The sequence below is a fragment of the Bos taurus genome, chromosome 1 (assembly GCF_002263795.3).
Source record: "Bos taurus isolate L1 Dominette 01449 registration number 42190680 breed Hereford chromosome 1, ARS-UCD2.0, whole genome shotgun sequence".
NCBI lineage: Eukaryota > Metazoa > Chordata > Mammalia > Artiodactyla > Bovidae > Bos > Bos taurus.
In genome coordinates, this window is record NC_037328.1 from 39,076,826 (window position 1) to 39,221,004 (window position 144,179).

General features: G+C 37.9%; 1 long non-coding RNA gene and 1 pseudogene across 2 annotated transcripts; both read left to right on the forward strand.

The window, feature by feature from the left end:
* Nucleotides 1-34,678: 34,678 nt before the first annotated feature.
* Nucleotides 34,679-36,386, forward strand: LOC617944 (elongation factor 1-alpha 1-like; annotated as a pseudogene).
* Nucleotides 36,387-37,557: 1,171 nt separating this feature from the next.
* LOC132345467 (uncharacterized) lies at nucleotides 37,558-112,461 on the forward strand. 2 transcript variants are annotated; one of them, XR_009494807.1, is made up of 3 exons: nucleotides 37,558-38,231; nucleotides 39,138-39,225; nucleotides 112,234-112,461. It is a non-coding gene; the product is annotated as an uncharacterized lncRNA (long non-coding RNA). The 2 variants fall into 2 exon arrangements; XR_009494808.1 differs by lacking the exon at nucleotides 112,234-112,461 and adding an exon at nucleotides 106,445-106,529.
* The last annotated feature ends 31,718 nt before the right edge of the window (nucleotides 112,462-144,179 follow it).

Consider the following 144,179-nt stretch of genomic DNA (forward strand, 5'->3'; position numbering starts at 1 on the left):
CAAGCATCTCTTCAGGGAATTTACAGTTGATTATATTTTCTAAGAAACAGTGTAACTTTCATGTACTTAGTTTTCTACATGGATCTGTTACATGCTATTCCAGTTTGCTCCATCTTCCCTTCCCTGTTACCAATTGTGTGCCAAGAAGTGTTTGGCTTTATTCACTGCAGGAATGGAAAGTATGGATTTTTTTTTCAAAAGAGCTTTACTTTTCAGTCTCAAATCTCCATAATTTCTGGAAAACCTTTTCAGGAAAGGGCATGAGGGGAAAAAGTATCATTCTGCCTTTCTGCAGCTATTCTACTTAACCACGAGGAATATAAATTAGTACTCACAATACTTCTATATTTTGTACACTGTACTGTATTTCTAAAATGATAAAGATATTGCAACTTTAATGATTCTAGAGTGAAAAATTAACTTAGATGCTGATGATCACAGATTTCCTCTTCTGGTCTCATGACTAGAGAACAACGTAAATGTGATTCATTTCTGTAGCCAATATAGTCATCAACTGACATCACCATCAAAAATCAGGGGACAAAAGGGTCCCTTATTTTTTATTAAAACAATTGTAAGAAAAAAAATATTTAAAGGGGATCTGAATAATAAGTTGATGCTGATTTCCACTACAGGGAGCAAACCTGAGAAAGATCATACACAATGTAGCTGATATATTAGCAATATTTTGCTTCAGGTTGTATATAAACTTAATAGAAAAATTGAATCTGTTTTCACACAGATGTTAGATACTAAAAAGTCAAAAGCAATCCTTAGCAGCTTAAATATACCCAGTGAAAATGTATATGCATGCATGATCATTTGTGTCTGACTCTTTGTGACCCATGGACTGTACCCCATCAGGTTCCTCTGCCCATGGAGCAAGAATACTGTCATTTCCTACTCCAGGAAATCTTCCCGACCCAGGGATTGAACCTACATCTCCTGTGTCTCCTGCATTAGTAGGCAGATTCTTTACCACTGAGCCACCTGGAAAGCCACAAAATATACACTTACATATAAAAGCCATATCTTGATGTAGGTTGTAATTCAAACCCGTATTTGTTCATCTATGTAGAATGTAATGCTCTTTATTATGATTATTATCCTTAATCATTAATGCAATACAGCACAAACTCTTTAACATTTTTGACTTTCTGTTTGAAAGGTGCACTAATACCCAAAATAGGGATGGGGGGATTCAGCCCTGGAAAGGTAGTGCTGGTCTAAAAATGACAATGTGATATGAATTCACTGTATGGTGTTATAGGAAAGGAAAACTTATAGAAGCAGTAAAAACAATGATTGCCAGAGAAGGAACAAATATGTGGCATGCAAGGGATTTTTAAGGTGGTGAAACTGTTCTGTAAGAAACTTTAAGCGTGAGTTCATGACATTATGCATTTTTTAAAACATATAGAACTGAACTCTAATGTAAACTAAGGACTTCAATTAGTAATAATATATCAATATTTATTCATCAGTTGTAACAAATGTGCCACACTAATTTAAAATGATAACAGGGGAAACTGTGTAGCCCGTAGAGAAGATGAGCCATATAAGAACTGGGTTATTGCTGTTGTTGTGGCTAAGTCATGTTCAACTCTTTTGTGATGCTATGGACTATAGCCCACCAGGCTCTTCTATCCATTGGATTTCCCAGGCAAGAATACTGGAGTAGGTGGTCATTTCCTTCTCCAGGGGATCTTCCTGACCTAGGGATTAAACCCACATCTTCTGCATTGGTAGGTGGATTTTTTACCACTGAGGCACCTGGAAAGTCCAAGAATTCTCCGTACTTTCTGCTTAATTTTTCTGTAAATCTAAAACAGCTTTGACAAAATCTATTAATTAACTTTAAAAAGTTGCATTCCTATCAGTTGCAATAGATGGATCTGCTAAAATGATCTCAAAAAAGAAATACCACAATCATCTCATCATCAAAGAATTATAGAGCTAAAAGACACCCAAAGGAAAATATCTACTCTAGTCTCAAAGGTTTCTAAGAAGAGAGATTCTACCACTTTCCAGTTTTAGGATTTAATTACTTTCTGAGTCTAGTGAACTACCCTGTGTATTAATAATACTGCCTTCTCTGAGGCAGGGAGTGAGTTGATCAATAGCCCCCTTAAATAACCATTTTCTACTAGAGTTTACTTCTCAAGTAAATTACCACTTTACTTTTTTGTCTGGTTCTGAATAAATGGATCCAACACCTTTAATCTTTTGTTACAAATGCAAGCTATAATGAACTAATAGGAAGCTGGTGAACAAAAATAATTAATCTATGGCAAGCCTGTCATGTAAAGTTTACATTTATCATGTAGAAGCTGTCAAATTCAAAAAGATTGAATGTCTTGAAGAATATACTCAAGTAAAGGAAAATTTCTTTTTATTAATATATTGACCTTTACAACTTTGTTCTCACACTGGATTATGTTCACTTTTAAATGCAATAGTGAATAAAATTTTTGACTATCCTAAAATTAGTGTGACTAAACTCATGTTCAAAACCTAATTTAATTCACTCCTTTGATGATGTCAATACCGACAGCTCTAATTTTTCAAATAAAATCTCTCTGTTGAAATAATCAAATGCCAAATATCCATTCTCAAGAAGAGGTAAAACTGTAAAAGATAGTTACATGTTGACACTGATATTTGCTCAAGGGAAGATGTAATAGGGAACCCACATTGTATATAGCTCATTTCTGAAATAAGTCTGTAGATGAATTAAAATATTAATGTTTGAACCTTTTAAACTGCCAATTGTCCATGAAATGATAAATACCACTGAAGGCATGGTAATAAAATGTGCAACAAAATTATAAAGGGCATAATTTCTGTGAACATGTGTTCTTTCTGAGTATAATAAATTCTACTCATTATAACCACAAGAGAACAAAAGAAATTTTCTTTTGTTTTCACAGGAAGAATAAGCACTAGACCCTAGCATATTTCAAATCAATTTTATATTGTCTAATAGCATATTGAAAAGCAGAGACATTACTTTACCAACAAAGGTTCATCTAGTCAAGGCTATGGTTTTTCCAGTGGTCATGTATGGATGTGAGAGTTGGACTGTGAAGAAAGCTGAGAGCCGAAGAATTGATGCTTTTGAACTGTGGTGTTGGAGAAGACTCTTGAGAGTCCCTTGGACTGCAAGGAGATCCAACCAGTCCATCCTAAAGGAGATCAGCCCTGGGATTTCTTTGGAAGGAATGATGCTAAAGCTGAAACTCCAGTACTTTGGCCACTCATGCAAAGAGTTGACTCATTGGAAAAGACTCCAATGCTGGGAGGGATTGGGGGCAGGAGGAGAAGGGGACAACAGAGGATGAGATGGCTGGATGGCATCACTGACTCGACGGACGTGAGTCTGAGTGAACTCTGGGAGTTGGTGATGGACAGGGAGGCCTGGCATGCTGCGATTCATGGGGTGGCAAAGAGTCGGACATGACTGAGCGACTGAACTGAACTGAACCGAATACTCAATATTAAGAGCTATTTTATTATCTCAAAATTATTTTTTGTATTAATTTGTATTTCACTTATTTGGAAATCATGCATTTCTGTTTAAAATGATTCATGGAATCAAGATAAAGATCAGAATATATTTTTCCTCTATCTTTGTTGTGCTTAAAATTTATACCTCTCTCAATTTGTAGGTGTTAATCATAAGCACATTTTTTTTTTTTTTTCTCTTCTTTACTAGAAGACAGCTGTTAATACAAGGTTATGAGATTATGGCACTTTTACATAGTAAATTGAAAGCTAGTAGCTTGACTATTCAGTCGTAAGTCTTCCTTTTGATATCTTTCATCCTCTGTTGACAGTATAGTTATCAATCACAAGAGTGTCTAGAATGTCTTGCTTTATCAGGATATAAAAAAATTATCATTCCCATATCACTTCCTATTAATCTAGTTGCAAAGTGTTATGGTATTAAAATCTTCTAAAAGATCTTTCCTTAGGACATCAGAGAATGTATGAAGACTGGCTAGTTGAGGCAAGCTGGATTCTCTGGGAAGCAGATGACAAGATCAAGTTAGGTGTGTGAAAGATTTTATGAGTAACATCCATGGAAGGAAAGGAGGGGAAGCAGGACAGGATGAGATAGTCATCAGACCTTGTTGTTGACTCTTCAAAGTCTTTTTTAGCCCAATTAGAGACCAATTAGAGGAATCCTGTGTGGAGAGAGAATGGCTAGGTTCAAATCAGAATTGCTGTTCAATGAGCACCACCTTAAACAATCATTGGTTGAAAGTCACTCTAAAGCAGAAACAACTTTGCTTTGAAATCTGAGATGAACATTTTGAATGAGTTAACAGCTAGAGGCCACCAGATAGTCAACACTCATTAACAAGCAAGGATCTGTGTGGCTCATTTCTGCCGCAGTCCACTCTTTGGGCCATGTAGCGTAACCTCTCCACACAGATTCAATTCATTCAAGCACTGATGAGATTTTTTTCCTGAGGGAAAACTTGGAATAAGAGGGTCAAAGACCCTCCTGCAGTTGGTCTCGAGACTGGAACTGGCACTCACTACTATCTACAATAAATTTTCCTTGCCAAACTTCTGTTAATCTTGATAGCTTACCTCATAGAATGATCCAGACCTCATTCCTTAAGATTCTGAAGCCTTGGCAGCATTCCTTAAGATTCTGACTCTTTTCAGGTCAGAATTGCTGTTCATTCATAACTATGACTGCTTACCCAATTCATTCAGTTATATACTCTGAGATAGTACTTCAGCTACACCTACATCAGGTAATTCTAATGTTCTATCAGGCTGCTATCTTACTGAAGGTGAATGTGACTTGTAGATTCTATGTTTATGGGACTCCTTCCACATGGCTTTTTCAGTGTAAAGTAGGCTTCCTGTTTATTTATGGCCCCAAAGTTCCAATTCTACCAGGGCCCAGCATCATGCCAGTAGCTATATTTTAAAACATATGTAATTCTCTGCTAGAGTTGACATGGTTTTAGTCCAGGAACCCAGGGCTCCATTTGTGATTTTTCCAGTGGTACTCTCCATAAGGTCCACAATGAATATTTTCCACCACTGAAATCTCTAACACAGTATGGTGTGCCGGATCATATGGTCTGAGTGGTAGGACTGCTTGCACTGCAGCATGACCTGGTGCTAGACCTTCTTTGCTCCAGGTCTCATTCAAACTGGAAGCCTCCTATATAACCCTATTTCTGGGCCAGAAGACAATTTCTAGGTATGGAATATGGTATTTGTACAATTTTAGAGGCCTTCTGAGCAATGAGCTTCATTTTTGGTACAAAGAGATGAAAGATACAACAAAGTGTCCTTTGTTTTGAAGTGGAGGGATTGGCATGCCCCTGAATATTGGTCTTCTAATTTTTTTTCTTCTTGTTGAAGTAATAGATTCCTAATTCATCATGTTGTTTAACTCCCAACTTTAGGAGCTAATGTCATTTAAAATAATCACATAGACACCTCTTGCTCATCTTGCCTAATTATTATTTTAGTGAATCAACATGATATTTTGTGAAAATATCTTTTGGAGATATATTAAGAGGATAGAGTGTTCAGCCATCAGTTCAGTTCAGTTCAGTCACTCAGTCGTGTCCGATTCTTTGCCACCCCATGAATCACAGCACGCCAGACCTCCCTGTCCATCACCAACTCCCGGAGTTCACTCAGACTGACGTCCATCGAGTCGGTGATGCCATCCAGCCATCTCATCCTCTGTCATCCCCTTCTCCTCCTGCCCCCAATTCCTCCCAGCATCAGAGTCTTTTCCAATGGGTCAACTCTTCGTATGAGTGGTCAAAGTACTGGAGTTTCAGCTTCAGCATCATTCCCTCCAAAGAAATCCCAGGGCTGATCTCCTTCAGAATGGACTGGTTGGGTCTCCTTGCAGTCCAAGGGACTCTCAAGAGTCTTCTCAAACACCACAGTTCAAAAGCATCAATTCTTCAGCGCTCAGCCTTCTTCACAGTCCAACTCTCACATCCATACATGACCACAGGAAAAACCATACCCTTGACTAGATGAACCTTTGTTGGCAAAGTAATGTCTCTGCTTTGGAATATGCTATCTAGGTTGGTCATAACTCTCCTTCCAAGGAGTAAGCATCTTTTAATTTCATGGCTGCAGTCACCATCTGCAGTGATTTTGGAGCCCAAAAAAATAAAGTCTGACACTGTTTCCACTGTTTCCCCATCTATTTCCCATGCAGTGATGGGACTGGATGCCATGATCTTCGTTTCTGAATGTTGAGCTTTAAGCCAACTATGTCACTCTCAACTTTCACTTTCATCAAGAGGCTTTTGAGTTCCTCTTCACTTTCTGCCATAAGGGTGGTGTCATCTGCATAGCTGAGGTTATTGATATTTCTCCTGGCAATCTTGATTCCAGCTTGTGCTTCTTCCAGCCCAGCGTTTCTCATGATGTACTCTGCATATAAGTTAAATAAGCAGGGTGACAATATACAGCCTTGACATACTCCTTTTCCTATTTGGAACAAGTCTGTTGTTCCATGTCCAGTTCTAACTGTTGCTTCCTGACTTGCATACAGATTTCTCAAGAGGCAGGTCAGGTGGTCTGGTATTCCCATCTCTTTCAGAATTTTCCACAGTTTATTGTGATCCACACAGTCAAAGGCTTTGGCATAGTCAAGAAAGCAGAAATAGATGTTTTTCTGGAACTCTCTTGCTTTTTCCATGATCCAGTGGATATTGGCAATTGATCTCAGGTTCCTCTGCCTTTTCTAAAACCAGCTTGAACATCAGGAAGTTCATTGTTCATGTACTGCTGAAGCCTGGCTTGGAGAATTTTGAGCATTACTTTACTAGCATGTGAGATGAGTGCAATTGTGTGGTAGTTTGAGCATTCTTTGGCATTGCCTTTCTTTGGGATTGGAATGAAAACTGACCTTTTCCAGTCCTGTGGCCACTGCTCAGTTTTCCAAATTTGCTGGCATATTGAGTGCAGCACTTTCACAGAATCATCTTTCAGGATTTGAAATAGCTCAACTGGCATTCCATCACCTCCACTAGCTTTGTTTGTAGTGATGCTTTCTAAGGCCCACTTGACTTCACATTCCAGGATATCTGGCTCTAGGTTGAGTGATCACACCATTGTGATTTCCTTGGTCATGAAGATCTTTTTTGTACAGTTCTGTGTATTCTTGCCACCTCTTCTTAATATCTTCTGCTTCTATTAGATCCATACCATTTCTGTCCTTTATTGAGCCCATCTTTGCATGAAATGTCCCCTTGGAATCTCTAATTTTCTTGAAGAGATCTCTAGTCTTTCCCATTCTGTTGTTTTCCTCTATTTCTTTGCACTGATCGCTGGGGAAGGCTTTCTTACCACCCCTGCTATTCTTTGGAACTCTGCATTCAGATGCTTATATCTTTCCTTTTCTCCTTTGCTTTTCACTTCTCTTCTTTTCACAGCTATTTGTAAGGTCTCCCCAGACAGCCATTTTGCTTTTTTGCATTTCTTTTCCATGGGGATGGTCTTGATCCCTGTCTCCTGTACAATGTCACGAACCTCATTCCATAATTTATCAGGCACTCTATCTATCAGATCTAGGCCCTTAAATCTATTTCTCACTTCCACTGTATAATCATAAGGGATTTGATTTAGGTCATACTTTAATGGTCTAGTGGTTTTCCCTACTTTCTTCAATTTCAGTCTGAATTTGGCAATAAGGAGTTCATGGTCTGAGCCACAGTCACCTCCTGGTCTTGTTTTTGCTGACTGTATAGAGCTTCTCCATCTTTGGCTGCAAAGAGTATAATCAATCTGATTTCGGTGTTGACCATCTGGTGATGTCCATGTGTAGAGTCTTCTCTTGTGTTGTTGGAAGAAGGTGTTTGCTATGAGCAGTGCATATTCTTGGCAAAACTCTATTAGTCTTTGCCCTGCTTCATTCCATATTCCAAGGCCAAATTTTCCTGTTACTCCAGGTGTTTCTTGACTTCCTACTTTTGCATTCCAGTCCCCTATAATGAAAAGGACATCTTTTTGGGTGTTAGTTCTAAAAGGTCTTATAGGTCTTCATAGAACCGTTCAGCTTCAGCTTCTTCAGTGTTACTGGTTGGTGCATATACTTTGATTACTGTGTTCAGTCATAGGGCAAATCTAATAAATGTTGTAGTACATTCTAAGTGAATGTGAATTTTGTTGATTTTCTTTCCTGATAAACAAGGAAACTCTAAATCATTGACTGCTTAATAGGTTTCTGAGGCTCTATTAATCTGCCCTAGTAACAATACTGCATCAGATCTGACAGTTCAGTTGTGATTAAACCTACAATTTAATTGATTTTGTGGTGGTCTATACTGACTCTTCATGGTCAATTCAAGTTTGGCAGAGTCCAGATTTATGGATTAAAACCACAATGAGATATCACCTCATACCTGTCAAAATGGCTATCATGAAACTGTCTACAATTAACAAATGTTGCTGAGGATGTGGAGAGAAAAAAAAAAAAAAAGAACCCTCATATACTATTGGTGGGAATGTAAATTGGAACAGCCACTGTGAGAACCAGTATGGAGTTTCCTCAAAAAACTAAAAATAAAATACCATATGATGCAACAATTCTACTCCTTGGTAAATATTTGAAGAGAACAAAGGCACTAATTTGAAAATATATACACATGCACCCCAATGATCATAGACAAGATATGGAAGTAATCTAAGTGTCCATCAACAGATGAATGGATAAAGAGTGATTGTATTGTTTGTATTGTATTGTATTATTATATTGTATTGTTCAGTCACTAAGTTGTGTCCAACTCTTTGTGACCCCATGGACTGGAGCATGCCAGGCTTCCCTTTCCTTCGCCATCTCCCAGAGTTTGCTCAAACTCATGTCCATTGTATCAGTGATGCCATCCAACCATCTCATCCTCTGTCATACCCATCTCCTCCTGCATCCAATCTTTCTCAGCATCAGTCTTTTCCAATGAGTCAGCTCTTCATATCAGGTGGCCAAAGTATTGGATATAAACATACATGTAATGGAAAATTCAGTTTAGTCACTTAGTCATGTCTGATTCTTTGCAACCCCGTGGACTGCAGCACCCCAGGCCTCCCTGTCCATCACCAACTCCTGGAGTTTACTCAAACTCATGTCCATTAAGTCGGTGACGCCATCCAACCATCTTATCCTCTGTCATCCCCTTCTCCTCTTGCCTTCAATCTTTCCCAGATTCAGGGTCTTTTCACGTGAGTCAGTTCTTCACATCAGGTGGCCAAAGTACTGGAGTTTCAGCTTTAGCATCAGTCCTTCCAATGAACACCCAGGGCTGATCTCCTTCAGAATGGACTGGTTGGATCTCCTTGCAGTCCATGGGACTCTCAAGAGTCTTCTCCAACACCACAGTTCAAAAGCATCAATTCTTCAGTGCTCTCCTTTCTTTATAGTCCAACTCTCATATCCATACATGACTACTGGAAAAACCATAGCCTTGACTAGACGAAGCTTTGTTGGCAAAGTAATATCTCTGCTTTTTAATATGCTGTCTAGGTTGGTCATAACTTTTCTTCCAAGGAATAAGTGTCTTTTAATTTCATGGCTACAGTCACCATCTGCAGTGGAAAATTAGTCAGCATTAAAAATGAAATTCTGCCATTTGCAACAACATGAATGGGTAGAGAGGATATTATTCCTAGGGATATAAATCAGAACAAGAAAGACAAATCTATGCGTTATAACTTACATGTGGAATCTAAAATATAGAACCAATATATCATGTTGATATATGGCAAAACCAATACTATATTGTAAAGTTAAAAAATAAAATAAATATAGAACCAATGAATGAATATAATAAAAGAGACTCACAGATGTAGAGATCAAACTAGTGGTTACTAGTGGGAAGAAGGAAGTGGGAAGGTGAAAAATAGGGATAGGGGATTAAAAGGCAAAAACTATGTATGAAATAAGCTACCAGGATATATTGTACAGCACAGGGAGTATATCCAATATTTTATAATAACTTTGAATGGAGTTTATCTATAAAAATATTGAAGCACTGTGTTGTACACCTAAACTAACATAATATTATAAATCAACTATACTTCAATTTAAAAAAGAAATATGATTAAAATAAATTCCCTTATACTTTTGAAGGCTTATGGCATATCATTCATCTCTACTTTTTCTCTGTGGCCTATTCCCCCAGAAGGGATACTATTCAATCCTAATCATAGAGGCAGTTTCAGAGGCTTACTCTTGGCCCTCATCACTGTTATAGCTTTTACCCCCTTGCCCCAGGATCCAGTGTGAGCATTACTAAAACTACCGACTGTGTAAATCTGCCCCCAAATGCATCTGGGGACCATACAGATGATCAAAGCTTGGATTTATAGACCCAAGTCACCTAGGGTAGGCTGGATTAAGACCAAGACTTCATTTATTGTTTGACACATGTTCCCACTCTTACCAGGGGCCATGATAAATCTTGAAGTCTGCAAGTGTCAATGTCAACTGAAAACTGTGTCCAATATTCTCTGAAACTCCTCCTAACCCAGGCTATAATCACTGCAGTAAGTAGCCATTGGTAGCCTTCCATTTGAGGAAGGTCTGGGGGAATCATAACAGTATATGTTGGATATGGTATTTGGGGTCCTTCATTTGGGATTCAGGTCATCTAACCAGTCAGCATGTTCTGGCCCAGGTTTGAAAACATCTCAGATTTGGAAACTGGACAAAGTATTTTAGTTTTTATTGGAGTGACTGCTTTCAGCTTTTGGCTCATCATCTATACACACCCACCCACCCCCACCCCTAAAACACACATTTTAGTGGTATATTTGTTAGCTGCCATTTATTTGATCCCTAGGGACACCATGGCCCTTGAAACATCCCCATGGCTCTGTATGTGTTAGGTGCCCTTAGACAAGGGAGCCTCTCCAATCTGTCTATGATTATGATCATTACAACTCCTCTGATTTCTTCCCTGATAGCTCAGTTGGTAAAGAATCTGCCTGCAATGTGGAAGGCCCTGGTTCAATTCCTGGGTTGGGAAGATCTGCTGGAGAAGGGATAGGCTACCCACTCCAGTATTCTTGGGCTTCCCTGGTGGCACAACTGGTAAAGAATCTGCCTGCAATGTGGGAGACCTGGGTTTGATCCCTGGGTTAGGAAGATCCCCTGGAGAAGGGAAAGGCTACCCACTCCAGTATCTTGGCCTGGAGAATTCCATGGACTGTATAGTTTATGGGGTTGCAAAGAGTTGGACACGACTGATCAACTTTCAGTTTCAACATAGATACCTGGACCCTGCTTCTTTGGGATCATATCATTGTTCTCTTTGCTTTCAGCAAGCCAAGTGTGTGACAGCCTGTCTACCGTTAGCCCTGACCTGGAGAGGAGACCTGCAACTGAAGTTCCTAACTGTCCTGCCATGAAGTATTTTTCTCATGAGTGTGTTTCTGACAGACTTTGTGAATGGTGCAATTTGGAGGCCATGGAATAAAATTATCTGAATGTTCTCATAATTCTTGAGTGACCTCACATAATCATTGTTGTCGTTTAGTCACTAGGTTGTGTCTGACTTTTTTGTAACCCCCTGGGCTGTAGCTTCACTAGACACTTCTGTCCATGGGATTTCCAGGCAAGAACATTAGAGTGGGTTACCATTTTGTTCTCCACAGGATCTTCGCAGCTCGGGAATTGAGCCCACGTGACTGGCATTGGAAGGCGAATTCTTTACCACTGAGCCATGTTGTAAGCCCTTCCAGTGTGCCCAATTTCCTTGACCTTTAATCCCTTTCCTATCTATGTTGGCTATGTAGGCATTTTAATCTCTCTCAGTGTGGGCCATTACGTTTTCTAAGTTTCTAGATCCATCAAGTTTGCAGTGTGCTCTGTTAGGGAGTTAAATCCTGTTTACTGAGATGGTGCCCTGAGTCAACAAACTGCTTAGTTCTTTCCATCAGGCACCCTCAGATCTCTGTTTCACTGTTCCTAGTGATAAATGCTTTTTTTTTCCAGCACTGACTTTAGGATCTAGTCTCTCTGCTTTCCTATTAGCCCCAGCATGGCATGGCTGGGTTATGCAACCACTTAACTCTAACCACCAGTCTTCAGGAGAAAAAGTGGGGGTATGTCCATAAGGTAGCAACTATGCCTGTGAGAAACAGTATCTGTATTTTCTTCCTGAAGTAAGTGCCAACTGTAAACAGAGAGAGGCAGGATAGATCAGTTCTTTGTTTCAAGTGGTTTAGAAAAATATGAGGAGTCAGAGTCTTTGGAGGCAGTCACACAGATGTCCTCAAATAATGTGTCAAAGGCCCAACTTTTCCTAATTTGGGTCCTGACTTTGGCATAACAGACCTACCTCAGTTGTTTCAAAGATCTTTGAAATTCAGCCACTTTGACTAAAATTCTTATGCTGACCTTCACCTTTTTCTATTTGTCTGCTGTGTGAGATGGAGCATCTTTGTATTCCCAGAGACTCTGGTTCTCATACTGTTTTCAGTTCTTAGTACTTGCCTTCAACTTTTTGTTATCTGCCTGCAGGAATAAATGCATCTTAGTGACAACATCCAATGCCTCAGTCCTTATATCTGTTATTTGCATTGTATGTTTCAAATGTCTGAATCACGGCAAGGACCAGGGTAGTTCTGTCCTCTATCAGGCCAAACCAGCACGCCCTCAGTGAGCGGTGGAAACTGAGACTGCCACCTTGTATCAGGGCAATGGCACTTACCACAAAGGCCTATCCTGAATAGGATTGGAGTGATGCATTCTCCTGTTTGCCACAACAGATTTTTAAGGTTAGAATATCCAGACGCTTTGCTCCTTTCCCCATCTTTCTTCTATAGAACATGTAATATAAGACTAAAATTGGAGACAAAATTGGAGAACTATTTTTTAAAGCACAGCTACCATGGTATTATTATGTTCTTGGCCAGAGTCTTACAAAACAAGCATGCTATATTTGTTTTTACTGCTACTTTAATGAATTCCACACATTTAGGGGCTTAAATCAACACAAATTTACTATCTTACAGTTACAGGGGTTAAAAGTCCTAAAATCAAAGAATCTGGAGGGTTACCTTCTGGAAGTTCTAGGGAAAAATCCATTTCCTTGCCTTTTTTTCATGTATAAGCTTCTGTGAGACAACTGTATTCTTTGGTTCATGGCAACATTTTGCATTTTTAAAGCCAGCAATGGACACTCCCTCTCTCTCTCTCTGCTTCTGTGATCATCTTGCCTTTTTTTTTTTTTTTTTTTTTTTTAGCATTTCTCCTTTAGCTTCCCTCTTATAAGGACCCTTGTGATTACAGTGGTTCCATTCAGACAATGCAGGGTAAGTTCTCTGTCTCCAGATCCTTTCCATATACAACAGAAAACATTTTAAGATATTAACTTGGATATGCTCTTTACACCTTTTTTATGACACTTCTCTTTCAGATCCCATTAAAGTTCCTATACTCTCTTAAGGATAAAGTTATAAATAAAGCAAAATTTCAGTGTTGAAACTGGATTCAGATGCATGTTCTTAAAATCATAGCAGAAGTTGCTGTGACTAAAGTGTTTGAGAAAGAAAGACATTGTTTGTTTTTTCCTGTTGATACTTTTAATTCTAAAAATTTCAAAGGTCAGCTGGAAATACCAGGTCCTCATCATGGATCTGGGCACAATAGGCTTTGATATCCAAGAACAAGTAGTGACTTCACAAAATGAGTAAAACCGCAGTGGGTGTGTTCTATCTTTCTGATGTCAGAGCTACATGTAAGGTTCTAGGGTTCTGGATGATATCTGGGAAAGAATTGAAAGGAAAGAGAAAGAGAGGAGGGTTTCTGCATTGATGTTCTTTTTATGCAATAAGAAAGTAAGAGTTTACTGTAGCTAATAAATATAAATAAGTGTTTGATAATAAATAAAATGATACCATTGAGCAAAACAAGAAGACCTTTTTATAGATTTATACAGAAATTTAATTTTTTGTTGAGCTAGATGTACTTTCTAGCACTGGAACAATTTAATATATTGAAAAATTCTGTAAAGCAGATGTGATTGCTATTTCAATGATTATTTGATTGAAATTTAGAGATGTATTGCAGCCAGTGAATAATGTTGGAAAGCACCTCTCCATGGTCTTTCTGAATCTCTGCACTTTTTGTGGAGAAACATGGATATTTTTTGTTCCAAACTATCTGTTCAAGGATGGCAGCACCCTAATGGCAGAAAGCAAAGAGAAACTGAAAAGCTTCTTGATGAAGGTAAAAGAGGAGAGTGAAAAAGTTGGCTTAAAACTCAACATTGATAAAACGAAGATCATGGAATCCAGTTCTACAACTTCATGGAAAATAGATGGGAAAACAATGGAAACAGTGACAGACTTTATTTTCTTGGTCTCCCGAATCACTGCAGATGGTGAGTGCAGCCATGAAATTAAAAGACATTTACTCCTTGGAAGAAAAGCTATGACAAACCTAGACAGCATGTTAAAAAGGAGAGACATCCCTTTGCTGACAAAGGTCCATACAGTCAAAGCTATGGTTTTTCCAATAGTCATGTATAGATGTGAGAATTGGATCATAAAGAAAGCTGAGCACCAAAGAATTGATGCTTTTAAACTGTGGTGTTGGAGAAGACTCTTGAGAGTCCTTTGTACAGCAAGGAGACCAAAAGAGTCAATCCTGAAGGAAATAAACCCTGAGTATTCATTGGAAAGACTACTGTTGAAGCTGAAACTTCAATACTTTGGCCACCTGGTGTGAAGAGTCAACTCACTGGAGAAGACCCTGATGCTGGGAAAGATTGAAGGCAGGAGGAGAAGGAGGTGACAGAGGATGAGATGGTTGGGTGGCATCATCAACTCAATGGACATGAATTTAAGCAAACTCCGGGAGACAGTGAAGGACAAGAAAGCTTGATGTGCTATATAGTCCATGGGATAGCAAAGGGTCGGACATGACTGAGTAACTGAACAATAGCAACACTCTATTCAAGGATGTTGGTATAGCAAACAGCTTTGGAAGATAGAAATAGCAACATCTTTCTCCAGAGCAAAAGATTTGTTTTCAGACTGGGAAAATTATGATAATGTCTCTGTACAGGGAACATTTGGGGCAGGTTTGAAACCAACAACTCATAAGATAGGGACTTCTTAAGGTTTGAGTTCCTCACTATGATGTGAACCTACTGTTTATATAGCATCTATTTGTACCTCTCAGCATGGCACTCTGGGCCCAGGGTGAAGGGGAACACATTGAACATGAAGTTCATGATGGCTTCTGTGCTTTGCAATAAAAAGTCCTCTGTCTTTGACTCAATAGTTTCATGTCTTTCTCCACTAATGATGACACTGTGACAGGCTAAGTTGTTAGCCTGCAAGCAGAGTAAAATTTCAGATCACTCATAGTTTCTTGAGTATGGTAGAAGCAAGATTGCAATTTTGGCCATTTCCGACTCAATGGACATGGGTTTGGGTGGACTCCGGGAGTTGTTGATGGACAGGGAGGCCTGGCGTGCTGTGGTTAATGGGGTCGCAAAGAGTCGGACACGACTGAAAGACTGAGCTGAACTAAACTCTAGAACCTGGACTTGAAACCAAGCATTTGAATATAATCAGTCAGTGTCTACTGAGGGAATCAGCTAAAATGAAATTAGCATGAATATCGTGAGCAAATTTGCCCATTCTTTTAGTAAAATCAGACCTTGATCTTTCAGTTTGGTAATAGGAGAATTTATTTACTTCATAAGCCACTTTACCAATATTTTTTGTTTTCAAGGTATAATCAGTGAAACACTACTCTAGACATAAATCCTGGCCAAGAAAATTGTAAGAAAAAAGGCCACCTTGATACACCTTATCCTTCTTGAAAAGTGTGTTAGTCACTCAGTTGTGTCTGACTTTTTGCGACCCTATGGACTCTAGCCTATCAAGTTCCTCTGTCCATGGGATTTCCCAGGCAAGAATACTGGAGTGGGTAGCCATCTCTTCTCCAGTGGATATTCCCAACCCAGGGATCAAACCCAGATCTCCTGCATTGCAGGCAGATTCTTTACCATATGAGCCACCAGGGGAATCCTTATTCTTCTTAGAAATGGTTGATACATTAGTATTTAAACTTTCTGAGAAATTCTATAATGAAGTTTGATTTCTTTATTTGGAATCTTATTTCAAATATCCCAGATTATTTGATAGCAAAATTTCTCCTCTCCTCTATGGATCTAGGATCCCAGTGAACACATTTTGAGAATCACTGATTGGGATAGATGCATCTTCTCAGCCTATTCTCATCCTGTTATCACAAGGCTTTGAATAGCTTCTAGTTTAAATGGTTGTACCTGTACTAATAGAGATAAGGAAAGATTTGTGAGTCCACACTTGGGCTTCAGCAATTACTCTGAGCCTTAGATTCCCTATAAAATCGTCATGATGCTGAAAAGTTGATATTTTTAAAACTCCCTAGGCTACTATAATGTGTAGCCAGAGTTAAGTACCATGTGATAGAGCAATAAAGCAGGAACTCACTCCTGGGGAAATCATAAAGAAAGTATAGAGTCTATATATTATTCTGTCAATATGGTAACTGCTAGCCACTTGCTACTTTATAAATTTTAGTTTAAATTAATATAATTAAATGAAATTTAAGCTCTATTTCTGTCATTCTTAGTCACACTCCACATACTCTGTTAGCCACATACAGCTAGTGCTATAGTATTAAATATTACATATATATTATAACATATATTATATATGATATATATATATATATATACACAATATATCATATATACATATATTATAACATATATTATATATATAATATTTATACATAACATAATGTTTCCATCATCACAGAAAGTTCTGTTGGCCAGTGCTGCTATGTAAGCTACAGAGTTCTCTCCCAGCATGGCCATAGCCAAACTTAGAAGTTCTAGGTTTGGTTTCATTAAGGCAGTCAGCGCTCTTTCCTAATGGGGACTAAAGAGGATATGAATGGGAATTTTCATGGAATGTGCGTGATATATGTATATGTGAGTGCATGTGAGTATGCACACATGTGTGTTCATGTGCTGTGGAAATAATTGTGATAGTCTAACTCCTTTAGCCCTATGAAATGTATCATGCTCTAAATTCATGCTAATATAAGAAAAAATTGTAATGACTTAATATCCTTGGAACCCAACTTTAAGAATGTTTCCAAACAATCAGGACTTATTGTCTTAATATTGCTTCCCTAAAAGATTTTCTCTAAAGTTATTATTTTTGGTTTTCTTCCTAAGGGTCCCTTATTTCTCTAATTCTTGTCTGGGAATCACCCCATAGTTAGAGAAGAAGTCATGATCATTAATTAAATTCAGTTTTATAAGATGTTGCCATTAGCTACAGGATCTAAAACTATAACCTAAATTTTTAACTAATATGTTCAAAAGGGCTGGGAAAATATTTTAGGAAACAAATGAAAACAAGCAGAAGGAAATTATTTTGTGCTATAAAAACACCTAATTTTTATTTCTTTAGTCGTTAAGTTCTGTCTGACACTTTTGCGACCGCATGGATTGTAACTCGTCAGACTCCTCTGTCCATGGAATTTCCCGCAAGAATACTGGAGTGGAGTGGAGTGCCATTTCCTTCTCCAGGGAATCTTCCCAACCCAGGAATAAAACCATTGTCTCCTGCATTGGCAGGCAGGTTCTTTACCACAGAGTCACCAGGAAAGCCCACATTGTTTTGTTACATAAGAATTATTTTTTTAACTTCTTGCAAAGATAGTTTTAATATTTAGCTATTCAGTATAAGCTGAAGATAAAAAAAGGTCCTCTATAAAAGTTTATGGTTATCAAGTATGTGTCATTTAGTGAATGACATGAAGTGTGTAAAGAAAAAAATAATCCTTTTATGATCACTCATATAATTTTTAAAATCAGGGCTCACCTATAGGGAAGGGTGATTTGCTGTTTTCTTACTATGGAAAACTTGAGAAGGGGAGAATCCAAGAACATAATTTTCTGACTTTAATCCAGGTTTATTAGCCACAAACTTTGATCAAATAGAAAAATACAAATACTTTTGAATGATAAAACCTCCATTCTTAATACTCTAATACTGTCTTCATCTTAACAGAGTGAATAGTCCCTACCTCATTCTATGAAATCCCTCCCTGTGTTAGTTACTCAGTCGTGTCTGACTCTTTGCCACCCCAAGGACTGTAGCCCACCAGGCTTCTCTGTCCATGGGATTCTCCAGGCAAGAATACTAGAGTGGATACCCATTCCCTTCTCCAGGGAATCTTCCCGATCCAAGGATCAAACTTGGGTCTCCTGCACTGCAGGCAGATTCTTTACCATCTGAAGCCCCAGGGAAACCAATTCTATGAAGTCAGAATTACCCTAATACCAAAACAAAGACATTACAAGAAAACTATATAACAATATTTCACATGAACATTGATATAAAAATTCACAATGAAACATTAACAAATAAAACTTAATAATGTATAAAAAAATTATGCACAATGCTCAAGTGGATTTGTCCCAGGTATTGCAGTCTTGGTTCAGCATTTTAAAACCAATTAAGGTAATCTATTACATCAAAGGATAGTGGAGAAAATTACATAATCATATCAATAGATATAGAAAAATCATTTGAAAAAATCTAATACCCATTCATAAAAAAACTCTGCAAACTAGTAATAGAAGGGGATTTCCTCAAATTGATAAAGATCCTCTACAAAATACTTAAAGGTAACATCATACTGAACGGTAAGAAATTTATAATTTCCCCACTAAGATTTGGAACAAGGCAAGGGTGTTCTTTGTCACCACTGCTTTTCAACATTGTAGGAATACACCTGGAAAATGCAGTAAGACAGAAAAAGGAAATAGAATATATACAGACTGGGAAAAGAAATTCTCTTTGTTTTCAGATAACCTTGAATACATAGAAAACCCAAAAGAATGAACAAAATGACTACTCAAAATAATGAGTAGTTATACCAAGACTGAAGAATATAAGGTTGATATACAACAGTTGATCATTTTTCTATGTATGAGCAATAAGCAAGTGGAATTTCATATTAAAATGTAATACTATTTATATGAGAACCTCAAATATAAAACACTTAGGTATGAGTATAATTAAACATATTTAAGATCTGTAGGAGGAAAATTACAAAACTCTAAAGAGATATATCAAAGAATCAATAAATGGAGAAATATTAAATTTTCACAAATAGACTTGAGATGTAAGTTTTACCCATAAAAATCTATAGATTCAATGCAATAACCTAAAATTTGGTTAGGTTATTTTGTGGATATTGATGTACTACTTCTAAGCTTCTAAACTATACTGATGCACTACTTCTAAACTTTCTTGAGAAATCTGTAATACAGGTCAAGGAACAACAGTTAGAATTGGGCATGGAAAAATGAACTGGTTCCAAATTGGGAAAGGAGTACATCAAGGCTGTATATTGTTACCCTGCATATGTAACTTGCATGCAGATTACATCATGCAAAATGCCGGCCTGGATGAAGCACAAGCTGAAATCAAGACTGCCAGGAGAAATATCAATAACCTCAGATACGCAGATGACACCACCTTTACGGCAGAAAGTGAAGAGGAACTAAAGAACCTCTTGATGAGAGTGAAAGAGGAAAGTGAAAAAGTTGGCTTAAAACTCAACATTCAAAAAACTAAGATCCTGGCATCCAGTCCCATCACTTCATGGCAAATAGATGGGGAAACAGTGGAAGCAGTGAGAGACTTTATTTTCTTGGACTCCAAAATCACTGCAGATGGTGACTGCAGCTATGAAATGAAAAGACGCTTGCTTCTTGGAAGGAAAGCTATGCCTAAGCTAGAGAGCATATTAAAAAGCAGAGACATAACCTTGAGTCAAAATTCCATACAGTCAAAGCTATGCTTTTTCCGGTAGTCATATATAGATGTGAGAGTTGGATCATAAAGAAAACTGAGCACCTAAGAATTGATGTTTTCAAACTCTGGTGTTGTAGAAGACTCTTGAGAGTCCCTTGGACTGCAAGGAGATCAAACCAGTCAATCCTGAAGGAAATCAGCCCTGAATATTCATTGGAAGAACTGATGCTGAAGCTGAAACTCCAATAATTTGGCCACATGATACAAAAAACTGACTCACTGGAAAAGACCCAGATGCTGGGAAAGATTGAAGGCAGGAAGAGAAGGGGACGACAGAGGATGAGATGGTTGGATGGCATCACCGACTTGATGGACATGAGTCCTTCTCTAGAGGATCTTCCTGATTCAGGGATTGAAACTATGTTTCCTGCATCTCCTGCATTACAGACAGATTCTTTACCACTAAGCCAGTGGGGAAGCCTGTAAATCTACAGAATAAAATAGAATGCATAGAAATAGCCCCACATAAATATGGTCAACTGATCTTTGACAAAAAAGCCAAGGCAAAACAATAGAGCAATTACAGTTTTTTTTCAGCAAATAATGCTGAAACAACTGGACATTAATGTGTAAAAAACAGGTGAACTTGGGAGAAAACCCTAGGTCTGATCCAAGGTTTTTCCTGTGAGTATCAGTTCAGTTCAATTGCTCAGTCGTGTCTGACTCTTTGTGACTGAGAGAGTCAATTCCTAGGCAGGTTGATAAGAAGTCTGGGGTATCTGAGGAGGAGAAAGGGATCTGGGGCTCTTGAAGTGAAGATAGGATTCTGGGGTTCTCAAAGAGAAGGAAAGGAGAAACTTTTTTTTCCCCCTCTACTTTTCTTAGTCTTAGTCACATAAAGCGTTTTTTTTTTCTTTAAGCTCAGAGCTGATGATTACACAACAAACAACTCAGTTTAAACTCTGTCAGTTCAGTTCAGTTCAGTCACTCAGTCGTGTCCGACTCTTTGCAACCCCATGAATCGTAGCACGCTAGGCCTCCCTGTCCATCATCAACTCCCGGAGTTCACTCAAATTCATGTCCATTGAGTCGGTGATGCCATCCAGCCATCTCATCCTCTGTCATCCCCTTCTCTTCCTGCCCCCAATCCCTCCCAGCATCAGTCTTTTCCAATGAGTCAACTCTTTGCATGAGGTGGCCAAAGTACTGGAGTTTCAGCTTTAGCATCATTCCTTCCAAAGAACACCCAGGGCTGATCTCCTTCAGAATGGACTGGTTGGATCTCCTTGCAGTCCAAGGGACTCTCAAGAGTCTTCTCCAACACCACAGTTCAAAAGCATCAATTCTTCGGTGCTCAGCCTTCTTCACAGTCCAACTCTCACATCCATACATGACCACAGGAAAAACCATAGCCTTGACTAGACGAACCTTTGTTGGCAAAGTAATGTCTCTGCTTTTTAATATGCTATCTAGGTTGGTCATAACGTTCCATCTAGGGATTATATAACAACAGTGTACCCTGCTTGAGGACAGTTTCTCCTTTCTGAAAACTTTTGATTAATCCTGATATCTTAGAATGTAAATTATGGGAGTGGATCTAGTAGGATCTTTCTATTGTTACATTCTAATTCTGTTATCTTAAAGTGTAAATTGTGGGAGTGGGTCTGATAAAATTTTCACAAACTTGAGACATTCTTTTGATTTATCATAATAACCAATTTAAAGGTATATAATTCCCTTGCTAAAGACTAGCAGGTGGGGCACCTCCATCCTCTTCTGATGTCTATGTCAGAAGCTTTCTCTGTCACTTTTCACTGTAATAAAACTTGTGCCACACAGAAGCCCTGAGTGGTCAAGCCTGGTCTCTGGTCCCAAAGCTAAATCTTCTCCTTCAGAGATCACAAATCTGAATCCATTCACCGTAAGCTATCATGACCCAATGGACTGTAGCACACCAGACTTCCCTGTCCATCACCAACTCCCAGAGCCTATTCAAACTCATGTCCATTGAGTCAGTGATACTATCCAAACATCTCATCCTCTGTCGTCCCTTTCTCCTCCCACCTTCAATCTTTCCTAGCATCAGGGTGTTTTCCAATGAGTCAGTTCTTTGCATCAGGTGGCCAAAGTATTGGAGTTTCATCTTCATCCTCAGTTCTTCCAATGAATACTAAGGACTGATTTCTTTTAGGATTGACTCGTTGGATCTCCTTGTAGTCCAAGGGACTCTCAAGAGTCTTCTCCAAAATCACAGTTCAAAAGGATCAATTCTTCAATGCTCAACTTTCCTTATGGCCCAACTCTCACATCCATACATGACTACTGGGAAAACCACAGTTTTTATTAGATGGACATTTGTTGGCAAAGTACTGTCTCTGCTTTTAATATGCCGTCTAGGTTGGTCATAGCTTTTCTTCCAAGGAGAAAGTGTCTCTTAATTTCATGGCTGCAGTCACCACCTACAGTGATTTTGAAGCTCAAAAAAATAGTCTCACTGTTTCTAGTGTTTCCTCATCTATTTGCCATGAAGTGATGATACTGGATGCCATGATCTTAGTTTTCTGAATGTTCAGTTTTAATCCATCTTTTCCCCTCTCCTTTTTCACTTTCATCAAGAGGCTCTTTAGTTCGTCTTCACTTTCTGCTCTAAGGATGGTGTTATCTGCATATCTGAGGTTACTGATGTCTCCCGGCAATCTCAATTCCAGCTTGTGCTGGAAGCATGATGCTTCCATCATTCATTTTGCATCATGTACTCTGCATATAAGCAGGGTGGCAATATACAGTCTTGATGTACTCCTTTCCCAATTTGGAACCAGTATGTTGTTCTATGTTCAGTTCTAACTGTTGCTTCTTGATCTGCATACAGATTCCTCAGGAGGAAGGTAAGGTGGGTAAGGCAAGGCAGGTAATGCATCTCTTTAAGAATTTTCCACTGTGTGTTGTGATCCACACAGTTTGTTGTGATCCACACAGTTAGTTGTGATCCTATGAGTATGATGATACCTCTTTTTGATACATCACAAAAAGCACAATCCATGGAGAAATGAATTGATAAGGTGGACTTAATTAACATTTAATATTCCCTCTCTTCAAAGGATATTTGAAGAGAGAGTATGAGAAGAATGAGAAGAAAAGCCAAAATTTGGGAGAAAATATTTCAAAAGACCAATTTGATAAAAGGCTGCTATGCAAAATATACAAAGAACTGTTAAATTGAACAATAAGCAAGAAATAATCCAATTTAGAATTGACCTATGATCTGAACTGGAAAAGGAAATGGAAACCCACTCCAGTATCTTGCCTGAAGAATCTCATGAACACAGGGGCCTGGTGGGCTGCAATCCTTGGGGTTGCAACAACAAAGATCTGAATAGACAACACACCAAAGCAAATATGCAGATGGCAAATGAGCATATGAATAGATACTCAGTATCATATGCCGTCAAGGAATTAAAAATTGAAACACAGCAGAGATATCACAACACATCTATTAAAATGACTATAATCCAAAACACTAACACCAAATGCTAGCAAGAGTAGGGAGCAATGGTAACTCTTATTTATTACTGTTGGGAATACAAAATGGTACAGCCACTTTAGAAGACAGTTCAGCTGTTTCTTACAAACTAAATATACTCTTACCATATAATGCAGCAGTTGTGCCCCTGGAAATATATGATGGAATGATTTTTTTAAGCTGAAATAAATGTGCTTCAAGCCATGAAAAGATATGGAAGATTCATAAGTACATTACTAAGTAATTAAAACAGTCTGAAAAGGTACATAGTGTATGATATCAACTATAAAACATTTGGGAAAAGTCAAAGCTGTAGAAACAGTAAAAGAGTTAGTGGTAGTCAGAGCTTAACTGTGAGGGAGGGAGGGATAAATAGGCAGGGCACAGAGGGCTTTTAGAATAGTAATACTACTCTGATACTATACTGGTGTACACATGTTAAACTTTTGTCCAAACCCACAGAATGTACAAAACTAACAGTGAACCCTGTTGTGAACTGTGGACTTTGGGTGATGATATGTCAATGTGAGTTCATCATCTGCAACAAATGTACCACTCTAGTGTGGAATTTTGATAGTGAGGAAGGCTATGCATACATAGGGACAACAGGGTGGGTATATAGAAATCTCTATAACTTCTAGAATTATATTGAATTATCTCTATAATTTCTAAATCTCTATAATTTACTATGCTGTGAACTCAAAACTGCTGCATACAATAGAGTGTATTAAAAATTTCACATTTTTTGCTTTTCATCTTCTATAAAGCCACACAGTTCAGAAAATGCAGTTACATAGGGAATTAATATATATATGCATATATACACATATTATAGTTTTTCTAAGCATTTATTGTGTGCTAAGTCTCTTCAGTCTTGTCTGAGTCTTTGCAACTCTATGGACTATAGCCTGCCAGGCTTCTCTGTCCATGGGATTCGCCAGGCAAGAATATTGGAATGGGTTGCCATTCCCTTCTCCAGGGGATATTTCTGACCCAGGGATCGAACCCACATCTTTTATGTCTCCTGCATTGGCAGGTGGGTTCTTAACCATTAGCACCACCTGGGAAGTATTTATTAGGTTGATGCAAAAGTAATTGCAGTTTTGAATGGTTGAACTTTGCCTTTTGATACTGGAATACATTCATAAATAAATATGGTTATGCTATACATTATTTTAATGCACATTTCTTGCTTTATTTATTTTTTGCTAATGACTTATTACTTGCTGTTTATTTTATATTTATTTTAGACTAAGGAAATGAAGTTAGACAAAAAGCAAATTTGAGCAATTTTCTTATTTGAGTTCAAATGGATCATAAAGCAGAAGAGACAACTCACAACATCAATAACACATTTGGCCCAGAAACTGCTAGTGAATGTATAGTGCTGTGGTGCTTCAAGAAGTTTTTCAAAGGAGATGAGAGACTTGAAGATGAGGAGCATTGTGGCCAGCCATTGGAAGTTGACAACGACCAACTGAAAGGATCATCGAAGTTGATCCTCTTATAACTACAAGAGAAGATGCCAAAGAACCCAGCATTTGAAGCAAATTGAAAAGGTGAAAAAGTTCAATAAGTGGGTGCCTCATGAGCTGACAGAAACCTCAAAAAAATTATCATTTTGTCTTCTCTTATTCTACACAAAAACAATAAACCATTTCTACATCAGATTGTGACATGCAATAAAAAGTGGATTTTTGATAACCATCAATGACCAGCTCAGTGGTTGGACTAAGAAGCTCCAAAGCACTTCCCAAAGCCAAACTCGCATCAAACTCACACATGGTCACTGCTTGGTCCTCTGCTGCAAGTCTGATCAACTACAGCTTTCTGAACCCCAGGGAAACCATTACATCTGAGAAGTATGCTTCACAGATCAATGAGATACACTGAAAACTGCAACTCCTGTGGATGGCATTGATCAATAGTATGGTCCCAATTCTTCTCCATGACAATGCCCAACTGCACATAGCACAACCAATGCTTCAGAAGTTGACTGAATTGGGCTGTGAAGTTTTACCTACTCCACCATATTAACCAGGCCTCTCACCAATCGACTACCACTTCTTCAAGCATCTTGGCAAATCTTTGCAGGGAAAATGCTTCCACAAATGGCAGGAGGTATAAAATGCTTTGCAAGAGTCTGTCGAATCCTGAAACACAGATTTTTATCCTACAGGAATAAATAAATTTATTTCACATTGGCAGAAATGTGTTGATTATAATGGTTCCTATTGTGATTAATAAAAATGTGTTTGAGCCTCTTTATAATGATTTAAAGTTCACATGGATATCACTAGATGATCAACACCAAAATCAGATAGATTATATTCTTTGCAGCCAAAAGAATGGAGAGTGTATGGAGTGTATGGAGAAGTTCTATACACTCAGCAAAAACAAGACTAGGAGCTGACTGTGGCTCAGATCATGAACTCCTTATTGCCAAATTCAGACTTAAATTGAAGAAAGTGGGGAAAACCACTAGACCATTCAGGTATGACCTAAATCAAATCCCCTATGATTATACAGTGGAAGTGAGAAATAGATTTGAGGGATTAGATCTGATAGACAGAGTGCCTGATAAACAATGGACAGAGGTTAGCGACATTGTACAGGAGAAAGGGATCAACACCATCCCCATGGAAAAGAAATGCAAAAAAGCAAAATGGCTGTCTGGGGAGGCCTTACAAATAGCTGTGAAAAGAAAAGAAGTGAAAACCAAAGGAGAAAAGGAAAGATATAAGCATCCGAATGCAGAGTTCCAAACAACAGCAAGAAGAGATAAGAAAGCCTTCCTCAGCAATCAATGCAAAGAAATAGAGGAAAACAACAGAATGGGAAAGACTAGAGATCTCTTCAAGAAAATTAGAGATACCAAGGGAATATTTCATGCAAAGATGGGCTTGATAAAGGACAGAAATAGCATGGACCTAACAGAAGCAGATATAAGCTGGAATCAAGATTGCTAGGAGAAATATCAATAAACTCAGATATGCAGATGACACCAACCTTATGGCAGAAAGTGAAGAGAAACTAAAAAGCCTCTTGATGAAAGTGAAAGAGGAGAGTGAAAAAGTTGGCTTGAAGCTCAACATTCAGAAAACGAAGATCATGGCATATGGTCCCGTCACTTCATGGGAAATAGATGGGGAAACAGTGGAAACAGTGTCAGACTTTATTTTTCTGGGCTCCAAAATCACTGCAGATGGTGATTGCAGCCATGAAATTGAAAGATGCTTACTCCTTGGAAGGAAAGTTATGACCAACCTAGATAGCATCTTGAAAAGCAGAGACATTACTTTGCGAAAAAAGGTCTGTATAGTCAAGGCTATGGTTTTTCCAGTGGTCATGTATGGATGTGAGAGTTGGACTGTGAAGAAGGCTGAGCGCCGAAGAATTGATGCTTTTGAACTGTGGTGTTGGAGAAGACTCTTGAGAGTCCCTTAGACTGCAAGGACATCGAACCAGTCCATTCTAAAGGAGATCAGCCCTGGGTGTTCTTTGGAAGGAATGATGCTAAAGCTGAAACTCCAGTACTTTGGCCACCTCATGAAAAGAGTTGACTCATTGGAAAAGACTCTGATGCTGGGAGGGACTGGGGGCAGCAGGAGAAGGGGACAACAGAGGATGAGATGGCTGGATGGCATCACTGACTCGATGGACATGAGTCTCAGTGAACTCCGGGAGTTGGTGATGGACAGGGAGGCCTAGTGTGCTGCTATTCATGGGATCATAAAGAGTTGGACATGACTGAGCGACTGAACTGAACTGAACTGAACTGAACAGAAGTAGAAGATATTAAAAAGAGGTGGCAAGAATACACAGAAGAACTGTACAACAAAGATCTTCATGACCCAGATAATTACAATGGTGTGATCACTCATCTAGAGCCAGACATCCTGGAATGTGAAGTCAAGTGGGTCTTAGAAAGCATCACTATGAACAAAGCTAGTGGAGGTGATAGAATTCCAGTTGAGCTATTTCAAATGCTGAAAGATGATGTTGTGAAAGTGCTGCACTCAATATGCCAGCAAATTTGGAAAACTCAGCAGTGGCCACAGGACTGGAAAAGGTCAGTTTTCATTCCAATTGCAAAGAAAGGAAATGCCAAAGAATGCTCAAACTACTGTGCAATTGCACTCACCTGACACGCTAGTAAAGTAATGCTCAAAATTCTCCAAGCCAGGCTTCAGCAATACATGAACCGTGAACTTCCAGATGTTCAAGCTGGTTTTAGAAAAGGCAGAAGAACCAGAGATCAAATTGCCAACATCAGCTGTATCATGGAAAATGGAAGAGAGTTCCAGAAAAACATCTATTTCTGCTTTATTGACTATGCCAAAGCCTTTGACTGTGTGGATCACAATCAACTGTGGAAAATTCTGAAAGAGATGGGAATACCAGACCGCCTGACCTGCCTCTTGAGAAAACCTGTATGCAGGTCAGGAAGCAACAGTTAGAACTGGACATGGAACAATAGACTGGTTCCAAATAGGAAAAGGAGTATGTCAAGGCTGTATATTGTCACTCTGCTTATGTAACTTATATGCAGAGTACATCATCAGAAACGCTGGGCTGGAGGAAGCACAAGCTGGAATCAAGATTGCCAGGAAAAATATCAATAACCTCAGATATGCAGATGACACCACCTTTATGGCAGAAAGTGAAGAGGAACTAAAAAGCCTCTTGATAAAAGTGAAAGAGGAGAGTGAAAAAGTTGGCTTAAAGCTCAACATTCAGAAAACAAAGATCATGGCATCTGGTCCCATCACTTCATAGGAAATAGATGGGGAAACAGTGGAAACAGTGTCAGACTTTATTTTGGTGGGCTCCAAAATCACTGCAGATGGTGATAGCAGCAATGAAATTAAAAGACGCATACTCCTTGGAAGGAAAGTTATGACCGGCCTAGATTGCATATTAAAAAGTAGAGACATTACTTTGCCAACAAAGGTCTGTCTAGTCAAGGATACAGTTTTTCCAGTGGTCATGTATGGATGTGAGAGTTGGACTGTGAAAAAAGCTGAGCACTGAAGAATTGATGCTTTTGAACTGTGGTGTTGGAGAAGACTCTTGAGAGTCCCTTGGACTGCAAGGAGATCCAACCAGTCCATTCTAAAGGAGATCAGTCCTGGGTGTTCTTTGGAAGGGCTGATGCTAAAGCTGAAACTCCAATACTTTGGCCACCTCATGCGAAGAGTTGACTCATTCGAAAAGACTCTGATGCTGGGAGGGACTGGGGGCAGGAGGAGCAGGGGACGACAAAGGATGAGATGACTGGATGAAATCACCAACTCGATGGACATGAGTTTGAGTAAACTCCAGAAGTTGATATGGACAGGGAGGCCTGGCGTGCTGTGATTCATGGAGTCTCAAAGAGTTGGACACGACTGAGCAACTGAAGTGAACTGAATGTCAGCCAAACTACTAAAAATGTAGTGTTAAATTAATGCCTTTTTTTGGGTAATTAAAAAATTACACACTTAGTACTATATGGAGAGGGAAATGGCAGCCCACTCTAGTCTTCTTGCCTGGGGAATCCCAGGGACGGAGGAGCCTCGTGGGCTGCAGTCCATGGGTTCACACAGAGTCGGACACGACTGAAGCGACTGAGCGAAAGAAATGGCAACCCACTCCAATATTCTTGCCTGGAGAATCCCAGGGACGGAAGAGGCTGGTGGGCTGCAGTCCATGGGTTCACACAGAGTCGGACACGACTGAAGCGACTGAGCGAAAGAAATGGCAGCCCACTCCAATATTCTTGCCTGGAGAATCCCAGGGACGGAAGAGGCTGGTGGGCTGCTGTCTATGGGGTTGCACAGAGTCACACACGACTGAAGCGACTTAGCAGCAGCAGCAGAAGTAGGAAATAGAAAATAAGAATGAATTTTTCTGTGAGTTCATACTACAGAACTGACTTAAATTTTAACAAAATATTTTAACTAACATTAATATTGAAATACATTGAACACTATTTCAAATGTCCATTTTTAGGAAGTTCCAGATAAAAAGGTCCGCAGCCTGAAACAGATGCAATTGAATTAACTGTCTCTTTCAGATGTGCACTTGTAGATACAATTTTCTAGCAAAATATCATTGGAAAGTAACCATGTAGTGAGGGGCGATATTTTTGTTAGTAAATGATGCTGCATTTTAAGCCAGTTTTTAGTAACAATCACAATAAAAAGATATATTTGAAAATAAATATAGCATGTTTGGCAAAATTAACTATATGGCAAAATAAACTATCAGATTATGATATTTTTTTCTGGAAAGTGACTATAAACTTGATTAATCTATGCAATGCAAATATGCACTTAAATCTCCATTAGGTCAAGTTATTGATAATTTTTACTGTAAATATTTCTGCTTTTTGTAATATTTTGGTCTTGTTCCCACTAAAAAAAGAAGGAGTATCTAACTCAGATTTTTGTCTCTGTTATATTTTTTTCTCTTTTAACTCAGTAAATGTAGCTTCAAATGTTACATTTCCTTGCTAGCTCAGGTGTAACATAGAGATTTTGTAGGTAAACTTCCCCGCCTTTTGTCCACTGCTGCCGTAGAAGTCACACCCCTTTTTCATTCACCAGGTGACCAGTGTCTTCTCCAAGTCTTTCTCCAGTCCGACTTTCTTTCTTTTTTTTTTTTAATTATAATTGTATTTATTCATTTATTTTTGGCTGTGTGAATCTTTGTTGCTATGCTGACTTTTCTCTAGTTGTGGTGACTGGGGGCTACTCTCTAGTTGCAGCGCTCAGGTTTCTCATTGCATGGCTTCACTTGTCGTGGAGCACAGGCTCTAGCATGCATGGGCTTCAATAGTTGCAGCTCCAGGCTCTAGAGCACAGGCTCAATGGTTTATGGTGCAGGGCTTAGTTGCTTGATGGCATGTGGTATCTATCTGGATCAGAGATCAAACCTAAACCCATGTCTCCTTCATTGGCAGGCAGATTCTTTACTCTTGAGCCACCAAGGAAGCCCCAGCCCTACTTTCTTAAACAGGCTTCTTCTTTATCAGCCACCTCCTCCACCTATTTTACCACTCCCCCTAAGCCACAATCTCCATATTTCATAAACATGAAATTCAAAAGATGTATCTGTGATTTTGCTTCTATCAACCTTAAGATGGTACATTGAATATGGTATAAAAAGATCAAAGTTAATTTATTTACCTTATTTTTCTTTCAAAATAGGTCTGCTGCTAGCAGGTCTCTGGGCATGCATACAAACTTCATATAGCTATAAAAGGAAAGAAACAAATGCCAGGCACATAGCACCAAGCTGAGAAACCAAATGTTAAGCAGAGATAATGAAGGGGCTGAGCTTGGAAGTTATCTGTGAGACTCAGTACTGACTGCTATTTGGAATATCAAACATTCTAATGAGTATGGAGCATTGTAGGCTTCCCAAGTAATAGAGAAGATTGGCATCAGGGTCCATGTTGTAGTCATACTATAGCCAATAATTTAAGGATGAGATGATAGAAGGAAAAAGCATTTCATAGTCTCCATCAAACAAAGGAGTAAAGTGGTAATTTCAATGCTCTCCCCCTTTAAGGCAAATAGATTAATAATATAATAACAATTTGAATAAAATATAGTAAATGCAGAAATTAGTCAAGGGAAAAATGGTGCTCCTGTTAACTGTGATCTAAGTTCACCAATGGACCAAATCCTACTGAATTCCTTTTAAATATTTCAGAGAAGTTCTGTTTCAGGATGAAAGGGCTTGTGTGCATTGTTCCAAGTAAACCCTCCGACACTGGAGTCGAAGTGCAATTTGCTGCATCTGAGAGATTTTTGGAGACTTATCAAGAAATTTCCAGTGTGGATCAGTTTGCCATTAATTTTGAAACTGTAGGTCCCATCTTGGGGAACACCATCCTCTGGGTCAGCTGCTATGTATCCTGTGATGTCAGGAACTACAGATTAAGTGCTAATGCCCCTTCCTTTTCACCAGTTGTAGTTCATAGGAAAGCTGAGGAAAAGGGAAAGAATCAGAATTTCTAGCTGTCCCATGGTCCTCAAGCCTCTGTCAAAACTTCTATATTCAGTCCTGGCAAAAGGGTTTGAAAACGAGTTTTCCAGTTATTGACCTGAAATTTCTTCCTTGTTCACAAGATAGGCTCCCATCCTCATCCTTGTGTTTCTAAATACTTTTATAAGATTTGTAATCATTTTGGCATTTTGAAATCAGCTTTCCTAAATTAGAATTCAAGTGCCTATGAATTCCCCAGCAATTTTATTTGTAGATAGACAGGGACATTTTATTTTATTAAAATGTTAATGGCTGTTTAGTGATTTAAAGTAATGGGCCAGGCTGATAATACACCATTATGTACTAAGCATCAGAAAAATGTCTATAAAATTTTGATGTATACTTTCTCTAAGATTTTCTTTTTTTATGTTCAGTTAATCCTAAATGCAAAGGCCTTTGAAAAACAAAGGAGTAAAAATTAATTTTTCTTGGCTAACTCCATGGTAGCTGACAATTAAGAAATATTTTAAATTAGTTCATTCTAAATGATTTATACAGAAATGGTATGGACCCAACAAAAGCAGAGGATATTAACAAGAGGTGGCAAGAATACAAAGAAGAACTGTACAAAAAAGATCTTCACAACCCAGATAATCACAACGGTGTGATCACTTACCTAGAGCCAGACATCCTGGAATGTGAAGTCAAGTGGGCCTTAGAAAGCATCACTACGAACAAAGCTAGTGGAGGTGATAGAATTCCAGTTGAGCTATTTCAAATTCTGAAAGATGATGCTGTGAAAGCACTGCACTCAATATGCCAGCAAATTTGGAAAACTCAGCAGTGGCCACAGGACTGGAAAAGGTCAGTTTTCATTCCAATCCCAAAGAAAGGCAATGCCAAAGAATGCTCAAACTACCATACAAATGCACTCATCTCACGCGCTAGTAAAGTAATGCTCAAAATTCTCCAAGCCAAGCTTCAGCAATATGTGAACCATGAACTTCCTGATGTTCAAGCTGGTTTTAGAAAAGGCAGAGGAACCAGAGATCAAATTGCCAACATCCACTGGATCATCGAAAAAGCAAGAGAGTTCCAGAAAAGCATCTATTTCTGCTTTATTGACTATACCAAAGCCTTTGACTGGGTGGATCACAGTCAACCGTGGAAAATTCTGAAAGAGATGGGAATACCAGACCACCTGACCTGCCTCTTGAGAAACCTGTATGCAGGTCAGGAAGCAACAGTTAGAACTGGACATGGAACAACGGACTGGTTCCAAATAGGAAAAGGAGTACATCAAGGCTGTATATTGTCACGCTGCTTATTTAACTTATATGTAGAGTACATTATGAGAAACGCTGGACTGGAAAAAGCACAAGCTGGGATCAAGATTGCTGGGAGAAATATCAATAACCTCAGATATGCAGATGACACCACCCTTATGGCAAAAAGTGAAGAGGAACTAAAAACCTCTTGATGAAAGTGAAAGTGAAAGAGGAGAGTGAAAAAGTTGGCTTAAAGCTCAACATTCAGAAAGCGAAAATCATGGCATCCAGTCCCATCACTTCTTGGGAAATAGATGGGGAAACAGTGGAAACAATGTCAGACTTTATTTTTCTGGGCTCCCAAATCACTGCAGATGGTGATTGCAGCCATGAAATTAAAAGACGCTTACTCCTTAGAAGAAAAGTTATGACCAACCTAGATAGCATATTGGAAAGCAGAGACATTACTTTGCCAACAAAGGTCTGTCTAGTCAAGCCTATGGTTTTTCCGGTGGTCATGTATGGATATGAGAGTTGGACTGTAAGGAAAGCTGAGCACCAAAGAACTGATACAACTGTGGTGTTGGAGAAGACTCTTGAGAGTCCCTTGGCCTGCAAGGAGATCCAACCAGTCCATTCTGAAGGAGATCAGCCCTGGGATTTCTTTGGAAGGAATGATGCTAAAGCTGAAACTCCAGTACTTTGGCCACCTCAAGCGAAGAGTTGACTCACTGGAAAAGACCCTGATGCTGGGGTGGATTGTGGGCAGAGGAGAAGGGGACGACAGAGGATGAGATTGTTTGGTTGCATCACTGAGTCGATGGACGTGAGTCTGAGTGAACTCCGGGACTTGGTGATGGACAGGGAGGCCTGGCGTGCTGCAATTCATGGGGTCGCAAAAAGTCGGACACGACTGAATGACTGAACTGAACTAAAATGATTTATTCCTTTACTCCAAAACATCCAAAACTCAGTTGTATGAATTTTCTTAAGACACAATTGCTTACTAATAGCTGAGCCTTTGCTACCTTTCCAAGGTGCTGTGCTGTGCTGTGCTAAGTTGCTTCAGTCATGTGCGACTCTGCGACTCTATGGACTATATCTTCCAAGGCTCCTCCTCCGTCCATGGGTTCTCCAGACAAGAATACTGGAGTGAGTGGCTGTGTCCTCCTCCAGGGGATCTTCCGGACCCAGGGATCAAACTCACATTTCTTATTTCTCTTGTATTGGCAGGCAGGTTCTTTACCACTAGCACCGCCTGGGACGCCCCACCTTTTCAAGGTGAACAGGCCTAAAAGTCAATTCAGCAAACATTTGTAGAGGACTTCCTAAACTTAAGTCAACAGTAAGCATTATGGGATTCAAAGATTAAAAAGTAAGTGATGAATCCTGTCTTCAAGGAATATGCACTATTCAGTGTGATACAGTACAGAATGAGGTAGGTAGAATGGTTAAAGCATAAACAAAATTGCTCAGGAAACTAGAGGGAATAATCAGTGAGAAAAGAGAGCTTGATTGAATAAATGCTGATTGTCCTGGACTCTAAACAATGAATTGAAATAAAGTAAGCAAAGAAGAGAATAATTCATTATAGATACAAGTTTATATGAAGATAAGAAAGTAATGCATTATGGGCAAAATAAGATCAAAACTAGTCTTATGATGAACATGGCTTTACTCCCACTATTAAGCATTATTAAGAGTCTAACATAAATTAGACACTCCCATCTCTCATTTCAACTTTTTCTTTAAAACACATTTTACACTGTAACATACTCAATAACTTACATGTTCATCATCTAACTCTCAGTAATAGAATTGCTAGCCATGCACACATACACACTCCACACAAATACTTTCTATTCTTGCTTGACTTAGCTTAGTACCTTAAGAACTACATTTCCATTCACCCTTGTAATTAGGTGTGTCCATGTGAATGAATTCTAGTCATAGCCACTGTTGGAAAAAATAAAAAAGACCCAGGGAAATATTTTTGTGGGGCCCTTATCTAAACAATTTGACTAAAAGTGTGTTATTGGCACACTTTTTGGCAACGGGTTTGCCTCCAGGACACAAGTGTCATGAAAACCACTGTTAAACCTAAGCAAAAATGGGAAGGGAAAACCCACAACAACATCGTTGTCATTGGGCATGTAGATTCAGGGAAGTCTACCACGACTAGCCATCTGATCTATGAATGTGGCGGGATCGACAAGAGAACTATTGAAAAGTTCAAGCAGGAGGCTGCCAAGATGGGAAAGGGCTCCTTCAAGTATGCCTGGGTCCTGGACAAACTGAAAGCTGAACGTGAGCATGGTATCACCATTGATGTCTCCTTGTGGAAATTTGAGGACAGATTTACTATCATTCATGCCCCAGGACACAGAGATTTCATTAAAAACAGGATTACAGGCACATCCCAGGCTGACTGTGCTGTACTGATTGTTGTTGCTGGTGTTGGTGCATTTGAAGCCAGTATCTCCAAGAACCAGCAGACCCGTGAGCATGCCCTTCTGGCTTACACTCTGAGTGTAAAACAGCTAATTGTTGGAGTTAACAAAATGGATTCCTCTGAGCTACTCTACAGCCAGAAGAGATAAGAGGAAATTGTTAAGGAAGTCAGCACCTACATTAAGAAAATTGGCTACAACCCCAACACAGTAGCATTTGTGCCAGTTTCTGGCTGGAATGGGGACAACATGCTGGAGCCAAGTGCTAACATGCCATGGTTCAAGGGATGGAAAGTCACCCATAAAAATGGCAATGCCAGTGGAATCATCCTGCTTGAAGCTCTCAGTTGCCTCCTGCCACCAATTCACTCAACTGACAAACCCTTGTGTTTGCCACTCCAGGATGTCTATAAAATTGGTGGTATTGGTACTGTCCCTGTGGGTCATGTGGAGACTGGTGTTCTCAAACCTGGCATGGTGGTCATCTTTGCTCCAGTCAATGTATCAACTGAAGTGAAGTCTGTAGAAACGCACCATGAAGCATTGAGTGAAGCCCTTCCTGGGGACAGTCTGGGCTTCAATGTCAAGAACATATCTGTCAGAGATGTTCGTTGTGGGAATGTGACTGCTGACAGCAAAAATGACCCACCAATGGAAGCAGCTGGCTTCAAAGCTCAGGTGATTATTTTGAACCATCCAGGCCAAATCAGTGCTGGATATGCACCTGTGCTGGACTGTCACCCTGCTCACATCGCTTGCAAGTTTGCTGAGCTGAAGGAGAAAATTGATCGTCGTTCTGGCAAAAAGCTGAAAGATGGCCCTAAATTCTTGAAATCTGGTGATGCTGCCATTGTTGATATGGTTCTTAGCAAGCCCATGTGTGTCGAGAGATTCTCTGAATATCCTCCCCTGGGCCGTTTTGCTGTGAGTGACATGAGATAGACAGTCACTGTGCGTGTCATCAAAGCATTGGACAAGAAGGCAGCCAGAGCTGGCAAGGTCACCAAGTCTGCCCAGAAAGCTCAGAAGGCTAAATGAATATTATCCCCAATACCTGCCACCCCAGTCTTAATAAGTGGTGGAAGAATGGTCTCAGAACTGTTTGTCTCAATTGGCCATTTAAATTTAATTGTAAAAGACTGGTTAATGATCACAATGTACCGTAAAACCTTCAGAAGGAAAGGAGAATGTTTTGTGGACCATATGTTTTGTGTGTGGCCATTTTTTAAGTTATTAGTTTTTAAAATCAGTATTTTTTAATGAAAACAACTTGACCAAAAATCTGTCACAGAATTTGAGACCCATTAAAAAAAAGTTTAATGAGAAAAAGAAAAAGTGTGTTATTGAATCCATGGGCCTATGTGAGATATGATAATTTATCAGTGAAAATTTAGAATAATTAGTAAAGCATAGTTACTTCTGAGTTGGCTTATTGTCCAATAAGTACATGGAATGAATCTGTACAGGGTCCAGGTACCATCTCCTCTTGCTCAGATTAAGAGGCCCTTCTGGGCTCTTTATTGTCAAATGTGACATTCCTGACTAATTTCTTATCTCATATTGTGAGAAAAAAGTAGCAACAGTATGATTACTAATGATTCCATGGCTTTATAGAACCTATTTGTATTTAAACCATATATATTCCTCTTGCATCTAATTTTTCTAACTCCATTTGTTTAATGCCTATTTCACCTTTACTTCAGTTCAGTTCAGTCACTTAGCCATGTCCGTCTCTTTGTGACCCCATGGACTGCAACACACCAGGCTTGCCTGCCCATCACCAACTCCCAGAGTTTGCTCAAACTCATGTCCATCGAGTCAGTGATGCTATCCAACCATCTCACCTTCAGTTGTCCCCATCTCCTCCTGCCTTCAATCTTTCTCAGCAACAGGGTCTTTTCCAATGAGTCAGTTCTTTGCATTGGATGGTCAAATATTGGAGCTTCAGCTTCAGCATCGGTCTTTACCACAACACTGCATTATCCATCATGCTGTTAGAGACTATGGCCATGGTAAGTCACTTCAGTCATGTCCAACTCTTTGTGACCCTATGGACTATAGCCCTCCAGGCTCCTCTATCCATGGAGATTCTCCAGGCAAGAATACTGGAACGGGTTGCCATGCCCTCCTCCAAGGGATCTTCCCAAACCAGTAATTGAACTCGTGTCTCTTGCACCTTCTGCATCGGCAGGCAGGTTCTTGACCACTTGCACCACCTGGGAAACCCTGTTAGAGACTACCAGCTTTCAATGACTTTCTCAGAAATTCTTATTGTGTCTCATTGGTGATGACAAATGCAAGAATTATCCAGGGAATATAGACTAGTATGAAAGATAATTCATTTTCTGATCATTTTAAAGTTACCATTTGGAAAGGATAATAGTACATCTTCTAACCATGCCTTCTCTTAAAGCCTTTACATCATAATCACTATATTCCTGGAGTATGATCTCTTAGAATGTTGAGTACATCACTGGCTTCCATATACTATTACCAGTGGAGAGGATAGATAAGGGACCAATGGGTCGAGCAAAAAAAGAAGCTACATCTATCTGAGAAATGTCCATCTGGCAGGGCTTAAGGCTGACTTGGATGAGCATAGTGCCACAATGTCTATTGGAGGCAAGAAGGCAAGAATCATAGGAACAAAATTATCATTGTGGAACAAAAATCTCAAAATCATTTGAAAGACATGGGTGTAGACACTTCTAAGGGATAGCCTGACATGTGGTACTAGGTACCATCAGAATGGAGCTTACAGAATAAAAGACACCTTCTTCCACTACTTACCACCCGTGGATGCTACAGACAAGCATCAGCACCATAGTCACAATGTGGACAAGTGACAACTGATGCATGGGCTCATATGTGTGGTTCAAGCCCAACTGTTGGTGCTAGCTGTAGGTGGTCTAGATCTCTAACTCAGCATATGTCTAATCTGAGTGACATTCACCCAGCATCAGTATGCCAACTAATTTAGTCACCTTAATTTTAGGCAACCCTGCAAAGAAATACCACAAGAGCTAATGGGAGTGATTTGCTCATCAGGCTGCCTTCCTGAAACTAAAACCTGGGCACTGGATTCACAATGATCTCATAGACTTAAGTTCTGGAGCTTTTTGAAGCATCCAGTTTTCCTTGCACATGAGGCAGAGGATCACAGGATGACCCAAGGTGAGAACTGGAGATGAAAGTTCACAGAGGACCTAGTCTAGGTATACTTAGACATCAAAGTCTATATATGCCTATCTACTTAGGCAGGACTTCTGGCCAGTTCCATGCCAGTCCCAGGCAACCAGGGCCTTATATAATTATGAAGAAGGCACCCTAGAGCATGGGCCTCATGGGGTGAAGGGCTTGAGACAGAGGTCCTACATTCTCTTGTCTAAGGACAATACTTGTTCTATCCAATGGAATAGCAGGAGAAGTAAAGAATACTGATTTTAGAATATAAAGGCATACAAAGATTCCACATTTATTTATTTTCCTTTGCCTACTGGATACTGTATCCCAGAAATATCTTAAAGCCACATGTTGAATGGATGTGTTCAGCAAAGTAGCCCTACCTCCACCTTGAACCCAGAATAACTCTTTTGACAATTTATCTGTATGTGATATTTTGTTTGAGTCATTATATATTTGGGGGTTTGTTAGCTACTCTAGCTAATATAATTACTTCTTAAAGTGAAAACTCAAGAAGGGTTGGGTCTTTTGCTACTTTGTTCCTGTTTATTTCTAGTGTCTGGAAAAATGTCAGACATGGTAGTGATCTGTTATGATTGATATTAGGCATGCTGCTGCTAAGTCACTTTAGTCGTGTCTGACTCTGTGCGACCCCATAGACAGCAGCCCACCAGGCTCCCCGATCCCTAGGATTCTCCAGGCAAGAACACTGGAGTGGGTTGCCATTTCCTTCTCCAATGCATGAAAGTGAAAGTGAAGTCTCTCAGAGGTGCCCAACTCTTAGCGACCCCATGTGTTTAATGCTTATTCTAAAGTCATCAGTTAAGCTTTAGGCTACAGGTGACTTTCAGAACAAATTCGAGAAGTATATTAACATGCCTTATTCCATGTTCACAGGAAGTGTGGTGAATTGAGGATCCCAATGGAAGGCCTCAACGATTACATCTGAGGAGGATGCAAAGTCAAGAGCTGGTGCCGACAGTTTGTAAGTGTTGTATCACAACCTGAAGCACCTTAAGTGTTCCTGTAAAATGCATGCATTTCCAGAATGCATGGGTCTCAATGAGTGATCTGAAATTTTATTTAAGGGAATCAATATTGCATTACCATTATGGACAAGCTTTGTAGTTCATTCAGTTCAGTTCAGTTCAGTCGTACAGTCGTGTCTGACTCTCTGTGAGCCTGTGGAATGCAGCATGCCAGGCTTCCCTGTCCATCACCAACACCCAGAGCCTATTCAAACTCATGTCTATTGCCTCAGTGATGAAATCCAACCATCTCATCCACTGTTGTCCCCTTCTCCTCTCACCTTCAACCTTTCCCAGCATCAGGGTCTTTTCAAATGAGTCAGTTCTTCACATCAGGTGGCCAAGTATTGGAGTTGCAGCTTCAGCATCCATCCTTCCAAAGAATATTCAGGACTGATTTCCTTTAGGATGGACTGGTTGGATCTCCTTGCAGTCCAAGGGACTCTCAAGGGTCTTCTCCAAAATCACAGTTCAAAAGCATAAATTCTTCAGTGCTCAGCTTTCTTTATAGTCCAACTTGCACATCCATAGGTGATTACTGGAAAAACCATAGTTTTGACTAGATGGGCCTTTTTTGGTAAAGTAATGTCTCTGCTTTTTAATATTCTGTCTAGGTTGATCATAACTTTTCTTCCAAGGAGCAAGCACCTTTTAATTTCATGGCTGCAGTCACCATCTGTAGTGATTTTGGAGCCCCCCAAAATAAAGTCAGCCACTGTTTCCCCATCTATTTCCCATGAAGTGATGGGACCAGATGCCATAATCTTAGTTTTCTGAATGTTGAGTTTTAAGCCAACTTTTTCACTGTCCTCTTTCACTTTCATCAAGAGGCTCTTTAGTTCTTCTTCACTTTCTGCCATAAGGGTGGTGTCATCTGCATATCTGTAATTGCTAATAAATAAGTAAAAATATTGGCATATAAAGGACAGAGTGGATAGATGGGCTCTATAGAAGCTGCAGTTGTGCTAGGAGCACAGGCTCATGCCCCAGGCCTTAGTTTTATTTTTATTTCAAACCAGATAAATAAATATCACTGATATCCACAGAGGTTTGGAAGCACAGAATGATGGTGACTATCTAATAGTAACTAGATGACTGTCTTATAATCATTAGATGACTTTCTAATTGTGATTGGGGAAGGCAGAATAGGACTCTTGGAAGGCACAACAGAACCTTGTGCAACAGGACCCAGGAGAAAGGAACAGTGACTCCCACAGGAGACTTGCCTGTGGGTGTCTGGGAGTCTCTAGTGAAGGTGTGGGTCCCTGGTGACCTGCTACAGGGTTGGGGGCATGGACTGTAGCAGTACATGCATGGGATCTTTTGAGGGAGGTCACCATTATCTTCATCACCTCCACCATAGTTTGGCCTCAGGTAAATAGCAGGGAGATAACACAGTTCCACCCATCAACAGAAAATTGTATTAAAGATTTACAGAGCATGGCCCCGCCCATCAGAACAAGATCTAGTATCTTCCTCAGTCAGTCTATCCAATCAGGAAGCTTCCATAATCCTCTTATCCTTCTCCATCAGAGGGCAGACAGACTGAAAACCCACAGAAACACAGAAATCACAGAAAACACAGAAACACAGAAATCACAGAAAACTAATCAATCTAATCACATGAACCACAGCCTTGTCTAATTGAGTGAAACTATGAGCCATGCCATGTAGGGCCACCCAAGATGGACGGGTCGTGGTGGAGAGTTCTGACAGAATGTGGTCCACTGGAGAAGGGAATGGCAAACCACTTCAGTATTCCTGCCTTGAGAACCCCATAAACAGTATGAAAAGGCAAAAAAATAGGACACTGAAAGATGAACTCCCCAGGTTGGTAGGTGCCCAATATGCTACTGGAGATCAGTGAAGAAATAATTCCAGAAAGAATAAGGAGATGGAGCCAAAGCAAAAACAACACCCAGTTGTAGATGTGACTGGTGATAGAAGCAAGGTCGGATGCTGTAAAGAGTAATATTGCATAGGAACCTGGAATGTTAGGTGCATGAATCAAGGCAAATTAGAGGTGGTCAAACAGGAGTTGGCAAGAGTGAACGTCAGTTGAGAATCAGCAAACTAAAATGGACTGGAATAGGTGAATTTTCTCAGATGACCATTATATCTACTATTGTGGGCAAGAATCCCTTAGAAGAAATGGAGTAGCCATCATAGTCAACAGAAGAGTCTGAAATGCAGTACTTGGATGCAGTCTCAAAAATAACAGAATGATCTCTATTTGTTTCCAAGGCAAACCATTCAATATCATGGTAATTCAAGTCTATGCCCCAACCAGTAACGCTGAAGAAACTGAAGTTGAACAGTTCTCAGAAGACCTACAAGACCTGCTAGAAGTAGCACCCAAAAAAGATGTCCTTTTCATTATAGGGGACTGGAATGCAAAAGTAGGAAGTCAAAAAAACCTGGAATAACAGGCAAATTTGGCCTTGGAGTACAGAATGAAGCAGGGCAAAGGCTAATAGAGTTATGTCAAGAGAATGCACTGGTAATTTCAAACACCCTCTTCCAACAACACAGGAGAAGACTATACACATGGACATCACCAGATGGTCAACACTGAAATCAGATTGATTATATTCTATGCAGCCAAAGATGGAGACGCTCTACACAGTCAGCAAAAACAAGACCAAGAGCTGACTGTGGCTCAGATCATGAAATCCTTTTTGCCAAATTCAGACTTAAATTGAAGAAAGTGGGGAAAACCACTAGACCATTCAGGTATGACCTAAATCAAACCCCTTATGTTTATACAGTGGAAGTGAGAAATTGATTTAAGGGACTAGATCTGATAGACAAAGTGCCTGATGAACTATGGATAGAGGTTTGTGACACTGTACAGGTGACAGTGATCAAAACCATCCCCAAGAAACAGAAATGCAAAGAAGCAAAATGGCTGTCTGAGGAGGCCTTACAAATAGCTGTGAAAAGAAAAGAAGTGAAAAGCAAAGGAGAAAAGGAAAGATATACCCATTTGAATGCAGAGTTCCAAAGAATAGCATGGAGTGATGAGAAAGCCTTCCTCAGTAATCAGTGCAAAGACACAGAAGAAAACAATAGAATGGGAAAGACTAGAGATCTCTTCAAGAACATCAGAGATACCAAGGGAACATTTCATGCAAAGGTGGGCTCAATAAAGGACAGAAATTGTATGAACCTAACAGAAGCAGAAGATATTAAGAAGAGGTGGCAAGAATACACAGACGAACTATGCAAAAAAGATCTTTACAACCCAGATAATCACGATGGTGGGATCACTCACCTAGGGCCAGACATCCTGGAATGTGAGGTCAAATGGTCCTCAGGAAGCATCACTGTGAACAAAGCTAGTGGAGGTGATGGAATTCCAGTTGAGCTATTTCAAATCCAAAAAGAAAAATGGTATTAAAATGCTGCCCTCAATATGCCAGCAAATTTGGAAAACTCAGCAGTGGCCACAGGACTGGAAAAGGTCAGTTTTTATTTCAATGGCAATGCCAAAGAATGCTCAAACTACCACACAATTGCACTCTTCTCATATACTAACAAAGTAATGCTCAAAATTCTCCAAGCCAAGCTTCAGCAATACGTGAACCATGAACTTCCAGATGTTCAAGCTGGTTTTGGAAAAGGCAGAGGAACGAACCAGAGATCAAATTGCCAACATCCAGTGAAACATGGGAAAAGCAAGAGAGTTCCAGAAGAACATCTACTTCTGCTTTATTGACTATGCCAAAGCCTTTGACTGTGTGGATCACAATAAACTGGAAAATTCTGAAAGAGATGGGAATACCAGACAACCTGAGCTACCTGTGAGAAATGTGTATTCAGGTCAGGAAGCAACAGTTAGAACTGGATGTGGAACAACAGACTGGTTCCAAATAGGAAAAGGAGTACGTCAAAGCTGTATATTGTCACCCTGCTTATTTAACTTAACCAGGGCTTCCCTGGTGGCTTAGAGAGTAAAAAGTCAGCCTTCAATGAGGAAGACCCAGGTTCAATCCCTGGGTCAGGAAGATCCCCTGGGAGATGGCAATGGCACCCCACTCCAGTACTCCTGCCTGGAAAATCCCATGGACAGAGGAGCCTGGTAGGCTACTGTCCACGGGGTCGCAAAGAGTCGGACACAACTGAGCGACTTCACTTTCACTTTATTTAACTTATATGCAGAGTACATCATGAGAAACACTGGGCTAGAGGAAGCATAGGCTGGAATCAAGATTGCTGGGAGAAATATCAATAATCTCAGATATGCAGATGGCACCACCCTTATGGCAGAAAGTGAAGAAGCACTAAAGAGCGTCTTGATGAAAGTGAAAGAGGAGAGTGAAAAAGTTGGCTTAAAGCTGAACATTCAGAAAACGAAGATCATGGCATCTGGTCCCCTATTTGTTGGCAAATAGGTGGCAAAACAGTGGAAACAGTGTCAGACTTTATTTTGGGGGGCTCCAAAATCACTGCAGATGGTGATTGCAGCCATGAAATTAAAAGACACTTACTCCTTGGAAGAAAGTTATGACCAACCTAAACAGGATATTAAAAAGCAGAGACATTACTTTGCCAACAAAGGGTCTGTCTAGTCAAGGCTATGGTTTTTCCAATAGTCATGTATGGATGTGTGAGTTGGACTATAAAGAAAGCTGAGAGCTGAAGAATTGATGCTTTCGAATTGTGATGTTGGAGAAGACGCCTGAGAGTCCCTTGGACTGAAAGGAGATCCAACCAATCCATCCTAAAGGAAATCAGTCCTGAATATTCATTGGAAAGACTGATGCTGAAGCTGAAACTCCAATACGTTGGCCACCTTATGCAAAGAGCTGACTCATTTGAAAAGACCCTGATGCTGGCAAAGTTTGAAGGTGAGAGGAGAAGGGTATGACAGAGGATGAGATGGTTGGATGGCATCACCAACTAGATGGACATGAGTTTGAGTAAACTCCAGGAGTTGGTGATGGACAGCGAGGCCTGGTGTGCTGCATTCCATTGGGTCACAAAGATTCGGACACAACTTAGTGACTGAACTGAACTGAAAGCTGAATAGCTGTATTGAAACCTTAAATTAAAATAAAATGAGGAAAAATTGACAAGTAGAAGTAATTCATACAGCAAACTTTTGTTCTCATGGGGTTAGGTCAGGCTGATCTCTCTTAGCTCAGTTTCCTTTCTGTCCTCTGCTTGGCCTGTCCCTATTCATCCATCTTATGGGTTGAGAAATAGCTGGTACAACAGTTTAACCCAGAGTAGCCTGTGCTATCTCATTTCTTCAAGTCACTCTGAAGTGTGTTAAGGTTTAGAACATCAGTGATGAGCAGGAGGTGGGAGTGGTCATAGGTAAAGGAAAACAAATTTTTAGTAGGTTGGTGGTAGGTTCAAATTTTTCCTCATAATCTACATGTAAAATGTGAAAATTACAGTCTAGAAAAGTAGAATTAGCTTTTAATAGTAGCACGGCATGGCAGTAATGAGATTAAACTTTGAAGCCAGCTTCCCAGTTTTAAATTTCAGCTTTACTACCTACTAGTTGTGCATCTTTGCTCAAACTGTTTAATCTCTCTGTGCTTCAGTTTCCTGATATTTAGAATTGAGATAGCAGTAATACCTATTTTATGGAGACTGAATGAAACAATATTTAGAAAGTTCCTGGCCTAAAGCATATACTACATAAGGGCTCTATAAAATAAATTACTGTGTTTAAAATTATTTTTAAAGTCCATTTAATGATTCACTCAGTATGTGTGTGTGTGTGCTTTTCAGACTACTTTTATCTATTACCTTATGATTAACTAAATATTACACCTGAGAATGAGAAAGCTCCCTTTACAGCAGGGAACTAGTCTGGCACTTAAAGCTGCAGATCAAGAGGTTTTCAATCCTGTAAATGATCCAGAACACCAAAACACCAACCAAGGCCACTCTAAGACAATGAAATGACACACAAAAAGAGACCACTTTGTGACTGTATTCAAGCACCTCCCATCCCCTCTTACACACAGTACTCTCCACTTCCAAGTATCATGAGAGCCCAGCCAATACTTTTGTTGTGGTTATTGTTCAGTTGCCAAGTTGTGTTCAACTCTTTGCAACCCTATGGACTGCAGCATGCCAGGTTTTCCTGTCCTTCACTATCTCCTGAAGTTTGCTCAAATTCATGTCCATTGAGTCAGTGATGCCACCCAACCATCTCATTCCCTGCTGCCTTATACTCCTTTTGCCTTCAGTCTTTCCCAGCATCAGGGTATTTTCCAATGAGTTGGCCCTTTGCATCAGGTGGCCAAAGTATTGGAGTTCAGCTTCAGCATCAGTCCTTCCAATGAATATTCAGGACTGAGTTCCTTTAGGATGGACTGGTTGGATCTCCTTGCAGTCCAAGGGACTCTCAAGAGTCTTCTCCAACACCACAGTTCAAAAGCATCAATTCTTCAGTGCTTAGCCTTCTTTATAGTCCAACTCTCACATCCATACATGACTACTGGGAAAACCATAGCTTTGACTAGATGGACCTTTGTTGGTGAAGTAATGTCTCTGTTTCTTAATATGCGGTCTAGGTTGGTCATAACTTCCTTCCAAGGAGCAAGTGTCTTTTAATTTCATGGCTGCAGTCACCATCTTTAGTGATTTTGGAGCCCCCCAAAATAAAGTCTCTCACTGTTTCCATTGTTTCCCTATCTATTTGCCATCAAGTGATTGGACCATAGGCCATGATCTTAGTTTTTTGAACATTGAGTTTTAAGCCAACTTTTTCACTCTCCTCTTTCACTTTTATCCTTCCTCTTAGTCAAGATTAATTAGATATGTAATCATAGAATTACCCCTGCTTCTTTACATCATTTGCTCCAAAGTGAACTGATGCTTCTTCAAAGATCCCCCCCCCCCCCCGCAACAAGTCATCATCTAACAAAAGCACAAATCCTGTGGTAAGCCCTCTCAGAAACCCTCTTACTGACACCCCGTGGTACCCCATGGTGTGTGATCTGCCTCATTGGAACTTGTTCAGCTATAGGTCGATTGTTGGTTATCTTTGGCTGGAGGGCACTGAGACATTATTTCCTATGTTGGTATTTTTATTCATGTAGAATAGCTGTGCTTTTAATACTAACACAACTCAGTCTTGGCTATTTGGAGACTTTGAAAGTGTTAAGTCTAGAATCACTTCAATTTTTACAATGTAAAATGAATGGACAAAAGAATATCTGTAGTGGAATGCAATTCCCTATGCTAGAAGCAAGTTTTTATGCACATTTTGCATGTAATATTATTGTCATCCATATTACATTTCTGTTCCAAGTAAGAGAGAATTGTTCATTGTTTGATTTGGTGGGGTTGTTTTTTCTGAGGTGTTTTTCTCCTTTTGTTTCCTCAGATTTATGAGCCTGGCACGCTTTTCTGTCTGCTGCTGAAAAGACTATTGTGCCCATGTACACACAGTCTCGGCAAATCATTTATTTCAGACCATTAAGAACATTCTTTTTGCACCCTCAAAAAGAGGAAATTTTCATTTCAGTCATCTGTCCCAATATTAGTAGTGATTCTATAATGTCAGTATTCATTTTTTAAAAAATATAGATTTATTTATTTTAATTGGAGGCTAATTACTTTACAATATTGTATTGGTTTAGCCATACATCAACATGAATCCACCACGGGTGTACATGTGTTCCCCAACCTGAACGCCCCTCCCACCTCCCTCCCCGTACCATCCCTCTGGGTCATCCCAGTGCACCAGCCCCAAGCATCCTGTATCCTGCATTGAACCTGGACTGGTGATTCGTTTCTTATATGATATTATACATGTTTCAATGCCATTCTCCCAAATCATCCCACTCTCACCCTCTCCCACAGAGTCCAAAAAACTGTTCTATACATCTGTGTTTCTTTTGTTGTCTCACATACAGGGTTATATAAAAAAAGTGAAGTTACAGTTGAGGGGACTTTGACACAGATGAAGGCAGTGGTGGTGAAAATGGTCTTGGATTTTATGCCATCACCATAAAAATTTTGGTCAGGGATAAACTTAATTTTTAAATACTTAATTTTTCTTTTGTGTTCTGTTTCTTTCATCCTAACCTCAAATGTCATGAAAATAAATCTATTCCAGTTTTAGCAACAATACAGTGAAATGGGAGCTAATAATTTATTAATTCAGAGAACAACATATTTTAGTTAAAAAGAATAATCTTTTGTCTTGACCTATCTGAATGGTTATCTGTGTTACCTTGTTGAGGAGTATAATTTATTGACAGAATTATATTATTATTTCTCCATTTTACTTTTATGACTTTAATAATTGTCCCCAAGAATTTATAAGCATCTGTCCCACCACTTCATGGGAAATAGATGGGGAAACAGTGGAAACAGTGGCAGACTTTGTTTTTCTGGGCTCCAAAATCACTACAGATGGTGACTGCAGTCATGAAATTAAAAGACGCTTACTCCTTGGAAGGAAAGTTATGACCAACCTAGATAGCATATTCAAAAGCAGAGACATTACTTTGCCAACAAAGGTTCGTCTAGTCAAGGCTATGGTTTTTCCTGTGGTCATGTATGGATGTGAGAGTTGGACTGTGAAGAAGGCTGAGCGCCGAAGAATTGATGCTTTTGAACTGTGGTGTTGGAGAAGACTCTTGAGAGTCCCTTGGACTGCAAGGAGATCCAACCAGTCCATTCTAAAGGAGATCAGCCCTGGGATTTCTTTGGAAGGAATGATGCTAAAGCTGAAACTGCAGTACTTTGGCCACCTCATGCGAAGTGTTGATTCATTGGGAAAGACCCTGATGCTGGTGTAGGAGGAGAAGGGGACGACAGAGGATGAGATGGCTGGATGGCATCACTGACTCGATGGACGTGAGTCTGAGTGAACTCCGGGAGTTGGTGATGGACAGGGAGGCCTGGCGTGCTATGATTCATGGGGTTGCAAAGAGTCGGACACGACTGAGCGACTGATGTGATCTGATCTGATTGCCTATTAATCTATGCCTTTTTATCTATAACAAAATGTCTGATCGTGTCACATTACATGCATGTAATTACATATATTGTCACATTATTATGTTATAGGGCTACATGAGACTATGAAAATGTGTGTAACTCATCCTGTTAGGTACAAAGCAAGCTTTGCTATAACTACCCCTAAAAATAGCCTTTCCTTCAAGTTCCCCAAAGAAGAAGATGATTCTTCAACCTCTCATTCTGAAAAGAAAACTGTCTTTTAAAGAAATGACCAGAGAGACCTTGACCATACCCATAAGAACTTGACAAAGGTACACATTTATCATTTGCTTTTGAAGGTCTCCTACTATACCTTGTGATACTGGCATTTCATAGAGTCAGTGGATATTACATTTTCTTTTTCCCCTGTCCTGGTTATTCCTTTGTCTACTTTAACGTCAACTATGCTGGGATTAAATGCCTGAATAGTTTAACAGGAAAAGATGAATCTCATTTTAGTTCCACTATTGGCAGCAGGACTATTCCCAAACCATGCTTATTGCAGTTCTTATGAAAACCAGCTGCAGGTCTCATACAAGGGCCAAAATTAGCATGCATTCTGAAGGATTTCTATGCATATTTTTATCAGCTAAAATATGACAGTTTTTTCTAGAATATATAATCTTTTTATCAGCTAAAATATGACAGTTTTTTCTAAGTATATAATCAAACCTCAGGAATAGTTTTGTCAACGTTTGTGAAAAAAGATATAGTATTACTTGACAAGAATTTTTGTTAGTGAACATGGGAGAATCACATAGTCACTCTCTTGTTTGTATTTTTCCATCGCAAAATTGAGACTATTTACTTCTGTTAAACTCACATAAAACATGTATTAACATTGAGTTAAATACTCCCATTCTATAAACTTTTAGAGAATAATTCAACATTTTGGGGGAAAAAAAAAAAAGGAAAAAAAGACTATCAGTATGTAGCAAAGCAGGAAACATCTTACTCTGTAATATTTTCCAAAAGCCAAGGTAATACTTTCCATAAACATTACAGAAATCAAAAGACACTGGCTTTGATGAATTGAAATATAGTTTTCATAGCCATTTGTTAGTAGGAAGTCATTTATCTATTTGGCATTTAATATACTTCCCAGGTGGTGCTAGTGATAAAGAATCCTCCTGCCAATTTGGAGACACAAGAGACGAGGGTTCTGTCCCTGGGTCAGGCAGATCCCTTGGAGCAGGAAATGGCAAGCTACTCCAGCATTCTTGCCTGGAGAATTCCATGGACAGAAGAGCTGGTGGGTTACAGTCCAAGAGGTTGCAAAGAATCGGACATGACTGAAGCAACTGGGCAGGATAACACGTGCCCTATCTCATGATTCCTTGTTTCTCTGTTTTTAACATTTTTGTTGTTGTTTTTTCTTTTCCATTGGTCAACAGCACAACTTTTCATATACCATTGTTTAAAGACAAACATTCCTTACCTGCAACTTGACCTTTTTGAGCATGGAGTCTTGGTAAAGATGTGTTTATTTAAAAATTTACACTTAATGCTCAGATACGTGGTCTGAATAGTTATTGCTGTCCTTTGGTCATTCAGTCGTGTCTGACTCTTAGTGAATCCATGGACTGTAGCCTGCCAGGCTCCTCTGTCCATGGGATTTCCCAGGCAAGAATACTGGAGTGGGAAGCCATTTTTCTCTCCAGGAGAACTTCCCAACCCAAGGATTGAACCTGCAGCTCCTGCACTGGCAGGTGGATTCTTTATTGCTGAGCCACATAGTAGGGAGGCATAATTAAAATTTTAAAAATAAGATTGCTCCTGAAAAATCTCAGGTTTATCATTACTTAAAGGAGAAGAGGTAAAGGTCATCTAGATAAGCTAAGTCATACAATTATATGAATATATGACACATGTCGTGTTGGTGTTATATTCACATTTAACTTAGCCAGGAATTGACTTCTTATATTTCCCTAAGCCATTTATGGACTTTTGGAATTGAGAGTACTATTAGTGATCTCTGGCTGATCCCTTTATTTCATAGAGTAGGAAGTTAAGACTCAGAAAGTCAAGCAAGGAATAGAAACGGAATTTTTTTTGATCCCATCTCTGTTCTTTCCAGCAGCAAGCCCGTTTTCTCTATTTCCCCTCAGGTTTCTGGACTTCCACTGCATTCCTCATTTCAAATAGCTGATTCATATGTGATCCTACTTTATTTTTGCAACTGCTGTAGCTTCAGCAATCAGCAGTTCTAAGGGAGGATATCACAGAGTTGCTTCAGCAGCAGCATTCCCACTCCCTCCACCCATGCTCACCATCCCCTTCAATGTTCAGATGAAGAGGAGTTTCTCATTTTTATCATATGATCTGGGACTATGGCCTTTACATCCACAAGTCAACTTTTTGCTTATGTATCCTACAGAGACCTACGTAACTAGAATTCAGACCTCTTTCCATGCAGGAACTGCCTTCAGCAAGAAGTCTGGCCTGAATTTCAAAAGATTATAATAAAAAGCATATGAAATAGATGACTAATAGGGACCTACTGAATAGCTCAGGGAACTTATCTCGATATTCTTTAAGGACCTGTGTGGGAAAAGAATATTAAAAAAAAAAAGGATATATGTATAACTGATTCACTTTGCCATCCACCTGAAAATATCACAAATTTGTAAATCAACTATACTCCAGAAAATTTTTAAAAAATGTATGTTAAGGAATACCTAAATGGTTCCCTTGAAGTGAAACTTGCCTTCTCTCTCATCCTATGTCTTATACATGAGAATAATGAAGGTGTTTGATCTCTATGCATCTAAACATGGATAACTGGTGTTTGATCTCTATGCATTGACCTAAAGTTTAGTGCTAGATAGATCTCAAGCTTAGCCCACAGAGACCAGCATTAACCTCATTGTCCACTAATGAGGTAATTATTCAATCGATTTGTAAATCTCAGTCATTCCTCACTCTTTATCTTTGCCTATACATAACTTTTGTTAACTCCAAAAGTAAATTAAAGATTGCTGATTAAAGATGGTTGAATCCTTGTTGTTATTCCTCTCATTGAGATGCAGAGTTCCTCCCTGTGCCTGTACTAGCTTTAGTTAAGTTTGAATAATAAAAGAGAGTGGAAATGATATCCTGGGACTTCTGTGCTAGTCCATTAGAAGTTTTGCAACTTCCACCCAGGTCCCTTGGAATGCTTGCTTTAGGTCTGACTGTAATTAGACCACCAGACAATGAGGAAGTCCACATGGAGATGCTGCATGGACAACGGAAAAGCCCAGAGAAAAAGAAGCAGACTTATGGCTTTTCTATCCATTCTAGTCTAGGGACTAAAACAATGAGTAATAAGCTTCCCTTGAATATATCAGGCTCTAGCAAAGATGATATGAAGAAGTGTAGGATCTATATGGCAGCCAGAACCAAGAACCAAGATATATGATCTAGTTCAACCATCCCAGCCATATCCTGGCATTTGAACTGCTCCACCTGAGTCCCAGTCCTTATGGTATAAAGACAAGCTGTCCCCACTATGTGCTGCCCAAACTCCTGAACCACAAACTTGCAGATACAATAACATGGCTGCTGTTTTATGTCATTAATTATTGGGGTGACTTCTTATTCAGCAATAGATTGCCAGAAAATGAATTGATTCTAAAACTTGTTCCAGTTGAACAGAAACCTAAAACATGTAGCATGGGTTCTGGGACGAGGGAGAGGGTATAAACAAGATGTGAAGAAGGGGAGGTTAATGACAACATGCATGAGCAGAAATGGTCCTTGGTGCCTCACTCTAACTTTGAGAACATAATGCTTATTGCTTTAAAATCTCATGTAATTTCTCTTTGGCCAAGCTAACCTGGAATAGCACAGGAAAAAAAAGTCTGTGAAAGGTTACTTTTGCTTAACTAAACTGATTCAATACCATCATACCATGTTGTACATGACTGTTGAAAAGCTTGGCCACAGTCATGGCTGATGTCTTATAATCACTTACTTGCAAACTGTATCACAGTGCTGATTTCTGGCCTATTGTTTCCACAGTTCCTCCACTTTAGGTCTTCTCTAGAATGACCAACCTCAGCTTTCAAAATAATTGGATGAACTATAAGTTCTTCTAAATAAAATCCTCTGATTCTTGCATTAAATGCTCTGCAGGTTAACATCTATAGTCCTCATCTCCTATGTGTGTATTCATTTTGGCTCTAGCCATCTTATATGCTAATATAGTGACCCAGGTTTCCTATGCTTCTTGGAAGTTCATGCTCCTTGTGTTTTTCGAACAATTTAAGCATTTTATGCTTTTATATTTATCTCCCTTGTAAATTTCTGCTTATTGTTTTAGATCAAACTCAAATATCACCTTTCTTCTTCCTAACCAACTCCATTGCATTCTTCACCAGTCAATGAAAACTATTTCTTCTATGGACATTCTGATACAATAATTTGAATATTTATTATAGTGGTTTTTTTTTTTTTTTTTTGCAGTATACTCTTTGGACACTCAGTCTATAATCCCCAGAAGACTTTGAAATCTTTAAAGGCGTGGACAATTTGACTTATTCCTTTCCATGTCGTCAGCATTTACAAAGGTTCTGAGAGTTTCCAAGCAATTAATATATATTTGATGAAAAGAAAAAAACTAAATTTCCATAGGTGGTGAAAGTATAGCTAAAGAAACTTGACAAATCTTTTTTTGTGTGTGACTTTTGTGTAATCACTACATTGTCTGAAAAAATAGCTATACAAGAGTTTAACTATTTATAACACCAAATATCTGTATGAAGCTGTGTTAGAAGTATGAAAAATGCAAATTTTAGGTAGAATATAGTCTTGAACATATAGACATTTAATTCTTCTGCATTAAATACAACACAGAACATTTAAAATTGTATACTATTATTCTCTTTATTTGGATCTTTCTACAAATGAGTAAATCCAATTTGATAAGCCCAAAATAATCAGTCAATTGTCCAATTTTTATATTCTTTAGGACTGATTCTCCAAACTTTACTAAAATTTTCCCATATCCTTTACAGTAAAAGTTACATATTGGAATTCTTAGAACTGTAGTGTTTACTCTTATTATTTTTGAAATCTTTGCACCAAATACTTTCCACAAATCATTATGTTTAAAAAAGGCATATCTCATAATTCTCTTTGCCAGATGTAGAATGCCGCCTATTGAGGCAGATTTCCATATGCATATCTCATTTTGGTCTTTTCCTACTGATTTTATAAAAATAGAAATGTTTGACATAATATATAAACTATATGACATACTAAAATGTATTGGTTGAATATGATGATTTATCTGTGTCTGTGTTTGTGTAATGTGTACCTGGAGGGAGGGCTTCCCTAGTGGCTCAGACAGTAAAGGATCTGCCTGCAATCCGGGAGACCTGGGCTTGATCCCTGGGTTGGGAAGATCCCCTGGAGAAGACTCATTCCAGTATTCTTGCCTGGAGAATTCCATGGGCAGAGGAGCCTGACAGGCTACAGTCCATGGGCTCGCGGGGTCGCAAAGGGCTTCCTTCATAGCTCAGTTGGTAAAGAATCCACCTGCAATGTGGGAGATCTGGGTTTGATTCCTGGGTTGGGAAGCTCCCCAAGAGAAGGGGAAGGCTACCCACTCTAGTATTCTGGGCTGGAGAATTCCATGGACTATATAGTCCATTGGGTCACAAAGAGTAGGACACAGCTGAACAACTTTCACTTTCACTTTCATACCTGAAGGGAAAAGAGTATTCATTTGACTTATAATTTGCGTGATACACATAAAAATCACACAGATTCACATGTATAGCCTTAGGCATTAATTATATGCAATTAGCAATTCTGTAGTAATTACACTAATATTTATCTGACAGTTCCTGAACAGTCCTCTTAAATTATTCTCATAAAAATAAAACACTCACTTATGCCACTGTATTGGAGGATCTGTTTTATTTACTTTGTTACCAAATGATTTTGCTATATTAATGATTTTTATTGATATAATTGTTACAAATAAATACTTTCTTAATTCAAACTCAAAATACCACCAAACTGTTCCTCAAAGATTCAACAAGCCTTTAGATATTTCCTACCTCTCTAGAATGCAAACTAAAAGCAGGGGATTTCAGTCTATGCTGTGCTTGCTGTGCTCAGTCACTCAGTTGTGTCCAACTCTGTGACCATATGGACTGTAGGCCACCAAGCTTCTCTGTCCATGGGGATTCTCCAAGCAAAAATACTGGAGTGGGTTGCCATGCCCTCCTCCAGGGGATCTTCCCAACCCAGGGACTGAACCCAGGTCTCCTGCACTGCAGGTGGATTTGTTACCATCTGAGCCTCCAGGGGAAGCCCAAGAATACTGGAGTGAGTAGCCTATCCCTTCTCCAGGGGATCTTCCCTACCCAGGAATTGAACCAGGCTCTCCGGCATGGCAGGTGGATTCTTAACCAGATGAGCTACCAGGGAAACCCATTTCAGTCTATAGAAAGAAAGAAAGAAAGGGATGTCGCTCAGTTGTGTCCAACTCTCTGTGACCCCATGGGCTGTATCCAGGCTCCTCTGTCCGTGGAATTTTCCAGGCAAGAGTACTGGAGTGGGTTGCCATTTCCTTCTCCAGGGGATCTTCCGGACCCAGGGATCGAACCCGGGTCTCCCATATTATAGGCAGACGCTTTACCATCTGAGCCAAATGACCTTAAATGCCTCAGACACCTATTGCCATTAAAGTAGCTTTTCCCTACCCTTGAAAAGTGATACCCAAATTATGCTGGAACACCCAGTGACAGTGAAATAGCAGCTTCTCATTCCATCTACTTTTGGGGGGCAACAATCACTATTAAAATACTTTTAATTCAAATTTCTCCTCTGTTTCCTTCCTACCACTAGCATGCAGAACAAATCTAATCTTCCACGGAAAAGCTCTTAAATAATATCATGACAGCTATCCTGGATACCAAAGTATTGTCTGTGCAAGGACATTTGGCTTTATTAAGTCTGCCAGAAAGTTTTAATATACTGAGTACCTACTCTGTGCCAAGGATTGTGCTAGACATTTAAAATACAACCTTAAACCAAGCAGATCTGGCCCTGGGCTCATGAATTCACCATCTAGTAGAGGAGGTAGATAATAACTCATACAAAAGTAACATGAACATTTAAAAAAAAAATTTAAGTCCCCTCCTCTCACTTCTCTGAACATACTCATCTTCCTCTATATTCCATTTTGTTATTCCCAAACAGATGCAATTATTCCAAATGTGATCTGATTAGTAATGACTTTAAGCATTACTCTCGCTGCCTTAGTTCCCTTAATGATAAAAGGGGTAATTGGAATATCTATATCCTTAATTGAGAGTTTTAAACAACATAAAATATATAAAGTATTTAGTATAGTGCTTGTCACTTAGAAAGTACTTCATAGATGTCAGCAAGTATTACTGCATGCAGCAAAATCATAATTATCTTCCTTCTTTTTCCTACATGGGACTTCAGTCACATCAGTTTTTCTGGTGAATATATTATACTACTATTAGGACTTTTCCATGCATCTTGCTCCTTAACTATGACTGAATCACCATGTAAATCTTAGATGTTTAACTTTTCAAATATAGCTTTTGCTTATGTAAAATTTTATCTTTATAGAAAAGATGCACCATTTCAGATGCAGTCTAAAGCTCTTGATCCTCATTGTGTTACGCAGCGTTATTTCCTTCCCACCCATTTTTAACATCCTGCACTTAAATAACATGCCTATTATTTTAAACATTGGACTGTACAGGTCCAAAGCTAAAAATTTTGTGGTAATTCACTGAGCTAGCTGGGAGTTAGATGTTTTGGAGGGAGTTATATTTTTTAGTTCTTCTAGAGCTGAAACTTGATGTATAATATTGATAATAATAAGATTAAGCCCTAAAGTTTCCTTCATAAACACAAGCATATTGTAAGTTTTTCCTAAGTCCCACTCTAATTAGTTAGAAATGCTGCTACAGCTACACTGAACCTTGTTTGGCTCTGTGAGTGAGGGCGAAAATGAAATTTGCTACACAGATACAGACTATCAAATCAACAAGGTCACCAATTTACGGACCAGAGGGACAACTCCTAAGTAATCAAAATCATATCCATAACAGCCATAATATTTATGATTGGTTAATTGAGACTTACCATGGTGACTACAAAAAAAAAAAAAAAAAAAAATGTAGAAAGGAAGAAGGAAAAGGCAGACTTAAACAAAGCAGCAGATGCCTCTATTGTGGCTGCCAAGAGACACAAGTCCTTTTCATGCAGACCATCTGAAATTTACTGTAAAACTTTGGTTGGCTGAAAGCTATCCACACCTACCAGACATGCTGTTAAGGGAGATGTGCCATCTCTTTTACATAAATGATACAATGCCCAGAACAAGTCATCTGTGGGATAATGGCATCACTTTTGATATCCCTGCAAATGGTATCAAATAAGTGGCAGACAGATTCATTTTACTTGTAAATGCATGCTTGTCTAGCACCCACTCATACACTGATATCTGTTTAAAGGGTTATTTCTCTTTATGGTCTCCTTATGTACTGCATAGGCATTTAATACCATCTGCAGGGAGCAGACAAGACTAGAATCATCACCATTTCACACATTTCCGAATAGCTGTCCATTTAGACCCTTGGGAGAGTGTCTCCTTTGTGCTACCTTTTAAGCACTTGGTTATACTGCAAGCTGGTTATAATTATAGCTGCTAATTCAAAATCTGTTCAAGCCCCCTAATTATTTAAATGTATTATTCTTTTTAAAAATATTTACTGAAGGTTTTTGGAGTGGCTCATGAGTTCTGACAGAGGGAGAAAAGAGAGTTTTATCTGGGATCTTTCAACTATTCTTAAAGGACTTATTCAGTGTTTTTCTGGACAAGAACCCATTTTAAATGTTTTATTGCCATTAGAAGTAGCTACAGATTACCGATTCCTAAAGATGCCAGTTTACAGGGTAATACAGTAGGCCAGCAAAGTGATGATATATTCTTTTGATTCCTCTATGGCTACCCAGTTGAGGTTATTTAATCCCCTGAAGACTCAGTAGTGGTGTGTGTGTGTGTGTGTGTGTGTGTGTTGGGGGTAGGGAGTGGTGAAAGCTTAGCACCGTCTCTCTTCTTAACACCTACAATATTTAACATCCTCTCTTTGACCTTCATCACGACTCAGTTCAATCTTTCATCCATTTAGTTCCTTGCTTATTGCAGAAGACTACCAGTTGATCTCCTGGCCTCCAATCTAGCCTAATCAGCTCTGAAGAAAATCAAGGCAAGTCTGACAGGAATAGAGCCTTTGAGGTAGGCAAGACTGGGTTCTGAGCAAGGCACCTAGAGTCAGAGAATATTGGATTCCAAGGGCAAAGAGAATCAAAGAAGGCCAATGGCAACAATACTGGAGAAAACGAACTTGTTGTCAGATCTAAACAGAAATGTTCAGAAATGTTGTACAGTTTATTGTTAGAGTAGCTTAATTTTAAAAATACAAAAAGAATGCACACATTTTTACTGTACCAATTCAATTTTACTCAAAAGCTGAACATCACAGCTTCCTTCTAAACATTCATCCACAAGAGGATGATATTTTATATACATATATATATATATATATATATATATCAGTTCAGTTCAGTTCATTTCAGTCACTCAGTCGTGTCTGACTCTTTGCGACCCCATGAATTGCAGCATGCCAGGCCTCCCTGTCCATCACCAACTCCCGGAGTTCACCCATGTCGAGTAGGTGATTCCATCCAGCCATCTCGTCCTCTGTTGTCCCCTTCTCCTCTTGCCCCCAATCCCTCCCAGCATCAGAGTCTTTTCCAGTGAGTCAACTCTTCGCATGAGGTGGCCAAAGTACTGAAGTTTCAGCTTTAGCATCATCCTTCCAAAGAACACCCAGGGCTGATCTCCTTTAGAATGGACTGGTTGGATCTCCTTGCAGTCCAAGGGACTCTCAAGAGTCTTCTCCAACACCACAGTTCAAAAGCACCAATTCTCAGCACCAAAGCACTCAGCTTTCTTCACAGTCCAACTCTCACATCCATACATGACCACTGGAAAAACCGTATATATATATATATATATATATACACACACACACACACACATATATATATGTATATATATATATATGTATATACATACATACATACATATAGATAGAGAGAGTCTTTAAGAGAGTGTCCCATACTGTCTTTGTTTGGGCTACTACAACAAAATAAGATAGACTGAATGGCTTATAAACAACTCGCTTCAGTTGTGTCCGACTCTGTGCAACCCCATAGATGACAGTCCACCAGGCTCCCTCGTCCCTGGGATTCTCCAGGCAAGAACACTGGAGTGGGTTGCCATTTCCTTCTCCAATGCATGAAAGTGAAAAGTGAAAGTGAAGTCGCTCAGTCGTGTCCGATCTTAGCAACCTCATGGACTACAGCCTACCAGGCTCCTCCGTCCATGGGATTTTCCAGGCAAGAGTACTGGAGTGGGGGAGGCTAGAGGTCTAAAATCAGGTGACTTCTGAAATTCTCTGGTGGTGAAGGGGCAAGGGAACTCTGTGAGATCTCTCTTATAAGGTCACTAATCTCAGTCATGTGAGGGCTCCACCCTCACAACTTAGTCACCTTCCAAAGACTCTCCTTGCTGATACTGTCACATTGGGTGTTAGTATTTCAACATATTAATTTTGAGGGAGCACAAACATTTAGACCATAACACAATATATTACACAGTCAATAAATTTTTTGAATACTAGCTATGAAGAAAAAAAAAGTAATTTCTTTAATTTCTTTCCTTACAAAAGTAAAAAGTCAAAGTAGAAAATTTCTGAAACCCTTAATTTTAATAATCTCTAATTGTATGATCTGAAGGAAAAATAGCAAATATTAATTTCATAATTTTTGAGTCAGAATTGTTCATTCTTTCAATGGTTCTGTTTCCAATTTAACTAGCATTAGAGTTTTATTTTTACTTTCTAGTTTATGACTTCTGAAATCGGGTCTATAAACTGGCCCCTTCTTTAATAGTGTTGATTATTCCAGGAAGCAAAAAAGCAGGAGGAAGGACAAGGTATTCTTTGGACATTGGACTTATTTGAGATATGTTTCAGCTAGAGTTCAAGATTTTTTTTTAATAAAAAAATTGCCTAGATGCCATCCATAACTATTCCTAAAGAGCTGGTAGTTACTTTAAAAGTAGAAAGGTAAAAATAATAATAATAATAATAGGAAATATGTTTAGTTCTTGAATCCCTACCCAATTATTTTATTTCCAACACTATACTTACCAAACCTATAGGTTTAAGAAGGGAGGCTATACATGATAATGGAAATATTTGAACTGGCGAGAAATGGACCTTGTAACTTCCAAGACTCTGAAATTCCTAATTTTAATAACTGGTGATGAAGCATACTCTTTTTAGTATCCTTATGCTGCTGCTGCTAAGTTGCTTCAGTCGTGTCCAACTCTGTGCGACCCGAGACGGCATCCCACCAGGCTCCCCCGTCCCTGGGATTCTCCAGGCAAGTTAATATCCTTATAGTTTATAGTAAATATCAATTGATGCTGAACTCATATGCATTAGAGCTGTTGATTAGATAGCTATGCAGGGAAATACAGTACATGCTTCTGGGATGGGAGTTGGGAGGGTGGGGAGAAAGGTGCTCTGTGAATTATGACTGCTTGATGAACATTTTCCCTGACTACACACAGTAAAATTTCCAGTATTATTTTCAACCATAACAAAAAGTAGAAAAAGTGGAAATTTATTTTAGAAGCTAAATGGACTGGAGAGGATATGTAAGCCTAAAATATTAATTAACATTCTCAATGCAATTATTGCTGAAATTTTTTAAAATTAGAATGAAATACCTATAATGCAATTAATACTAGCTGTGAATTAAACCTTCCACTGTAATAAGTGGAGGTAAACTTTCTTATATTAAATATTACCTGAAATAGGAGTCTACTAGCTAACTATCAAATACAGTTTTATTGTCAAGGCATCATTATGTTTAAGAGACTAAGACCAACTCCACGAAAAGAGATTTCTAATGAAGGTGATTCCTTAGTTTCAAACTGAATGCTTTATAAGAAATTCTATGGATTACTTTAGCCATAGAAATTGACTTATTTGGGGACTTCCCTGGTGGTCCAGTGGTCAAGGCTCCACACTTCCCTGAAAGGGGCACAAATTCAATCCCTGGTCAGGGAACTAAGATCCTTCATAGCACACTATGGCCAAGAAAAATAAATAAATAAATAAAGGACTTACTTGACAATTTATCTTCTGCTGAAAAGCAGAATAACCATGTGTATTTGTGTTTCCAAATATAATGGAAATACCTACTCAAATTATGAATAAGTATCTTACTTACTTACTTCCTGAACTTCCCTGGTAACTCAGGGAAGCCTAACGCTGAGTTAAAGAATCTGGTAAGGTAATGCTGGTAAAAAATCTGCCTACATTGAGGGATACCTGGTTTGATTCCTGGGTGAGGAAGATCCCCTGGAGAAGGGGTACACTACTCACTCCAGGATTCTTGGGCTTCTCTGGTGGCTCAGTAGGCAAAGAATCTGCCTGCAATGTAGGAGACTTGGGTTCAATCCCTGGGTTGGGAAGATCCCCTGGAGGAGGGCAAGTAAGCCCACTCCAGTTTTCTTGCCTAGAGAATCCCCATGGACAAAGGAGCCTGGCAGGATACAGTCCATGGGATTACAGAGTCAGACACAACTGAGCAACTAAGCACACATCTTAACTATTATTGTGTTCTTTTATTAGTAAACACTGGAAGAAAAACCTAACTTCAGCTGTTCTGATTCATTTACACTTAAACCATCCAATTCAATGCTTGCAAAATGTTTTTAATGCACAAGAACTATAATTATATATATAATAGCATTTTTATTTCTGTACCATAGAGGTCATATTTTTTGATGTTTTATGAATCTTATTTAAGAAGAAAACAAATGAAAAATGTAAATGAAGAGAAAGTAGTTTTACTTGATTTCAACTATTTCTGTGTGATATTTCTACAATCATTTTAAAATGAAAGAGTTGGTGTAAAATACAGCTAGATTTTGTTTCTATATAGAGGCAAAGACATGGTCAGTATTATTTCTTTCAGTTTAATTGAGATGTAATTGAAATATAGCACATAAAAGTTTAAGATATATAGCATAATGATTTGACTTACATATATAATGAAATGAATTTGTTCACAATAAGTTTAGTGAACATTTATTATGTCATATAGATTCAAAATAAAAGAAATAGGAAACAATTTTTTTCCTTGTGATGAGAACTCAGGATTTGTTTTATTGACAACATTCTTATATAACATATAACAATGTTAATTATGACTTCCCAGGTGGCCCAGTGGTAAAGAATCCGCCTGCCGATGGAGGAGATACAAGAGACAAGGATTCGATCACTGGGCCAGGAATATCCCCTGAAGCAGGAAATGTTAACCTGCTCCAGTATACTTGCCTGGAAAAATTCCACAGATTTTCCTGAAGAGCCTGGCAGGCTGCAGTCCATGGGGTCACAAAGAATAGGGCACGACTGAGCACACAGCACACACACACAATGTTGATTATATTTTTAGCGTTGTACATTGCATCCCTAGTACTGGTGTATGTTATAACTGGAAGTCTATACCTTTCAGCTGCCTTCATCCAATCCCACTACCCCTCAAACCCTTCCTCTGGTAACCACAGACCTAATCTTTTTTTCCCCTTATGTTTCCTTGTTTTTTTTTTTTTTTAAAGTATAATTTACCTATAACTCTATGTTAGTTCCAATTGCATAGTGATTTGATATTTCTATACATTTCAAAATGATCACCACAATAAGTGGTTACCATATGTCACCATACAAAGATATTGCATAATTATTGACTATTCTTCCCACTGTACACTTCATACCCATTACTGATTTATTTTGCAACTGGAAACTTATAGCTTTTAATCTCCCTCATTCATTTCTCTCCTCCCCTTTTCATCTCTCCTCTAGCAACCACATGGTTGTTCTCTAATTATGACTTTGTTTTGTTATGTTTATTCATTGGTCAGTGTTATTGAAGGCTCTGCTTGTATAATATGAAACCTACTTATTACTGGGAAAATTTGGTAACTTTTAAGCTTCTCAAATCCATTTCAGTTAGACTACTCACAATTCTGTCATATTCTCCAATTCTCTGTGCCACGCTATATTAGCAAAATGAATTTGATTTTCTTGCTAGTTATTTTGCAGATAATACTAAACTGCCTTGCATAAAAAGTTTGAATGAGTTACTACCAGGATCAGGATTCAGTGGTTAATTGAATCCAGAGATTTAGTCTGAGTTATTTTGAAAAATAAACCACTAATTGCATTTATGATGTGACCCAGGAAATGATCAGCAGCTATGATTAGAAACAGACATAGAATTCTGGAGAGGAATCAAAGTTGTGTATCATGTTTTGCACTACAGTTCTTAGTGAAAAGGTATCTCCATTGATAATATAAAGTAATAATGGTCAAAGGAATAAAAGCAATAAAACTGAATTTTTCACTTTTGCTACTTTGAACTGGGACTTCCCTGTAGCTCAGATGGTAAAGAATCTGGCTGCAATGCAGGAGACCTGGGTTTGATACCTGGGTCAGGAAGATCCTCACGCAGGTCACTGTTCTAGGCACAAGTGATAGAGCAATAAGAAGTGAGTTTCCTGTCCTCTTGGAGTTCCCACTCTATCTTGGAGAAACACGGAGTAAACAGATAATAAACACATGATATGCTGCATGGTGAAAACTATTCAGGACAAAAACAAGACTGGATAAATATTAAGCATTTTAGACAAGGTTATTATTATAGGAAGGCCCGTCTGATAATGTGGAGTTTCAGTAGATATCAGCAAACCACATGGATATTTGGGGGAAAACTCCATTAGGTAGAGGGGAGAGTAAGAGCAGTGGCCTCAAGAGAGGACCAGGCTTGTCATGTACAAGAGACAGCAGCAACGTCAGTGTGGATGGAGGAGGGAGGGGAGGGCAGACTGATAGAATCTGAGGCCTGGAAGACATTACTGAGAGCTGCTCACACACGCAACACACATCAGTCCTGTAGGGAGCATAGATATACAACAAAGCTTTTATTCTGGAAGAAGCCTAAGACTAATTTACATAGAGAACAACATAATGCTTAACATGACTAAATTATTAATTGTGTAGAGCAGATTTTATGATAGCAACTAATTGATCTAAAATTGCTTAAAGTCTCCTAATGTTGTAAGAATGATGTTAACTTATAATTACCTTCAAACTATTTTTTTTTGTAGTACATGAAACACCCTACAGAATAATTCGAAATGCACAGTTATAGTTTCCAAAAATAGACCCTATTATATTCTGTAAAATAAAGGATGACAAATTTAAAATAGGTATGACACACATTTCTCAAATATTTATTATGCTCTGGTTTATGGGCATTTGAAGAAAAAAACAATAATCAGGAGTCAGGTTGGTTGATTTAAAACAAGCTCTTTTTTTCTTTCAGTATTGTTATCCTGGTATCCTAGAGAAATGTGTTAAGCATTGACATTCATTAATATTATTTGAATCTAGATTCCATAAGTTATTTATTAAGGTCCCTTGGAATATATTGGATATGAGACAAATATAAATGTGATTATTATAGCATTTTGTAGATTAACAACTGGAAGTAACAACTTTATTGTAGGCTGTACCTTGGTTTATAAGACTCTTGTCATATACTTGCAATTAATTTTTTAGAATTAACCATGCCACCATGCATTGGGAATACACTGGTGAATAAACAGATACATTTTTTTTTGCAGTGAGGTAACTTGCAATTAGCAAAGAGGACATAATATACACAATTTAAAGGGTGTCATGTGCATTCAAAAAGTACCTTCTAGATGAAAGTGTTAATATAGACCAGGAAACTTCTGGAAGAGGTGACGATTTAAGATGTGTCTGGAGAATAAGTAGTTTTAGCTAAATGAATAAGGAGATAGCTATAATGGAGAGTATTATAGGTAGAAAGAAGATAGAATATTCTGATACCAAGATCATTATGTCAGAAAAATTGAAGAAAAAAAGTATAAGTGGAACATAAAAAGCAAAGAGTGGTGTAAAAGTGGAGATATGGGCAGATGTCAGATGAATATATTTATATATTGCATTTTATTCAGAATTTCAATGGGAAGACATTAGAAGATATTATGTAAAAAAGTAAAAGGAAGCTTATCATGAGATTAATGATAAAGCTAAACAAATTTAATTTTAAAATAGGCTAATAATAAAATTATGTGTATTAGTTGTTCAGTCATGTCCAACTCTTTGCGATCCCATAGACTATAGCACACCAGGCTCATGGGGTTCTCCAGGCAAGAATGCTGGAGTGGGTAGCCATTTCCTTCTCCAGGGGATCTTCCCAACCCAGGGATCAAAGCCAATAAAACTGTAAATGAACCCATATTTTTACTAGAGTTCACTTCAGCATAAGCACTAAATCAGAGATATACTTTATTTACAAATGTATTTCAATTCCTTAGACAGAACCTGCAAAATAATAGATATAGATAAATATTTACGGAAATGAACTAGTGAGACCTTATAGACAAAGCACTATAGCATTAAGAATATGTGTTTTCAATTGAGTTGACAGCTTTATAATTTCACTAAAAGAACTATACTCCAGTCTTTGGGAAACATAATAAAGTAGAAGAATAAAACTAACATTTGAGGTATTTTAAAGTTCCTGACATTGTCCTCTTTTATTCCACTCAAATCTAAGTCATCTATTTTTGATATAATTTTATTAAAGAGCACTCACATGACAAATAAAAAGAAGTTTAGAATATCTTTGTACTAAATCCCAAATTAGTTTTGCAGAAATATCTAGTTGGCATGTAATATTAGTGCAAAAATAAGATGAAAGATAATTACATAAAAATCAGTGATAATTTCCTAACTTTTATCAATAGGTCAATTTTTAAACTAGATCAGTGGTGTTCAACTCTGTGACCCCATGGACTATAGCCCGCCAGGTTCCTTTATCCATGGAATTATCCAGGCAAGAATACTGGAGTGGGTTGCCATTTCCTACTTCAGGGAATCTTTTTGACCCAAGGATCAAACCTGGATCTCCTGCATTGTAAGGGGCTTCTTTACCATCTGAGCCACCAGGGAAATCCCAGAATGAGATCTATTAAACACATTTCTCCAGAGAAATAGAACCAACAGGAGTAGCATATATATGTACATACAAGGAAATTTTTCATGAGTAATTGGCTCATGTCATTATGGAGGCTGACAAGTCCCGATCTGTAGTATGGGCTGGAAGCCTGGACACCCAGGAGACTTGATGATGCAATTCTAATCTGAGGGAAGTCAAATGGAGCATTCCCTCATGCTCAGGGAGGCTCGTCCTTTGCTCTACTCAGATCTTCAACTGATTAGATGAGGTCCTCTCACTTTATGGAAGTCAGTTTAAAAGTTTATGGATTTAAAAATTAATCTCACTCAAAAACATCCTCCAGGGTGATACATACAACTCACCACCACACTAGGTAAATATTCTATGTCCTGTAATCTTAATCACAACCAAAACTGAATATGAAGAACAGTAATGAGAAAATGTGTTTGCAGTACTCAAAAAGACTCCATTATATGACTTAAGTGTCCAAATCTTCCTGATATGTATCTTTTATATGAATAGCAGTTGTGAAACAGAATTTCTGGTTATAAATAGCTGGTATTTTCTGAAGGTCTTTGTTTTTTATTTTGATAAAAGAGTGGAGTGAACATTATGCTTCCTGGACCTCCTGCTCCACTTTCAGGATCAAGGCATTAATTTTTCCAGCTGCTCAGAGTGTTGCCTGCAGACAGCTTACTGCTGAGTCTCTCCCCAGAATTACTCTAGGAATTTAATAATATGCTTCTGCATTACTAAGAAAGGAAGGGGATGATTTATATCTGGCAGCGACTTCAGATAGCATTTGGGCATAGTGAAAATTTATGTAGATAGTCTGCATATGTAGACTAATCTGATTATATTTTCTCTGTTAAACACCAAATTTTGTTCTTAAGGGAAATTTATAAGTCATGTTATACTCAAGAATGATATTCCTTCACTGCTTTTACTCAGACATGATCTTAATACCATTTAAGATACCCAACCACATGAAGTACATTAACCAAATGGTTTTAGGTATAATTTATATTTTATAATTGTATATTCTCATATTTAATTGGTTTTTTGTTTTTTCTCTTTATTGGAATATAATTTACAATGTTGTGTTAGTTGCTGCCATAAAACTTTGTGAATCAGCCATGTGTATACATATATCGCCTCCCTGTTGAGCCTTCCTCCCACTACCTGCCCCCCACCCCATTCCATCCATCTATGTCATCACAGAGCACTGAGCTGAGCTACATGTGCTATACAGCAGCATCCTACTAGCTAGCTATTTTACACATGGACGTGTATACATGTCAATGCTATCATCTCAGTTCATCCCACCCACTCCTTCCCCCTCTGTGTCAACAAGTCCATTCTCTCTGTATCTCTATTCCTGCTTTGCAAATAGGTTCATCAGTACCATTTTTCTAGATTCCATGCATTAATATATTTGTTTTTCTCCTTCTGACTTCCTTCACACTGTATGACAGTTCTAGGTTCATCCATATCACTTCAACTGACTCAATTTCATTCCCTTTTATGTCTAATATCCCACTGTATATATCCATTTATCTGTTGATAGACATCTAGGCTGCTTCTAAGATCTAGCTATTATAAATAGTGCTGCAGTGAACATTGGCATACATGTGTTTTTTTGAGTAAAGAATTTAAATTGACATATATCATGTCTCAACGGAGTGATAGCAGAATGTTCTTGATCATTTCAGTGACTGCTGGCCTGGCAAAATATAAAATTCATTCATTTTACACAGCAGTTCCATTATGTTTTTAGTACCTTGGTGTATGATTTGAAGTCCTAAGTAAAATTCATCAAGAAAACTATTTAACAAACTAAAGCAATTTCAATAATGAAAGAAAAACATGGCACTAAACTCTTCCCGGGGTGGTGACAGTACCATAAGTATTTTTATACAGATATTGGGGTATAGATAGAGTTTTGAAATAGGCAAAAGCTCTCCCGTGTGACTTTCTTTCTCTTTCCTAAATCCTTATACCTCTTTTTGGTGTGTTGTCTCCTAGTCAAACTCCTTCTCTTTTCACTACTACCTTCCATTACTTCAATTGACACTCCTCCCCATCTGATACTGCTTAAGAGAAAGTAATAAACAATTAGCATTCACTCCATTCTCTCCTTTTACAAGGGCAGAATCTCCCGACAAATAACTAAGGAAGGAGACACTTCAACACTCCTCTGTAGACCCTCTAAAAACAGAGTACTCTGAAAATTAACCAGTGATAATTGTTAGCCAAAGAGTCTTTGGATGTGTAATCTTTGTAGCAGAATGTTCCTACTCTAAGGTTGCCTATTTTAAACAAACTTAGAACTTTGTGTTTATGGCCCAGGTCTTTCTTGAAAATGTCACAAAAGCTATGAAACTATCTTAGTATTAAATAGGATGGTTCATGCTGAAATGGCAGGTTTTGTGTAAGTAATATAGATTTGTAATTACTCAGGGCTGGAGTGCATTCTGATGAGGAGAGAAAGGGCCAGATAGACCTGAGGGTACTAGACCTCTCCTTGCATCTTCTCTGCCCTGTAGTTCCTTGTGTCATTGAAGCATTAACACAGTTGATACTGGGTAAGACCTCCACTTCTTGTATTTCTGATTTGCCAGTCTAATCCTTTGTGCTACCTCAGCATTCCAGGATCCATGGTGGATCATCTCCAGGTTTGTCATACCGAATCAGAACAGACTGTTATAAAAAATGACTGCATGCTAACATGATAAGATGGTTCTTAATGCATTGTTATTGTTTAGTCACTCAGTCGTGTCTGCCTCTTTCTGACCCCATGGACTGTAGCTCACCATGCTCCTCTGTCCATGGGATTCTCCAGGCAAGAACACTGGAGAGGGCTGCCATTTCCTTCTCTATTAATGCATTGTGTGTGTGTGTGTGTGTGAAGTCGCTTCAGTCGTGTCCGACTCTGTGTGACCCCATAGACAGCAGCCCACAAGGCTCCCCCGTCCCTGGGATTCTCCAGGCAAGAACACTGGAGTGGGCTGCCATTTCCTTCTCCATTAAAGCATTATCATCCATCAAATTAAAAACAGTACTGTAATTAAAGATATGACTCCAATTTGAAAAAAATTAGTGTCTTAGAAAACTCAAATATGTTAAAAAGTAGATATCTGTCCACACTTAGTATCACATTTATAGGAGTAATCTCTATATATTTGCTTAAAAAACTGAAGCATAATTCAAAAACAAATAATCTAATCTATCAGCATGTCTCCCTGTTAAAAGAACATATTATCAACAGGATACAAAAACAGAGGAAGGAAAAATCTACATAGGAAAAGCTTTACCACACGGAGTAAAGTGTCTTATCTTTAAACATGAATTTGACATGAGTTTGAAGTTGGATGTGAGTCTGAGCAAACTCTGAGAGATAGTGAAGGACAGAGAAGCCTGGTGGTTATAGTCCATGGGGTCACAAAGAGTTGGACACCACTTGGCAACTGAATACCAATTCTTAAACTATTTGATATGAATTTTTAAGAAGAGCCTAATAGAAATTTCATAAAAGAGTATACATAAATAGGAATCTTCACTACTTGCTGATGCGGGTTTGAACAGATTTTTTAAAAAGATTAAAATACTTCTTTTTATATCATATTTAGAGATTTTTGTTCACTTGGAAATAGAAAGGTTGTATTGACAAAATGAAGTCAGATGTGTTTAATTATGAAGAGCTTTTTCCACTTTGAATTCAACATAAAAATGAAGGTTTGTGAAATGAACTATGTTTCATTCAGGCATTTCTTAATGAATTATAATATTTCAGGCAAATTCCTACAGAAGTAAATATGTTTTCAGTTTCTGCAGGTGTAAAAAATATTCAAAGGAACACTATTTCCCAACAAATGAAACTATTTCCATCACCAACCAGCCTTGAAAATGTTACCCCTAGGAATAAAGAACTTTTCTATGGTTCTAAGGCTCTTGTTCAGGACCCATTATGTCAAAGGTAGATTAAGATATAACATTTTCCCATCTGTGAATTTAGTATTTCAGTACTTATGCTAGTTCTCCTTTCTCTTTTCTAAGAAATAGAGATATTTCTTTTTAATGATGATGATGACTATAGACTGTTATTATCCTCATGAGACTAAAAAGGTAATAACAGGAATACAACAGCTATCATTTAGAAATTATGCTCAGAATGCATCAGTATGAGCTCATCGAAGTAAATAAAGGGCAGCACTATTTGTAATTAATTAAGAAGTTAGCTTCAGTTTTATGTATACTAAAACCAGATTCAACAGGTTTCTTATTGCTTGAATTTATATGAACCATAAGTCAAATTATGTCTTTCAATGTTTCTAGTGGTTATAAGCAATAAGAGTCTGAGTATTATGGCCTAGAAAATGAATGTTCATTCTGTCTGTGCATGATGCAAGAGTAACTTAGTAAAAATTGGAAGCTATAGCTTTTTTATTTCGAAAACTGTTTACTTCTTTTAATTAGTATTGATATGTAGTTTAATTTGAACAGAATTTAAATAGAAAGTATATCACATTTCCTATGTGAAAATCAGTTTTCTAATAATATCGTTTAATAATATTCATAAGAAGTCAGCAAAGTACAGGGATAGAACGTAGCTCACAAATAATTTAAATATTTATGTATATGATTATACCTAAAAATAAACTATTTTTTATGAATAAACTTTTTTTAAGTATAAGCATATGCATAAATATTTAAATTATTTGTGAGCTACGTTCTATCCCTGTACTTTGCTGACTTCTTATGAATATTATTAAACGATATTATTAGAAAACTGATTTTCACATAGGAAATGTGATATACTTTCTATATATCATGAGAAACAAGATTGCGGGGAGAAATATCAATAACCTCAGATATGCAGATGACACCAATCTTATGGTAGAAAGTGAAGAAGAGCTAAAGAGCCTCTTGATGACAGTGAAAGAGGAGAGTGAAAAAGTTGGCTTAAAGCGCAACATTCAGAAAACTAAGATCATGGCATCCTGTCCCATCACCTCATGGCAAATAGATGGGAAACAGTGGCTGACTTTATTTTTCTGGGCTCCAAAATCACTGCAGATGGTGATTGCAGCCATGAAATTAAAAGACGCTTACTCCTTGGAAGGAAAGTTATGACCAACCTAGACAGCATATTAAAAAGCAGAAACATTACTTTGCCAACAAAGGTCCGTCTAGTCAGGCTATAGTTTTTCCAGTGGTCATGTATGGATGTGAGAGTTGGACTGTGAGGAAAGGTGAGTGCAGAAGAGTTGATGCTTTTGAACTGTGGTGTTGGAGAAGACTCTTGAGAGTCCCTTGGACTGCAAGGAGATCCAACCAGTCCATCCTAAAGGAGATCAGTTCTGGGTGTTCATTGGAAGGACTGATGTTGAAGCTGAAACTCTAATACTTTGGCCACCAGATGTAAAGAGCTGACTCATTTGAAAGGACCCTGATTCTGGGAAAGATTGAGGGCAGGAGGAGAGGGGGATGAAAGAGGATAAGATGGTTGGATGGCATCACTGACTCAGTGGACATGGGTTTGGGTGGACTCCGGGAGTTGATGATGGACAGGGAGGCCTGGTGTGCTGCAGTTCATGGGGTCGCAAAGAGTCAGACACAACTGAGCGACTGAACTGAACTGAAAAATAAACTCTAGGCACACATAGAAATACAAATAAAACTCCATAAATAAGAAAGGTGACAGGATTCTGAATGATGAATATCTCAGCTTGTGAGACTTAGGAAAAAAGCTTGTGTGAGTACCTAGGATTAGATATGCTGCTGCTGCTGCTGCAGCTAAGTCGCTTCAGTCGTGTCCGACTCTGTGCGACCCCATAGATGGCAGCCCACCGGGCTCCCCAGTCCCTGGGATTCTCCAGGCAAAAGCACTGGAGTGGGTTGCCATTTCCTTCTCCAATGCATGAAAGTGAAAAGTGAAAGTGAAGGTGCTCAGTCGTATCCGACTCTTCATGACCCCATGGACTGCAGCCTACCAGGCTCCTCCATCCATGGGATTTTCCAGGCAAGAGTACTGGAGTGGGGTGCCATCACCTTCTCCGAGGATTAGATACAGGTTTGCCCAAATCCTTTCTTTATTTCCTTAAACTCTGTATTGAAATGTAAACTTGTTATAGAAAAGTACACTGTCACAAATACATAGTCCAGTGGGTTTTTACAAACTATACACACCCTTCTAACTCTCATTCAGATTAAGAAATTGAATATTAAGAGTAAACTAGCAATTCCCTCATGCTTTCTCTCAGTCTTTCTCTCTTATTCCCACCAAGGGTAAGTAAACTTTTTTCCTGACTGCTAACATCATGGATTAGTTTTTGCTCGGTTTTGTAATATATATAATAAAAGTCATACAATATGTACTCTAGTATCTGCTTTTTCCCCCCCTCAAATTAGACTTGTGAGATGAATCTATATTTTTTAATATTTGTTTATTTGTCTGCACTGGGTCTCAGTTGCACCCTGCAGGATCTTCATTGTGTCATGAGGGATCTTTCCTTGCAGTGCACAGTTGCTAGTTGTGGCTCAGGCTCAGTAGTTGTGGCCACATGGGCTCCCTAATGGTGTCATGAGGCCTTCAGAGCACAGGGACTTCAGTAGTTGTAGCATTTTGCCTCTTCAGTTGTGGCACAAAGGCTCCAGAGTGCACAGGCTCAGTAGCTGTGGTGCATGGGCTTAGTTGCTCTGTGGCATGTGGGATCTTAGTTCCCCAATCCAGGACTGAACCTGCATTCCCTGAATTGCAAGGTGAACTTTTAATCACTGGATCACCAAGGAAGTCCCAGTCCACATTTTTGAGGTGTTGCTATAAAGGGCTAATTGTTGATGCATAATTTATTTGTCTTGTTGTACAGTCATCCAGTATGCATGCCCAACTCCTTGCTACCATGCCAGCTTCCCTGTCCATCACCAACTCCCAAAGTGTGTTACAACTCATGTCCATCTAGTCAGTGATGCCATTCAACCATCTCATCCTCTGTCATTCCCTTCTCCTCCTGCCTTCAGCATTTCCCAGCATCAGGGTCTTTTCCAGTGAGTCATTTCTTCACGTCAGGTGGTCAAAGTACCGGAGCTTCAGCTTCAGCATCAGTTTTTCCAATGAATATCCATGACTGATTTCCTTTAGGACTGACTGGTTTAATCTACTTGCTGTCCAAGGGACTCCCAAGAGTCTTCTCCAGCACCACAATTCGAAGGCATCAATTCTTCTGCACTCAGCAGGAGATGTAAGAGATATGGGTTCTATCCCTGGGTTGGGAAGATATCCTGGAGGAGGAAACAGCTACCCACTCCAGTATTCTTCCCTGGAGAATCCCATGGACAGAAAAGTTTAGTGAGCTACAGTCCATAGCGTTGCAAAGGGTGAGACATAACTGAAGTGACTTAGCATGCATGCATGCCTTCTTAAAAAAAAATATTTTAATTGGAGGCTAATTATAATATTGTGGTTTTTGCTATACACTGACAGGAATCAACCATGGGTGCACATGTATCCTCCATCCCAAACCCTTTCCACCTCCCTCCCCACCCCATCCCTCTGGTTTGTCCCAGTGCACCAGCTTTGAGTGCCCTGTTTCATTCATTGAACTTGGATTGGTGAACTATTTCACATATAGTAATATACAGGTTTCAATGCTATTCTCTCAAAGCATCCCACCCTCGCCTTCTCCCACAGAGTCCAGAGTCTGTTCAGTGTCTCTTTTGCTGTCTTGCATATAGGGTTGTCATTATCATCTTTCTAAATTCCATATATATGTGTTAATATACTGTATTGGTGTTTTTTGTTCTGACTTACTTCACTCTGTATAATAGGTTCCAGTTTCATCCACTTCATTAGAACTGATTCAAATGCATTCTTTTTAATAGCTGAGTAATATTCTATTGTATATTTCCCACAACTTTCTTATCCATTCATCTGCTGATGGACATCTAGGTTTCTTCCATATCCTGGCTATTGTAAACAGTGCTGCGATGATAATTGGGGTCCCTTTCAATTAACATGTGTCTCTTTCAATTCTGGTTTTCTCAGTGTGCATGCCCATGAGTGGGATTGCTGGGTCCTACCACCTACTCTATGGACATGAGTTTGAGCAGACTCCGGGAGTTGGTGATGGACAGGGAGGTCTGGCAAGCTGCAATTCATGGTGTTGCAAAGAGTCAGACATGACTGAGCGACTGAACTGAACTGAACTGATGGCAGTTCTATTTTCAGTTTTTTAAGGAATCTCCACACTGTTCTCCATAGTGGCTGTACTAGTTTGCATTCAAACCAACAGTGTAAGAGGGGTGCCTTTTTCCCATACCCTCTCCAGCATTTATTTGTAAACTTTTTAATAGCAGCCATTCTGACTGGCATGAGATGGTACCTCATTGTGGTTTTTATTTGCATTTCTCTGATAATGAGTGATGTTGAGCATATTTTCATGTGTTTGTTAGCCATCTGTATGTCTTCTTTGGAGAAATGTCTGTTTAGTTCTTTGGCCCATTTTTTGATTGGGTCGTTTATTTTCCTGGTATTGAGCTGCATGAGCTGCTTGTATATTTTTGAGATTAATTATTTGTCAGTTGCTTCATTTACTATTATTTTCTCCCACTCTGAAGGCTGTCTTTTCACCTTACTTATAGTTTCCTTCATTGTGCAAAAGATTTTAAGTTTAATTAGGTCCCATTTGTTTATTTTTGCTTTTATTTCCATTACTCTGGGAGGCGAGTCATAGAGGATCTTGCTCTGATTTATGTCAGAGAGTGTTTTGCCTATTTTTTCCTCTAGGAGTTTTATAGTTTCTGTTTTTACATTTAGATCTTTAATCCATTTTGAGTTTATTTTTGTGTATGGTGTTAGAAAGTGTTCTGGTTTCATTCTTTTATAGGTGGCTGACCAGTTTTCCCAGCACCAGTTGTTAAAGAGATTGTCTTTTATCCATCATATATTTTTGCCTCCTTTGTCAATGATGAGGTGTCCATAGGTGCGTGGATTTATCTCTGGGCTTTCTATTTTGTTCCATTGATCCATATTTCTGTCTTTGTGCCAGTATCATACTGTCTTGATGACTGTAGATTTGTAGTATAGTCTGAAGTCACGCAAATGGATTCCTCCAGTTCCATTCTTCTTTCTCAAGATTGCTTTGGCTACTTAAGGTTTTTTGTATTTCCATACAAATTGTTAAATTATTTGTTGTAGTTCTGTGAAAAAATACCCTTGGTAGCTTGATAAGGATTGCATTGAATCTATAGATTTCTTTGGATAGAATACTTATTTTCATTGCATTGATTATTCTGATCCATAGAAAGGTATATTTTTCCATCTCTTTGTGTCACTTTTGATTTCTTTCATCAGTGTTTTACAGTTTTCTATATATAGACCTTTTGTTTTTCCAGGTAGATTTATTCCTAAGTATTTTATTCTTTTAATCACAATGGTGAATGGGATTGTTTCCTTAATTTCACTTTCTGTTTTCTCATTGTTAGTGTATAGGAATGCAAGGTATTTTTGAGTATTAATTTTATATCCTGTAACTTTACTGTATTCATTGATTAGCTCTAGCAATTTTCTGGTGGAGAGTTTAGGGTTTTCTATGTAAAGGATCATGTCATCTGCAGACATTGAGTTTTACTTCTTCTTTTCCAATCTAGATTCCTTTTATTTCTCTTTGTTCTCTTATTTCTGTGGCTAAAACTTCCAAAACTATGTTGAATAGTAGTGGTGAGAGTGGGCACCTTTGTTTTGCTCCTGACTTTAGGGGAAATGCTTTAAATTTTTTGCCATTGAGGATGATTGCTGTGGGTTTATTCTGTATAGCTTTTATTATGTTAAGCTATGTTCCTTCTTAGTTTCATTGAGTTAGACAAGGTTGTGGTCCGTGTAATCAGATTGGCTAATTTTCTGTGATTATGGTTTCAGTGTGTCTGCCCTATGATGCCCTCTTGCAACATCTACCATCTTACTTGGGTTTCTCTTACCTTGGACGTGGGGTATCTCTTCATGGCTTCTCCAGCAAAGTGTAACCGCTGCTCCTTACCTTGGACGAGGTCTCCCCTCCTGACCTTGAAGGTGGAGTAGCGCCTCTTGGCCCATTTGTGCCCGTGCAGCTGCCGCTCCTTGGATGTGGGGTAGCTCCTCTTGGCCACTGTCCCTGAATTCAGATGTGGGGTAGCTCCTCTTGGCGGCTGTCCCTGTCCTCATACATAGGGTAGCTCCTCTCAGTTGCTGCCCCTGACCTCAGATGTGGGACCACAGCCTTGTCTAACTCAATGAAACTAAGCCATGCCATGTGGGGCCACCCAAGATGGATGGATCTTGGTGGAGAGGTCTGACAGAATGTAGCCCACTGGAGAAGGGAATGGAAAACCACTTCAGTATTCTTGCCTGGAGAACCCCATGAACAGTATGAAAAGGCAAAATAGGATACTGAAGGAGGAAATCCCCAGGTCAGTAAGTGTCCAATATGCTACTAGAGATCAGTGGAGAAATAACTCTAGAAAGAATGAAGGGATGGAGCCAAAGCAAAAACAATACCCAGTGGTGGATGTGACTGGTGATAGAAGCAAGGTCCAATGCTGTAAAGAGCAATATTGCATAGGAACCTGGAATGTCAGGTCCATGAATCAAGGCAAATTGGAAGTGGTCAAACAGGAGATGGTAAGAGTGAACATCAACATTCTAGGAATCAGCGAACTCAAATGGACTGGAATGGGTGAATTTAACTCAGATGACCATTATATCTACTACTGTGGGCAGGAATCCCTTAGGAGAAATGGAGTAGTGATCATGGTCAACAAAAGAGTCCAAAATGCAGTAATTGGATGCAATCTCAAAAATGACAGAATGATCTCTGTTCGTTTCCAAGGCAAACCATTCAATATCACAGTAATCCAAGTCTATGCCCCAACCAGTAACACTGCAGAAGCTGAATGGTTCTATGATGATCTCCAAACCTTGTAGAACTAACACCCAAAAAAGATGTGCTTTGCATTATAGGGGACTGTAATGCAAAAGTAGAAAGTCAAGAAACAGCTGGGGTAACAGGCAAATTTGGCCTTGAAGTAAGGAATGAAGCAGGGCAAAGGTTAATAGAGTTTTGCCAAGAGACACACTGGTCATAGCAAACACCCTCTTCCAACAACACAAGAGAAGACTCTACACATGGACATCACCAGAGGGTCAACACCGAAATTAGATTGATTATATTCTCTGTGGCCAAAGATGGAGAAGCTCTATATAGTCAGCACAAACAAGACTGGGAGCTGACTGTGGCTCAGATCCTGAACTCATTATTGCCAAGTTCAGACTTAAAGAAAGTGGGGAAAACCACTAGACCATTCAGATATGGCCTAAATCAAATCGCTTATGATTATATAGTGGAAGTGAGAAATAGATTTAAGGAACTAGATCTGATAGAGTGCCTGATGAACTATGGATGGAGGTTCGTGACACTGTACAGGAGACAGGGATCAAGACCATCCCTAAGAAAAAGAAATGCAAAAAAGCAAGATGGCTGTCTGAGGAGGCCTTACAAATAGCTGTGAAAAGAAGAGAAGCGAAAAGCAAAGGAGAAAAGGAAAGACATAAGCATCTGAATGCAGAGTTCCAAAGAATAGCAAGGAGAGATAAGAAAGCCTTCCTCAGCGATCAATGCAAAGAAATAGAGTAAAAAAACAGAATGGGAGAGACTAGAGATCTCTTCAAGAAAATTAGAGATACCAAAGGAACATTTCATGCAAAGATGGGCTCGATAAAGGACAGAAATGGTATGGACCTAACAGTAGCAGAAGATATTAAGACAAGGTGGCAAGAATACACAGAAGAACTGTACAAAAAGATCTTCATGACCCAGACAATCATGATGGTGTGATCACTCACCTAGAGCCAGGCATCCTGGAATGTGAAGTCAAGTTGGCCTTAGAAAGCATCACTACGAACAAAGCTAGTGGAGGTGATGGAATTCCAGTTGAGCTATTTCAAATCCTTAAAGATGATGCTATGAAAGTGCTGCCCTCAATATGCCTGCAAATTTGGAAAACTCAGCAGTGGCCACAGGACTGGAAAAGGTCAGTTTTCATTCCAATCCCAAAGATAGGCAATGCCAAAGAATGCTCAAACTACCGCACAATTGCATTCATGTCACATGTTAGTAAAGTATGCTCAAAATTCACCAGAACTTCCAGATGTTCAATTTGGTTTTAGAAAAGGCAGAAGAACCAGAGATCAAATTGCCAATATCTGCTTTATCATCAAAAAAGCAAGAGAGTTCCAGAAAAATCTATTTCTGCTTTATTGACTATGCCAAAGCCTTTGACTGTGTGGATCACAATAAACTGTGGAAAATTCTGAAAAAGATGGCAATACCAAACCACCTGACCTGCCTCTTGAGAAATCTGTATGCAGGTCAGGAAGCAACAGTTAGAACTGGACATGGAACAACAGACTGGTTCCAAATAGGAAGAGTATGTCAAGGCTATATATTGTCACCATGCTTTTTTTTAACATATATGCAGAGTACATCATGAGAAACGCTTGGCTGGAAGAAGCAAAAACTGGAATCAAGATTGCTGGGAGAAATATCAATAACCTCAGATATGCAGATGATGCTACCCTTATGACAGAAAGTTGAAGAGGAACTAAAAAGCTTCTTGATGAAAGTGAAAGAGGAGAGTGAAAAAGTTGGCTTAAAGCTCAACATTCAGAAAATGAAGATCATGGCATCCAGTCCCATCACTTCATGGGAAATAGATGGGGAAACAGTGGAAACAGTGTCAGACTTTATTTTTGGGAGCTCCAAAATCACTGCAGATGGTGACTGCAGCCATGAAATTAAAAGACGCTTACTCCTTGGAAGGAAAGTTATGACCAACCTAGATAGCGTATTCAAAAGCAGAGACATTACTTTGCCAAAAAAGGTCCATCTAATGAAGGCTATGGTTTTTCCAGTAGTCATGTATGAATGTGAGAGTTGGACTGTGAAGAAGGCTGAGCACCGTAGTATTGATGCTTTTGAACTATGGTGCTGGAGAAGACTCTTGAGAGTCCCTTGGACTGTGAGGAGATCTAGCCAGTCCATCCTAAAGGAGATCAGTTCTGGGTGTTCATTGGAAGGATTGATGCTGAAGCTGAAACTCCAACACTTTGGCCACCTTATGCGAAGAGCTGACTCATTGGAAAAGACTGATGCTGGGAAGGATTGGGGGCAGGAGGAGAAGGGGACAACAGAGGATGAGATGGCTGGATGGCATCATCTACTCGATGGACATAAGTTTGGGTACACTTCGGGAGTTGGTGATGGACAGGGAGTCCTGGTGTGCTGTGATTCATGGGGTCGCAAAGATTTGGACACGACTGAGTGACTGAACTGAATTGATGTTCCTTCTATGCCTTCTTTCTGGAGAGTTTTTATCATAAATGGGTGTTGAATTTTGTCAAACGCTTTCTCAGCATCTATTGAGTTAATCATATGGATTTTATCCTTCAATTTGTTAAATTGGTATATCACATTGATTGATTTGCAAATATTGAAGAATCCTTGCATCCCTGGGGTAAAGCCCACTTGGTCATGACGTACGATATTTTTAATATGTTGTTGGATTCTGTTTGCTAGAATTTTGTTGAGGATTTTGCATCCATGTTCATCAGTGATATTGACCTGTAGTTTTCTTTTTGTGTAGCATCTTTGTCTGGTTTTTGTATTAGCGTGATGGTGGCCTCATAGAATGAGTCTGGGAGTAACCTTACTCTGTAATTTTCTGTAAGAGTTTGAGAAGGATATAGGTTAGCCTTTCTCTACGATACAGGATGCTTGGGGCTGGTGCACTGGGACGACCCAGAGGGATGGTACAGGGAGGGAGGAGGGAGGAGTGTTCAGGATGGGGAACACGTGTATACCTGTGGTGGATTCATTTCGATATATGGCAAAACCAATACAATATTGTAAAGTTAAAAAATAAAATAAAATAAAAATAAACAAAGACTATGCCAAGACCTGGCAAAAAAAAAAAAAAAAAGAAAGAAAGGAAAAAAATTTTTTAGTAGAATTCACCTGTGAAGCCATATGGTCCTGGGCTTTTGTTTGTTGGAAGATTTTTTAATTACAGTTTCAATTTCTGTGCTTGTGATGGATCTGTTAAGATTTTATATTTCTTCCTGGTTCAGTTTTGGAAGGTTATACTTTTCTAAGAATTTGTCTATTTCTTCCAAATTGTTGATTTTATTGTCATATAGTTGCTGATAGTAGTCTCTTATGATCCTTTGTATTTTTTTGTGTTGTCTGTTTTGATTTCTCCATTTTCATTTCTAATTTTAATTTGATTCTCCTCCCTATTTTCTTGACGTGTCTGGCTGTGGTTTGTATATTTTATTTATCTTCTAAGAACCAGACTTTATTTAGTTTTGCTGATTTTTGCTATAGTCTCCTTTGTTTCTTTTTCATTGTTTCTGCCTTAGTTTTTACGATTGCTTTCCTTCTACTAACCCTGGGGTTCTTCATTTCTTCTTTTTCTTGTTGCTTTAGGTATTAAGTTAGGTTATTTATTTGATTTTTCTCTTGTTTCTTGAGGTAAGCTTGTAAAGCTATGAACCTTCCCCTTAGCACTGCTTTTACTTCTTTGTGGTCTAACTCTCACATCAGCACATGACTACTGGAAAACCTGTAGCTTCGACTATACAGGCCTTATCAGCAAAGTAATGTCTCTGCTTTTTAATACACTGTCTAGGTTTGTCATAGCTTTCCTTCCAAGGAACAAGCATCTTTTAATTTATTTGTGAGAATATACCAAAATGTATTTGCTTTTCTATGAAAAGGCCTAGCTTAGTTTCTTTTTTTTTAATATATATTTTATTTTTAACTTTACAATATTGTATTGGTTTTGCCATATATCAACATGAATCTGCCACAGGTATACATGTGTTCCCCATCCTGAACCCTCCTCCCTCCCCATACCATCCCTCTGGGTCGTCCCAGTGCACCAGCCCCAAGCATTCAGTATCGTGCATCGAACCTGGACTGGCAAGTCGTTTCATATATGATATTATACATGTTTCAATGCCATTCTCCCAAATCATCCCACCCTCTCCCTCTCCCACAGAGTCCAAAAGACTGTTCTATACATCAGTGACTCTTTTGCTGTCACACATACAGGGTTATTGTTACCATCTTTCTAAATTCCATATATATGCATTAGTATACTGTATTGGTGTTTTTCTTTCTGGCTTACTTCACTGTGTATAACAGGCTCCAATTTCATCCACCTCATTAGAACTGATTCAAATGTATTCTTTTTAATGGCTGAGTAATACTCCATTGTGTATATGTGCCACAGCTTTCTTATCCATTCATCTGCTGATGGACATCTAGGTTGCTTCCATGTCCTGGCTATTATAAACAGTGCTGCGATTAACATTGTGGTACACGTGTCCTATTATAAACGGTGTCTGTATAAATGATGCTCACACTTGTTTTTGATGAACATGGGTATGTGTATATATGCTTAACATATATACAAAAGAATAATGGCTGGGTCATAGGATCTGCACACCTCTGAATTTAGTTCAGTTTAGTTCAGTCACTCAGTCATGTCTGACTCTTTGGGGTCCCATAGACTGCAGCACGCCTGGCCTTCCTGTCCATCATCAACTTCTGGAGCTTACTCAAACTCATGTCCATTGAGTCAGTGATGCCATCCAACCAACTCATCCTCTGTCATCCCCTTCTCCTCTCACTCTCAATCTTTCCCAGCATCAGGGTCTTTTCCAATGAGTCAGTTCTTTGCATCAGGTGGCCAAAGTATTGGAGTTTCAGCTTCAGCATCAGTCCTTCCAATGAATATTCAGGACTGATTTCTTTTAGGATGGACTGGTTGGATCTCCTTGCAGTCCAAGGAACTCTCAAGAGTCTTCTCCACCACCACAGTTTAAAAGAATCAATTCTTTTGCGCTCAGCTTTCTTTATAGACCAACTCTCACATCCATACATGACCACTGGATAAACCATAGCCTTGACTAGATGAACCTTTGTTGACAATCAACAGCTTTTTGATATGCTGTCTAGGTTGGTCATAACTTTTCTTTCAAGGAGTAAGCACCTTTACATTTCATGGCTGCAATCACCATCTGCAGTGATTTTGGAGCACCCCAAAATAAAGTCAGACACTGTTTCCACTGTTTCCCCATCTATTTGCTGTGAAGTGATGGGACTGGATGCCATGATCTTAGTTTTCTGAATGTTGAGCTTTAAGCCAACAACTGAATTTAGTAGATGCTGCCAAATAATTTTCCACAAACATAGTCATTTATATTCTCATGTTCCACTGTCATACTCCATATCTTTGTTAGATTTTTTTTTTTTAACACTTTAGGCATTGTGTCTAATGGGCATTACTTTATGGTTTGAATTTTCATTCTCCTTATCACTGATGAAGTTTAATTTCTTTCCATTCTTTTATTGTTCATTTAATATACTCTTTTGTAAAAGGTTTATGTGAGTCTTGTGCCATTTTTTTATTGAGTTTCTTTTTCTTGTTCATTTGCTTTCTATATCTGACTCCTTCCTCACTAATCTGTATTGCAAATACTTTTTTTTTTTTTTGCTCCATTTATTGCCTATTCACATTGAATGGTGTTTTAGTAATAAAATATATACAAATAGTTTGCTCTGATATCTTTGAAATATTTTCTCTTGTCTTAGACATATCTATAGTTGTGTATGGTGTGAAGTAGGAATCAAGATACGTATTTCCCTACGTGAAACTCCAACTCAACTGGTACCATTCTTGAAAAAAAAAAAAAAAACCTCTTTCCTTACTTCACTGTACTAAATATTGCTTTTGGCAGTGAGTTATAATTTTTAATTACATTATCAGAAATGATTAAATTAAAAATCAACTAAATGAAAATAAACTATAAATGGAACAAGGATTGTATTTAATCCAATTCTGAATGTCTTGTGTATAATAAATAAGTTTTAAAAATAAAATTAAAAGTGAAAAATATATGTAAGTCAGACTATAAAGCCATGATAGAATTTAGCTAGGAAGGGCTTCCCTGGTCATTCAGTGGTAAAGAATCTGGCTGCCAGTTCAGGGGATGCAGGTTCAATCCCTGGGTTGGGATTTTAGATTAGATTAGATTTTGATTTAGATTTACATTTATTGTTTGATGATGTGTATTAAGGCATAAGTCAAAATAACAAGTTACTTCATTCAGAGTGTGCTTATACTTATTTATATGGCACTAAATTTCACATATAAATGTGAAGGTTACAACTGAATAAGTTGATTTTCATTTTTTTTTAATCTTATAGATATTTATAGTACAAATTTATGACTTAAGTGTGATAAACTGCCTTAGATAATGGTTATAATCTAAATGTTTCTTATTTTACTGGGTGCATTATTTTTTTTATTAACTAAATATTGCTCTGTCTTCATCTTCTTCCAGTATCTATGGTGCCTGTGCTAAGTCACTTCAGTCGTGTCCCACTCTTTGCGACCCCATGGACTACAGCACACCAAGCTCCTCTGTCCATGACATTCTCCATGGGTTGCCATACCCTCCTCCACAGGACCTTCCCAACCCAAGGATGGAACCTACTTCTCTTATGTCTTCTGCATTGGCACATGGGTTCTTTACACTTCAAATTTTCTAAATGGTTACCATCATCATCCTTTATGTGTCAAAATATTTCAGCCACTTCCTTTAAGATTATATTATCAAGTGTATTTCCCATGATAAATAAGCAAAGTACAAAATGTTCTGATAACTTGCAAATCAAAAATTGTACATCTCAGTCTATTAAGAGAATGATATGGGAAAGGATAAAAATCCTCATTTGAGTGTTATTGTTTTTATATGTGCTGCCCTAAAAAATGATTAGGAGGTTACTTAAAAATGTGTTACAAGCTTATGGAGGCTGCACAGAGCCATTTGGGAGAGATGTAAACATAGAACTGAAGAACATAACTTTAGCCTGTATAAATTTACTGGTTCTGTTGACTCCCTATCAGAAGAATGAGGTAATACAATGAGAAAACACCTATAAAACAAAGTGGCTGTCATCAGGTAGGCCAAGAAAATATCACCAGTTAACTATATTTCCTCCTCTATTTATTTATTTGCTATGTCAGAGAAATGCACGCTCATAGATGATTCCACTCTAATGGCAGAAAGTGAAGAGGAACTAAAGAGCCTTTTGATGAGGGTGAAAGAGTAGAGTAAAAATTTAGCTTGAAATTCAACATTAGAAAAAAGCTAAGATAACTTCATGGCTAATAGAAGGAGAAAGGTGGAAGTGTGACAGACTTTATTTTCTTGGTTTCCAAAATCACTGCAGATGGTGATTGCAGCCATGAAATTAAAAGTTGCTTGCTCTTTGGAAGAAAAACTATGGCAAACCTAGACAGCAAAGTAAAAGCAGAAACATTACTTTGCTGACAAAGGTCCATATAGTCAAAGCTAATGCTTTTCCAGTAGTCATGTGCGATGTAAGAGTTGGACCACAAAGAAGACTGAGCACTGAAGAACTGATGCTTTTGAACTGTGGTGTTGGAGAAGACTCTTGAGAGCCCCTTGGACACAAAGGAGATCAAATCAGTCAGTCCTAAAGGAAATCAACCCTGAATATTCATTGAAAAGACTGATGCTAAAGCTGAAGCTCCAATACATTGGCCACCTTTTCTAGTGACTCACTAGGCCCTGATTCTGGGAAAGATTGAGTGCCGGAGGAGAAGGGGATGAGATGGTTAGATAGCATCACCAACTCAATGTACATGAATTTGAGCAAACTGGGAGATAGCAAAGGAAGGGGAGCCTGTTGTTCTTCAGTCAGTCCATGTGGTTGCAAAGAATCAGACATGACTTAAGATTGAACAACAATAATGGCAACAAATTAAGGTTTGCTGCTGCTGCTGCTGCGTCGCTTTAGTCGTGTCTAACTCTGTGCGACCCCATAGACGGCAGCCCACCAGGTTCCCCCGTCCCTGGGATTCTCCAGGCAAGAACACTGGAGTGGGTTGCCATTTCCTTCTCCAGTGCAGGAAAGTGAAAAGTGAAAGTGAAGTTGCTCAGTCGTGTTCGACTCTAGCGACCCCACGGACTGCAGCCTACCAGGCTCCTCCATCTATGGGATTTTCCAGGCAAAAGTACTGGAGTGGGGTGCCATTGCCTTCTCCGAAATTAAGCTTTAGGAATAGTGAAAAAAAAAAAAAAAAAACAAAAACAGCATAACTTAAAGAAAGAGGCTTATTTCCCACATCTCCTACCATAAACCTGTCTCAAAATATGGGAGTTCCAAAATTTCCATGGAATAAAGTTAACTCTGATTGTAATGTCTCAAATATTTCAAAGTGGGTAATAAAATAAAAGTTAATGTGAGCCACTGAAAAAAATTAAAGCTCAGCATTGATAGGAAATACTGGTTATTTTCTCATTGTTCTTATAATTATTGTATGCACAAATACTTCTTTCAAAATTAACTTAAAAGAAAATACATTAGAATATCTAGCTGTTGATTTCTGATATAAGCAAAAAAAGAAGAGATGATTCTTTAAAAATATACCTTAACTTTCTGTCTGTTGCACTTGTGTTGATGCCCAGTTTTTCAGATGATGTGCTATCCTTAGTCTCTCAGTCGTGTCCAACTCTGTGACCCCATGGTCTGTCAACCCCATGGTCTGTTGCTTCACAGACTCCTCTGTCCATGGGGATTCTCCAGGCAAGAATACTGGAGTGGGTTGCCATGACCTCCTCCAGGGGGTCTTCCCAACCCAGGGGTCAAACCCAGGTTGCCCACATTGCAGGTGGATTCTTTACCAGCTGAGCTATCTAGAAAGCCCCTTTTCAGATGATACAGATGACCAAATTCTAGTTATGATTACAAAGTAGAGTGAATCATAAATTGTAATGTATTTTACCCAAAAGATTTTATTAGCAACACTAATAAACCAATACACAAATTTCCTTTTCATTTTTTTTTTTTATGTTTCTTTTCCTTCACTGTTGAAATGGCTGTTAACAATCAAAGGCTGCCAGAAATGGGAAAACAGGAAATGAAATGACTGTGGAATTAGACAGTACATGCCAAGCAGGCTCCCATGGGAGCTGGCCAGCAGGGAGAATTCTCAGGCATAGAGCACCACAGAGCTGATGGCTTCACAAACTTTAAAATTGGGAGCGGAATAAATATCACAGGTGAATGAATATAATTTCCAGAAATAGATCAATTCCTGAGACAAGTCAGGTCTTGAAGAAATGAAAGTGGATTCCATTTTCTTCTAAAAGTTTCCATTTCAATTTGTTAAACTTTTTTGGATAATGATGATAGAGTTATAGGAAACTAAAATAAAAATAACTGATGAAAGTGAAAGAGGAAAGTGAAAAAGTTGTCTTAAAGCTCAACATTCAGAAAATTAAGATCATGGCATCTGGTCCCATCATTTCATGGGAAATAGATGGGGAAACAGTGGAAACAGTGGCAGACTTTATTTTTTGGGGCTCCAAAATCACTGCAGATGGTGACTGCAGCCATGAAATTAAAAGACACTTACTCCTTGGAAGGAAAGTTATGACCAACCTAGATGGCAAATTATTATTATTTTTTTTTTTCATTTTTCGAGGGCTGCCTTGCCATTTTCACAGCATCTGCATCATTTTACATTCCCAGAAGCAGTGCCCAAGCATTCCAACTCCTCTATATCCTTGCCAACACTTGATGTTTTCTAATTTCTTTTACTATAGCCATCCTGATGGGTGTGAAATGGTGTCTCATTGTGTTTTATTTGTGTTTCCCTAACGAAAATTTATATCAAGAGCATTTTTCATGTGCTTGTTGACCATTTGTGTTATCTTCTTTGGAGAAATGTCTAGTCAAGTCCTATGCCCATTTTTTTTATCAGCTTCTTTGTTGGTGGTGTTTCTGGGCACATACGTCTTAAAATAAGAAAAGAATTTTATTTTATGAAAAAATAGGGAAATACATACAGAAAGCCATTTAAGAGATTGTGGTAGTTAGGAATTCAGACTCTGGAATCAACAACATTCAGTCACCATAATTATTGAGCACTTAGTCAGGGTAAGCTAATATTCTTTTTTTTTTTTTTTTTTAAAGAAAATCCATCCTGAACCCTCCTCCCTCCTCCCTCCCCATACCATCCCTCTGGGTCGTCCCAGTGCACCAGTCCCAAGCATCCAGCATCGTGCATTGAACCTGGACTGGCATCTCGTTTCATACATGACATTTCACATGTTTCAATGCCATTCTGCCAAATCTTGCCACCCTCTCGATAGCATATTAAAAAGCCGAGACATTACTTTGTCAACAAAGGTCCATCTAGTCAAGGCTATGGTTTTTTTAGTGGTCATGTATGGATGTGAGAATTGGACTGTGAAGAAAATGAGTGCTGAAGAAATGATGCTTTTGAACTGTGATGTTGGAGAAGACTCTTGAGAGTCACTTGGACTGCAAGGAGACCCAACCAGTCCATCCTAAAGGAGATCAGTCCTGGCTGTTCATTGGAAGGACTGATGCTGAAGCTGAAACTCCAATACTTTGGCCACCTCATGTGAAGAGTTGACTCATTGGAAAAGACACTGATGCTGGGAGGGATTGGGGGCAGGAGGAGAAGGGGATGACAGAGGATGGGATGGCTGGATGGCATCATTGACTCGATGGACATGAGTTTGGGTAAACTCCAGGAGTTGGTAATGGACTGGGAGGCCTGGTGTGCTGCAGTTCATGGGGTCGCAAAGAGTCAGACACAACTGAGTGACTGAACTGAACTGATATATACACACACATGCACAAATGTAAGTGCATGTGATTTAATATAAAACATATTATTCACATAAATTAATTACTTATGTGAATAATAAGGATTAACATGGATTTCAAATTCACATTTACTAAAGCTTCTTTTATTTTACTGTGGCCCCTGCATCACATCTTATCTGACTATTTCCTAAGCTAGTTGAAGTAAACAGCCATTCAACAAACTGCGCAGGACACCTGCATTTGGTCAGTTCCTCGCCTGCTGATCCCTTTGTAGATCAAGCAGTCATAATCTCAACTCGTTTAACTGTGTGTATACCTAAATGCACTCATTGGCAGAAAATGATGTTAGAATTTAAGATAATGACAGTAGCAAAAACTGACAGCTGAGAGTAAAAAGAAAACTAAAATGTTAAAACAATAAGTGAGGAGTTATACACTGCTATATTTAAATGGTTAACCAACAGGAGCCTACTGTATGGCATAGGGAACTCTGCTCAATGTTATGTGGCAGCCTGGATGAGAGGGGACTTTGCAGAGGATTAGATACATGTATGCTTATGGCTAAGTCCCTTTGCTGTCCACCTGAAAGTATCACAACATTGTGCACCGGTTATATTCCAATACAAAATAAAAAGTTTAAATAAATAAATAAATGAGGAATTACTTTAGGAGAGTTTATGTCAGGAATTTGCAATTCTTTAGGTCCTCAAGGTTTTTAAGGTATCACTTTAACAGTATAGTAATTTACTTGAATGGTAACTATTTTTGAATTTTAAAATTCATTTAATCTATATGATAACAGCAATGATAACTTAGTCAATATTCATTGACTAATTATAAAATGACACACTATTATGAATGCTAATTGGCCTGTTAAAAGATTCTATGGTATTTCAAAGAACACAGAGATTCAAATAATCTTCAACTATTGCAACAACTTTTTGTGGAAAGTTTATTAACATTCCTATTTGTAGTTTAGGGAATTCATATAAAAGTTAAGTAAATTGCCCAAGAACACTTCACTTGTCAGGGGAAAACAAGGTTTTAAATCAAAAGAATTTGGCTTGAAAGGCAATATTAAACCTCGACATTAAACTGGAGAATGAGATACAGTAAGATAAAATGTAGAATTTATTCCATTTTTTTGAAAACTGATTTAAATCAAAGTTTATATATACAACAAGGCTTCCTAGTTGGCTCAGTGGTAAAGAATCTGCCTGCCAATTCAGGAGACATGGTTTGATCCTTGGGTCAAGAAGATTCCCTAGGAGTAGGAAATGACAACACTTTCCAGTATTCTTGTCTGGAAATTTTCCATGGACAGAGGAGTTTGGAGGGCTATAATCCATGGGTCTTCAAAGAGTCAGACACAACTGAGTGACTGAGCATGCATGAAAGCTCAAATGCCACAAAATACACATTACTCTGTTTACATTATTGACAGCTCCCCTCGCCAAAAAAAAAAAAAAAAGTCTGCTACACTGTGTGTGTGACAGCTCAAAAAAAAAAGAAAAAGAAAGAAATAAAAAAAAAAAACCTACATTGAATCACTTTAAAAAGGAAACTTCATAAAATATTGTTATAGAACAATCTGAGAGAAGTTAGACTCATTTAAGAAATTTTCAGCCTATAAATACTCTTAATATGTGTTAAAAATGATATATATTATTATTTCTGCTCTTATTGTTTATTCATCAAGGCATGGTTTCATTCAACACTCATTATTTAATTATCAAATAGTTACAAACACCAGGTAGTGAACTGGGAAGTCAGTCAGTTCAGTTCAGTCGCTCAGTCGTGTCTGACTCTTTGCGATCCCATGAATCGCAGCACTCCAGGCCTCCCTGTCATCACCAACTCCTGGAGTTCACTCAAACTCATGTGCATTGAGTTGATGATGCCATCCAGCCATCTCATTCTCTGTTGTCCCCTTTTTCTCCTGCCCCCAATCCCTCCCAGCATCAGAGTCTTTTCCAATGAGTCAACTCTTCGCATGAGGTGGCCAAAGTACTGGCGTTTCAGCTTTAGCATCATTCCTTCCAAAGAAATCCCAGGGCTGATCTCCTTCAGAATGGACTGGTTGGATCGCCTTGCAGTCCAAGGGACTCTCAAGAGTCTTCTCCAACACCACAGTTCAAAAGCATCAATTCTTTGGTGCTCGGCTTTCTTCACAGTGGATTAAAAAATAATAATGTCACAGTCTCTATCCTCAAAGATTTCAGAGTCTAGAAATATTAACAGATGGATTTAACCTCTGTAAGGAAAATACATTAGTTTTTATTGGATATTAAGAGGACCAAGCCTAGAAATGTGGGATAAAGCAATGAAAACAACATCCTCTAGGATTTGATATTTGATCAGAGTTCTGACGAATACACAAAAATCACCCAGACCAATTATGGCAGGAGAAAACAAAGGATTTCTGTGAGAAATACAAAGGCAGGGAACACAGTTTCCTTGGAGTAGGTGATGTGAAGTAGAGATTAACAAGAAAGATAATGGAGGTATAAATTTAATTTACTTACCTTCCAATCTGCAGGTGAGAGGAACTGACAAGGCCAATTTGAAATTTGAAAGATTTTCTTTGAAAAATATATGGAGAAAATAATTGAGGAAGAAAAACATGGAAGCAGCATACTGGTTAAGGCATTTTTGTGGAGGTCTAAGAAAAACTAATGAGGAAATAAATGAGGGCAGTAGTAGTATGGTTAGAAATTGATTAATAGATTAATAATTGAGGATATATTATTCAGAATGTTGAGACTGATTAGGCATATGTTCAAGGCAAGGAGTGTGAAAAGCCTTTGAGGCATGTAGATCAGTACCTTGGTGGAGAATGGTAACACTAAGATACAAAATACATTAGGGGCAAATTGAGAGAAAATGATATATCCAAATATGCCTATACCACAAGTAGGTAGAAAGTTTTAACAGGTGGTTTAATAGATGTATTTGAAATACAGGTAAAAGACTGAAGCTGGATAATATATCCTCTAAATTATTAAATTAGTAATTATTTTCAAACCATACTACTACTGCCCTCATATAGAGAGCTATATAGTATAGTGGCTATTATCACTGATTGTGTATCATTCTTTATATTTGAAAATTGATGTGCCATTCATGGGCCAAATGCCCTTGGAAAAATTACTAAATATGTCTGTTTTAATTTTTTATGTATAAAATGAAACAATAAAACCCTTATTTACAGAACAGAAACAGACTCACAGAGAACTAACTTATGGTTACTCTGGGGGTGGGGGGTAACCATAAGTTGGTTCTAAACTACCCCCAGATATATCATATAGTTCAATTTCCAGAACATTTTCCATTAGCATGATGCTTCGCAAGACATCTGTTATGGAATCATACTATAAAAAATGTTTTCTCTTTGCATTGGTTCAGTGCACATTGAACAAGACAGTGATCAGATGGTATGTGACTTAAGTCGAATCAACACATACCTTTTTCCTTTAAATATTTTTGTTCAATAGTAATTAAGTCCTGAGACTATTGCACATAATCTCCCATACAGATAGGTTTTGGTACCTTAAGTTTCAGTTGTTATGGTATTCCTTAAGGAAAGAAAATAATAAACTACACTATTCAAAATTTGTTTGACTGACATGCAATTTTTGATAAAACAATTCCACATACACTTTGAATTGCAGTTTAAAATTTTGACATTCTTGACTCGTTCAATATCTTGATGGAAAGCTATGTTCAGATATAGTGATCGCAATTATATTTGGACACTTCGTGGCTACCAGATGAATTCAACAAAATAAATTTATCTTCTTTCATATCATGAAAGTCTCATGCTCAGTCTCTCAGTCGTGCTCAACTCTTTGTGACCCTGTGAACTCTAGCCCACCAGGGTCCTCTGTCCATGGGATTTCCCAGATAAGAATACTGGCATGGGTTTTCTCTTTCATATATTCTTTTAAAATAAATTTCCTCATGACAGAACAAACCACTGCACTGAAGTATTATATATAGCAAATTTTCTGAATAGGGCAATTCAAAAATGTTTCTAGAAGGCAATGGCACCCCACTCCAGTACTCTTGCCTGGAAAATCCCATGGACGGAGGAGCCTGGTAGGCTGCAGTCCATGGGGTCGCTAAGAGTCGGACACGACTGAGCACCTTCACTTTCACTTTTCACTTTCATGCACTGGAGAAGGAAATGGCAACCCACTCCAGTGTTCTTGCCTGGAGAATCCCAGGGACGGGGGAGCCTGGTGGGCTGCCGTCTATGGGGTCGCACAGAGTCGGACATGACTGAAGTGACTTAGCATAGCATAGTATATTTTAGTACAAATATTAAAAAGAAATTTAGTATAAATATTTCTAGAAGGCAATGGCACCCCACTGCAGTACTCTTGCCTGGAAAGTCCCATGGATGGAGGAGCCTGGTGGGCTGCAGTTCATGGGGTTGCTGAGAGTCGGACACGACTGAGCGACTTCACTTTCACGTTTTACTTTCCTGCTTTGGAGAAGGAAATGGCAACCCACTCCAGTGTTCTTGCCTGGAGAATCCCAGGGATGGGGGAGCCGGTGGGCTGCTGTCTATGGGGTCGCACAGAGTCGGACATGACTGAATCGACTTAGCAGCAGCAGCAGCAGCAGCAGCAGTACAAGTATTTAGAACAAATATTAAAAAGAAAACATTTCATCAATGAATTAGAAATAGCAAGTAAATGAAATATCTATTAATTAACAACTATAACATCCCAAATGGATAAAGTTCTACTTAAAAGAATATAATCTTATAAATATTAAGATTTTTGACTTATCAAAGGCTACAAATTTTATTTCTTTTGACAACTTTGGCCCAAGAGGCCTAGTGTGTTAAGAGTCATCATGCATGCCAGTTTTGTTTCTAGAAGTTTTGGCTTGATTTTTCTCCACATTCCTCATATTCCTACATAGACTAAAATGGAATCCACCTTAAACTACCTTCCAATATACTAAATGAATAATAATAATATCAGGGTCAAATTCATGGAAACATTCTGCCCACTTGAGAAAATTAGGTGATTAAAAAATAGGTGACTAGTCCCATGCCAGACCTCTGGCCAACATACTTTAACATGTGTCACTTTTCAAATTAGTTTTTTCTCTTGAATCTCTAATATGAAGTCATCGATTGCTTTCTTTAGGAGTCAGAGATTTAGCTCTTCTTATTTCTTTTCATATATTATTTGTCAATGTTACATAGAAACATACATTTTTGATAGATATGACCAGTTTAGCTCCCTGTAGAAAAATATCTTTCTTTCTGACCCAAGTCCATTTTTTTTCCATTTGAATTTTGTGAAATGTTTGGTTAAAGCTATGAAGGACATGGACATTCCTCACCCAGAACAATGTCAGTAGAGAGAATAGGACATTGATTTTTAATACTGTAAGAGACTAAGATTTAACTCCTCTCTCTCTCTCTCTCTCCCTCTCTCTCTCTCTCTCTCTCTATATATATATATATATATATATAATATATATATTTTATGGAATAAGATAAATCTTTATAATTCAGAACCTGAAAATTTTACATTTTATTTTATTTCATCTACTATTACAGGCAAATTGTCTCACTGTAATTTTACCTATGAAACAGGGTGAACTTATGAAAAGTAACAGCAAAAAATATATATGAATACTACTTGATCCAATTTCCTAGAAACCATAGTAAATATTCTCTTTAAGACTGGATATGACTATACTTTATTAGACTTGAATGGTATTCTGGGTAATTGTCCAGTAATAACCTTTGTTAAATTATACAAAGTCTTTACTTAACAGAGAACACAGACTCCCCAACTTCTAATATTATCATCATTCAAGATAATGAGCAACACAAACCATTCTATTACCAATCTAAAAGCAATAAATGTCAAAGTAAAGAAGTATGCAATATTCTGGCCTGAAAGAACAAAGGACAAAAGTAATGATAATACCTCTTTATATTTGCAGTCTATTATATCATGCATAACAAATGATGCCATAATTGCAGACAGTGTTATTTTAACAGGTTATAAGGAGACGATAGTGGGGGAGGTGAGAGGGTGTTTTGACTATTGCTATGAAAAATGCTTCAAGCTTCTTAATTTAAAATGTATAGCAAGAAGAGGACATTGTTTGTAGAGTACGTTTGATGTTAGTTCTTTGAGTCATATAAGCTGAAGATTTCAGTTTGATTACTCATCCAATTCACTGGATTGGTGACTTCAAGGTAGTTGGAACAAAGGACTTTAACAATATATTTCTTAACTAAATCATCATCAGAATAAATAAGGAGTAGATAAATAGTTTCTAGCTAGTCATTTCAAACATTCTAGTGGAAATAAAACCCTGTTCCCCTAGTGGATGTTGAACAATAAAAATCATATCCATCCTTCAGCATTAGAGCTCATATATGTCTATGGCCCTGTGAGATACTAAGGTTTCAAGACTGTGGAGGGAAAAGATACTGGGGCTGCAAATGAAGTCTCAACTCAAGTTCTGACTCCTCCCTTGATTAATAAATGAAACTATTTTAAAGTATATTTTTTGAGTGAAAAGAGACTTGAAGATCCTGTACTTCACAGAATTGCACAAAATACAAGGATAGTCAGGAAGTTCTCACTTGGTGGTGTTGTTGTTTTTCATACAACTTTACCTCTTTAAACTTATCCTCTCAAGTTTATCATCAAGCCAGGCTTCAACAGTACATGAACCGTGAACTTCCAGATGTTCAAGCTGGTTTTAGAAAAGGCAGAGGAACCAGAGATCAACTGCCAATATATGTTGAATCATCAAAAAAAAACAAGAGAGTTCCAGAAAAACATCTATTTCTGCTTTATTGACTATGCCAAAGCCTTTGACTGTGTGCATCACAACAAACTGGAAAACTCTTAAAGAGATGGGAATACCAGTCCACCTGACCTGCCTCCTGAGAAATCTGTATGCAAGTAAAGAAGCAACAGTTAGAACTGGACATGGAACAACAGACTGTTTCCAAATCAGGAAAGGAGTACTTCAAGGCTGTATATTGTCACTCTGCTTATTTAATTTATATGCAGAGTACATCAGGAGAAATGCTGAACTGAATGAAGCACAAGCTGGAACCAAGAGTGCATGGAGAAATATCAATATACAGATGACACCACCCTTATGGCAGAAAGTGAAAGAGGAGAGTTAACAAGTTAACTTAAAACTCAACATTCAGAAAACTAAGATTATGGCATCTAGTCCCATTGCTTTATGGCAAACAGATGGGGAAACTGTGGAAAAGGTGACAGACTATTTTTTGGGGCCCCAAAATCACTGCAGATGGTGATTGCAGCCATGAAATTAAGACTCTTGCTCTTTGGAAGGAAAGTTATAACCAACCTAGACAGCATATTAAAAAGCAGAGACATTACTTTGCCAACAGAGTTCTGTCTAGTCAAAGCTATGGTTTTTCCAGTGGTCATGTATGGATGTGAGAGTTGGACTATAAAGAAAGATGAGCACCAAGGAATTGATGCTTTCGAACTGTGGTGCTGGGGAAGACTTTTAAGAGTCCCTTGGACTGCAAGGAGATCAAACCTATCAATCTTAAAGGAAATCAGTCCTGAATATTCATTGGAAGGACTGATGCTGAAGCTGGAGCTCCAATACTTTGATGTGAAGAGTTGACTCACTGGAAAGACTTCTAACATTGGGAAAGATGGAGGGCATGAGGAGAAGGGGACAACAGAGAATGAGATGGTTGGATGGCATCACTGAGTCAATGGACATGAGTTTGAGCAAACTCGATGAGATGGTGAAAGACAGGAAGTCTGGCGTGCTGCAGTCCATGGGGTCACAAAGAGTCAGACACAGCTTAGCAACTGAACAACAACAACAAACAAACAAAAACAAATTGGAGAGGTTGAAATTCTTTCTCAGTATTTTCTCTTTTTGGTCCACAAACAAAATTACCTTCGTAGTCTGGCCTGTGAACAGCATCCACCAACTGGTTTTCATAGAAATAAAATACAACATATTTTTCCCCTTCAGGATATGTACAGCTAACCATAACTTACATGAGAGTGATTAAATACAGTTTGTAAATAAATCACTGAGAGTAACTAGAAAATTCACTAAGAGAATGGAAGCATTTTGCTTTAGAATAATTGCATTGCTCCACCCTATGGGTGTAGGATTCTCTAAGGTACTCTCTGCAGCAGGATTAGTTATGAGTTTCTGCCTCACAACTTTGTTTCTGCTGTCAATCAGCCAATCCTTGCCTGCTTTGCTTCAAGGGCATCACTGTACTGGTTGGTAGGTGATATTTTTGTATTGGATGTTATTACAAAATGCTCTGGGCATTAGTCCCATCTTGTGCTTTTCTTTAAAAGATCATTATAGAATAATATGCCTTCATAGAGTTAGTATACAAATTAATAATATTCTGAGGTATACAACCATTTCAGTCTCAATACATTTGCTATAGTGCAAGAAAGTGAAAGTGAAAGTGTTTCTCAGTCATGTCTGACTCTTTGTGACCCTATGGACTGTAGCCCCCCAGGCTCCTATGTCCATGGGATTTTCCAGGCAAGAATACCAGAGTGGGTTGCTGGGGAATACTTTCTCCTCAGTAAGTTTTGATTCAAAACTAATGGGATGGTTTATTTTCTTTCTTAGAAGGACCAGAATACTCTGTACATATAAGTAACTTGCAAATTACAGTATTTGTGAAAATATTTCTTATTTAATTCAACCAATATTCAGTGTAAGTAATTTCTTTAGAACTAGCATATTTTACGGAGAAGGTGATGGCACCCCACTCCAGTACTCTTGCCTGGAAAATCCCATGGATGGAGGAGCCTGGTGGGCTACAGTCCATGGGGTCGCTAAGAGTCGGACACGACTGAACGACTTCACTTTCACTTTTCACTTTCATGCATTGGAGAAGGAAATGGCAACCCACTCCAGTGTTCTTGCCTGGAGAATCCCAGGGATGGGGGAGTCTGGTGGGCTGCCATCTATGGGGTCCCACAGAGTCGGACACGACTGAAGCGACTTAGTAGCAGCAGCAGCAGCATATTTTAAGCGTGACTTTGGAAGCTGTACTTATTTTCTGATTGGACTTGCTACAAAATTCAGCATCTCATCTCCTTTTAAGGGTGTTCTTTATTCTGAATAAGTGGAAGACATTTTTTAGAAGTGTCCATCTCTGGCAAGTACAGTCTAAATTTCAGCTGATGATATTTACCTTTAATGCTCTCAGACTCTTATTGAGTCATCTGTGGAGTCTCCTCCAGTACACTTTCTTTGATTTGTCATGAGAGCAATCTGATAAACTTGCTTGGAGATTGATCATTGCAATTTTGTTTAATGTTTTTTATTAAATTTGCTAAATAATATCTCAAAGTATATAACTCCATCTCAGAAGACCATTTTTCTGATAGAAGCTTTTGGTCCTAAACCAAAATATTCAAGGTATTTTCTGTTGTATGTAGGATGATTCCTTTTTTAATGCTATAAAATTATATCACATATGTGACCTATTAAGAGGGTATTTTCAGGTTGTAATGTTAGATCTGAAATAATTAAGAAAACCAAGTATTACAAACATACTAGCTAAAATAAAAATATATGAGCTAACCCGTCTTTCAAACTACTAATTTATAACTCTTATCACAAAGGGCCACATTCTGCTCTCACATATGCAGGTAAGCTAATCTGTATTTACTAGAGAAGTTCAGAATAATTTCCCAACAATACAATTTAGCCCAGTGAGTTTAATTAAAATTAATAACCCATTATGGTGCAGTCATTATTTAGAAGGAAGGAGATCCAGACTTTAGCAAGATAGTCAAAATTAGAGGGGAATAGTTTTCTTAATAAAACGATTCACTGATGATGCTACTTTAAGTGACTTTAAAATTCACTTTTAATGTTTCTGAAGAAAATAGAATAAATTAATGCATTTTTTCCTACCTGAAGCTACCAAATAATATTAGTGCTTGCATTTTGAATTAGCATAAACTTTTCCACTCCAACTTCAAAAAACATGTTAAGGTTTAAGGCAATTTATTCTTAACATTATCTTAAAAACTTTGTCTCTAGTACTTGTTATTGACTTTCTTTTCCATTTGGCTCTAGATTTTGTTACAAAAGTAGAAAATTGGTTATATTTGAATAGTCAAATTCATTTCATAATTTTTACAGCATATCCAAAAGTTCATTTGCTTCAGGTCATTCAAAAGAAAGGCCATTTTAAAAACAAACACCATTTTCCATTTATACAATGCATATTTTAAAAAACTGAGCAAACTTGTTGGGAAAAGCTAACATGTGTGTTATTTCTAAGCCAAAAACAAACAAAGCAGCTGAATATCTATTTGTCATTATGTAACTGAGAATTAACAGCTGTAATTTATGCAATACTTAACTTGGTTTAGACAATGACTACACACACAACTTGAAAACATAAGAATGATTTTCCCTGTAAACAGATGAGGAAAATGAGGCATAAAGATATTCTTTTAAACTGCTCAGGGTCAGATATTTAAAATAAAACCCAGTTTTTTCCCTAAAGTGACTATCCCCTTTCTAAGCATGATACTTCACTGCCTCAAACTATGCTGTGAACAATTTTGCTTGCAGTCCTGAATGTGTGAGTCACCAGAGAGAACACAATGGCTCAGTAATCAGAAAATGGTGGAGCTATCCTAATAAATTGTGCTAGATGGATATAAATTTAACTTTAGGATATCTCCACCATTTTTTGATTACTGAGCCATTGTGCTCTCCTAATATGAGAATCTATTCAGAGAAAGAAGAGTTTTTTTTTCCTCTTTCCCCCCATATTTGGTAGAAGGTGGATCCAGGCTGAATTTTCTTGAAGCTAAAAGCCATTACACAAGAAATAGTATCCTTAACAATAGTGTTTATATTTTAAGTATATACATTTGCATAATAAAAACCAAATATGATTTCTTCTGAATATTATGCAGAAGTGCATAATATGTATCAGCCAAACATATTATTTCAGTCTTGGTGAGCTGAACAACTCCTTGCAAAAATGAAACTGCAAATATTAAGACCAACATGTAAAAGAAGTTAAAGCAGATTCTTGCTTGGATAGTGGGAAGAGGTGAGCTGAAGCTACTATCCAACCATCTCTCTCCAGTGATTCTGGGACAGGAGAGTCTCTACAGGATCTCTTGGTCCTTTACATTAAAATTGTTTGGGGATCTTTAAGCCAGATTTTCAAAATGTAAATTTGTAATATCTTAAGAATGTATTGGACAGGGAGGCCTGGCATGCTGCGATTCATGGGGTCGCAAAGAGTCGGACACAACTGAGCAACTGAACTGAACTGAAGAATGTATCACTTACATTTTAATTCTCTCTATATGCAAAAATAAAAATGATTAAGACAACCAAGCAAAACTTAGATGTTCTATTAAAATAAATGAAGGTCAAGCCTTCAGCAGACAGATTATGTTCAATAGTGAGTAGATTATGGTCAGTAGTTTCAGTAATGGGAAACCTGGATGGAGTTTCAAGACAGAGAGAAGAATGGACTATGAAAAAAGCTTTGGAAAGACAGGCTGCCTCTCTAAAGCTAAGATGATGGATCCTCTAACAAAATAAGGAACTTAAAGTAATAGACCACTAGGTAAATAAAAATAAAATTTGTATAGCAAAAATATGTAATGATTACATTAGAATTGTTATATTATCTAGTTTCAAGGGAAAAATTTGGAATAAACAAAATTATAAAATCTAAACTTTACCATAAAAATCAGTTGGTTAAATGCTATAGCTTGTTGTTGTTCAATCAATTATCATGTCTGACTCTTTGTAACCCTATGGACCACAGCATGCCAGGCTTCTCTGTCCTTTACTGTCTCCTGGAGTTTGCTCAAACTCATGTCCATTGAGTCGATGAGGCTATTGAACTCTTTCACCCTCTTCCCTTCGTGCCCTCAATCTTTCCCAGTATCAGGGTCTTTTCTAATGAGTTGACTATTTGCATCAGGTGGGCAAAATATTAGAGTTTGAGCTTCAGCATCAGTCCTTCCAATGAACATTCAGGGTTAATTTCCTTTAGGATTGACTGGTTTGCTGTCCAAAGGATTCTCAGGAGTCTTTTCCAGTACCACAGTTGAGAAGTATTAATTCTTCAGTGCTCAGCCTTTTTTATGGTCCAGCTCTCACATCCATATATGACGACTGGAAAAACCATGACTTTGACTATATGGACCTATGTTGGCAAAATGATGTCTCTGTTTTTTAACGTGCTATCTAGGATTGTCATAGCTGTCCTTTCAAGGAGCAAGTGTCTTTTATTTTCGTGGCTGCAATCACAATCTGCAGTGATTTTGGAGCCCAAGAAAGTAAAGTCTGTCACTGTTTCTATTTTATCCCCATCTATTTGCCATGAAGTTGTGGATCACAATAAACTGTGGAAAATTCTGAAAGAAATGTGAATACCAGATCACCTGACCTGCCTCTTGAGAAACCTATATGCAGGTCAGGAAGCAACAGTTAGAACTGGACATGGAACAACAGACTGGTTCCAAATAGGAAAAGGAGTACCTCAAGGCTATATACTGTTACCCTGCTTATAGAGTACATCATGAGAAACGCTGGGCTGAATGAAGCACAAGCTGGAATCAAGATTGCCGGGAGAAATATCAATAACCTCAGACATGCAGATGACACCACCCTATGGCAGAAAGTGAAGAGGAACTAAAAAGCCTCTTGGAGAGTGAAAAACTTGGCTTAAAGCTCAATATTCAGAAAATGAAGATCATGGCATCTGATCCTATCACTTCATGGGAAATAGATGGGGAAACAGTGGAAACAGTATCAGACTTTATTTTTGGGGGCTCCAAAATCACTGCAGATGGTGACTGCAGCCATGAAATTAAAAGACGCTTACTCCTTGAAAAAAAAGTTATGACCAACCTAGATAGCATATTCAAAAGCAGAGATATTACTTTGCCAATAAAGGTCCGTCTAGTCAAGGCTATGGTTTTTCCTGTGGTCATATATGGATGTGAGAGTTGGACTGTGAAGAAAGCTGAGCGCCAAAGAATTGATGCTTTTGAACTGTGGTGTTGGAGAAGACTCTTGAGAGTCCCTTGGACTGCAAGGAGATCCAACCAGCCCATTCTAAAAGAGATCAGCCCTGGGTGTTCTTTGGAAGAAATGATGCTAAAGCTGAAACTACAGTACTTTGGTCACCTCATTTGAAGAGTTGACTCATTGGAAAAGACTCTGATGTTGGGAGGGATTGGGGGCAGGAGGAGAAGGGGACAACAGAGGATGAGATGGCTGGATGGCATCACCTACACGATGGACGTGAGTTTGAGTGAACTCCAGGCGATGGTGATGGACAGGGAGGCCTGGCGTGTTGCAATTCATGGGGTTGTAAAGAGTCGGACAGGACTGAGCAACAGAACTGAACTGAACTGAAATGAACTTATGAGATCAGATGCCATGGTCTTTTTTTTTTTTTTTTAATGTTGAGTTTTAAGCCAGCTTTTTCACTCTCCTCTTTCACTTTCATTAAGAGGCTTTTTAGTTCTTTGTTTTCTGCCATCAGGGTGGTGTCATCTGCATATCTGAGGTTATTGATATTTCTCCTGGCAATCTTGATTCCAGCTTGTGCTTCATCCGGTTCAGCATTTCTCATGAAGTACTCTGCATATAAGTTAAATAAGCAGGGTGATGATATACATCCTTGACGTACTCCTTTCCCAATTTAGAACCAGTCTGTTGTTCCAAATCCTGTCTTAACTCTTGCTTTTTGACTGTACACAAGCTATAGCTTGTAAGTGTTATTTAATAGTTAAGCTTCACACAGCTGGTGAAATGGTTGCATTTTTTATATTAAGCAGAGAAGAATATTTGCTTAATCTTGTATAGACTGTTTTAGCACTTGGGAATCATTTCAAAATTAGATATATTATAAATGTGTTGATTATAAGTCCATATATAACTGCAGTATTAATATAATTCTTATTGTGTCAAACAAAAAATTAACTTAAAAAATTCACCCCAGATAAGCACGGATACAAAATGGTGAAAATGTTGAATGAGGAGAGAGTGATTTTAGAAAAATATGAAGGCAAGCTGGATCATTTAGATAAGCATTCCCTTCCCTTTTCCCCCACTCCATCTCCATTTTATATTTTAGAAACAAAAGTGATATCTTCATTTTGTTTGAATCAACCATGTAATCATTGGAATCCTTCCATCTCATTTAACTTTCCTATTGAACTGTATTGACAAACTCTCAGAGGTAGTTTGAATTGACACAAACACAGTATGTAGGCTGCCCTTCCCAAATTTTGCTGTTGCTTGGAACAATGTTTATCAGCAGGGAATCACTCAGGCTGCACGGATCACAAGTTAATGTCAATTGACCCTGCTTCTTGTTATCTAAAGCTGTGACGTTTTTCATAATCTGGAAAAATGTAGAGGAGTACATCCGAACTACTCATTTCTATAAATATGACACTATATGTTCCACTTTATTTTATAAATTGGTTTCTCAATTTATACGGTGAAAGAACAGTATTAAATGACAAGTAAGCATTTTTGCTGTTGTTCATAAATGTCTTCATATGAAATTGAATAAGATTCAGATAGCTTATGTAATTATGACAAAATCACAACATCAGAAGTATTGCTTTAAGACATATGTTTATCTATGACTAATTCATGTTGCTATTTGGTCAAAAACAACAAAATTCTGTAAAGCAGTTATCCTTCAACTTAAATAAATAAATAAATAAAATCAGATTTTAAAAAGTATTGCTTCCATTTTAGAAACCCTCTAGAAGGGGTATAACACATCAAGTTTTATTGTAAAAGAAATAAATTTGCAAAAAATGTTCCACTTCCAGGGAATTTTTTTCCTTAAAATAAAGCTCTTGATTTTATTTTTCTATTATTAAGTAGTTCCACCATTGGTATATCAAAATTTCACAGCACTTATATTACCCACTAATATTTCAAGTGCAAGTAAAGTGAATTTTATGTTGTCAGTTGTTTGTTCACACTTCACAACTTTGATTTCTCTTCAAAGAGAGATGGAGCTGTCACTGGAGTTAGAGATTTTCAAACCTGGAGTAAGTTAAAGTGCCAATGACCAGGCTGTTTATAGGACTTCTGTCTATTATACTGACAGATCCTCTCTAGAACAACCAGAAATTCTCTTTAGGGCAATCTAAAATTTACAATCCTGTTATGAGGAAGAATATGAAGGTGTTCCTATCTGCCTTTCCTTTCTACCTCTGGTCATACATAACCATCATTATTTCTCTGCTCAGCCATCGCAAAGAATGAGAACATAAGCAGAACAAGGAAGGGTTTGGCAGCAGAGAAGTTTATGGATCAAAATATTTAACTGACCAAAGAATTTTCTAAAATTCAATATTTTACAAATAAGCTGCAATCAAGTTCTCTGCTGGTGATTAAAGGTGTTCAGATAGAAAAGAAGAAAATATATATCTTCAAAGTGAAGAAATTTTGGCCTATCATTGATTAGCTAGCTGAACAGAGGCTCTGTTTGTTTTCAATCAAATAGGTAATAGTATTTTCCCATCATGTTGTGGATGATATTTAAAAACAAATTGATTTTATATCTTAAAAAATAATGTAATTTTCTCTTATAGTGACCACAGTATTTTGAAAAGTAAGATACAAAAAAAATTGTTTCCACAAAATAAATAGCTAAATGAAGGCATTTTGTCTTTACATTTTCTGTTGTCTTGTTTCTTGGGAAAAATGTGTTTCTTAGCGATTAGAAGGAGAAGGCAATGGCAACCCACTCCAGTACTCTTGCCTGGAAAATCCCATGGACGGAGGAGCCTGGTAGGCTGCAGCCCATGGGGTTGCTAAGAGTCAGGCACGACTGAGCAACTTCACTTTCACTTTTCACTTTCATGCATTGGAGAAGGAAATGGCAACCCACTCCAGTGTTCTTGCCTGGAGAATCCCAGGGACAGAGGAGCCTAATGGGCTGCCATCTGGGGTCGCACTGAGTCAGACACGACTGAAGTGACTTAGCAGCAGCAGCAGCAGCAGCAGCAGCGATTAGAAATGGCTGTCATTTGCATCTTTTGCTTATACATATCACACACATTCATGGTCACACACACAGCTCATGATTATGAAGCAATGGGCCACACTGGGGAGCCCTTTACACTCATGAAAGATGTCATAGCTTATACAGTTGACCCTTGAAAAACATGAATTTGAAGTGCACAGGTTCACTTATGCACAATTTTTTTTTTGCTAAATATGTATTACAGTACTTCATAATGAACAGTTAGTTGGCACCTAAGTTGTAGGACCACAGATACAGAAGGCAGCCTTCTGTAAAGCTATATGCAAATGTTTATACAGTTATATGCAAATGTTTGTGTGGAGGATCAGCCACTGTAACCCCTGTATTGTCCAAAGATCAGCTACAGTCTCATTTTAATTGGCTTAAACAAAAGGGTTGGCTTCTTTTAGCCCATCACTGTAATGTACAAACTAATGAGATTAATGTTTCTAACTTACTTAACCCTCCTTAGTTTCTATAAGGAAAGAGAAAAATGAAAGTGTACACATAACGAAAGTGGATATATTAAAAGCACAAGATGAGATAAAAACACAGCTATGCTAATTTAAAAATAATTAAAGGCAGAGGAACCAGAGATCAAATTGCCAACATCCATCGGATCATTGAAAAAGCAAGAGAGTTCCAGAAAAAACATCTATCTCTGCTTTATTGACTATGCCAAAGCCTTTGACTGTGTGCATCATCACAAACTGTGGAAAATTCTGAAAGAGATGGGAATACCAGACTACCTGACCTGCCTCTTGAGAAATCTGTATGCAGGTCAGGAAGCAACAGTTAGAACTGGACATGGAACAACAGACTGGTTCCAAATCTGGAAAGGAGTACATCAAGGCTGTATATTGTCACCCTGCTTATTTAACTTATGTGCAGAGTACATCATAAGAAATGCTGGGCTGGATGAAGCACAAGTTGGAATCAAGATCGCTGGGAGAAATATCAATAACCTCAGATATGCAGATGACACTACCCTTATGGTAGAAAGTGAAGAAGAACTAAAGAGCCTCTTGATGAAAGTGAAAGAGAGTGAAAAAGTTGGTTTAAAGCTCAACATTCAGAAAATGAAGATCATTGCATCTGGTCCCATCACTTCATGGCAAATAGATGGGAAAATAGTATAAACAGTGCCTGACTTCATTTTTGGGGGCTCAAACATCACTGCAGATGGTGACTGCAGCCATGAAATTAAAAGACGCTTACTCCTTGGAAGCAAAGCTATGACCAACATAGACAGCATATTAAAAAGCAGAGACATTACTTTGCCAACCAAGGTCCATCTTGTCAAGGCTATGGTTTTTCCAGTAGTCATGTATGGATGTGAGAGTTGGACTATAAAGAAAGCTGAGTGCTGAAGAATTGGTGCTTGAACTGTGGTGTTGGAGAAGACTCTTGAGAGTCCCCTGGACTACAAGGAGATCCAACCAGTTCATCCTAAAGGAAATCAGTTCTGAATATTCATTGGAAGGACTGATGTTGAAGCTGAAACTCCAGTACTTTGGCCACTTGATGCAAAGAGCTTACTCATCTGAAAAGACCCTGGTGCTGGGAAAGACAGGAGGAGAAGGGGACGACAAAGGATGAGATGGTTGGATGGCATCACCAACTCGATGGACGTGAGTTTGAGTAAACTCCAGGAGTTGGTGGTGGACAGAGAGGCCTGGGGTGCTGCATTCCATGGGATCTCAAATAGTACAACACGACTGAGCAACTGAACTGAACTGAACTGAACTGAATTGATGACTCATGAGTCAAATCCTCTTTTCAAAAATATGGCTAAGAAAATATAGTAAGAACTGCTCTTGATAGATCCTAAAGTACTAATTTTTCTGCCAAATCAAAGTCACCCAACCAAGATGGCCTTAACATTATCTTCAGCTTGACTAAATTACAGACAGACATTTTTCTCACTGTAGGCCCCTGACCTGTGAGAGTAAGTTTACTTTAGAAAACTTGTAAATCATTTCTCTATCCCTTTAAGATGTAATTTTTTTTTTTTTTTTTTTTTTAGTTTTTTCCAGTTTTGTATTTCAGGAATGTCTTTCTCAAGATGCTGAGAGTCATCTCTTTGAAATACTATAGTCAAGCAAGATAACCGCCCTATATCATGCTTCAAGTCTAAACTACCCTCTGTCATGAAGCTAGGAGCATGTATACAAATATTATCAGTTAGTAAACACAGATGCCCTCTGATCTCCCCACCCCAGCTCTTAAAACTCTCTACACCTTGTTTTAGTGAAGTTGAGCTCAGACTCAGTTCTGGCCTTTATCTCCTAATACAGTAGCATTGAATAAAGCCTTCTTTGCCTGTTTGACTTTTTCCAGTCCAACCTTTGCTTCAGTTCACACCCCCAGTGCTCATATAAATTAATGTGGTCTTTTGCATATGTCTGAAAGTTAGTCACTCAGTCATGTCCAACTGTTTGTGACCCCATGGACGGTAGCCCACCAGACTCCTCTGGCTATGGAATCAGAGAACTCAATGACATGACTGAGTGACTAATTTTCACTTTCACTTTCACATAGATCTATATGGCTTATTCTGGGAGTGATAAACAATGGGAAAATTAAGTTCACTCATTGCCTTCAGTGATGAACATAAAAATTTGGATGGGTGATTTTGGACTGTGTGAATGTATACATATCCTTAACACTAGATAGAAGCTTTGTATGTGTGTGTTTTTCCCTTAATATTAAATTGAAATTTTAATTATGAAAATTATTATTTTTTAAAAGGTCATACAGACTTCTTTTTTTTCATTCCTATGGTTCACAGCAAGTGTGCATTATGAATGAACTCATTAATTAAGATCTTTGTCATATGTGATTAGTTGTAATAAATGAAAGTGAAAGTTAGTTTCTCAGTCGTGTCCAACTGTTTGTGACCACATGGACTGTAGCCCCCAGGCTCCCCTGTCCATGGAATTCTCCAAGCAAGAGTACTAGAGTGGGTTGCCATTTCCTTCTCCAGAGGATCTTGCTGACCCATGGATCAAACCTAGGACTCCCACACTGCAGGCAGGTTCTTTACCGACGAAGCCACCAGGGAAGCCACTAATTCCTGAGAATTTTATGGCCTTTTTGTAAAGACAATATTTTTAAATTCCACTTGCATGTTAAATATTAAAAGGTACTAATGATCAACCAATCATGACTCTTGTTTTGCAGAAAAGGAAATGAAGCTTATAAAGATTAGACAACTTTTCCAAGATTGCACAGTTACTTCTATGCAGAGGTTGGCCTAGGGCTAAGGTATCTTTTTGTTTTTGTTTTTGTTTATCTTTTCTTTTTTGTTGCTGTTATTTTCAATTTCTAGGTCAATAGCAATAACTCAATGAAGTCAAATGTTATCAATTAATTAACATAGTGATTTGTAATTATAATGGTTGGTTTGTAATTATAATGCAGAAAGTCACTAGACAGTTTGTCACTATCTCTTTAGATCTAAATGTTTCAGTGTATTTAATTTACTCTCTTCAAATCTATATTGATACCAACTACTTCTGCACTTAGTCTAGGCTCAAAAATGTGAGACAGACTCATTGCAAAACTGTTGATTACTGGAATTCAATTCTTAGGCCATGTATCTTTTTACATCAGTATTATGATGGAAATGTATGCCTTGCTTAAACACTTTTACTGTCTTTCCTGCTGCTGCCAAATCACTTGAGTCGTGTCCGACTCTGTGCGACCCCATAGACTGCAGCCCACCAGGCTCCCCCGTCCCTGGGATTCTCAAGGCAAGAACACTGGACTGGGTTGCCATATCCATCTCCAATGCAGGAAAGTGAAAAGTGAAAGTGAAGTTGCTCAGTCGTGTCCGACTCTTCGCGACCCCATGGACTGCAGCCTACCAGGCTCCTCCGTCCATGGGATTTTCCAGGCAAGAGTACTGGAGTGGGGTGCCATCACCTTACTGTCTTTAGCCCTGCTCAAATACCTGCTAAGGTAATAGTTGATCTAATAAAATAATTTCAGCAGAAGTTATATTGCTCAAAACAGATTTTAAAAGTTTCTTTGGAATATATTCTTGTGGGCATTCAAATGTCACTACATCCACTGCTATCTAATCTAAGAAAGTAAAAAGTTAGTATGAGTAAGATGTTCATGACACTGTAAGACCAAGCAAATGTTAAATATGAACCGAAACAAGAATTTGCTTTTAAATTAAATGCATAATCAGTGACATGTTATTTCATTTCCTGAAACTGACTCATCCCAATATTATAATGTCAATTATGGTTTTTATATAAGATCACATCAGATCAGTTGCTCAGTCGTGTCCGACTCCTTGCAACCCCATGAATCACAGCACGCCAGGCGTCCCTGTCCATCACCAACTCCCAGAGTTCACTCAGACTCATGTCCATCGAGTCAGTGATGCCATCCAGCCATCTCATCCTCTGTCGTCCCCTTCTCCTCCTTCCCCCAATCCCTCCCAGCATCAGAGTCTTTTCCCATGAGTCAACTCTTTGCATGAAGTGGCCAAAGTTCTGGAGTTTCAGCTTTAGCATCATTCCTTCCAAAGAAAGCCCAGGGCTGATCTCCTTCAGAATGGACTGGTTGGATCTCCTTGCAGTCCAAGGGACTCTCAAGAGTCTTCTGCAACACCACAGTTCAAAAGCATCAATTCTTCGGCGCTCAGCCTTCTTCACAGTCCAACTCTCACATCCATACATGACCACAGGAAAAACCATAGCCTTGACTAAATGGACCTTTGTTGGCAAAGTAATGTCTCTGCTTTGGAATATGCTATCTAGGTTGGACATAACTTTCCTCCCAAGGAGTAAGCGTCTTTTAATTTCATGGCTGCAGTCACCATCCACAGTGATTTTGGAGCCCAGAAAAATAAAGTCTGACACTGTTTCCACTGTTTCCCCATCTATTTCCCATGAAGTGATGGGACCGGATGCCATGATCTTCATTTGCTGAATGTTGAGCTTTAAGCCAACTTTTTCACTCTCCACTTTCACTTTCATCAATAATAATCTATAATTTGAAATTATAAATATTGGATATGAATAATCTTTTGCTATGTCTTCTATAAAGGTTTCATTTATTAAAGTTTATCACATGATGATGGTGCTAGGTGATAAATATAGGGGAGAGCAAAATATTTCAGCATTTGTATTTGTAAAAGGACATTGAGAGTAGTCATATTCCTTATTTTAAAATATCTAGTCTGTGTGAGAATAGTAAAAATATACTTTTTTTTAAAATTGTAAAATGTGTCTTTAAATTCCTAGTATAATTTTATGAGTAAAGGAACTATTTTATAATAGTCTCCAACATTTTATTTTTTTTTCCAACATTTTAATAGAAGTAAATGGCATTTAAAATAAAATAAAACAGTAGTTGAGACTATGGCTATGATTCCAGTATAACTAGCATTCCCTTTCATTTGCCCCAGCATGTCTTTTTCACACCTGATATTATTTGTCTACTGTCTTAGTTATGAAACCAAGTGAGAGAACAAATAGTTGTATTTGCACTGATCAAATAGTTCAGGAAAGGTGTTTTCAGCAGAAAGATTTTGGTAACTAGTTCCTCAGGGCACTGCAATAAAATATGTGCTTTCTGGATGAAAAAAGACTTCTTAAAGTATTTGAGAAAAGAAAAAAATCTGCAGATTTTGAAAGGGGCCAAAAAGCTCAGCCACCAGGGCCTTAATCACAAGGATATTGTTTTGCTAATTATTCTTACTACTCACCCACTCTTCGCACTCAGTCCTCTCCCCATCTGTTCACCTTTGTTTTTCTTTGCCTATGGATCATTTCATATTCACCCTCTGTTTTAAATTTTCCTCTTGACCCAAACCTTCTGCTAATAAAATATATTGGGGCTAATTAGAAATAGAGCAAATGGCTACTCCTTTCCTTGATTAAAGTTACCAATTTTTCTAAATTGTTTCATTTAATAACACATGGAAGTGTATTTCACCTGAGAGTAAATTTAGTAACAAAAAGGGATCAATAAACTGCCTTCAAAGAAGTGTTATGTTTGGGGATTTCTTTCCCCCCTCACTGAGAATATTTTGTAACTTGCCTTTTAGCCCTGAGATAACCTTAGCCTCTTTGGAGCTAAGGTCAACTCTGAGTTTTCAGTAAAAATGTAAATTGGTCCATGCTTTTAACATAAGAGTCCATTCAACTCAGGTAGAGGACCGATCTCTAGCTTCACTCAATTCTCAGGCTGCATAAGGAGATGTAGTGGGGATTTAGATTTCTTTGGTCACCTTGGAGTAGTCTCTGGAAATAAGTGAAATCACTGTTAGGACTTCAGAGCATTATTAAAATGTAAGAAATTTTTGTGAATTTTATGCCTCTTGGGGTATATCTTTCTCAGAATGAGAACTAAAAGAACTTTGCTATAAAAATGTTGCTCACAAAACAATTGTAATGTAGGAAATGGAACACAGAGGATTTTGACACTGTCACAGTAAAACCTGTACACATCATCTTTAACTTACAATGGGATTTGTTCTTCATAAACCCATTGTAAGTTGATAATATTGTAAGGTGAACTTTTGCAAGTCAAGGACCATCTGTACTGGACAAAACTGAACAGGCCAAGAAGACTTTATTCAAGGCTATTGCTGTAGAGAAAAAAGGCCCTAAGTGAGTCTAAAATTCAGCTCTGCTGAAACAAAGCACTGGAATGAGTTAGTTGAAGAGTATTGCTGGAGATTTCACTGTTCTTCCTATTGAAAATGTAGGCTATAGGTATCTTAATTTGGGCTGTTGTAACAAAAATACAGCCTGTCCCTGACTTAAAATAGTTCAAATTAGAATTTTTTGACTTTAAAAAAAAAAAAAAGGAAAGAAGTCTATTGGTAGGACATTTCCAGCACCTTGAGTTAGTCCTGAGTTTGGATTTTTTCTTTTTTTTTCCTGTGATCAGGCCATCTGCATTTGCTAATTGAACTTAGGATACTTACCCACCCACTGAAGCTGCATTATATAGCACTTCTTCCTTCAGTTATAAAGACAGCCAGACCCTGGGTCCTCGAAAAATACACTCCTGGGCTGTGATGCTAGCAAGAAGCTTGCAAGAATATGCACATCTCAAAGGGATAGAACAAGAATTTACTATTAGAAAAATTTCTAAAGTAAATGCTCAAAGAAAAAGGAAGCCAACGGGCCCTAGAATTAGGAGGAAAATTAAAGTTTAGTCAAGCTGAGGAATAAATTAAAGCCTTCCTGGTAAGTACATTGAAATACTATAGGGCATAAAAAGCCATTAAGATATATGAGGATCTATTATTCCTCTAGAGACAGCGTCAGAAAAGGTAATATATCTTCTCATAAATGATCCCTTTTGGCAACAACAGTAACACAGTCCAGGACTAGATTGGTTCTCTAGGAAATTCCTTTGTTGAATTGAGGCTTTGAGGCTTTTTTAAAGATACATCTCAGCTTTGCAGTTTAGGATAGAAACCAGAGTCATTAAGTAGTTAAAAGGCACTGCTCAGTTATAAAAGCTGGACGCAGAGTTGATTTAAACTGATAATCAGATAACCAGAAGATTTTAAATCAAGCAAAAAAATTTTTTCCCATTATTTGGTTATTCCATTGTACACATAATTAAGTATAAAAAGTCACCTTGTATTCTCTTTTAAATAAAAGGAGCCTTAAGAAAATATATTTAAGCATTTTAAAGATGTACATGCTCAGTCATGTCTGACTCTTTGAGACTCTGTGGCCTCTAGCCTACCAGGTTCCTCTGTCCATGGCATTCTCCAGGCAAGAATACTAGAGCGGGTTGCCTTTTCCTTCTTCAGGGAATTTTCCCAACCCAGCGATGGAATCTGTGTCTCTTATGTCTCCTGCATTAGCAGACATGTTCTTTACGAGCTGAGCCACTGGGGAAGCCCCCAAAATTCTAAAGATCACACACACAAGAAAAGGGATTGCTAAAAGTCTGTCTTCACTTGAATTGAGAGGCAAGTTGCATTTATCCTTCAGAAGTCTTATACCTGTTTAATTAGTTTTTATGGGGAAAAAAGGGAGAATTATATCAATATATTACTTTTGCTTAACTAATGATTCTTTTGCCCTTTTGGTTAAATATTGTCCTCACGTAAACACAGCTTTAGAGGCAGTCCGGAAAAAGGATGGAGACATACCTAATTGTTGTTTTGATTTGAAATCTCTTAAAGCCAAATGAAGTGGAATAATGCAATTCTTTATTTATATTCTTTGGCTGCAAGGAGATAAATCCTCCAAGATTAAGTTCAGAAGATACAAAGAATCAAGATCTTATTTCAAAGAAATAGATGCAAAACATAGATTTACAGCAGCAGCCATAGGATTTTAGAGAAAATTCTGGGTGAAATGATTATTTGAAAAAAAAAAAAAAAGACTGAAAAATCATTCAAAGAAATAATGTTAAATAGTATTCGAGGGACTATAATTAACTAAAATTGTATAAAATTGTCCACCTGAACCAACAAAAACACAGTTCAGTTCAGTTCAGTCACTCAGTTGTGCCCGACTCTTTGAGACCCCGTGAACCACAGCATGCCAGGCCTCCCTGTCCATCACCAACTTCCAGAGTTCACCCAGACTCATGCCCACTGAGTCAGTGATGCCATCCAACCATCTCATCCTCTGTTGTCCCCTTCTCCTCCTGTCCTCAATCTTTCCCAGCATCAGGGTCTTTTCAAATGAGTCAGCTCTTTGCATCAGGTGGCCAAAGTACTGGAGTTTCAGCTTCAACATCAGTCCCTCCAAAGAACCCAGGACTGATTTCCTTTAGGTTGGACTGGTTGGATCTCCTTGCAGTCCAAGGGACTCTCAAGAGTCTTCTCCAACACTACAGTTCAAAAGCATCAATTCTTTGGTGCTTAGCTTTCTTTATAGTCCAACTCACATCCATACATGACTACTGGAAAAACCACAGCCTTGACTAGACAGACCTTTATTGACAAAGTAATGTCTCTGCTTTTTAAAATGTAGGAGCAGCAGCTGCATTGTGCAGGAGCTACCCCATGTCCAAGGTAAGGAGCAGCGGATGCGCTTTGCTGGAGCAGCCTTGAAGAGATACCCAACGTCCAAGGTAAGAGAAACCCAAGTAAGACGGTAGGTGCTGAGAGAGGGCATCAGAAGGCAGACAGACTGACACCACAATCACAGACAACTAGCCAATCTGATCACACGGACCACAGCTTGTCTAACAAAAACACAAGAACATTTCAAATGAAAAACATCTGAGAGAATACAAATAGCTTTCTTTAAAAATTTCAGACTTTAGAGAGAATAGGAATATGAATTATGACCTAATTTTTGAAAATTTTTCTTCAAGACCTTTCCATTTAACCAACTGTGGAACATTCTAATCTTATAGTATAGGGATCAAACATGCGTCCCTTGAGTTTCCTGCATTGGTTGTCAGATTCTTTACCAATTGCACCACCTTGGCCAGTGGGTATTCTTAGTGCTGTTCAAATTAGTAATCATTTTCCTCTTCCTAAAAAGATGAATCAGTTAGGTTACCTCCACTGATAAAAGTGAACAGTGATTATCTCTAATCTAGGTGATCTGGAGGGGAAAGTGGTGGTGGGTGTTGTTGTACTCTTCACAACACAATTCCTGTGGTGGTGCGTGGGAAGTTACTCTTCACCTTCCAAAATACAGCCTTCATTTCCTGTGATTTTGTCCTGCTTTGAGATGTAACAAAGCTAGGAAATTGAGTTCTTATAGCGCTAAGTTATTCATAAATTCTGATTTCCTTATTGTTTAATTTTTACTCTTACATTTTTCTTTCTTCACCTTAAAGATTCCATATGTACCCCATACAAATACATTTTTGATATTTCTCTCATTCTCTGCCTCTGTTTTGGGATAGTAGCTAACAAAATGAAAACAAGCATGAATGCATAAAGCTTCAAAAAAACAATAATAAAGAAGGCCAAGGGATTGTCACAGCTATGGAACACAAGAGATATCCTAGTTAAAGCATTATCTGTTAAAGGATACCATAAATAAATTTCTTTAATTTGTTTCCTAAATGAGAAAATTGCGGCCATGTTAAAGGTCATGTCCCAGTTCACACCGGAAAGTGGAAGCCACATAAGACTTAGAATTCTGTGTTCTTAATTACATACAGCACTCATTTGATCAAATATCAAATTTAGTGAAGAATAAAATAAAAATAGGCATGGGGAGAAGTGCTGCAAAAGTCTTTGTGGTTCAGTTCTGTTTCACAACAGTCAGTGAAATTCCAGCAAGAATGTTCCAAATCCTGTGAACACCATAAGTATCTGTCTGCGCTTGATAAATATTACCATTTTGAAATGATTCCTTTAATGGTATTTTCACAAGCTGTTAATGGCTGTGGTTGAAAGAGGCTACCTCACATAGTCTGATGTGTCATAATTCATGCCATAGTCACTGTTTTTTCTTCCAGGTTGATGGCCTCTTGTTGACTTTAAGTATAGCCTGCATGCTTTTGCTAACCTTACATTTAATATATCACACGGCATGATACGATTACACAATACTGAGAGCCTGCGGTCATAAATGCCACTTCTGTAATTATATAGCCTGCTATCCTTCATCCATAGAAAAGCTGCAGAAACAGAAACAGTTGAGCATTTAAATTAAGGCAGGCAGCACATGGTCCTTTCTAGCATTATTTACGTGATACAAAAGTTGGAATTTATGAAACTGGAGTTGCAAAATAAAAAATGGAAGATGGAAGTTTACCAAACATATAACTTTCACAAAAAATGTTAATTTATTCCTTATAAGAAAGATAATGGATTGAAATAATTGTATTCTTGCTTGACAAGGACTTAATGCCAAAGTGAATCAATACATTCATGTTTGTTATTTGGCATGTAGGTTATGGATGATTTATCTAATACAAAACATGATAACATTGATTTCCACCCCTTATAGCAGTTATGGAGTACAGTTTTATCAGATTTCATTGCCACAGTCATATAATAGCAAGTGATTATTTGTGTGGGGAAGATTAGTGCTATTTCATCAACCTTACAAAATTACTCTTTTCATGTTTATGTTAGCATTTGCTACCATGCACATGTCATCACAGTTATTTAGTGATATCAAACATATGCTTTTTATGTTTTTTGAAAGATTTTGCATGTCTAAATTTCTCTTTGTAGCTATTACATAATTTACTAAACCATTTCCCACTGATTACATATTTAGTTAATCTCTAATTTTTATTCTTATAAATAATTCTATATTGAATATCTGCATTATTAAAACTAGTCCTTCCATATAAATAATTAATTTCTTATGATGAATTTTCAGAAAGTAGACTGCTTAGGAAAAGAGCATATTTTTAAGTTTGTTTTTTTTTGATTCAGGTTTAGATAGTGATCTTCTACTAGTGTTTAAATTATACCCCACAACCTATTATTCATGATGGAAAATGAGGGTAACATTAAATTTTAAAACAAGAAACGCTTGCGGTTTTTGTTTTATACTATAAGATTTAAAACACAATATTATGAATTATGGAATTAACTGTTAGAATAAAACATGAAGAGAAATATATTGTCCACATGTAATCAGAGTTGAGTTATTTTTGATTTTGAATATTAATGAGCAACATATATTTTATATCACAAGAATTTCTATTGTGTAATATAATGAAATACATTACAAAGATTGCTTAGAATAAAATGATTTACAGGAATTACAGAGACATTTTAAGTATTAGACTAATTTTCAAGATCTTAAAAGCAAATATTTTTAGTAAATGTATGAAATAAAGTTGTGTGATACCTGATCATGCCACTGTTAGAAAAACCATGAGGTATTAGTCATCTGTTCCATATTCTGGGAAAATCAAGATATATTTTCATAGTGTCTTGCATGATTCTGGGATTAAAATATGAATAAATTTTTCATAGAGGATAAAGACTGCTATTTTTCTTTCTTTCTTCCTTATTCTTCTTTTCAATCTTAAGGCCTGATCATCACTGTGGGTTAAACAGATCCACATAAAATCTCCATGGGAACTAGTAATAATGTGTGGCTACATTAGTCTTTTAATTTTTATTTAGCTAATTTCCCTAAAATTACTTCTTTCTACTGAATGAATTACAACTCCCCTTTGGAGCCATTAGATAAGCCTCCTAACAAATGATGGATTTTTAGATCTACCGTCAATAAGCTAGTCTATGTAGATTTATTTCTTTTTATTTAAATAGAGATCTGCTGAGTTAATTACCCGTCTGTTTACATGTCTACACTCTTCCTATTCCAAGAGGATTTGAAATGACTCCCTGTTATTTATTGATAATTCTAAGTAAAGTTTCCTAGCTTATTTGAAATATTCAAATTATCCCAGAGGAAATAAAAATAACAAGTCTTTAAGATAATGATGGTGAAAATGTAAGGGTGCCCCTAAAGTTCAACTCATTTCCTCTTTCCTGGTCTATCTATTCCTCTTTCTTAGGCATTCATCATTATCAGGTTTTGTATTCATTGTAAGAGAATACTTGATCTAGGCTAAGTCTAAAATCCTATCAATCTGAAAATGTATCAATTTTATATAGCACAGGGAAAGAGTATCTTGAGTTTCTTTTTGAATGTTTTTGTGCATATGTTAGGTTGAATTGTCTATTCCTTTGCTGAAATTCCTAGGTCTTACAGATTACAGTTTTTAGCCTCTACCTTATATCTTTTAGTTTTTCTCTATCCATCCATAATTCTCACAGCTTCTCCAACTTTCTCCTCTGCCTCTGGAAAACTATTTTAAAGAATCTGAGCCTGAAAAGGATTTAGTGTATATTCTGGAAACTTTGGAGATAAAGGAAAAGCTCATGTATGATTGGCAGTCTAGGATGGAAGGCAGAAAGTAGATGTTTTCAATATTTCTACCAAAAAATTGTATTAATTCAAAAGAGCATCTTTTGCATTTTGGCAGGAGCTGTGTATTATGCATGTGGTTGGTTGTATTCATACATTCATGAGTGGCATTCATGGCATTTACTGACCCATGTGCTTTGCTTTGTCTGTTTTCTGAGACAGAAAGCTGAAGATGTGTTAAATGTATTTATTAGAAACCCCAAAATGCTTTTTAGGAAAAATTTTCACATATATATACTTTAAAGTTTGCCTATATATTTCTTATCAAAATTAAGTAACATTCAGAAAAATCAAAGAATAAGTATTAGAATCAGTACCAAGAGAGTTTACATGTAATTGTCCTGCTAGATATATACACCAAAAATAATTCTTTCACATTATAAACTATTTTGAACATACGCTTTTTTCAAACTACATTTTGAATAAAAATGAACTTTTGTCTTATCATTCTTTGTGTATTAATAGTATTTTAATTTTGTGTATTCTGATTATTATTTTTAAAATATTAAGTAACACAGTTTAAAATATTCCTCAAGCAAATATTAATCTTTATACTGAATTTATCATCACTAATGTCATTTTTCCCTTTGATTTTTTATATCTAGAAACCTCACAGGTATAGATTATATATATTCCTGTGTTTCTCTAAGAGTTCAAGAACAGTATTGGATATACTGTTGTTGTTGTTTAGTCACTAAGTCCTGTCTGACAGTTTTGAGACTCCATGGACTGTACCTCTTCAGGCTCCTCTGTCCATGGGGTTGTCCCAGGCAAGAATACTGGAGAGGGTTGCAGTTTCTTCCACCAGGGGATCTTCTTGACCCAGGGATCAAACCTCTGTCTCCTGCTTGGCAGGCAGAATCTTTACCACTGAGTCACATGCGAAGCCCATTAAACTGATGGACTGATGGGTTTTTTATATAAGCTTATTTTATGAGTTCAAATAATGAATGTGTATACTGTTTACATAACTCCCTTATATTCAATTAGATCTGTGCATTGTAAATTCAAATACTTTTTTTAGTAATGTTTGGAGTCTCTTCGGGTATTCCTTTGCAATTATGCAAAAAGCAAGAGAGTTCCAGAAAAGCATCTATCTCTGCTTTATTGACTATGCCAAAACCTTTGACTGTGTGGACTACAACAAACTCTGGAAAATTCTTAAAGAGATGGGAATACCATACCACCTGACCTGTCTCTTCAGAAATCTGCATGCAGGTCAGGAAGCAACAGTTAGAACTGGACATGGAACAACAGACTGGTTCCAAATAGGGAAAGCAATATGTCAAGGCTATATATTGTCACCCTGCATATTTACCTTATATGCAGAGTACATCAGGAAAAATGCTGAACTGGATGAAGCACAAGCTGGAGTTAACATTGCCAGGAGAAATATCAATAACCTCAGATACGCAGATGACACCACCCTTATGGCAGAAAGTGAAGAAGAACTAAAGAGCCTCTTGATGAAAGTTTAAGAGGAGAGTGAAAAAGTTGGCTTAAAACTCAACATCCAGGAAACTAAGATCATGGCATCTGATCCCATCACTTCATGGCAAATGGATGGGGAAACAGTGGAAACAGTGGCTGACTTTATTTTTTTTTGGCTTGAACATCACTGCAGATGGTGACTGCAGCCATGAAATTAAAAGACGTTTACTTCTTGGAAGCAAAGCTATGACCAACCTAGACAGCATTTTATTAATTTATTTATTTATTTATTTTTATTTTCAATTTTATTTTAAAGTTGAATTTATTTTTTAAAAATAATTATTTTAATAAACATGGGCTCCCATTGAAAGTGAAAGCTGCTTAGTCACGTCTGACAGCATTTTAAAAAGCAGAGATATTACTTTGCCAACGAAGATCTATCTAGTCAAAGCTATGGTTTTTCCACTAGTCATGTACGGACGTGAGAGTTGGACTATAAAGAAAGCTGAGCACCAAAGAATTGATGCTTTTGAACTGTGGTATTGGAGAAGACTCTTGAGAGTTCCTTGGATAGCAAGGTTATCCAACCAGTCCATCCTAAAGGAAATCAGTCCTGAATATTCATTGGAAGGACTGATGCTGAAGCTGAAACTCCAATACTTTGGCCACCTGATGAAAAGAACTGACTCATTTAAAAAGACCCTGATACTGGGAAAGATTGAAGGTAGGAGAAGAAGGGGGCGACAGAGGATGAGATGGCTGGATGGCATCACCAACTCAATGGACATGAGTTTGAGTAAACTCCGGGAGTTGGCAATGGACAGGGAAGCCTGGCATGCTGCAGTCCATGGGGTTGCAAATAGTTGGACACGACTGAGTGACTTAACTGACTGAGGAAGCAGTTTGTTATCTATGTATTCTGTTCAATTATTCTGTTCAGGCTAATGCACTGTCATAGGTGGAAAACAGTCTAGCCTAAGACCAGATAAATCTGGGTTCAAATCTCAACCATATCCCAATCCATTGTATAATTTCATACAAATTGTATTACATCTTTTTAGTCTTTTATTTTTATTTGTCTGACTCTTTGTGACCCCATGGACTGTAGAATCCATTTAATTCTCCAGGCCAGAATACTGAAGTATGCAACCTTTCCCTTCTTCAGGGGATCTTACCAACCCAGGGATCGAACCCAGGTCTTCCACATTCCAGGTGGATTCTTTACCAGCTGAGCCACAAAAGAAGCCCAAGAACACTGGAGTGAGTAGCCTATCCCTTCTCCAGAGGATGGTCCCGACCCAGGAATTGAACCAGGGTCTCTTGCATTGCAGGCAAATTCTTTACCAACTGAGCTATCAGGGAAGCCCAATTTCTCATTTATATAGTAGTAACAAAAATGCAAATTTTATGGTCTGTTTAAAGGATTAAGTAAAATACATCTCAATAATTAGGTTTTTCTTTCTAACATAATGTTTATCATTTCCTATGAAACAAACCAAATTAAGTAGGTATTTTCTAAGTAGGGGTTTTCTAATCAAGAAACTCTTCTGTGTAGAGCTGGGTAGCATCTGGCTTTTATTCCCCATGAGTATCATCGTGTTTTTTCACAATGCGACTGTATTGCCTCAATGAGTGAAACAGTGACTGCGCATAAAACACTCTTTGGTCAAGGTGTGTGTCTTCTTAGAAATGCTACCATCAACTGATCCATCATCATTAGCTCTATAATAACCAGCATTGATTACAGCACTCAGTTTGTTCTACAAGGATTCAGGTGGTATCAAGCTTCCTTCTTACTTAAAGGATTTGAATTTCCCTTATCTTCACAAGAGACTTGTTTCAAATGAAAATATACTATAACAGAACTGCAATTGATTTATAAAATTAAGCATTCGGAATAGCTCTGAGCACAATACCAAAAATGTATTATTTGTATAAAAATAGAGAATTACAGTCATTAAAAGATTGCAAAGTCAAGGTGCCTTTGACTTTGTATAAGTAAAATGAGTGATTCTAAGACCCTTTACAAAGAGGAAATAAAATATTTTCCAGTCCCCTTCATAAAGTAAATTTGAATACTTTCACAGAAGTAACTGAAACTGTGGTTGAACTAGAAAGGAACTAGTTCCCTTTGTAGATTGCTTACTGTGTTACTGAGTCAAACTAATTCATTGATCAAAATGAAGGCAAATCAATTCTATATTTAAAACAATAGTGGTGGAGGTGCCAGTGAGCAGATTTGCTGGAAACCAGCAACAAACATGATTCACATGGCAGGTGCCGACTTGGGTGTATTTGTAACTGAGTTTGAGGCCAGGTCCTGAAAGCCTATTTCAAATAAAGTATTATTAGATGACTCCGTGATAGAAATTCTATCTGAAGCTTTGGGTCACAATTGGATAGGTTTGTAGTTTGACAGATAACATATGATCCAACTAAACCTGACTCAGACAGACTAGAAATATATGATGTTTTCTTTGTGCTATCTGTAACAAAATGAATTCGATAAAGCAAACTGAGGAGACTGCGTTGACATCATTTCAGTTTTTTTCTTTTTTAACAATCTCTTTTCATCTAATCTTTTGAAGAGTTAGTGTCTCAATTTTTTTTCTGCTAGTATTTCATAATGAACCTCAACTAACATTCAGAGATTCCCCACGCCTCTGCTATACACGCATGTTAGATAAACATAGCTCTGTTAGCACATGTATGTGTTGGACCAAGTTAATCTTGGACTTATAGTCAATTATTTAACTTGTGCATTGTTTTCTAATACCAATTACTTAAAAGCATTTTAGACCCAGACTTAATGATGTATAAATTACTTGACGTGGGTTAACAAGGCAGGATGACTATCTATCTGGACCCCAATTTGAGTGATTAATCCATTGGTTTATTTCTTCACCTAAGAATCATTTTCCTCCAATTCATCCTCTGGGAAATCATGATTTTATTTTCTCCTGACCCTTTGATTTTATCCAACCATTTGTGCCACTCTGAGCTGAGGATCTTTAGTCTACCTTTTATCAGTTAGAACTATCTGTAAGTTTTTGGCTAATTTTTCCTTGTCCTCTAAGATTCAACAATGTCTCAATAATAATTTAGATGACCTCAGTGCTAAAATACATGGACTGTATGACTTTACCCAAGGGAAATGATTACTGGCATAGCTTCAAATAAGACTGTTCTGTTACGTGGTGGCAAATATAAAATTAACAATAGCAACAAGGTGATAATTACCTGTGCACACAATATTGTTTTGGATGTAATTGCCAATGCCATGAAAGTAGAAAAAGAAAGAAACCTCAAAGTTAAGAAATCAGTACAATCAACCAAAACTAGAATTCTGTCAATGTAGGAACAAGGCAATACACTTGTCAGCCAATGAAAACATGACATTTAAAATGAGAAAATGCTGGTTAGGTATATAATACTAAAAACACAGAAACTTTACCGCTCTTTAGTTTTTGCTATATCGTTTCAACTATAAATGCCATCAAATTGTGCAGAAATCAAAATATTAAAGTATTTAGAATTTTAAAACTCTACAGTATTCAGTTAGGTTCATTTTAGCAATTTGCCTTTTCTTAGAGATATTTGTATTTTCCAGTATTTTAAGTTATCAGCTTCTATATAATCTACGTTGAATTTGAAAAAATTGTGTTGGAAAATAAACTCATGAAGATTATTACTATTAATGTCTTACTCCGAGTATGCATTTAACTTTTACTTCAAAGAATCTTGAAATTGTTCTTTTTAAATTGAACATTGCCTCAGTAACTATTTTACATGTCCTCATATTTTGAAAAAAGGTTATTTTGTTTTCCAATAAATTACAATATTTAAGAGGGAGCAAGAGATACCTGGACTAACAGGAAAGTTTGGCCTTGGAGTACAAAATGAAGCAGGGCGAAGGCTAACAGAGTTTTGCCAAGAGACCACACTGGTCATAGCAAACACCCTCTTTGAACAACACAAAAGACGACTCTACACATGGATATCACCAAATGGTCAATACTGAAATCAGATTAACTTTATTCTTTACAACCAAAGATGGAGAAGCTCTATGCAGTCAGCAAAAACAAGACCTGGAGCTGACTGTGCCTTGTATCATGAGCCCCTTATTGCGAATGTAGGCGTAAGTTGAAGAAAGTAAGGAAAGCCACTGGGCATTTCAAGTTTGACCTAAATCGAATCCCTTATCATTATACAGTGGAGGTGGCAAATAAATTCAAGGGATTAGATCTGGTAAAGAGCCTGAAGAACTATGGATGGAGGTTCATAATACTGTGCAGGAGTCAGTGACCAAAACCATTCCAAAGAAAAAGACATGAAGAAGGGAAATTGGTTGTCTGAGGAGGTTTTACAAATAGCTGAGGATTGGGAACACATGTATACCCATGGCTGATTCATGTCAACGTATGGCAAAAACCACTACAATATTATAAAGTAATTAGCCTCTAATTAAAACAAGTTAATTAGTTAAAAAAAAAAAAGAAGACAAATAGCTGAGGAAAGAAGAGAAGCAAAAAGCAAGAGAGAAAAGGGAAAGATATACACAACTGAATGTGGAGTTCCAGGGAATAGCAAGGTGAGATAAGAAGGCCTTCTGAAATGAACAATGCAAAGAAATAGAGGAAGACAATAGAAAGGAAAAGACTAGAGATTTCTTCAAGAAAATTAGAGATATCAAGGGACAATTCATGAAAGGATGGGTGTGATAAAGGACTGAAATGGTAAGGACCTCATAGAAGTAGAAGATATTAAGAAGAGGTAGCGAGAATACACAGAAGAACTATACAACAAATGTCTTAATTACCCAGATAAACATGATGGTGTGGTCACTCACCTAGAGCCAGACACCCTGGACTGTTGAGTTAAGTGGGCCTTAGGAAGCATTACTATGAATAAAGCTAGAGGAGGTGATGGAATTCCAGCTGAGCTATTTCAAATCCTAAAGGATAATGCTGTTAAAAGTGCTGCACTCAATATGCCAGCAAATTTGGAAAACTTGGCAGTGGTCAGAGGACTGGAAAAGGTCCGTTTTCATTCCAATCTCAAAGAAGGGAAATGTCAAAGTATGTTCAAACTACTGCACAATTGTACCCATTTCATATGCAAGCAAAACAACGCTCAAAATCCTTCAAGCTAAGCTTCAACAGTAAATGAACTAAGAACATTAAGATGTACAAGCTGGATTTAGAAAAGGTAGAGAAACTAGAAATCATATTGCCCAAATCCATTGGATCATAGAAAAATCAAAAGAATTCCAGCAAAACATTTACTTCTGCTTTATTGACTATGCTAAAACCTTTGACTGCGTGAGTCACAGCAAACTGTGGAAAATTCTTCAAGAGATGGGAATACCAGATCACATTACCTGCCTCCTGAGAAACCTGTATGCAGGTCAAGAAGTAACAGTTAGAACTGGACATGGAACCACAGACTGGTTCCAAATCAAGAAAGGAGTACAGTCAAGGCTGTATGTTGTCACCCTGCTTATTTACCTTATATGCAGAGTACATCATGAGAAACGCTGAACTGGATGAAGCACAAGCTGGAGTCAACATTGCCAGGAGAAATATCAATAACCTCAGATATGCAGATGACACCACCCTTAAGGCAGCAAGTGGAGAAGAACTAAAGAGCCTCTTGATGAAGTGAAAGAGGACAGTGAAAAAGTTGGCTTAAAACTCAACATTCACAAAACAAAGATCATGGCATCCAGTGCCATCACTTCATAGCAAATAAATGGGGAATATTGGAAATAGTGACAGATTTTATTTTCTTGGGCTCCAAAATCACTGCATACCCAGGATTGCAGACATGACGCTTACCACTTGGAAGAAAAGCTATGACAAACCTAGACAGCATATTAAAAAACAGAGACAACTGTTTGCCAACAAAGGTCCATATAGTCAAAGCTATGGTTTTTCTAGTAATCATGTGTGGATGTGAGAGTTGGAGCATAAAGAAGGCAGAGTGCCAAAGAATTAATGCTTTCAAAATGTGGTGTTGGAGAAGACTCTTGAGAGTCCCTTGTACAGCAAGGAGATCAAACCAGTGAATCCTAAAGGAAATTAACCATGAATATTCATTGGAAGGACTGATGCTAATTGCTGAAGCTCCAATACTTTGGCCACCTGATGCGAAGAGTGGATTCATTGGACAATACCCTGATCCTGGGAAAGATTGAGGGCAGGAAGAGAAGAGGGCAAGAGAAGATAAGATGGTTGGATGGCATCATCTACTCAATGTACTTGAATTGGAGCAAATCCAGGAGATAGTGAAGGACAGGGAAGCCTGGCGTGCTACAATCCATGAGCTCACAAAAAGTCAAACGTGACTGAGTGACTGAACAACAACACTCCTATTTTTATTATGGACATACTTTTTCATAATGACAAAGCCATGTTTGTCATAATGACAAAAACTTTTGTAGTATGAATTATTGTATAGGTCAGATAAAACTTTGTAAATAAAATTTGAATGTAAGACTCTTTCATTGAGCCACTTATTGAGAGTTGTCACAAGTGAAAACAACTCTCATTTCCTCTGTGACATTAGCCAAGTCAATGAACCTTCCTAAGACTTGAATTCATTTATTTTCCATATACATATAAAGAATATGAATTACCTAACATTACTATATAGACTCTCCCAAACTAAGAAGCTCTTGGCTCTTTGTGTATGTGTATATGAGTTGTATGTGTGTCTGTGTGAGAGAGAGAAAGAGAGGGATTTTTGCTTTCCCTAAAAGTTGAACTCACTTTGGCATTAATTCTGAGCAAGAGGTGTAGACTGATTTTACCTTAATTCATGCTCTGCTTCTAAGAAAAGCAAAAATGAATATGAAGTGGATTCAGAGCTATTTGTCAGTAACAACCAGTTTGAAGAGACCCTGAAAGCTGTTGTCAGATCCCATGCAAGCTGGGCATTTTGACTAAAAGCTTGACTTCTACTTGACTTCCAATCAGTTTAACATTTAGTGATCACTGAAGCTTAGGGCATGCCTTCAATGCTGGGATATCCTGAGACTTTTGAGCTACATAAATAATATTTCCATTTTCCATAGCATTCTCATTATCTGTGGTGTCTGTTCTTACTCAACCTAAATTCACCTTACCTAATACTAGTCTTGTGTTCTTGTCTGCCACAATTGTCACTGTTTTTAAGCAGTAAATATTAAATTCCTTAGGTACTGAAAAATAATAATCTAAAAAGGCAGAACATACTATGAAATTGACTTTATATGGTTAAAAAGACTAGTCTTAGAACTCAAAACATTAAAAAAAATTAATGTTAAAAAAAAGTTACATTTTCAAACGGAAATTTAAACCATTACTGCTTACAGTAGAAAAGAAAATAATCAGAAGAAGTTGGGGCAGGTGAATGTAGACACAGGAGAGGCCAGATTCTGTTACAATTATTGTTATGCAGATATAGCCAAACATTCAATTTTATGCATTTATACACATATATCTTTTTTTGCTAAAACATAGCTCTTACAATTTAACCTTCTTTCTTTGTCTCTTGCTTTGAAATAGCCCATGGTAAGCTATCTAATTTTTGTTGTTTAGTTGGTCATTTTCTAGAAAATTCATGATTTAACATATTAGGAATACCCTGTCCTTTCAAAGTGCTGGTATGCATGTTATTTTCTGATGGGTGAAACATGCTTTAATATTTGTATTTTTGAGGTCATTCTAGGCCTACAGTTTGAGGCTTCATGAAGACATATGGATTATGTAATACTTTAAAGCCTATGAAAAATGAATTCTTGTCGGCATACTTCACAATTTGTGACAGGAAACTTTCTGCCACAGGCTTATGGGTAGTAATTTGAGTGATTTACATGTTAATCCTATCTAATTATCTTTTAAGATTTTCTGTAGCTGTGAACTATGATCCATGTTAATATATGTCTAGGTACTCAGTTCAGTTCAGTCGCTCAGTCATGTCTCACTCTTTGCGACCCTATGAATCGCAGCACTCCAGGCCTCCCTGTCCATTACCAACTCCCAGAGTTCACCCAGACTCACGTCCATCGAGTCGGTGATGCCGTCCAGCCATCTCATCCTCTGTCGTCCCCTTCTCCTCCTGCCCCCAATCCCTCCCAGCATCAGGGTCTTTTCCAATGAGTCAACTCTTCGCATGAGGTGACCAAAGTACTAGAGATTCAGCTTCAGCATCATTCCTTCCAAAGAAATCTAATCATTACTAATTAACAACTTCCGTCAAAAATTACTTTTTATATTATTGGATTGGCATAAATATTTGATACGCAATTTATTTGGAAATTCAATGATTTATTTCAGAAATTATAAAAGCAAGTTTTCAGTTTTCTCTTATTATTCAAACATAGTATGATTTTAGATAGATAAAGTACATTTTACATAGATAAAGTCCATTTTCTTCAGTAAAATATACTGAAAAGGAACCTAAATTTAGATATAAAACCTCTACTTCAGCAATAGATTTTGTGAAGTTTTTTCTTTGATTCCTTGCTATTCACAAAAATAGCAATTCTCTGACTTGAATGCTATGTTTTAAAATGGATAATCTATTATTATCACTACTTCTACCCTGAGTAACACTGATCTATGGGTACATTTTATAATTAAGGTCAATTAAATCATCTCAGAAGCAACTCTGTACAAGGAAATGTTAAGGTCTTTCAGGACTTCCCATGTGGTGGCTTCCCTGGTAAACGGTCTGCCTGCAACGTAGGAGACCTGGATTCCATTCCTAGGTTGGGAAGATCCCCTGGAGGAGGGCATGGCAACCCACTCAGTATTCTTGCTTGGAGAATCCCCATGGATAGAGGAGCCTGGAGGGCTATAGTCCATGGGGTCACAAAGAGTCCGACATGACTGAAGTGGCCTAGCTTGCACAGACAGCTTTAGTTGGGGGAATTACTTGCAACATATTGATGATATCATTGAAGACATATCTCCATGTGACTCATCTCTACTACTGCCATAGTGGTGGGTTTTAAACACCACCCAAAGTCCTTTATTTCCTATCTCAACTTTAACTTGATAACCTTATTTCTTGTCTCCTGTAGACATACTTTTGCACTGAGCTTTCTTCCAATTAATTGTAGTTACCATTTCCATTTTTTTCTCCTGTTCTGATCTCATCACTTTTATCTTACCAGTTGCTCTACTTATACAGCATGAATTATTCTCATAAACATTAAGTACCTATGGGCAAGTTGAGGTAAACAAAATTAGAGTAATTAATTCAAGCTGACACAACTATTTTTCCTGATAGTTTTGAAGAGTGTGTAAGTTTTAAAACCTGTCAGATTATATACACATTACAGAAACGTCAATGTCCTGAAGCATATGTTTCTTCTCAGAGTATAGGATGATATATAAATTAAAATTTTTGAAAAAATATGATGACCGTGGCTGATATAAATGATGCATATAAACCAGATAACATATGAATCCAAAATCTAGGAAGTTAGTGATATTTTTAATTCAGAGGTCGATGAAGATAAGAGCTAGAAAAGGAAGTGTTAGGTACTGAATGTATCCCCCAAAATTCATAATGGAGAAGCCATAACCCTCAATGTGGTGGCATTAGGAGGTGGAGCATTTGGGAGGCAAGTATTGATAGGTTACCACTGAGCTACCTGGGAAGCCTGCTTGGTAAAGAATCCACCTGCCAAATAGGAGATGTGAATTCAGTCTCAGGGTAGGGAAGATCCTCTGGAGAAGGAAATGACAACCCACCCCAGTATTCTTACCGAGGAAATCTTAAGGACAGAGGAGCCTGGCAGGCTACAGACCATGGGATGGCAAAGAGTCAGACATGTCTTACTGACCAGACAACAACAACAAATTGACAGGTAGATGGAGGTAATGAGAACGGAGCCTTCGTGATGGGATTAGCGCTTTTACAAGAAAAGGAAGGACATGAGAGAGCTTCTTTTACCAAGTGAAGATAAACCAGAAGGTATTTGACTGCAAACCAGATAGCAGGCCCTTATTGAGAACTGAGTCAGCACTTTGATCTTGGACTTCCAAGCATCCAGAACTGTGAGAACTATATTTTTGTTATTTGAACCACCATCTGTGGTATTTTGTTAATAGGAGCTCAAGCTAATTAAAACAGTAATGGTCATCTCTATCTTTCTAGATGTGGTTAATCTAGAATTAACTATGAAAATACAGTTACAGTCAGAAGAATGACCTGTTGCTTCTTTTGTTACTATGTTTTGAAAATCTAATGAGATATTTCTGAAATCCAGACCACTTCAGAATATGCAAGATGATGGCTTGTGAAACTTGAGAATATAGAGAATTTCAGCCTGTTGTATTTAAATTTGGAAGACAATCTAAAAAAAAAATTAATCACTAAGATAGCAATCAAATGATCTTAATCATTCATTAATGTAACTATTTTTTAGTCAAGTACTGCCATTTGGTCCTGAGTGTATCTGTGAATTTTGTGGGGGCCAAATACAATATTTTAATTTTATTAGGCAAATGCAGAAAATTAAAGTGGACTAAATATATAAATCATGCCTTCCTTCCTGGTGAAGACCACAAGTCATAGTGCCCTAAATTTGTAAAAATTTCATGGGGACTTGGAATATAGAAATGAGATAAGAGAACTGAGTTGTCCAAGACAGTCAGTTCTGTAGTGTAACATGTATACGTGCCTGCCAAGTAGCTTCATTCATATTTGACTCTTTGTGATCTATGAACTGTAGCCCGCCAGGCTCCTCTGTCCATGGGATTCTCCAGGCAAGAATCCGAGGTGGGTTGCCATGCTCTCCTACAGGGGATCTTCTCGACCCAGGGATCAAACCAGCATCTCCTGCAGCTCCTGCATTGCAGGCGGATTCTTTACCACTGAGTCACCAGAGAAGCCTGTAATGTAACATATATGTTTTTAAAAATCACTTCTCTATGCAAAATCACTACATATTAGGGTCATAACACTAAAAAACTTTGTCAATGACAACTAAAAATATAAGAAGATAATAAAAGCAGTTTTACCCATTGGTGGTGGGGGGTGGGGGAGGGGAATGGTTAAGAAATACACAAATACTACAACATATAAGGTAGTTTACCTTAGGAATATACCTGAAGTGTTGAGTGTAGAAGTGAGCACCAAAGGATTGCAGCTTTGGACTTACTGTGAAGCAGTTAAAAGGGGCTTCTTTGTAAACAGATGGAAAATTATAACACCACATGTGGATGGGTGTGTGTCTCAGAACAAATAAGTTGGACTGAGGTGGCTGGGGGATGTTTTAAATGCATACTCTATTTGTTGGAGCTTAGCCCATTACAGTTTTCTGCATTCATGTAATGGTTTTCATGGGAGTATCCTATAAGCAAACATTAAATTTATGTTACATTTTTATTATTGCTTATTATAGCATTCATCTTGAGACAAATCTGCATTTTTAAAATAAACCTTGTAGTATAACTGACTGTACATAGATAGACAGACTGTGGTGGCTGTCTGTACTCTTCATGTTTTGAAGTTCAAGTTTGCTTTACCAAAACAGCATTATCTGTGTCATTATATATTAGCCATTTGTCTGATTTTATTTTAAATTTCAATTTTTTTAATTTAAAATTTGTATTGACTTCATGTTTTGTTGCACAAGACTTATGTGCAAGGAGATTTTAGACCAAAGTTGCTTATTTGTATGTCACTAACAAAGAAAGCTCAAACTACAGCACAATTGCACTCATCTCACACACTAGTAAAGTAATGCTCAAAATTCTCCAAGCCAGGCTTCAGCAATACGTGAACCGTGAACTTCCAGTTGTTCAAGCTGGTTTTAGGAAAGGCAGAGGAACCAGAGACCAAATTGCCAACATCCGCTGGATCATGGAAAAAGCAAGAGAGTTCCAGAAAAACATCTATTTCTGCTTTATTGACTATGCCAAAGCCTTTGACTGTGTGGATCACAATAAACTGTGGAAAATTCTGAAAGAGGTGGGAATACTAGACCACCTGACCTGCCTCTTGAGAAATTTGTACACAGATCAGGAAGCAACAGTTATAACTGGACATGGAACAACAGACTGGTTCCAAATAGGAAAAGGAGGACGTCAAGGCTGTATATTGTCACCCTGCTTATTTAACTTAGATGCAGAGTACATCATGAGACACTCTGGGCTGGAAGAAGCACAAGCTGGAATCAAAATTGCCGGGAGAAATATCAATAACCTTAGCTATGCAGATGACACCATCCTTATGGCAGAAAGTGAAGAGGAACTAAAAGTCTCTTGATGAAAGAGAAAGAAGAGTGAAAAAGTTGGCTTAAAACTCAACATTCAGAAAACGAAGATCATGGCATCTGGTCCCATCACTTCATGGGAAATAGATGGGGAAACAGTGGAAACAGTGTCAGACTTTATTTTTTTGGGCTCCAAAATCAGTGCAGATGGTGACTGCAGCCATGAAATTAAAAGACACTTACTCCTTGGAAGCAAAGTTATGACCAACCTAGATAGCATATTCAAAAGCAGAGACATTACTTTGCCAACAAAGGTCCGTCTAGTCAAGGCGATGGTTTTTCCAGTGGTCATGTATGGATGTGAGAGTTGGACTGTGAAGAAAGCTGAGTGCCGAAGAATTGATACTTTGAACTGTGGTGTTGGAGAAGACTCTTGAGAGTCCCTTGGACTGCAAGGAGATCCAACCAGTCCATTCTGAAGGAGATCAACCCTGGAATTTCTTTGGAAGGAATGATGCTAAAGCTGAAACTCCAATACTTTGGCCACCTCATGCAAGAGTTGACTCATTGGAAAAGACTCTGATGCTGGGAGGGATTGAGGGCAGGAGGAGAAGGGGACGACAGAGGATGAGATGGCTGGATGGTATCACTGACTCGATGGATGGAAGTCTGAGTGAACTCTGGGTGTTGGTGATGGACAGGGAGGCCTGGTGTGCTGCGATTCATGGGGTTGCAAAGAGTCGGACATGACTGAGCCACTGAACTGAACTGAACTGAACATTCTAATTCAGCATGATTTAGCACTCGAGTTCCAAGACAATATTTTCCCTGAAAAATTCTTAGATTTTCAAGCTTGCTAAGTTACATCAGTCGTGTCCGACTCTGTGCGACCCTATAGACGGCAGCCAACCAGGTTCCCCTGTCCCTGGGATTCTCCAGGCAAGAACACTGGAGTAGGTTGCCATTTCCTTCTCCAATGCATGAAAGTGAAAATTGAAAGTGAAGTCGCTGAGCCTACCAGGCTCCTCCATCCATGGGATTTTCCAGGCAAGAGTACTGGAGTGGGGTGCCATTAGGATGTGATATATTAGAGAGCTGTTGTCATCTGTCCTCATTGCTATTTTCCTTATTACTTTTTCTCAAATATCAAGAATCCTACTATATAACCAACAAATACTCATGCTAAAATGAATGTACTATAACCTGGTGGATTTAAAAAATATGCATTCATTGCAAAGCACCTTACTTTCAACTTCCATTTCCCTCTCTTTTGGTTTCAATTAGTCCATAAGCATTTAAACGGGAAAATAAGAGAAAAATGTGAGGATGTTGTACATATGACTGGATTCAAATTTAAAATTTCTTGAAGTTAGAGATTAATAATATTTTTTGCAAATGTTAAAATAAAAATAATCTATTCTCTAAGAGCATATCTAGGATTTCAGGAAAGTATGTTAATTACTTAAGTCCAAAAATGTACCAAGAAGCATATAGTGTATGCATTATATATTTGATTTGAAACAATTAATGCATATGTCAAAACCACAAACATTTTCCCCTGGGGATAATCATAGAGTCTTTTCTATTTTCAAAGAGAATTTGATAATTAATAACTTCTGGACATTTTAGCAAATACAAATACCTTCCTTCATTTTTCAATATTTCAGTTAAAAAGTATTTCTTGGTTTTGAGTCATCTCTTCTTATTGCTTTATTTCTTCACTCCATTATTCTTGGAAGAAATGTGCATTTTGGATCAATATATATTAAATACTGTACATTAAATGGGCCAAATTTTGCTGAGTTGAAGACAATCTTCTAAGGGAAATCATGCATCATCTTCTATGTGAACTTCTGTTAGGAAGTGGCTGTTGGCAGCTGTGTTTAACCATCATTGCTGTAAGCCTGATTTAAACTGTTCTAACAAGTAAACCTCACACTTCAGTATGAACATAGAAGTTCTCTGGCATAAAAAATGCTTAGTTTATTGTTTTTATTTTCTTGAAAATTAAAAATTGCAAAGCATTTTCTCTTCCTCCCTCTCTTGCTTGCTCCCTCTCTTCTTTCCCTGGCTCTCTTGTCAGCACTTCCTTCACAACATATAACACAATCAAAATATTTTTGTATATGCTCTAAAATAACAATTTTCACATACTTTTAGTAAAAAAAAATATGTTAAATTATATATAAATATGAAACTAGTTTATTTAAACTAATTAAAACTCATTTTTTAATTATAGGATATTTTAAGTTAAGGCAGATTTATGAGGAAAGGCATTCATTTAAAAAAAAAACAAAAAAACTGTGAGTTCTCCAAAGTAAAAACAGATGTTAGAATCAAAAGAGTCACAGTTCAGAAAGAAAGGAAGTTAGGGAAAGTTGAGACCTGAAACAAATACTACTTGTTAGCTTAAGCAGAAGTGAGCTAGAAGTCAAGAAAATACATTTTTGCTGATAGGACTGTATGTATGGATGGCCTTGGGATAAGGAAATGGCACAGGTAGAAGAACTGAAAAAAATTCATGGTAGCTGAGTGTAGAGGGATTTCATATGAGTGTTACAGAACAAAGCAAAAGACAGGGAAGCAATATCAAATAAGTCAGGGTTTTAAAGTCCAAGGAAAGAATTTGGTCTTTATTTTGAGGACAATGGAAAACAATCAAAAGGATTTTAGTTCGTAGTTGTCATGGCCAGATATATCTCATAAAATATCACAAGATCAAAAATGAATGAAGAAATAAAGTGAGAAGGTGGAAATAGAATTTAACAAGCTATTGCATTAAAATAATATGATCTGATCATGACATACTCCTGTAGCATTTTATGACATTAAGAGAACACTGTAACTAGGACTCCCAGAATCGCTGTGGAGATGGAGGTGGCTCAGATGGTAAAGAGTCTGCCTGCAGTGAGGGAGAGCCGGGTTTAATCCCTGGGTTGGGAAGATCCCCTGGAGAAGGAAATGGCAACCCACTCCAATATCTTGCCTGGAAAATCCTGTGGATGTAGAAGCCTGTTCATTTTATGGACATGGAAAGGAAACATACAATTTTGTTTTCTCAAGACAAATTATATTGATTTTAAATTTTATAAACAGATTATGAACCAACATCAAATCTAGATTAATATATCTATGATTCAAGTCACTTCTGTTTAATCATCATGTCACACACTATCCTAGAAAGTCACAGCCTGTTTACAAGTGTATTTCCCAGATATATTACTATTTTAAACACCAAAAAACATACGAAACTTTTTTTTAATGAAAAATTGTCTGTTTTCAACTTACCTTGTAATCAAAGCTTCCCAGTGGCTCAGAGGTAAAGAATCTGCCTGCAGTGCAGGAGACATGGGTTCAGTACCTGGGTGGGAAGATCCCCTAGGGTGAGGGTATGACTACCCACTCCATTATTCTTGCCTGGAAAAATCCCATGGACAGAGGAGCCTGGCGAGCCACAGTCCACAGTGTTTCAAAGAGTCTGAAGTGACTGAGCATGCAGGCACGCTCCTTTTTGAATTTAAAACACGTAACTGTAATTAAAGCTGAGTGAAAGTTTATATTGACATTTGTGAAAAAATCCTTAGTAAGGTTTTTATGGAGAGCTTAGATGACTCAGTTTGAGAACTGAGCACTGGAAAACGAGAGGTATGGGATACATGGGCTTTGTGCTGGGGACTAGGTATTCCTGCATTCACAGAGGTCCAGAAAGTGGAGAGATAGGAATTACTGGGGAAAAAATATCAACCTAAGATTCACTGAAATCTAGTGATGGAAAAAAGGCCATTTGATTTAATGGGTTTTATGTGTAATTGTGAATATCCTTGTATTATCTAATAAAATGAGAGAAGCAGTGGGAAAGTAAAATCATTTAAAGATATAAAATATATCTTCATGTGAAGATTCAACGAGATCGCATATTTAAATTATGGTGATGGGCAAAATGGTAGCAATTACAACTCCTATAGTTCCTCTTGATGCTACTAGATCAACAAACCACTTCAAACTGAAATAGCTTTATTCTTCGTAACCTTGCTCTTAATTACGTGTCTTTTGTAGTGTCCAAAAGGCAAATGTACTTGCATATGCTTATGTATTTGTTTTGATATGAACAAACATTGTTTGACATTGAACAAACCTGTTTTGGAGCTGGATTAAACACATAACAAATGAGGAGCAAGAACAAGAACATTGTCTGGATGCCTAGACACTTCTTCATGGGGCGTGATTTTCTGTTAGAAGAAATAAATGAAGATAAGCACTTTGCTGGGCAGAGTATGGTGAGTGAGATTTTTGACTATATGAGAAATACAGAAGAACATATGGGAAAAAAAAAACTGGAGCTGTCTCTTTCCTCACATACTTAATAACTGAAGCCATGAGAATAGAGGAGATGGCCTGAGGAGGCAGTGGTGTATGTGAGAGTACAAATTCAAAAACAAATTTGAGACACCCCAGCATATAGTGTTCTTCCTGACAAGATGAACCCTGAGGAACTGATCAAAAGAGATGCTGGTATGAGAGAAAATGTGGACTGAACATGGAAGGAAGTAGTGGCCCTCAAGGTTTAGGGAAGCTGAAAGGTCAAGTAAACTAAAGTGAAACGAGTAGTTTTTAGGTTCAGCTGCACAAGTTATAAAAGCTATTTAAAAAAAAATTCTAGTACATTTCAGTCACATTCCGATTTCTCTGTTCATACAAAAGACCTTGAACTTGGAAAACTTAGGGGACTTTTCTCTACCTAATTTTCTTAGGTATATGTGTTACTTGATGAGTTTGCAAAAATGTATTATACTTAATTAAAATGAAGTAATTAGCTCAACAATTTAATAAAATTCTAGATTTGGGAGAAGTATACCATAGAATTTTTTATACAAACAATTAACATGTAAGTTCTCTAAGCGCCTTAATTATTTATTATTTTGAAAATAAATGACATTTGAGGATACTGAAAATAATTTGAATATAAAATAGAGCCATATGGATTATTGATATGTTAACTATGCCTTCTATACATGTACTAGGTATATTGTTTTTTGTATGGTTGGAGGGGGTTTGGTTTTTTAAAAAAGGTAACAAAAGTTGAGATATATGACCCTTTTGTGAATTTTACTCCTCTTTCTTAAAGTGCTCAAGCACTACCTCCTCTATAAAACATCCCCTCTAGGCCATCTTCTTGATGGAATAAATCATCCCGCCACTGTATACCCACACTGTAACTTGGGTACAGTGAGTACATTTTAACAACTGCTTTAGATGAGGGTGCCTATTAACCAGGTCCTATGTATCGAGTCTTATTCTTCTGTGTCACTAGTGCTTAGTTTATGGCTTAGTATGTAGTATCAGCTCAAAGAATCTTTATAAATTATTGTATTAATTTTCTTGGAGAATATAGATTATAGAACTAGAGATGATCTTACATTATTTTAGTTTAGAGAACGTGAAGCCTCCCTTCATTTTCAATGTGACAATACTGACAGTGTGAGGTAATAAATGCCTTGCTCAGAAAATTATTTCTTATCAAAGAAGGATTTTAATCATCATATTTTAACCTGGAAATACATGTATAAAATTATTAACATTACTACAATTACTGTATTTATTTTAGAAAGCAAAAATGTGCCAACATAGCATTTGGGATATATGTATATATCAGATCAGATCAGCCGCACAGTCGTGTCCAATTCTTTGTGACCCCATGAATCCCAGCACGCCAGGCCTCCCTGTCCATCACCAACTCCCGGAGTTCACTTAGACTCACGTCTATCGAGTCAGTGATGCCATCCAGCCATCTCATCCTCTGTCTCCCTCTTCTTCTCCTGCCCCCAATCGCTCCCAGCATCAGAGTCTTTTCCAATGAGTCAACTCTTCGCATGAGGTGGCCAAAGTACTGGAGTTTCAGCTTTAGCATCATTCCTTCCAAAGAAATCCCAGGGCTGATCTCCTTCAGAACGGACTGGTTGGATCTCCCTGCAAGCCAAGGGACTCTCAAGAGTCTTCTCCAACACCATAGTTCAAAAGTATCCATTCTTCAGCGCTCAGCTTTCTTCACAGTCCAACTCTCACATCCATACATGACCACAGGAAAAACCATAGCCTTGACTAGACAAACCTTTGTTGGCAAAGTAATGTCTCTGCTTTTGAATATGCTATCTAGGTTGGTCATAACCTTCCTTCCAAGGAGTAAGCGTCTTTTAATTTCATGGCTGCAGTCACCATCTGCACTGATTTTGGAGCCCAGAAAAATAAAGTCTGACACTGTTTCCACTGTTTCCCCATCTATTTCCCATGAAGTGATGGGACCAGAGACCATGATCCTCGTTTTCTGAATGTTGAGCTTTAAGCCAACTTTTTCACTCTCCACTTTCACTTTCATCAAGAGGCTTTTGAGTTCCTCTTCACTTTCTGCCATAAGGGTGGTGTCATCTGCATATCTGAGGTTATTGATATTTCTCCCGGCATTATTGATTCCAGCTTGTGTTTCTTCCAGTCCAGCGTTTCTCATGATGTACTCTGCATATAAGTTAAATAAACAGGGTGACAATATACAGCCTTGACGAACTCCTTTCCCTATTTGGAACCAGTCTGTTGTTCCATGTCCAGTTCTAACTGTTGCTTCCTGACCTGCATACAAATTTTTCAAGAGGCAGATCAGGTGGTCTGGTATTCCCATCTCTTTCAGAATTTTCCACAGTTTATTGTGATTCACATAGTCAAAGGCTTTGGCATAGTCAAAAAATGTGTGTGTGTATATATATATGTATATATATATATATATATCTGCCTCGTTGAAACCCCATGGACTGCAGCATGCCAGGCTTCTCTGTCCTTCACTATCTCCCTGAGTTTTCTCAAACTCATGTCCATTGAGTCATTGATGCCATCCAACAGTCTCATCCTCTGTTGCCCCCTTCTCCTCCTGCCCTCAATCTTTCCCAGCATCAGGGTCTTTTCCAAAGAGTTGGCTCTTTGCATAAGGTTGGAGTTTCAGCATCAACATCAGTCCTTCCAATGAAAATTCAGGAGTTGATTTCCTTTAAGATTGAGATCCTTGTTTGATCTCGCTTCTTGTCCAAGGGACTCTCAAGATTCTTCTTCAACACCACAGTTCAAAAGCATCAATTTTTCAGCACTCAGTCTTCTTTATGGTCCAAGTCTCACATCTGTACATGACTACTGGGAAAACCACAGCCTTGACCAGGTGGACCTTTGTTGGCAAAGTGATGTGTCTGTTTTTTAATATGCTGTCCAAGTTTGTCATAGCTTTTCATCCAAGGAGCAAGTTTCTTTCAATTTCATGTCTGCAGTCACCATTTGCAGTGATTTTGGAGCCCAAGAAAATAAAGTCTATCACTGTTTCCATTGTTGCCCCATCTATCTGCCAAGAAATGATGGGACTGGATACAATGATCTTAGTTTTTTGAATGTTGAGTTTTAAGCCAACTTTTTCACTCTCCTCTTTCACTTTCGTCAAGAGGCTCTTTAGTTCTTCTTCACTTTCTGCCATAAGAGTGGTGTCATCTGCATATCTGAGGTTATTGATATTTCTCCCTGAACTCTTGACTCCAGTTTGTGCCTTATCCAGCCCACCATCTCACATGATGTGCTCTGCATATAAGTTAAATAAGCAGTGTGACAATATACAGCCTTGAGGTATTCCTTTCCCAATTTTGTACTAGTCCATTGTTCCATGTCCAATTCTAAATATTGCATCTTGACCTGCAAACAATTTTCTCAGGAGACAGGTAAGGTAGTTTGGTATTCCCGTCTTTTAAGAATTTTCCACAGTTTGTTGTGATCCACATGGTCAAAGGCTTTAGAATAGGCAGTGAAACAAAAGATGTTTTTCTCTTAGTAGCTTGAAATCGTTCATGAAGGAGAATTTACACCATAGAAGTCAGTGAACACTACAAATATGTATTTCAGTTGGTTATTTGTTTTACTTGGTTTTGTTTTGTTTTGGAGAGCTGATTGTTAAACCAGTACATCATCTTTTCCTCTGTTGGGAGTGCCTCTCTCCCACACATGTGGGATGCTGGTTTTTAACCAAAGACTTAGTTCTATGACTATAGTTGCTTAGGCTAGTGGCAAACATACACTGTGTCATTTATAGACAATTGAAAATAATATTTATTCTATGCTATTACCATACAACATTTATTAAAATCTTAATCATATCAGGCTGACCCTCTGTAAATGTATTTACTAATCAATCATTTAAAGTTAAGTTCCTTTACTTGGTCACAATGAAACCAATATATAAGCCAAGTTGGAGAGGCTTCCTTGCCTTATTATTTAAGCCTAATCACCTCTGAATGGTCTGACTACTCTTCATATGGAAAATATCTGCCATTCCTTTTTTTTATTGCTGCTTTCAATTTATACAGGGCTTCCCATGCGGTGCAGTTGGTAAAGGATCCACCTGCCAATGCAGGAGAGGCAGGTTCAATCCCTGGGTCAGGAATATCCCCTGGAGTAGGAAATGAAAATCCGCTCTTGTATTCTTGCCTGGAAAACACAGGGGTCCCTGTAGTACGTACCTATGTTTTCCAAAATTCAGTAAAAGAGTCACCACTTTCTGAGAGGCTCAAAAATATTCAGAGACTTTAATTGAAATTATATAACATTCTTATAATCCTATATGGGAATAAATCAATATACTTATGCTTTTAATAAATATCTTTGTAATTAGGCAACATAACAAAATGGAAAAATAACCCACAGAAAATTCGAGTAGTAAAACTAGGTCTCAACAAGTATACAAATCACTTGCCAGCTGCTCCACAAAGAGTATACTTAGCAGAGTATCTGTGAAGTTTACTGGACTAATACCTGTGACACCTAATTATATATAAAACAAAAGGGGGAAAAAGCTGACTAAAGGAAAGCATTTTTTTCATAAACTCCTAAACACAGAAAATATCTATGAAATTACTGTGGAGGTGGTTGGCTGCTTTTGTTCTTTTTAACTTGCTAAAATTTAAGGAAAATGATAATTCACCTGTATTGTTTGGCAAACCAAACCATTAACTGAAATTATTATGGTAGCTCATCAGTATTTGCAAAAATTTCCAAGAAAAGAAAAAGGAGCTTATTAAATGTAAATGCATGGTTTTATGAATCAAAGGCTTTGAAATTTTAGCAAGTGAACAAAGAATTCACACAGGTATACAGAAATACACAATGGCAAATTGGGCAGAATTAAAAAAAATAAAATTGTCTCATGAAATTAACTAGATTCTCTGGGAAGAAAGGTCTATTAAAAAAGAAAAAAAGTTCAATCAACTCTAAATCCAGATTGCAGTAATGCCCAAAATGCACAACCAATGGCTTCCCCTTTAGGGCAGCTTGGGGAAATTTTCTTGACATTTATGCTTCATTACTTTCATTATTACCACTAGACCAAATTGGGACTTCTGTATTTAGCATACTTCAATGGGCTTCCCTTGTAGCTCAGTCAGTAAAGAATCTGCCTGCAGTGCAGGAGACCCGGGTTTGATCCCTGGGTTGTGAAGAGCCCCTGGACAAGGAAATGGCAACCCACTGCAGCATCCTTGCCTGGAAAATTCCATGGATCTCATGGACAGTGGAGCCTGGTGGGCTGCAGTCCATGGGGTCTCAAAGAGTCGGGCATGACTGAGCAACTAACACTTACTTACTTAGTGGAATCTAAGGCTAGCAGCTCACTATCACAGAGCTGGAGATTGAGGCCCACCAAAAGTTTTCTGGGTTTTACCAGACTTTGTCTTTTCCCTATAGTTTCCTTTTTGGAGGATAGGTGATTCTATAATAGACTGATATGCATGTACAAAATTACTTTTCTATTTATTATACAGTAGAATGAAACCTCGTTTGTTAAGTTTAGGTAGGTAATCTATTTTATCAGATTACTGGAGTCGGTTGACATTTCCTTCTCCAGTGGATCTTCCCAACCCAGGGATTGAACCCAGTTCTCCTGTATTACAGGCAGTCTCATTGCAGGTGGATTATTTACTGACTGAACCACTGGGGAAGCCCGTTTCACCACAGATAGAGTCTAGTTAGAATTTTCTCCTGAAGAGGAATGCTAGATGATTCTGACTTAATTCATGTATTTCTCAGAATCTATTCTCCAGGCGACCATATTGCTAGGGATCCTTCCTTCTCTATTGCCCATTTTTGTTCTTAACACCTGATAATTCATATTTATCCAATATATCAATTCATTTAGGATACATCTATTTCTGCTTTATTGACTATGCCAAAGCCTTTGACTGTGTGGATCACAATAAACTGTGGGAAATTCTGAAAGAGATGGGAATACCAGACCACCTGACCTGCCTCTTGAGAAATCTGTATGCAGGTCAGGAAGCAACAGTTAGAACTGGACATGGAACAACAGACTGGTTCCAAATAGGAAAAGGAGTTTGTCAAGACTGTATATTGTCACCCTGTTTATTTAACTTATATGCAGAGTACATCATGAGAAACGCTGGGCTGGAAGAACACACTGGAATCAAGATTGCCGGGAGAAATATCAATAACCTCAGATATGCAGATGACACCACCCTTATGGCAGAAAGTGAAGAGGAACTAAAAAGCCTCTTGATGAAAGTGAAAGAGGAGAGTGAAAAAGTTGGCTTAAAGCTCAACATTCAGAAAACAAAGATCATGGAATCTGGTCCCATCACTTCATGGGAAATAAATGGGGAAACAGTGGAAACAGTGTCAGACTTTATTTTCCTGGGCTCCAAAATCAGTGCAGATGGTGACTGCAGCCATGAAATTAAAAGACACTTACTCCTTGGAAGCAAAGTTATGACCAACCTAGATAGCACATTCAAAAGCAGAGACATTACTTTGCCAACAAAGGTCCGTCTAGTCAAGGCTATGGTTTTTCCTGTGGTCATGTATGGATGTGAGAGTTGGACTGTGAAGAAGGCTGAGCGCCGAAGAATTGATGCTTTTGAACTGTGGTGTTGGAGAAGACTCTTGAGAGTCCCTTGGACTGCAAGGATATCCAACCAGTCCATTCTGAAGGAGATCAGCCCTGGGATTTCTTTGGAAGGAATGATGCTAAAGCTGAAACTCCAGTACTTTGGCCACCTCATGCGAAGAGTTGACTCATGCTGGGAGGGATTGGGGGCAGGAGGAGAAGGGGACGACAGAGGATGAGATGTCTGGATGGCATCACTGGGTCGATGGATGTGAGTCTCAGTGAACTCCAGGAGTTGGTGATGGACAGGGAGGCCTGGCGTGCTGCAATTCATGAGGTCGAAAAGAGTCAGACACGACTGAGTGACTGAACTGAACTGAACTGAACTGAACTTCTACTAAAACACTTCTCAAATTTCCCTGATAGCCTTTCTGTATCAATGTTTCTCATTAAAGAAACATTAATTTGTACTACCGCAGTCAATCAATCAGTTAATCAATCTTCTAGTCAATTCTTATTTTCTTTTTCATATCAAGTTCTCTGGTATCTTGGATTAGAATTCTCTAAGCCTACACTGAAAGTTTCTCTTTATTTCCTCAAATTCTCAGAACATTGTATGAGTCTCTTTCCTGGATATTCCATCTTTTATTCAGTATTATCAGTGACCTTATACTCCCTCCTCATTAATATTTGAATTAAAAAGGAATTCATAATTTTCTTTCATTTTTCACCATAGGGACTATAAGCCTTTTAAAGAGTTACAGTTATGCTTATCCTGAATGTTTTCCTTAGGACAGAATTGCTCTATAGCAGAACAATGCCTGTCTTCTTCCTGAGTGAGGGCTATCCTCAAAATCACAAGGTCAGCTACAATTTCATGAATGCTTACCTTACTGGACACGATTGACTGTTGTCAACAATGGATAGTGAGAAAGGCTTCAAGGGCTAGTCCCCTATTACATTCAATTTAGACTTACACGTGAATCCTTAGTCACAAACAGCTATAGATTTTCAGCCTCAAATAAACCATTCTCAAGCTTTGGGATTATGGTCCTTGATTAAAATGCATTTTTTACCTGATGTTCTTGTGAGAAAGGAGTTGCCTTAAGAATATTCATGAAAATGAATGAGAACGACCAATACCCAGTTAGCCAGTAAAACTCACTTTAAAGCAGAAGGCAGAGTTTTCCCAACTTCTCAAGTTCAGTGGTCAGCTGCTATGATGTAAGGGCTTCCTCCTCTTTGTTCTCAAATCTTCTCTCTGGGGCTATTTTTATAAACTGTATAATACATTCACAAAGTCCAGAAGAAACCCCCCAGTTTATGGCAAAGATACCAAAATATAAACTGAGAGTTTCTTCTTTCTGTTGGCCATGGTACATAAACTCATCTCATACTAAAATCTGACTGACAACTTTCGAAATAATCAGACAGAAAATACCTCCTGAGTGTTGTTTGGTAATTGCCTCTCTGACAAAATCTCATGATTACTCAGTGACAACCCCATGTATAATTCTGGTCTGACTATTTTTTTCTCTCTCTTACAGATGGGTTTTGACAGCATTTTTTTTTTTTAATTTCTTAGGAGAGCTATTTTCTATTATTTTTTTCCCATATATGAAAAGGGAGAAATATTTCCTTTGGCTTCCAGTTGAACTTACTGCTCTCTTTTCTGTTTTGTATTCTTGCCTTTTCTAAAACCTGTTGACATTTACACTCATACTTACTGTACATTCACTATGGTTCATGGATAAAGAAAACCCGAAAGCAATGAATTTCTTATCTAAAAAGGGGTATGCTTTCAAATGGCCATTATGTTCACTTTCTTTAGGATCTCTTGTTAACCAGCTTCTACCACAAAAGATGCTATGGTGATGCTACATATGGGAATGATATGGTTGATCTAAACAGAAGTTATTTTTCATTTGCAAAACTGATGAACTTTATTGGTAACATTTTTGTCTTGAAGAAGTTTTTATTCTTTTAGCATTTATTTTGCTTTATAAACTCAGATTAACCACCCTTTTGCTTTATGCTTAGTGAGACAACAAATTCCTCCAAGTGGAGTTTGTACAGCCTAAGATTTGTTTATTTTGTGTGTGTTTGCTTTTCAGTAATTTTATGTATTTCTTTTCATTTTACACATCTAGGTTTAATTTTTATAAAATACATGAGATTGAAATCTGTTTTTCCAGATTGCTAAAGATGTTTGAACTAATAATTTGTGTTGAATAACTGATTTTCTGCTTTTCCTTCAATGTTTAAAATACCTAATTTATCATGTTAGAAAGTCACATTTTTGGGTCTATTTCTGCACTCTCTGTTCTGCTTATTATTTCTTTTCATCATTTTATTAATCAATGTCAAAATGTTTCAGTTAATTTATTTTCCTAACAGTTTTCATATGTGAAAGGCTAGAAGTTTAAATCCTTTTATTGTAAATCTTTTTTTTTTCTTCTGTCTTTTCATGCTTAATTCTCCAGAAACTTTATAAATCACCCTGTTAAATTAAAAAACTAGACCTCTGGGCATTTGGGGGGATAAATTCCATTTTGTTTATGCAGTAGTTTAGAAAGTATTGATATATTAAAATATATTCTCCTCAACCAGAACAGATTCTACACTAAAGATGTCTTCTTTATATGCCTAGGTCAAAATTCTGACAAAAGTCTACTGGACCAAATTATAATAAACCATACTCCTTTCAGGAGCTCTAAGAGGAGAGTATATTTGCTGCTTTTTCAATTTCTAGAGACCTCACACATTCTTTGTGTTCTTTCATCCTCAGTGTCACAAACTCTCTGATGCTTCATTCATTGGCACATCTCTTTCTGACTTAATTTAGGAAAGATTCTCAGTTTTAAGAAATCATATAATGATGTTTGAGAAGTCTCTATTGGCATATAACATAATATTTTTGGATTTTAGGAGTTAGGACAGATATCTTTGGGGGTCAATATTCTGTCTACCACAATTATCTGAGAACTTTCTTTCTCCTATTTTAATTTATAAAATTTATTTTTTTAAATTTCTACATTCTTTTAGTATCAATAAGGTTCTGTTTCTTTATAAATTAATTTTAGTCTCAAGTTATTTAATTTAAGATACAAAAGATAAAAATATCATTCATTTAGTAATTCTACCAAGTTTTTTTGATCACCCACCAGTACTCTATTCTAGTTACTGGAATTATATTATTTAACAAAATGGGAAGAAAATTCTGCTATCTTGAAGCTTACTTTTCAATGATTGTATAGAAAATAAGCAAGAAATGCATAGTATGTCAGAAGATAAATATTATCAATAACAAAAAAAAAAAAGGAGGGAGGGAAACAGGGTAGAGGATAAAGTCTATGATTTTATGTAAATGCTCTAATTAGGTGACATTGGGTCAAAATATACAGAAAGTATATTGAAGGAGTGAAACAAGTAGATATTGAGAAGATTATTCCAAGCAGAGAAAACTTCAAACGATAAGAACCAACAGCTGAAACATGCTGA